This window comes from Microtus pennsylvanicus, chromosome 21 (genome assembly GCF_037038515.1).
Source record: "Microtus pennsylvanicus isolate mMicPen1 chromosome 21, mMicPen1.hap1, whole genome shotgun sequence".
NCBI classification, from domain to species: Eukaryota; Metazoa; Chordata; class Mammalia; order Rodentia; family Cricetidae; genus Microtus; species Microtus pennsylvanicus.
Genome location: NC_134599.1, coordinates 13,261,134 through 13,379,648, shown reverse-complemented (window position 1 = coordinate 13,379,648; position 118,515 = coordinate 13,261,134). Strand labels below are relative to the sequence as shown.

Sequence of the window (118,515 nt, the reverse complement as noted above, 5' to 3'; positions counted from 1 at the left end):
AGTCTTTGTATAGAGGCATCAGCTGCAAGGACAGAAAGAGATGTGTCCTTGCTCCTAAGGCCAAGTAAAACAGGTCTCAGGATGATTCCTTGAAAGCCTGCTGTAAACCACAGAGTATACCTCCAAGTAGAGCAACAGAAACAGAAAACTGTGAACCCTTAACACTCATCTATCTGAGCATTAAAGATTTTAATACAGTTTGGGAGAGGGCCATGAGACATAGAAGCCTACCCACTTCATCCCTAAAAATCAATGTCCTAATGGACAATGGTCACTTGTGATGGAAGGAACGGCAGCTGAGTCACCTGGGGGAGGAGTTAGGGAAAATGCTGAGGCTCTGAGCACACAGCCAGCACTGATCCAGTGTTTAGAGGCAAAACCACGTGGAGCTTCATATGGTTCTCAAGTGGAGTCCAGAGAGAAGGCTCAGGTGTTCCACCAAAGGGATAGGGGAGAGGTTGTCCCTCACAGAAGAGCTGGCCTATCTAAGCAGTAGGTAGGGCATCACACACACACACACACAACACACACCCTGCATAAGACATCCTGAGAAATGGGTCTCTCTCTCTCTCTCTCTCTCTCTCTCTCTCTCTCTCTCTCACACACACACACACACACACACACACACACACACACACACACACACACCCTGCACCCTGCATAAGAAATTTTCAGGAATGAAGGACCCAGAACTATCCGTGTGCCCACTGTTGGCGAAGAGAGTCTCTAGGATGGCTGTACTATACAGTAAGAAGTATCTAGCTGACCTGGAAGAACCAGAGACAATATGGGGTCTAGAAGTCCTAGATTTTCCAGCCAGGCTAGAAAGTGAAAACCGACTGCCACAGCACTCTGCTCAAATGGTCATCCCAGGGCAAGGGGGGTTTTTCTCACGAGATTTTGGAGTTAAGGACCCATTACATTGGTTCCATATACTCTTTTTTATTATTATTAAAAATTTCCACCTCCTCCCCTCCTCCCATCTCCCTCCCACTCCCCCCACTCCCTCTCCCCTTCCCTCTCCAGTCCTAAGAGCACCATATACTCTTCATAATGCCAGAAGTCAACAGCTAGGCCTGTTTGTCCAGCTAGATCAAGGAGCAGACACTAAAGATACAGAGAAAGTCAGTGGGAAAAGACTGCCAGCTTATTCAGAACTTTGCCTCTAAGTAGAGAACACAGACAGAGAACTCTGGACCCTTAGCGCACAAGTATGTGAGCATTAAAGGTTTTAATACAGGCTGGGAGAGGGCTATGAGCGACAGGAGGCTACAAACGGCATCCCTAGAAAACAAGGAGCCCATGTGACAATGATCACTTGTGATGAGGCACAGCCTCACACGTTTAGCTCCTACAGCACTGAGAGGGTAACTGAGAACGTGTTACGGCTTCAGAGCCTGGGAGTGCTGGTACCTAGTTCTGCCCACCTTCCACTCCAGGGCATCGTCTGAGGATCTGCATGTGGGCTCCTAGAAAAGCAAGCTCTGTGCTTTGTTGGGTTAACCTTCTGCAGCAATGCTGGGAATTGTTTGTTTTCTCTAGCGCTGCCAAAGAGCCCCTGGCAAGGAGACTAAGTGGGTTTCATTGAAAAGATACTTTTCCTCCCCAAGCCGATAAACAAGGCCACTGCAGGGAAACCAACTTCCTCAGTCAGGCACTCTGCAGAGGCCCATCCCTGGCCAAGGAAAACAAATGCATAAACATTTCAAGGAGATATAGGAAGCATTTCTACTGGGAACCTGCTGTGAATGGCCACTAAAGTTTACACAGCAAGCCCCAAGGGAGCCCGGTGCAGGACATAGCCATCCCCGCCCTCCCATTCTCCTATGGCATGGTTGACTCCTCCCTGTCACTCCAAAGATCTGCAGTTGGGACACAGCGTGTGCCCTATCCAGAGGAACACAAGACAAGCTCTGTAGTTGTCCCCACCAAATCCCCAGTTCCCTAAAGGAGGGGTCTTCTTACAGCAGAGGACACAGCCATAGAACAGCAAGGCTCCTAAACCCCATGGGGACACATGGAGGCCAAAGATGGGCTGCCATGAAGCATCTAGGACTCCCGTAAGCCTCTCTTGATCCCTGTGTGTGAACACCCACCTCTGCATGGTCCCTGAGCTGGGGTGAATGTACCTGCAGGCTTTATCATTATTTTTTGGTCCCTGGATAGCCATACGACAGGGACTTTGAGGGCTGGAGCTTTGTCCCTAGGTCCCTCTAGTGACCTGCAGCAAGTGGCCCTAGATCCTGGCTTTGATCCAGATACTCCAGCCTGTAGTTCTTCCCCAGCCTCCCACTGCTGCCGTATCACACTCCCTGATGAAAACCACGGAATATCCACCAGCGTAGCAAGCAAAGCTCAGAGCATTCCGTTTTCCCAACCAACCTCCCTCCTTATTCTGCAATGTGAGTACTTTCAAATCCCTGCCCAGTCACATGGGCAGTCGGTTCTCCCCATGACCACAGGGAAGTCCACACTTGATCCCTCTGCTTGTCCCCATCTCCTTTGCTCACATGTGTGGCCAAAAAGTCACTCCCTGGGTAGCTTTCTACCTGCACCCATTCCAGCCTCCTCTAGGCCCACCCCATCCTCATGTGACCTCACAGGAGAATCAGGTCTTCCCTGGCTAGGGCTTTCTAGGGCTTAGGCTGCTCTTGGACAGCAGGCTATGTAGCTTGTATCTTAGACTATGCTGTTCCTATGAAAAACAGAGAGACCAGGGGTCATGACAAGGATATCCCTGAGACAAAGGACAGGGCCTGTCCTCAGATCTTGGCTAGGAGATACTTTGCCCATGGCGGGGGGGGGAGGGGGCGCTCCACCTCCCTGCCCCACCTTAACTACAATGAGAACAGACCTGTGCTCCCCTCACACCAACCAATGAACCACACAGTCTTGGCCCTGGTCACAAACTTGACTTTTGCTTTATGAAAGCTGTAGTAACAAGTGTCCAGAGTCCCCAAGGCCAGCCACACCAGAGGCCTTGGAGAGAGGGCTATCCAGGAAGGATGCAGACAAAAGGCAGAGTCTTCAGTGTCCTTTCCTGTCATTGGCAGTCACAGCTGCGTCAGCAGTGCACCAGGCCCTAACACAGCCCTTCATGGAAGAATCTGGAAGACTCTGCATGACACTGTGGGCATGCAAACTCAGGCAGGGTGACTCCTCTAAGAGACTTGGCCCTATGACCTGTGGTCCAGAGGTCATCCCAGTGATGAGTGATGAAGCCAGAGAGCTTGATGTATCCAAGGGTCACAGGATGGGATCAGAGCCATTCCAGTTCACGGATGCTCCCTTCCATCTACGAGGAAAGTGACAGGACAGTGTTAGAGCTGCAGGGGCCCAGGAAGGAGGCTTTCGAACTCCAGCCTGCCCACAAGCTTTCCACACTCTCACCCAGCCTAACACCCATACAGCATGCAGAACGGACAGACACCCAAGACCCTGGTAACTAGAGGGAGACAGGGGTGACAGGCAGCTTGTCCGTTTGTGCCGCAGCTGACTGTGCTTGGTGTTGGCACCAAGTAAATCTGGACCTGACAATGGCCGCTCAGGGGTACCTGTTAGGATCAGGGAAACATTCTGGGGTGTCTGGGGTTCAGGACAGGAGCCAGAAGGTAGTGAAACGTGAAACGATGCAGAGGGGGCTGGAGAGCTAAAAAATAGACCAGGACATTTCTTTCTGTGCCACAGGACCTACTGAGGGCTATGAGTGCCACAGGAACAAGATGGGTTTTGAAAATTGGTTTATAAGAAGAACTAAGTAGATAAATGGTCGTACCTCTGATCCAACAGGACAGTGATTGTAGGTAAGACCAGGGGATTTCCTAACACTTGATTCTAATCAAGAATTGATTTTCCAAACAATTGATTGGAATCAAATTTATAGCAGATAGAGAATCTATGCAAATCTTCCATTAGGGGTAGTTTGCATCCTAAGACAACACGAATAGAATATGGATGCTTCCAGACAGCACAACAGGGCAGAGCAGGAGACTGGGGCTTAACATTGTTTCACAGTGTATGAAGTTAATAAGAGGTAACCAACACCATGTTTTCAAATCCAGAGGTCAAGTCAAAATCCAACTGCCACAGGCAAGGGAAAAACAGAACTGTACTTGTTTTAACTCAGCAACTCTCTGGGAAAGCCCAAATCCCCAAGAAAGGAACTTTGGATGCTCACCTTACTAGACCTGGATGGAGATGGGAGGTCCTTGGACTTCCCACAGGTCAGGGAACCCTGATTGCTCTTCGAGCTGATGAGGGAGGGGGACTTGATTGGGGGAGGGGGAGGGAAATGGGAGGTGGTGGCGGGGAGGAGGCAGAAATCTTTAATAAATAAATAAATTTAAAAAAAAAAGAAAAAAATAAAATAAAACTATTCTTAACATAAAAAAAAAAGAGCGAGAGAGAGAGAAAACAGGTTCACCCAGTAGCACTGCAGTGCTCAGTTGAATGACCAGAGCAGGAGGCACTGTCCACAGAGACATGTCCCCCAGAGGCTCATGGTTTGAAGTCTTTGTGGTGCCATTTTGGGAGGCTGTGGAACCTTCCAGAAGTGAGATCACTAGTAGTCTCTAGAGATGATACCTAAGCCCTGGCTCCTGTCAGACTCGGTCTTCTGGTCTACCATGACGTGAATATCCTCTGCCACATGATCCTTCTACTAAAGCTGCTTTACCATGCATGCCCTCCTTACCCAGATGGACTGAACCCCCAAAACCATGAAAAAAGTGAAATCTCTCTTCTAAGTTGTTCCTTTTGTGCATGGTGGTCACAGCACTATGAACACAACTAACACACTGGTTTCTCACCCACAGATTCAACCACCTGTACATCAAGAAACAGCACAACAAAAACACACCCCGCAAGCCAAGAAACTAACCTGTACTAAACATGCATAACCTGACTTTCCTTGTCACTGTTCTGTAATAATATTATAACGTGATTACATATTAGATATTATAAGTATCCAGAGACTACTATTATAAGTATATTACATATTAGATATTATAAGTATCTAGAGACTAAACTCTACAGAAATATATGTTAATACTAAGCTATTTTATAGAAGAGATTTAAGCATACTCGGATTTTTATATTCTCAGGTGGCTTTGAAACCTCCCCATTTTTATGGAGTGACAATTGAACGGCTCATCTTGGACCCGAACGTTGCTCACCCTTATTAGCCCATCCACCAACTCATCTCTACTTCCTTCTGGGGAGGCTGCACTTTGTCCTCTCCAGCTCTCTGCACTGCTGCCCCAGTATCTCTAGTTTTCAGGCTGAAAATTACACTGTTCCAGCGGTAGCGGAATTCACACCCACTCTGTCTTCTAACTCACTTTCCTGCAGGTTATAAGCAGCTTCTTGACAGAGTTATAAACTGCATTTCCCCTGCTTCATATTTTCTGTTTTATACCATTCCATTTCCCATCAAAGAAGCAAGCAGATTTCTTGTCATTTGGGAAAACACAAAAAACAAATCTTAGTTGTAGTTCTGTGTGACAGAAGTTGCCCACAGTCACACAGGAATAATTAACATCACACTCCAGCCCCACCAGGGCACAAGAGGGACAAGATAAACTTCCCAAACCACCGAGGATGCGAGAATGTCATGTGCAAGACAAAATGCTGCCCTAATGTACACCCTAGTCAATGTTCCAGAACAATAAGAACAGTCTACTTAAAAGGCTAGAATAGGTAGGTGAGGAAAATCAGCTTAGACATAAATATTAATTTGAGGGACTGCTCCCAAAATTCTGTGTTCTCTTTGGTGTCATTTGGTGGCACCCAGCAATGCTGAAAGACCTCACCTCCTAGGGCCATGAGCTTTCTGGCAGTTGATCCATCACTGCCTGCAGGAGAGGCATTTGGTTCTGTTTTGGTCACACTACTCAGGACCAACTTCAAAAGGAGGTCTTTCAAACACCAGCGCTGGCAGAATCGCCTTCCTAAGATCTGGCCTATCCTGTGTTTGGAAGCAAATGCCAATGCACGTTCAGCATTGCCCGCATCATTCCTAATGTGAGAACCCCAAGTCGGTCTCTTAGTCTATTAGGTGTGGGAGAACTGGGTGACTCAGTGATCTCTGCTGCTCTAGACAGCTCCCCGAGCCTTTTGTATGTCAGGTGGAGCCAACGAACTCTTATCAGGTTTGTTTACTTAGACAGAACACACCCCACTTTGATGGAAGGCATCTACATTGTAGCCTTCCACTGTTCCACTGTCTGAGTGGTAGACATGGCCACCGTACTGGTAGGCAACTCGACAGAACTTGGGGAAACTGGCTGTTACATGAGGAGTCTTCTGTTGGTAAGATTTGGGGGATTGGACTCTCATGAAGTCCCGGGGAAGCAGCATAGGTTTATGAGCAGGGAAAATGTCCCTTGCTATGACGGGCACACTGAGCAGGTGTGGGTGGAGAGGGGCTGGGTCCAGGTTCTGGAAGGCAGGCTCATCTACTGCAGACACTGAGTGAGTAAGCAGCAGTTCAGTGATCTGTAACAATATAATGCTATTTGAAATGTTTACTTATCTCTTCCTGATCGTCTTTGCAGTTCTGACAAGTGCACCATAAAAAAAAAAAAAAACCTCTTACTCTTCTACTAAGATTTGTATATACACATCAAAGTCTTAGGTACCAAGACCACATCTTAGTGGCCTGAAGAGATGGCTCAGCCGTTGAGAACACTGGCTGCTCTTCTGGAGGTCCTGGGTTCAATTTCCAGCACTCACATGGTAGCTCACAACTGTCTATCTAGAACTGCAGCCCCATGGAATCTGATGCCTTCTTGTGTACAGATGGACATGTAGACAAAACACCCACAGACAAAAAATAAATAAATCTTTAAAAAAAAACCAAACACACATCTTCTGTACAGATTCCTAGACGGTGACAGAAAGGAGGCCGTTCTGAAGAGTGACAGCTCCACCCTCAGCCTGGTTCCTGGGGTCTAGACTGCCATCCTCTACCTTCCCATGAGCTCCGGGCAGACGAAATGGGATTTGTCTTCAGTGCGGGGTGGGCTGTACTCACCCGTCACTGAACAACATCTGTGTCACAGAAGCCCCACTGGCACGCTGCTAGATCTACGGCTGGTTTTGAAGTCACTCACGAGGAAACCAGCCCTCCCATCCCGGCCAGGAGCAAAGGCAGCGGAGAGAAGCACTTTGCTGTGGTATGAGAAATCAGAGCGTCTGAAACCCAGAAAGTACTGAGCAGGCCCGTGGCTCTGCATGGTCTGGAGGAAGAAGAGCTTTGCCAATGCGGCAGCAACAAGGACGGACTGCAGGGACGTGACCGGAGAGATGGAGAGGTGCCTGAATGTGCCGCGGGAGTCAATGGCACCGTCACCAGCAGTAACTCGGGCGGCAGGCAGACAGTACACTTCAAAGTGCCTTGGCACTGGATACTTCTGGCGTGGGAGCTGTTCTGCTCACTGTGGGACATTTCGTGCCCTTTCCCTGACTGTAATTGCCCAAAGTGTTTCAAGGCTGCCAAAGTCAATAGTAACATCACAGAGAGGGCTATGGCATGCAAATACCACCACCACAACCCCAGGGCAATCAGTACCCCACAGTGGGCTCCAGCCTGAACTGATTCAGACCACTGCTGAACCTGATGGGCTTCGTGTGGGAAAAGAGCCCATATGGGGCAGCAGCAAAAAGCGGGCAGGCCTGGTTTCAATGTTCCAGACTGCTGAAGATGCACCCAGGGGTCCTTTTGCTGACCTTGATCTTCCAGACAGCTTGTGCTCAAGTTTCTGTTCCTTGGGCCATTCAAAATTAGAAGTAGTTCTAGAGCCAGCCCTGTGTGCTCCCTGGCACCCATGGCCTTGGCCAGTCCTCCTCCTGGCCCACCCATCCTTCTTGAGGCTCAGATCCAGCCCCCTTGCAGAAGAGATCTGACTTGACAGTGGCTCTCAGCACTTGTGCTAGGCTCAGGAAGGGCTGATATCGCCTGTCGCCCAGAGTTCTGAGGTATAGGGACACTTCTCTACCCCAGCTCTCCTCTTGCACATCTACCCTGGAGCCTACTGCCCCCAACCCCAGACTCTTTACACGACTCCACACGCCGTTCTGCAGTCACCCCCACGCCTTCTCCCCCACCCAATCCTTCTCCAGCCTGCCTTTCCCCACATGTCCAGAGCCCCTTGTAAAGGTCAGAGAATACTCCTGTGGGTTCTACTTTCTGTCTCGCGGCAGCTTGGGAAAGAGGCAATGATACCTGATTGACAGATGGGCAGAAATGAGTTCAGGAAGACAAACCATAAGATGTGATGAGCCAGGGCAGAGTGGGAATCCGTGGACAGCAGCACACCAAAGAGTGTGTTGGACACAGACGGTGGGATGCCAAGGAGAGGTCCTTCTGTGGTTAAGGGGTACTGTGAATAGGGATCCCAGGCAAGGGATAGTGGGGTATCCCTTCCTAATAGGAGGAAGTGGGGTACATAGATGGATAGGGATTTCCTGAGGGAGGCGGGTGCCCTCCCAGGCCTCAGAGACAGACACTGACCCTAGCTGGAACCAGTTTCCATCTCTTGTCTGAGAGTCCAAACAGAAACATCTGGGCCCTAGCTCCAGGCCCGGTTATGAGTTCTTTCCTCTCCTCTCTGGCCTGTTGACAACTGTTTGATTTTTCTCTCACTCCAGTGAGGACGGAGGCCTGGGAGAGGTCAGTGCGTGCTGTTAGAAATGACCTCCAAAGAGTCTGATTTGGCTGATGTCGTTTCAGAACAACGGGGGGGGGGGGGGGAGCAAGAGATGGATGACAAAGACATGCCTGACACTGTGTAGGTTACAAGAGACCCCGTGGGGCTGATGCGTGCATCGTACCGAAGAGCAGGGGCAGCACAGAGCCCTAGTGATGTTTCCAATTAGGGTGCCGTTCTCTGAAGGCAAAACCCAGAGTCTGGGCTTGTGTAATCCCTCCGTGACAACAAAGCCAGGTGGCAGGAAATCACACTGTCCGCTCAGTGACCTACCACTGGGCTGGGACAGTGAGAGTCTAAGCTGCTGGTGACTCAAAGTGGCTGGGTAGACCTCCATGTGGGAAACCTGCACCTCCCCATCTATAAAAGAAAGGGCTAGATTGGGGGGTGTCTTGGCACCCCTCTGTGGACTAAGTCCATTGCCAGATGGCCAGATATGCAGTAGGTACATTCTATAGGGTGGGTCATAATTCCTGCAGGGCCCTAGGGCTGGGCTTAAGGATAAGAGGCCATCTTCCCCTGGATTTGATCAGGGCTGATTCTGAACTTGACTTCCACTTGATTTAACTCCCTGAGAGTGGGAACTAATTCTTATCCTGCTATTTCTTCTAAATAATCAAGAACAGAGCTTCACTGAGAGTTGGCACAATGAAAAGGAAATTGCACCTACCCACTAGGTGCGGCAGCTAGCCACTCTTCTCATACATGGACGACACCTACCCACTAGGTACGCCAGCTAGCCACTGTTCTCACACATGGATGGCATGATTTGGAACATTTGGCTGCATCTCACCAGGTATTTAAAATGTGACTCTGGCTTGGCAGTGACCTGAGGATGGTCTATGGTACCATGTGTACCACACAGGTCTACAGGCAGCGGCATTTGCCACCTCACCGCAAACCCCATAGCCAAGACAATGCCAGCAGGTCCTCATAGTGACCTCAGAGGCCACTTTCCCAAGTTCCTCCTTTGAACTGTTTGAGAATCTGCAGCAAGAACAAAACACAAAGCCTTTGTAATCCAACCCCTTGGACTAGGATTCCTGGCCTGCTGTTTCCCATTACACTGGCATGTTATCTGATGAATGGAGGGGACAGGGACCCAACCACTGAACTCTTCACTCACCCACTCAGCCTTCTGGCAATAATTCTGGGAAAAACTCTGGAAAAGAGCTCCCAGGGTAACTGGCCAGGTAGACCCACCATGGCGAATGGAGAAAATGGAGAAAGTAGAGCAGGCAAAAACCTGGTGTTGGGAATAAAGTTCCCTGGCCTCTGGTTATCACTCATGCTTGGTACCTCCCTTTGTAGCTGACTCACTAAGGCAGGTTCACAAAGCAGACGGACACAGATAGGACCCATTATTAATCAGCACTTCTCAAAAGTAGTCCTAGGGCCTAGAGAGACGGTTCCACAGCTAAGAGTGCTTGCTGAGCAATAATGGGGGTCAGAGTTCAAATCCCAACACCAGACAATAAGCCAGATGCCCCATATATGTCTGTAACTCCAGCTGCAATGGGAGTATTGCTCTAGACTATCCAAGAAAACACGAGCCCCAAGTTCAACAAGAGACCCCGCCTTAAAGAAATTTGGTGGGGGGAGGATACCTGCTATCTTCTTCTTGGCCTCCAAAGTATGCACAAGTATGCATGGGTGTATACACGTACGCACGCACGCACGCATATACACAAACACCAAAACACAAAGAACAAATGACTACTTTCTTAAGTGGTTCTAGGGCTGTAGCACCAGTAGCAGCTAGGAACTACTGAGGAGCTAGTTCACCTCCTCAGGCCTCTCCACAGAGGTCCTGGGAGGCTTGGAGATTCCAGTTCTAGCATTTTCTTCAAAGGAAGCTGACGACTAGAAGTCTAAGGACCTAAGTTCTGGGGCAAGACTTTCCAGTGAGTAATCCAGAATTCAAATGGGCTTCCCCTAGCCTTCCCGGGGCTCCATGGGATCTAGGACACCCAAAGTCCATAGACCTGATGTCCCTATCCCTGTATGCTATACAAATGATATTTATCTCCATGACAAACACTGGAAAACACTTCTGAAGATGTCAGGGCTATGCCCAGGGCAGGGAGTAGAAGTGAAGGCAGGAAAGCCAGGCACCACTCCCCAACTCAAACTGTTCTCCAGCTCCCCCCACTAGGGGTCACTGGGGTAGACTGGGTTAGGAATTGTCCCATGAGACCAAGGAACCAACAGAAGAGATCCAAACCCACGTTTCATGACTCTGAACTGAGTTCCATGCCAGCTGTCTCAGGGCAAGACAGGCCAAAACCCTGAGCCTTCCTCAAACAACTGCCCAAGAGATTGAGCTCAGGAAGCCCAGTCAAGGCTGGGAAATGCTTGGCCAATTAGGAACTGTTTCCAAAAGTAGGCAATGAAGAGATTAAGGAGTACCACTGGTGGGAAGGGTACAACGAGAAAGTCAAAAGCAGACATCAAGGAGCATCCCAGTGGTCTGGGAGGGGAGAGACTGTGCCTAGGGGGTAGTTGGGGCCCTTTTTCTTCAGAAAAGTTGCCCTGTGGCCCCCTTTACTAGCCTGGACCAAGAGCCAAGGCCAGTGTCACCTCCTTTCCCCTTCAAAGCCCTTCACTCATCACCTTGAATGAGTGGCTCTTTGTTCTTAAAAGGACAGCGACCTGCATGTGTCCCAATTCTCTGATGAAAACAGTCAGCCTCTGACCCTACAGGAATGCTGTATCCCTGTGGGGCAGGGCAGGGAACTGGCACAATGGGGATATGCCTGTGGCCCTCCCACTTCCTCTTCCTGATGCTTCCACCGTGCCAAGGCAGTCCCTGCTCTCTTCCTCAGTACCGTTCAAAGGCTTGCGTGCAACGGGCAGCACGCCTAGACTCCAGGTATGCCATATGTATCTCAGGTGGTCAGAATCACAAGGCCAGGCTGTGGCTCTGGCCCCAGCCACTTCGCTGTAGGGAAACAGATTCCTTTTGAGACAGCACCAGCTATGAGCACCAAGTATGATGACAGTGAAAGCTAACGCTAAAACGTCATCCATGCTGGGCTCCAACCTACCACTGTCCACCTTACAGATGACCAAGTAAGTCAGATAATGAGGCCCAGTGTATCACAGCTAGCCTGCAGCCTTGCTCCAGAACGCATGCTCAGAACCACCGTGACATACACTACATGCCTGGAAAAGCAACCAGAACCTTGTCTCCATCCCAAGATGCTGCTGACTGTTTCCCTAGTGTGTACTGAGCTCTCCCGGTCATCCCTACAGACTTTGAGATGAGCTGGCCAAGTGAGCCAGGGGCTTCTACCAGTGACAGCCCGCAGGCTCTGCAGAGCACAGCCCCAACCTGGAGTCCAACAAAATGCTTAGCAAGAAGGGGATGGGCTTTTCCCAACTCTAGCCTGGGCTGCAACTGTCCCTGAATGCAGAGTCTGGATGAGGTGTCAAGGACCTACCCAGTGCCTCGGAGACAGAGACATCTCTGTTCAGTGTTCAGACTGGCTATACCACACAGGGGTTAGGCAGGTACTGCTGTTGTGAGCAGCTACCCCACACCACGATGTGGCCATCCCATTCCCGCCCACCCACACCTGACCATCTATGCCCTCTTCTAATTCTTTTTCATTCTGCAGCTCCTGCAAAGTCAGAAAACTCAGGGACATCTCTGCTCAGTGTTCAGACTGGTTATACCACACAGGGGTTAAGCAGGTTGCAGGCAGCCACCCCACACCACAACGTGGCCATCCCACTCCCTCCCACCGCACCTACTTACTTGGTTCTGATACAGAGCTCAAGGGGCGGGACAAGGTCTCTGCAGTTGTCCTCTGGGGTGGTCTTGGTGGTATCTAGGGAGGAGGGAGAGAAAAGCACTCGCATCATCTCAGGATATGCACTCCTCCTAAGGCCAATACAGGCAACTCCAGGGAGCCAGCCCAATCCTTTGAGCACCATGCTCTCTGGATCTTCCCTCCTTCTTGGTCATTGATTCTTACCTAGACAGTGCACTGGCCTCTCATCTCCAGCCTCTAGCAAACCCATGCCCTACTTTTGTAACCGCAATACTCTTTCCTAAGAACACATGTGGTCTCATTATTCCTCTACTCTAAAACCTCCCATGACTCCCTACTTCCTTAAAAGCCAATCCAAACCTATCAGCAAAGCTCAAAGGACACTTGTATATGGTCTTAACTTCACCTTCTGCCCTTAGTACATCAAGTGTTCAAGGCCCATCCATGCCTCTCTCTTGCAGGCTGGACAGCCTAGTATCACTCTCTGACCCCCATGAGTATGCCAAGAAAGTATGTGAAGGCTGGTTCTGGAGCAGCCTGGATGCTCCCTGAAGAGATGGGTCAGGGTGTCTTACCCACAGTCAGCCGAATCTCCTCCTGCTGGTTGGCCAAGCCATCGTAGTAATACAGGTCAAAGAGCCGCTCCGCCCTCCAGTCGGACAGGAGTTCTGGCTGTAGGCTGAAGAGGATGCTGAAGTGGCTCTCGCTGCACACCACCCAGATGGGGAACCTCGGAGTCTTCAGGAAGCAGCCAACCTGAAGGAGGGGAAGACCTGATGCACTGTGCTGACTGGTTGAGGTGAGGCTGACTTCCCAGAAACCCTTGGTGTGGTGTTAGAAATCCCTCCTGCTGCCCAGACACACCTTCTAGAGCTGGCTTCCTCACAAGGATTACAGGGAATTCACACGCAGCATTGGTTCCAGGTGGCGTGACGCCATAGCCCACCGTCCTCTAACCCACTCTTCTCCTCCAGTCTCCCCCACACCTCACTTGTATGTGGCTCAGCCACGGCCTCCTAACTGATTCTTGCTGCACTTCTCACTGTCACTCAGGTCCCCTATCCCTGGGTCTTCCCATTCTGTGTCCTCCCTCGGGAGAGCTATACCACGCTAGTTGGTACATCCCTGCATCCTTCTGGTTCCCAGGGGCATGTCACTGAGCAACCGGCGCCTTAACCACAGCACCATAGTCCGTCTTTTGCCTGGAGACACCAACACATGCATCCCTACCAAGAGCCTCCCCAATGTGTAAACAAATGATTGAAAAATGAAGGTCCTCAGGACTAACACTGGACTTCACCCCTCTGGGGAACCAGGCAAGAGGGTTGAGTGAGCAGTCTGGTGTCAGGTTGTACGTCTGAAAAATTCAGTGTGCAGTGGGCTGTGTGGTGAGTCTGGAGGAGAAGGTCAGGGCATCACTGGAACACAGAGCAAAAAGTCTCTCTGCAAGTTCCCAGCCAGGGACTCTCATGGCTGGCTAAGGATGTGTGGGAACAAACCAGAGACCCCCAGCACACTGGCACAAGGCTTCCTCCAAAGAGATATCCTATTTCTGACCCTTTGTGCAGGCTACCCACTACCCGCTCTTCTATGTGTGCCCCAGGCAGCACCTCGCCGGTCCAAGCTAGGCTATTCAGCTATGTTGAGCTGGTCCTGCCTAATCCACAGCCTCCCCCAGGAGATGAGATATTTGCTGCTCAGTGTTTACAGCCTCCGTTGTGGATTAAGGAAAGAATGGAAGCTATTTTTCCAATGTGGAGAAGGGCATACTTGCTCTAGGACCCACCACAGAATCGTGAGGCAGCTCCCACCTCAGAGCTAATGCTGAAGGTACCTGGGACAGAGGGGCTGCATTCGGGAAGTCCTCCATGAAGGACTTTCCTATGAAAGTGGAGCACAGGAAGACCACGTTGACAAGGGCTGGCTGCTTTCTTAACTAAAATAAAGGCCCTCTTCACTCAGGAAGCCCCGTGTGACACTCAGCCTAACTCTCTCTGCTCAGCTGTGTGTCACCCAAATGGACCGCAGGCTTGCTCGCATTTGGGCATGCCTGACTACTGCATAACCCGACTTAGCTTCCCTTCTGTGCTCCAAAGAGGCTGTTCATCGGAGGCACGGCCGGGGACTGGATTCACTCACAACAGGCAGGGACGGAGCCTCAAGCCAGCCATGGGCAGGCCTGGGCACCATCAGCTCCTGAATTTTCCAAATGAGGGGCAGAGGGCAGCTTGCCATTTATAAACAACAGTCAAAAGATTAAGAACAAAACACTGCCCAGAGGGCTTACAAATGAGTGGACTCATTCACAAGCCTTTTCCACGAGCAGACATTTTCCAGAGAAACTTCCTTAGGGGTCTCAGGGAGCTGGGCGTGCCCTCTCCTGGGGGCCATGCTGTACCTTCACAAGCTACTTTTATTTGTTTCTTATCATTCTGAACTTTTAAACTTATTTTTAGTGTTGAGGAATAAACTCGGACAATTGTGGTAAAAAAAAAATAATAATAATACCCTGCCACACTCCTAGCTCCTGAGATCTTATGCCATTCAGATTTCTCCACATTGACAAGTATATACTGTGAGTTTTGACAATCACTGTATAAGTCAGTAAGAATGCCCTAACAATGACCTGTTTCTGAACATGCAAATGGGCAGCTTTTGAATTGTGCTAGAGGGTGTAGTATATCTCAGGAGAATAGCTTCCAGAGCCAACGTTTTGAGGTCAAGGATTTGAGGTCTTTTAATTTGCTGTAGCAGGTCAAGCCTCCTTCCGTCATTTCTTGTGCCTTTTACGTCTCATTCTTGTGGATCTGATAAACAAACTGTGAGGCTAATGCATTTGCATGTCTTGATTGCTAGTGTAATGTGAGCTATTTTTCATGTATTTATTTGCCAAATGACTGGTAGGCTTCTAGATTTTTATCAATGAACAACCAATTGCTAAGACTCTCTTGGAGTTTTTGTTGTTTGGGTTAATTTTTCAGCTTTTGGTTTTGGGGGGTAGTTGTTTATATGTTGTTGTTGTGAGACAGGGTCTCCACGTGTACCCCAGGCTAGCCTTAGCTTCTAGATCCTCCTGAGTGCTGGAATTACAGGCACCTATCACAAGCCTAGGTCTCCTGTAATATTTTATATTGAGTAAACAAACCTCTCTCCATTAATTTGAAACCTAGGGACAGAAGGGAGGGGAGGTGGTATCAAGAGGGTGAAGGCTGCCAGGCCCTACATGGTCGTTAGGGGGAGAAGAGGTCAAGACTCAGCCTTGAGGACTTCTTGAGAGAAAGAGAAGGTGGTATCTAGAATTCCATCTGTAGTGGAATTGCCACGGGACAACACAAGAAACTATCCACTCTCCACAGGGGACAATACTCCCTAGTTTGGCCAGCAAAAGGGCCGTGTCAGTTCAAGGAATCTATGAGAAAACAGCATTGGCTCCAAGTTTCTCCAACAGTAACTTCATTCTGAGTGAAGGGTGGTCTTGTCTTGACTATTTTCCCCATCATTTGCCCTCTACTGACCAAATCATAATATTTTATTTTTTTCACAGGAAGCCTGGACCATAGGAAGACATCAGGGACTATGGTTATCCTGGAGTCTATGAAACTGGCCAAGCTCATCCTGTTCAGACCATGGACTGTCAGGCTGGAGACGATTAGAGCCTCCAGGCTCTCAGGACTTCTCCTTGGCCACAGGGTCAAATTGCTGCTTTACTCCTGACAGCAACACAATCAGAAAGGAACTGTCCCCTTTCCTCTCCAGGCGGTTAGACCCCACACATCTGCATTCCATGAACTGGGGGTATCACTCAGGTATGGGGTCAGGAAGAGGTCCATCACATGGTCCATAAAGCAGCACACCTAAACAAGAGGTCACATAGGAAGGGTGGAACAAAAATCCCGCCTCCCTCTCACTCTGCTAAGTCATTTACCTAGCACACTGGGGGCCCCATAAAGTAAGTCCTGCTTCCTTAACTAGGCCCTCTTAGTGTCTGAGTAGTCTCAGTCTCGAGTAAGGCTCTCATTGCCCCTTGGGACAGTACTCTCCTCAGTCACAGAACCGTGGACCATATGAAGCCACTGAGCGAGGTTCTGAGAAGGTCTGAAAGAAGCTGAGGCAACAGGTCTGATCAAGAGCAGCCCCACCAGACCATGGTGCTGTCACTAGGGTCCAATCAGCTTCACTTAAAGTCCAGGCCTTTGCAAGGTTTCTTTCTCAGCAGGAAAGGAGGCAGAGGGACCACACCCCAGCAAAGAGGCCAAATGAAGCTGTGTGGGCTGAACTGTGCCCCCCTCAAAGGGCATGCAAACCCAAGTGCCTCTGAATCAGACCTTCTCTGGAACTGGGGCTGCTGCGCATGCCATTGGTTAAAAAGAGGTCATCCCAGAGCAGTGTGCCCTGAAGCCTACTGATGTTCTAAGAGACAAAGACACAGGGAGCAATCAGCCAAGTGGGACAGCAGAGGCAGGGCCTGGAGCGCTGCATCTATAAGGCGAGGAGAGCAAGGAGCGCTGGAAGGAGCGCTGGAATGCATCACCCGTCGGGGGAGGCAACCAGCACCACCCATCAGGGGAAGTGCCTGAAAAGATTCTCCCTGCCGCCTTCAGAGGAAGCCCAGCCAGCTCACACCTTGGTCTTGACCTGCCAGGGTCTAGCACTGTGGAAGAGGCACCTCTGTTGTTTCACCACCTCATCTGTAGGATTTCATTGCAGCAGCCCAAAGTAAGTGATGCAAAGCCTAATATGCCAAGCTCCTGCCTCCAGAGATCGCCCTCCCTCAACACACTGCACACATGCATGCATATGAGTACAAACCACACACACACACACACACCCCAGATGCAGCCACGCTGATGCACAGCCACATTAAAAACCCTTAAGAGTTCTTTTCAGCTATCCTTCCTGGACTTCAGAATCTGCCATTTGAATCTGAAGTGTCTGTGGCACTGGCAGTGAAGTCGTATTTCTTCTAGTCTGTTCTGTATTCAGGCTGGAGCTGAACTCCAGCCAGATTTGGGAACTAGAGACCAGCTTCCCTTCCTATCTCATGGGTCCAGGAAACTAGGCTTCTGGGGCTCCAGAGTGCATGTCGGTACCTGGCAAACATTGTAGTGTTCAAAGAGAGATAAGAAACCGATGTCGCTGCGTGCCTCGATGCCTCGGAGAAGCGTGGTGTTCCCATCGCCTGAGTCTAGCTCCACTACATCATTGAAAACATTGGACACGGCTCTCCCGGTCAGGAGAAGATTGACGAGTTCCTGTTGATGAGAGAAGGGGAAGCTGTGTCAGATCTCTGAAATCAGCCTCGGGAGGGTGGAAGGGAGGCTGGGAACAAGGAGAAAAGGGCGGAGGAGGAGAGAGACCATGGAAGGCAAGAAGGAGAATGCGGAGTTGAGACAGTAGGGCCTTGATATTTCCACAGGCTCTGATGAGGGAAATCTGCCAACGGCTCCCATGTTCCCATCAAAGGACCCTGAGGGACTCAGCCATCTATCTGCAAGCATCCCTTGACAGACTACACAGGAGCCTGTTCTGAGTCTCAGTACTGGGGAGATGTTTGAGTGGTTACAACACAGCTCTATGCTCTGGGCCAGTTAGGGAGGTCGAGGATGTGTCTGTGCAATTGAAACCAAATGCAGGATATGAGAGGGACCATAAAAATATGTGCACAAAGTCCTTCCCTGCTCCACAAAGACACGTAGTCACATAACTAAGTGAGAGCAGCTTTGTTGGCGAGTGACCTGTGGGAGGGTCTCGAAAGATCATGTCCTTAAAAACAAGCATTTTAATGTTTGAAATGACTTTAAATTCAATAGAAGTTGCAAATATAGTCCAGAGAGTTCCTGTGTTCCCTTTACCCAGCTTCCCTCTATGATAACATCTCACAAGACCCAGCACATCTCACGACCAGGAAGCCAGCCAGTCCTGCACACTGCAGCACTAAAGAGGCGCCCCTGGTCTTAAAGAGATCTCAGGGAGATGGTAAGGAAAGCAGGACAGGGACAAGAGCGGAGGCAGGGAGGGAGCAAGAAGGTGGTGTTCAGCTTGCCCCAGATACTAGGTATCCAGCAGCCCTGTGGCTCACGCCACATACCCAGGCAGTCACCAGATGTGTGACCTCAGACCTGGAGGCAGTGTCAAGTGCAGTGTGGCATCTCTGGAGTCTCCATCTCTGTGATGACAGTGTATCACTGAGGTTGAACCCCCATGTCCCACCACTGGTTAGGAATAAAGAAACCAAACCTGACAGACATGAAAGGACTTGTCCTGGACATGTAGCCAGAAAGTGACCGAGCTGAACTGTCACTCGCATCTGCTGAGTACATCTCTGCCACCCTTGGTGCCACGCTACATCTCTGCCACCCTGGCTACCCAGGCAGCAACCCTGCCTGGACAAACACTCCAGCTGAAAGGTGGTAGCTTCCAAGGACGCTGGAGATGAACTCTGATGAATCCACCCCTAGCATTCAGACAAGCAGTCCCTCTGTGTTACCCTCCCCCAGCAGGGCTGGCATTGCCAGTAAGGCAAGCAAGACCGCAGCTGTCTCCTAGCCCACAGGAATGACTGCGCCACCCCTCCCCAACTCAAGATCTGCAGGGCAGAGTTCACAGAAGGGCTTCCCCTTGAGTTGGCACATGAACCTTCCACTGGTGCTAACACCCTTGCTCCAGTGACAGTTAGGCCTCCATTGATGGCCACCAAGGGGCCCCATTGGAAGGAGACAGTGAAGGGCCTCATTGTGTCCTGCAGGGGAAATGATAAAAGAATTCAGAGGAAATAACTGCGCTGGGGTACTGTACCTCATGTCCAAAAGCTACCAAGAAAAGTACAGTCTTTTTTTTTTTAAAGGTGGAAAGTTTTTCCATCTGGTTTGCAGTAAGAATAAAGGCCCCTGCTCTTCCATCTGGGAAGTGTTCAAAACATTCCTCCCAGCAGGAAGTGTTCTTGAGATAGGAGGAGCACCACATACCTCCTGCCCTCAGTGCGAACACCCTGCAGTAAGGGAGCTCAACCACCATCTAGTGCGTTGCTCCTCCAAGTGTGTGCCACAGACTGTTCCCTCCTCAGGGAGCTCTGAGAAAATCAGCCGCTACGGGGCCGGGGTGTGGTGGTGCATGGCTGTAATCTCAGCACTAAGGAGACTGAGCTGGGAGGATCTGGAATTCAAGGCCAACCTAGGCTATATAGCAAGACACAGTCTCAAAAGAACAGAAAGAAGATAACAAAGAAATTCCCTAGCCCCAGCCCAGCCTGAGTCAGAGCTCACTTTTCAACATGACCCATTGGATTAGTGTGCAATCAAAGCCAATCAGTCATGGACCTGGCCAAATGCTTCTTCCACAAGGGAGGGGACTGGAGTTCAGGGAGCGGAGAAGATGCCTCAGCTCCTTCTGTGAGTGTCCAGAGAATAGGCTTGAACTTAGCCCAGGATGATGCTGGTTCAGCCTCCTCTGCCTCCAGTTTGACTCCTGCCCCTTGTCTAGGCAGCTCCATTCTCCACCCTCAAAGAGAAGGAGATCAAGGCCACCAGTCAGCCAGATGAGAGGACATTCATTGTCCACGGTATTCTTCCAGGGAGGGGCAGAAACCAACCCTACATCCCTCTTGTGGGTGTCTGTTAACCACAGACCTCAAACTTGCCCTTGAATGGGACCAAGGTAGTTTTCCAGGGTTAGGCACAGGTGAGTCAAAATCCCAGAACAACTAGTTAGTTCCCAGCTTGTCAGAAGACTGTGAGTTCTGGATCTTGAATACAGAGAGGGCAACATGCAAACATGATCCACATGGCCATGATCAAAGGCCTTGGGGTGCTGAGAAAGGTGTGCATGGAAGCTCAACACACTCTGGACAGGACCTTGAATGGGTATCTTTGGTAGCATCACCTGACGGAGCATGAGTGATGAGAGAGGCCAGGGCTGTTTTGTAAAGATGCAGAGGGAAGTGGTTGTGAAGACGATGCCCTCTACAAGCATAACCGACGTATGTGGCTACCCAGGGTTACCAGCCACGCTGGGGCATGCTCTAACAGCCTGGGCTCTGTGCAGTTCAGACTTAAGTGGATCTATGTCCCACCCCTTAGGCATCCCCATGACTCCAAAAATACCTAAGTCAGCAGGTAGAAAGCATGCCAAATGTGGAAAACAAACTGAGCATTCCTCCCAGGTCTCCAAGACAGTGAAGCCCGGAAGAGCTTCATGAAAGCTGCATGAGGGTGTTTGATCAGATGAAGAAGGAAGGAAGAAACTCAAGAAGGGGAGGATCTGACTGGCATCCCCTCGGTGGGCTCCATTGCTTCCTGACCTGTGTGCAGTATCCGTGAGCTCCAATCAGATGGCTGGTGGGCACATCAAAGTCTTGGCGGACACTAGGGAACACAAGAGGAAGAGACATTAGCATGTTTGTGCCTCGCTGAGGTGCCAGGCGCTTTCTCTGGGCCTGGACTATGGATTCCAGATTTGCTAGGAACCTAAGCATTCCACGCTGTGACTCTGTGGAGGCGCTACCACCAAATGGCCTCCATTTTGGTAACAGGCAGTTGTGCTGTGAAGCCAATGTCTAAATTCATACCACAATTACCGTTACTAATGGTGAGGATGGAGGGCCTGCCTCATCTCTGGGCCTTAGGCACCCAGCCTGTTCAACAGGAGGGATTGGTTGGAATGGACTCCAATGACTCTGCTGTGGTTCCAATGTGGTTTGAGTATGTCTCTCAAGGGATCATGTGCTAAAATACAACTCCCGCTGTGAGGCAGGAGGAGGGGAAGAAGTTGCAAACATGTATGTACACTCGTGGAGGTCACAGGATGATGTCAGATGCCCTCCTCTACAACTCTCCACCCTACTGTTTTTGAGATGTATTTATTTTGTGTGCACATGTGTATATACATACAAACACGCACATGTGTGTGCACCTGCCAAGAGTTGGTTCTTTCCTTCTTCCATGTGGGTTTGGGGATCAAACTCAAGTCACTAGTCTTGGTGGCAAGCACTCTCCCACTGAGCCATCTTGACAGCCTCTGCCTTATCTTTTTAAACATTTCCTTTGAGGATTTCACATGCTCATACAATGAACTATGATATCCACTCCCTTTTAATCCCAACTCCTCCAAGATCCCCAGTTCACACCCTTGCCAACTTCATGTATTATTACTATTATTATCATCACTATTATTATTATGTGGCCAAGAACCATTTGTTAAGAACATAGGAAAGTGAAAGTCATGGCCACAGACTGCAAGAGGGAAGAAGGACTTCTTATTTTTATAGATGTGGAAAGATGCTCAGGCAGGTGGGCACTGAGGACAGGTGAGGTAAGAGTCTGGTTCCTAGGCCTCTACAACTACACACAGACCTGGATATATACAGGGCCTGGTGTGCTTCCTATATTCATACCCCAGAAAGAGCACTGAGTTGGGGCCAAGGGTAGGAAGGACTCTGTGACTTAACATCTATTTTTTCCTGTTAGTGGGAGAGGAGAACCTGGTCTCAATAGATGCTTTAAGTTCACAATTCCCCACACACTCAAAAACCCAAAACACACTCTAGTCCTCTGCTCTTCCAAGGTAACTGCAGAAACGCAAACTCCATCATCCTTGCCAGAAAACCGTGTGTGTGTGTGTGTGTGTGTGTGTGTGTGTGTGTGTGTGGTTTTTAACTGAGGGTAAAATGGGAAAATGGTGTTCAGAAGATGGGCCTTGGATAGCATCACAGAGACATGAAAAGAACCACAAAGACCCAGGGTCCTCTGGGAAGGCCCAAGCCCACCAGAAGCCGACCCGCGTGCCTAGGAGAGAGACAGCGAGGGGTGACTCATGGTCAGCACAGTGCTCGGTTGGCGCTAGCTGAGGCAGAAGAATTGATGGAAACGTTCTCTGTGGCATATACAACATCTTCTGATGAGAAGAAAATAACCTCAAAGCAGTCCTGGGGGGACTGATAAGCATCGCTGGCCACCAGCCACCTGTGGCTTTCAGAAGCCGTCCTATCTTCATAAGCTCTCGGCCGCGTGTTCACCCAGCAGGCTAGGAGGCCTGCGTCAGCTGGGAGAAGAGGGACTAGCAGAACGGACAATGGGAGGAAATGGTAATTGCATCCTTAGGTGCAAACACGATGGGAAATTCAGAAGCTGCTTGGATCTTAAAAGGGAGGGACATGTGTATTTCACATTAGGGCACTCGGGAGACGCCAAGGAGCAGCTTATGGCTTAGGAGATTTACAACTTTGGCAAATAGCAATGCCCAGTCCTCCCCTGGGGAGCTCTGACAGGTCGCACGTGTGAGGAGTCCTGGGGCAGAGGCCATCCTCCTCTGCTCTGGTTGTACAAGATCAGCTCACACAGAAGCCTGACCCGGCCCCAAGTTCTAGCTCCAGCCCACGGCAATTGCAAGCCTTTCTTCCCTGGGTCTCCCATTCTGGAGCAAAAACAGTCTTAGTCTGAATTATGCCTCTCCAAACCCACATATTGAATCCAGCCCAAAAGAGCAAACCTGCCTAAATCACCCCAGTTAATCAGGAGGCTGAGGCAGAAGGATTGAAAGTTCAACCTGGCGTGGTGGTGCATGCCTTTAACCCTAGCACTCACAGAGGCAGCTTTAGCTCTGAGTTTGAGGCCAGTCTGGTCTACAAAACTAGTTCCAGGACAGGGAAGGATACACAGAGAAACCCTGACTCAAAAAACAAATGAAGTGGAGAAGGAAGGAAAAGGAGAAAGTCAAAGGTCAGCCAGGGTTAGAGCAAGACTGTTTCAAATTTTAAAATGGAAAGAGGATTTGCCCAGCAAATGTGAGGCTCTCAGCTCAATCCTTAGTACAGTGTGTGTGTGTGTGTGTGTGTGTGTGTGTGCGTGCGCGCGCGCGCGCACGTGTGTGTACATACACTCTGAAACCCCAACCAACCCCAAGGTCCTCAGAATATGCTTTTAGGGAACGTGAGGGCCTTTAAATGGGTGCTTATATTAAAATGAAGCCAGCAGGGTGGGCCCTGATCCAACCCGGCCTGCAGAGCTGCAAGAATGAGGCTCTGTGTCCAAGTGTTCCTGGCCTTGTTAGCACCAACCTAGAATACTAGGGTAAATGACATCCAATGTCACTGTAAACTCAGAGCTCTCTTACCATAAAATCTTCTGAGTGGAAGCCCACTTTACAGAAGTTAAGACAGAGCTCCTACAGTGAATGCAAAGATGAGTTTTCCCCAAAATTCTCACTAGGATACCGAGCCATAAAAGCTAAGAGGCCAGGGTCCACCTGAGCCATGTCACAGACGCTGTACTATGCTTCAGTCCCTTCAGCAAACTGTGTTTTCCTGCATTGCAAAGCCAATAAGCACAGAGTGGGAAAACCTGCTTGCACCTGACCATGGGAGGGGGGACTCAGTACCAGATGCCCTCCTCCCAACTCCTCAGCATCTGGATGGGCCAGGACCAAGCGACTTGACCTAGAGAGTGCAGGCTCTGACAGAAGACCGGTTCAAGCTAGTGACATGTACCGTGCAAGATTGGAGGCCTGAAACCAGTTTCAGAGCTCTGCCCTTTGTCGCAGGTCTCCCAGCAGTTACTGCTTCTGCCACAGAGCAAGCTGACACCATGGGATCGTCAGGCCTGCAGCTTCAGATCCTCCCAAATGCATTCTTCTCCCAAAGCTTTGAGAAGTCAGGAGGGCAAGACCCTCATCTCTCACTGATAGGGAAACTGAGGTCCCGAGAAAAGACTGTACTTTGTACTTGTGTACCAACGAGCAGGGCCATGGGCTGAAATACAGCCAGCCATTAGCCTGATCAGCCAGCTCCAGGCAAGCCAAACCCCTGAAGCCCCACCCAGGTTCCACCAACCTTGGCTCCAGCCAGCTTGTCCCTTCACCCAAAAGTCTCCCATGTGAACATGGCATTTGGCACAGAAACTTCTAAATAGAAGAGAAAATAATAGGCTTGTGTAGCCTAGAGACATGGCCCCATCTATGGTCACAACCATTTACCTGAACAGGGAAGGTTTGTGGCCAGCTCAGACTGGGTCTACCAAGTTGACTAACCCGTCCCTCCCTCTCACAGCGTGAATCCACACTGACAGAATAAAAACCAGGGAATGGTTAGTGTTCTCTGGGAACTCCTGGCATAGGAACAAGAGTGGTTGATCCCTGACTCTGATCTTTGAAGCACTAAGTCTTGTTGGGCAGAAATCAGCCATCCCTTTCAACCTGATGACTAGTCCTCAGGCTCTGCAGGACCAGGTCTCCTGGGTGAGCTCCTATGGCCCCTCCCAAAGGCTGCATTCCTTCTGCACCCCTAACTACCTCAAGGAGGTGAGTTTCTGCAGTGGGAAGGGCAGCTCTGATATAATAGAGAACTTGGGCTCTAAGTCGGGGATGCCTGGGTTCAAGCGGAAAGGTTGCCATTAAAAACTTGCCCCTTCTTGGGAGTCCGTCTCCCCAGAGGCCTTAGGAGCATGGCGATGTCTCTTTCTATTATGGGTTACTGTGAGAACAGAGTGAGATAAACTATATAAAGCCTCTGGCATGTGGTAAATGTCACTTCCTTTTTCCTACAATCACAACAATTAAAAACAGGAAAACAATGACTGAGAGGTCATGATTCCTGCAACCTCAACCATTCATGTCACAGCCAAGAGCCTGTGGTAAACGCAGGCTTCCAGGAGGATGAAATATAGCCGAGGACATCTACAAAGGATCTGGGGAATGTTTTTCCCAGGATGGCTCAGAGAGAAGGGACAGTGGTCAGATACTTGGGTGTTAGGCCTCTTCTTCCTCCTGAGCTGCAGTCCCCTGGGATAACAATAGCTACCCTAAGGGGTTGTAAACCAGCCTTGCACATTGCAAGAAAGCACCAGGGCTGGGGATCTAGGGTCTTCTCCTCCCCAGGCAGTGAGAAGTAGAGAATACTTAGTATAAGGAAGACACTGACAAGGGGAAAGGGCCTGCCTGCCTGAAGGAAGAAAAAGAAAACACAGGAACCCATGACCTTCACTACTGCACAGAGGACCCCCCATGGAACCCATGGTCTTCACTACTGCTCAGAGTACCCCCCCTAGGAACCCATGGCCTTCATTACTGCCCAGAGGACCCCCCAAGGAACCCATGGTCTTCACTACTGCTCAGAGTACCCCCCCCAAGGAACCCATGGCCTTCACTACTGCCCAGAGGACCCCCGAATTTGCCTGTAGTTCATGACTCACGATCTTTCCCTGGCTCTGGTGCCATTCCTTCCGGGCAGACCCTAAACATCTGGTTTTCTGACAAGCTTGAATTGCCAATCCTCAGAGCTGCACTAATTGTTCCCTCCTCCATAAAGAGAGTCCTTCTTTAGCCCAGAGACAGAAATATCCCATCTCCACTCTCTTTCCATCCCATCTTCTAGGACCCTTACCAACTGTTCTTATATGATCACTTTGTCCCTCTAGGTAGCAGCCTGGGGACCTAGGTAACAAAAGCTTTTAGGACCAGGTAATATACTGTTGGGTTCTTCCCTGCCCCAGACTGGGCTCCAGAAACCACAGATGCACACCAAGTACCTGAGGTGCTCACCTCACTGTGGGGGAAGCTGATAGATAACACCTAAATTCCAGGAGGCAAGCAGAGGAAGGGAGAACTAAGCAGCCCAGCTGGGTCAGGTTGCCCTTCTAGAAGGTTGGAGTGCATTACCCTCCTCTCCTCCTACTGAGGCCTATCCTCATCATCTGGATACCTGAGCCCTCAACTGAAGAAGCAAAGTGAACTAAAACAGACCCATGGGCCGAGGGTCAGGAAGGTCTTCCACTCAGCTGTCAACCCCACTGTATCTTGGATCATAGAGAGTGGGCCCCTCTCATGTACCCCAAGGCTCAAGAGCCCATTGGCAGAATCACTGCCCACAGCTAGCCCCAGTGGGCACTCCCCAGCTACAACTTGCCAACTCTGCAGCCTGGGGACCCAGCTCAGACATGATAGCTGAACTTGGAAGTACAGAAAGCACTGGGCTGGTGTGGGCCTCTCTGAAACCTTGCTCTCCACACCTTCTAAGTCATCAAACACGCCTGTGTGGTACTTGTCGCCCCTCCCACAGGGAAGAAGACCTATGCACAGACTATTAAGCTTGGAAGTAAAAGACAAGAAACACTGCCAGCTGTGACACTAACTTATCCTTCCCTTCGCAATGATCCCTGAGAAGTGGGACATGTGGTCTCACACCTGTAGTATATTGCCACAAGATCACAAATGCCCAAGGTAGCAACAAGGTCCCTCTCCTTTGTTCCTCTACTTCTGTCTAAACTGACTCCAGACTGCACATTCTATGCTGGCTAAATTTTTGTCAACTTAACTCAATCCATAGTCATCTGAGAGGAGGAAAACTCAATTGAGAAAATGCCTCCATGAGATTGAGCTGTGAGCCAGCCTGTAGAGCAGTGTTCTCAACCTTCCGAAAGTTGTGACCCCCAACTTTTTGTAAAATTGTTTTTGTTGTTTCTTCATAACTGTAATTTTGCTATTGTTATAAATCATAATGTAAATATTTTGGAGATAGAGGTTTGCTAAAGGGGTCTCGACCCACAGGTTGATAACCACTGCTGTAGAGCATTTTCTTAATTGGTGATTGATGGAAAAGAACTCAGCTCACCATGGGTTGGTGGTCCTGGGTTCTATAAGAAAGGAGGCTGAGCAAGCAAGTACACAGCATCCCTCCATGGTCTCTGCAACAGCTCCTGCCTCCAGGTTCCTGCCCTGTTTGAGTTCATGTCCTGGCTTCCTTCAATGATGAACTATGATGTGGAAGTGTAAGCCTTCCACATCAAATAAACCCTTCTCTTCCCAACTTGCTTTTGGGGTCATGGCATTTTATTGCAGCAATAGAAACCCTGACTGAGACACATTGCTTCAGGGGAGAGGATGGCAGAACCTGGCCACAGACTTACAGGGCAGCAGAAAAGACAACTCAGCATAAGGGACTCTGGGTGAGGCATTTGCTAAGACATGGGGACTTCCAGCACTTGGGTCTCCAGCAGCTTAGCTGGAGATGTTTGTGCAGTCTCCTTGTGAGAAGTCATGCTGGAATTCACTAAGTGACTTCTCCCACTTCGCACCTACAGTCTAATGACCTTAATGGGTACAATACAAGGGTCCTTCCCCATCCTGGGCAGCCTCGCTCATCACTGAGGAGCCCCAGAAAGGAGATGGCTGGAGATATCTCCAGTGACATGGATCCTATGGTTGTCTGTAGAAACGAGCACCCAAGAGTCGGGGCTCCTGGTCTTGGTGGCTGTTGCTTCTCATTATCCAGGCCTGAGAAAACTTAGAAACTCTGAAGACACTGCCTGCCAAGCACTGAGTACACAACAGTAGGTTCCCAACTAGAGCTTCTCAGCTCTTAGCCGAACTGCACATGTCTCTGGCCCCCAGCTCCTCTCTGGGGGCCTGCAACTGGCCAGCTTTGTGCTTGCCTTTTTATTCTGAGAGCAGCCTATGAGGCCATCCTCAAACTGACCCTGGCTCTCCTATTCTTCCATCCTCCCCACGCCTCTACTTCCTGACCCAAGCCAAAGCATTCCATTTCACTACGAGAGCTTCCCCAACCAGTGAACCTCTGGGTTGTGACTGTCTCCCTGGGGCCCACCAGATTCCACACACTCTGTTCACAATGTGAAGCCTGGGGGATCTGACACCTGGCAGGATGCAAACCGCAGAAATATGGGTCTTGGGAACACGGCTAGTCTATAGGAGGGGCGAAGATGCAGAGGAGACACCCAAGTCCCAGAAGGCACTCGGGCTTTTACACGAATGAGTTAAGCTTTGGTTTCTGCTTCCTGTGGCTGGGGCTGACCTTGCCTCCTAGCCAGCGTTCACGGCTGACTTTCATTTCAGGGCTATTTTCTCAAGGAAAGAAACTGTCCTGCTGATACTGTTGTTTTTAATCTCAAGAGTTTCAAGAGAAGAGTCACATGGTGGGATGCAGGGTGGCCAGGCCCTGGCCCTCAGTGCCTGGTTGTGCTGTCCAACATTATGTTTTTGAACTTTCAAGACTGCTCTTCAGCAGCCAAAGATGCTGCAGTAATGAGCGCTGATGGTCTACTGGACAAAAAAAAAAAATCTTTTCAGGCTGCTGGTACAACCTCTTGCCACTGACGGGCCCTGCCCCACTGTGAGCCAGGCCGGGCTCCCCACAGTACCCTCCCTCTCCTCTCTGCACTTCCAGTCCTGGGTCACCCAGGTCTGACTTGGAGAGTCCCTGACTTCAGGACTCTGAGCACCCCTGGGAGCTTGCAAGAGCTCCCTGGGGATATCTCTAGCCACATAGCTCACTGCACAGAAGCCATGCGAGCATGAACATGTGACATGTATTTTTTTTTACTGTATGCAACTTCAGATCTTAAGGAAGAAGGTGAACAGCTTGGCATCAGGTGGGGAAAAGAACAACCTACATAAGCTCGGCCTTCACTGGGGCCTGTACCTAGGAACAGCCGGAATGCTTATGCTGGGTTTCCGTGCCCACAGTATCAACCCAAGTTCTGCTCTGACTTAGGAATGACCTGTGGGTGATATAAGGGCAACCTCTGGGCTGGAGAGAGAACCCTGCCAGGAAGGGGAGACAGAAGGCACACACTCACATCACACATGTCACCATGTTATCCCCTATACAATCTCAGAACAGCAATATCCACCTCACATACACACACATCACACACACACCCCCAACACACCGCAGCACACACACACTCAACACACACATACGACACATACACCCAACACACACACACATATATACCACACAGAGACAGCACACACACATTCAACACAACCCGCACTACACATACCCAACACACACATCACACACACACCTCCAACACACCGCAGCACATACACACTCAACACACATACGACACATACACCCAACACACACACACATATATACCACACAGAGACAGCACACACACATTCAACACAACACGCACTACACACACCCAACACACACAGCATACACACACACACATACCACTCAACTCATGTACACATACCCAACACACACACACAGCACACACACACATACAGAATGTTTGGAAGGAACTTCAGAGGTCTTCCCAGTCCAGCACTCTCATGGCTAAGCAGCAATGATATTAGGAACCCTTTGGGTTTCTGTCTCCAACGACAACCCAAAGTGGTAACAGACCATCCAAAAACAGCAACATCAAAGGATCCTCCACGCTGACTCTGAGCCAGAGCAGGAAGGCCCTCGGCCATCGTCTGCTTCTGCGTTTTTAAATAGAACTGAGATCTCTTCAAGGAAGAGTCATGCCAGATGTTGAAGAGGGGCGGAGGGGACTTGCCCTCCCTACCACCTTCACCTGACTACATCTGCTTTATATGGGGAGCTTCTCTCTCTCTCTCTCTCTCTCTCTCTCTCTCTCTCTCTCTCTCTCTCTCTCTCTCTGTGTGTGTGTGTGTGTGTGTGTGTGTGTGTCGCGTGCACATGCGCACGTGTGCATCTTTTTATTTTGATTTTTTGAAATGGAATTTTTGAGGAATAAATTAGATTTCGTTTAATTTCCATGAGAGTTGAAAAGGCACTGTCCTAGCTCCAGTCAGCTAATGATGAAGAACCGAAGACACACTGGTCAGTCAGGGCTGTGGGCACCTGAGTAGGGGTGGAACCAAGTGCCCTTGATCTACTATGAAGCTGTCAAAGGTTTTCATTTGCGGTTTCGCCAACGGGCCACCTGCTGCCCGAGCTGGGTGACATCTGCACTTCTGTGTCCAGATGTTTCTGCACCCAGATGTCTGTGAAGACCTTTGAGGGTTGCTGACCCCCATGGCAGTAGATGGGAAGTGGATTCTCCCAGTCCTAGGGCCACTACTCAGCAGAGCACACTCGTCAGCAGAGCTGTCCTGCAAATCTGGGGGCTGAGGGTTGTGGTCACTGCAACATCACTCTCAGAATCTGGTTAGCATTGAGACAGCATGGACTGTTCCTGCCCTCACTGTGGCCCCACTTTTCCTCCAAACAAAGCCCCTGGATCACAGGTGGGCAGGTAAGATCAGCTCGGCCAGCATGTCTCTACCTCAAATAGCCTTCTGGGAGTATATGCAGACACCACCCAGGCTACGCAGATCTTCTGGGAGTATATGCAGACACCACCCAGGCTACGCAGATCTTCTGGGAGTATATGCAGACACCACCCAGGCTGCGCAGATCTGTCTTGGTTCTTGATGGTGCCCTCAGTCTATATGCCTCATTGTACTTGATCAGATCAGAAATAGTTGATGTCACCTCAAGTTCACTTCACAATGGACACCCCAGGCCAGGGATTGGTCCTCCACTGGGTCCATCTCAGGCCCCATGGCGCTCAGGCTTGGCAGGAAGTACATGCCAAGGATGAGCATTGAGCACACCATGACAGACTGAGGCGACCTCCTAGGCATAAAGACTGATGGATCAAGACTGATGGAGGAGGGGACAAGGACCAGTGGAGGCTAGCACTCAGCAGGAACACAACCCATCTTTCATGCTCCCAGAGGGTTTGGCAGGTGACAGCGTATGAGCAGATGTGACCTTGCCCTACCTGTGATCCAGGGGTTTCCCGTGGAGGAAAGATAGTGTAAACCACAAAGGATAAGTGGCCCAGGAAGCTCCAGTTCTTAGAGGAAGGAACTCCAGCACAGACGAGCAATCAGACCTGACCCTAAGTCTATCACCCAAATTTGCCTCTGAATGCAGCAAACCTAAAAAGCTGGGTGGGGCCTATCTGCTTGGTAGCTGCCTGCCAGCTTGCCTTGCTGTGTAGTCTGGGCAAACCATTCACCTCCTAAAGCCACAGTGACCATAGAGGACCCACCAGCCTAGTGTGTGTTGGGGGGGGGGGAGATAGAGACTCCTCCATGTGTTCTAGCATGACATCAAGGCAAAGGGTTGGGCACACTGAAGCTGCAGAAGATGCTGACCGCCATTGTCCTCACTGCCCGTGGGCCTATCCTCTCCTGTGTCCTCTAAAGAAGGTGAAAAGAGACCACTGGGGTGAGACAAAACCCAGCCCACAGCAGGTCCCTATTCAGCTCCCTGGGAAGGGAGAGAATCCTAAGGGCTCAAGAAAGCTGCCCAAAGGCCCTGGAGTCAGGTGGAATGCACCTCTGTGTCCATGTTACATATGTGCGGATCCCTGTGCATGCCTGTCTATGAGTCAGTGTCTATGTCTGTGTGTCCATCTGTGTGTGCATGTGTGCGTGTATGTGTGTGCTCAAGCACATGCATGTGTGTACATGCATGTGTTGCTAGGACTGCAACTCTGAAGGATGTCCACAAGTAAGAAAGCCTGGATGGGGGCTGCTCTGATTGGATGGATCAGTGAGAGGTAGTGATAGTTCTCTGCTCTGCTCAATGGGAATATTGCTTGGATGCACGGCCCTGAATCTCTTCTGGAGGGATAGGCTATAGGCAGGTGCTTGCATATGGCCAGGGTGCCCCCTCACTTCAGGCCGCCTCAATGAGTGCAGAAGCTGGGCCAGAGGCTCCTGTACAGATGGGGAAGTTGCAATGAGAACTCCCAGGCTTGGTCCCCAAGAGCATAGCTCCCCTCAGTGAAGCTGAAAGCTCCCCCATGCAGCCCTCCCACCACCCAGGGATTAACAAGCCAAGCTGGGGAGAAGGCAGAAAGGCTTACGGGTCTCCGTGCACGTGAGCCCGTACCAAGAATGCATCATATCATTATGGCAGGATTAGAAATAAAATGCCATTAGAGAGTGCTGTGCACACTCTGGTTTAATAAGGTCAGCTGCAGCAAGCAGCAGGAGGGCCAGCGCACGAGGCTGCAAAGCCCCATGCCTCCCCGCCCCCCACAGCAGAGGCCCAGGGAGACAGCACTAGGCCACCAGCCCAGCAGACAGGGGAACAAATGCTCTTTCTGCCAGGGCAACCCAGGCTCAACCCTTCCCCCAAACCTGCTAAGAGCTATTCCCCAAATTCCCCTCATCAGGTACTCCTAGCCATATTCCCTCCCCCAGAGCTCCACACCCCAGACCTGACTCTGCTTGGAAGGAATGGAGGATTAATCAATGGTACCTCACAGAAAATTCATGTGCTATTAATCTGCTGGGTTCCCTAATGGCAATGCTCAGGTCTCTGTCTCCATTATCTACCCCGTGTCAGGGGATCTCACTGAGTACTCAGGCTTGCCAGTACTGCACGCTCTCTGAGGGAGGGAGTCCCTCCCCCACTGTTCCTGGCACAGAGGGAGGGAGGGACCCCTGCTGCCACTGCTGTCCCTGGCACATATGAGAAGGCCAAAGAGAAAGTAAGATGCATATACAGATTGTAATTGCTCCTCTCCACTGCAGCTAGAGAATCCAAGCTCTCCCTCCTTGCCGTCCAGGGAAGAAGACAGACAGCCTCTGGCCTGGGATGAAGGGGATACTCACAGCTCCAGCGATCTGGACAGGATGGCAGACAAGGTGAGCAGGATGCAACCATAGGGTCCCACTTCGAACTGAGGGAAGAGGAAAGAGGACACCATCAAATGACATTGCCACCTCAAGCCTGCCAGGGCCATGGCTTCATCTGGGCTTCATGGCTTCCAGCCTAGTCACAGAGGTTGGTGGGTAGCCATAAAGAATATATCCCATTCACACAGACTTTCTTAGCCGGGCCTTCTAAAGGACACAGGAGCACAGAACTGAACCCCCAAACCTGGGCGACATTAACACCGCCGTGGGCAGCAGTGGCAGCACGTTCCATTCTGGGACCACTGTCACCTCTGGCCCTGACAGAAGGGAGCTGTTATTGCCCTCTGCCAGAGAATGAGGCCGCCCAGGTCCTGTCCAACACAATGGGGGCCTGCCTAAGGGGGCTCTGCTTGACACAGTTCCTTATACGGAAGAACTGAGCTATGACATCAGCAAATAGACAGCGGATGCAGAACACGGCTGGAATCCTCTGGAAACCAGGAAGTCCCCACCTTTGTTACAAAGTTACTATTTAAAGGGGTTTTTAAATACACAGATTTGATTGTCTTATTATCTTGAGTTTATTTGTCTGATACTAAAAATGTTGCTGATGCTGCATCTGGTCTATTTTGCATCTCAGGCTCCTCCCCCTGGACTCTGCCATTCTGAGCCAACCACATGGCTGTGGGGGTGTTTCTGAACTTCCCGGTCCCTACCTACTTTTCTCCACTGTAAACCATAGGTAAAGTAGAGGTCTTTGCTTACAGCAAGTTGTAAAGCACTTAGAGCCGGGCCTGCCTGGCACTCAGAGTGGCCGTGGTACACTATGATACACTTCCAGCTCTGCACCAGGGACCAGAGCTGTGCTGGTTAGTTTTGTTCATTGTTATTATTGTTTTGGTTTTTTGGTCACTTGACACAAGCTAGAATCATCTGGTAAGAAAACGCCCGATTGGAAAAATGCCTCCACCAGGTTGCCTGTATGTAGCAAGTCTGCAGGGCATTTTATTGACTGATGATTAATAATATATTTTATTACTGTTTCTTAGAAGCCTGTTCTTTTCTAATGAGGGATGGAAAGGAAGTAGATCCAGATGAGAAGCAAAGGAGAAGAACAAGGAGGAGTAGAGGGAGGGGAACCTATAATCAGGATGCTATGTGAGAAAAAAAAGATTTTCAATAAGAGGGATAAAAGCAAAAATTAAAAATGTTTAAAGATAAAATAAAAAATCAGAATGAGCAAACCATGGGAAGCAAGCCAGTAAGGAGCAACCCTCCTTGGCCTCTGCTTCAGTTCCTGCTCCAGGTTCCCGTCTTCAGCTCCTGCCCTGATGTCCCTCAGGGACAGAGTATGACCTGAGCACTGTAAACTGAAATAACCCTTTTCCTCCACAGATGGTACTAATCATGGCATTTTATCAGAGCAATAGATACCTAACTAAGACAATGTTCAACTGAGATGGAGAATCAAAAGCTCCCAGCCCCAACCCAGTATGAAACTTGACTCATCCCACTGTGGGCATGACGGTCTGTGTTTGCAGATGCGGTTATAATAGTACTCCTCGTGTGTCAACAATAATTTTTGGACTTAAAGCTAAAAGGAGAAATGGCTATTTAAATAAAAATGATGTCACCAAGAACATTTTTGTCTTTCCCTTGGCCACCAAGAAACTCAGAATCAAATATGGTATTTCAGTTCGGAAACTATGACAGCTCAAGTTTCTAATAAAATTATCTTTCCTTCGAGGTACAGTCTTTGTTTTCTCCCTGGAGATCAAATAGCCATTTAGCTGATGGTAAAAACGTAACACTGAGTGGAGCTCCTGTACCAAGAGAACGTTTCCTCGCGGCAGAGTGATGCTCACCTGTGACCTCAGCACTGGTAGGGTGAGAGGATTGCAAGCTCAGGCCCACTGCGGGCTATAAGGGACTGTGAGGCCATCCCGGGCTGTACAAACCTGTCTCAAAGACAGACAATGCAAAGGCTGGACTCTGCCAAGGGGCTTCCTAAGAAGCAGGTGGCCATGTGTCTACTCAGTGGCCATGACTCAGAAAGAAAAAACAAAACTCGGGAAGTGTGGAGAATGTCTCATCCCGAGCAGGACTGGGAGCTCCTTGGAAAACACACAGGAAGTCCTCACCTGAAGGTGGCTGTGAAGGAGAGGTCCACAGGGGGCTTTCTGGAGGCGTGATGTCTAACGGGAATGCAAGAGGCAGTGAGAAGAGAAGGACCACTGCTGCGGGCAAGGCAAGAGAGTGCAACGCCCCAGGGGCCGACCAGAGGGGACAGAGAGCCCTGGAAACACCCATTTTATAAACATGCCCACTCTCTTTGGTAACAAACAACGTGAATAAATATCATTCAACCTCATCTAGATTCTGTGACCTCAAACCAGGCACTTGGTGCTGTGGCTCCCACAATGAAAAACAAAGATGACTAAGACCCTGCCTTGCAGATTTCCTGGGTTATCTACGGTGCACGCTCTCAAAGACAGCACCTGTGGATGCGACAGCTGCAGAGCAATGCTGCGGTCCCCACTCGGGTGACCCAGGCTCGGCAGGACCTGGAGGATGAATCCTGTGTGCAGTTTTGATACAACCTTCCAGTGCCTAAGGGGAGTCACCAAGATAACCTGTCTCCCCTTCTGCTATGGCCTTACACTTTGCCTAGGGGAAGCCTCTGCTTTAGGATCTATCTCCCCGTCCAAACCTATGGTTTATCACCCTGCAGGGCTGTGGTCTAGCTGTGACCATGTGAGCCACTGAAGCTGAACTCAGTACACAGTGAGAAGCTGTTACTGCACAGTGTGGCATGGTCCCATGAGGACACCTCAGAGAGAGCTTGCTTTGGGCCCCCAGAGGGTAAAAAACCCAACCCACTTTGGCCTTTTGGCCCTCCCAGAACACAACTGAATGGCACCAATATTCCTGCTTGTTTTTAAAAATATTTATTAAAATTATCTCATCAAATTCAAGCTGCCAAGACATGGGAGACCTCGGGGCATCAGGATGGCAAGAAAAGCAACCTGGGCCGGAAACCATGGCTAAGGGCCTGGTGCCCCTTGGGGAGAAGGGACCCTTCTCCCAGCATAGCCCTGGTCCTGGAAAGACATGAACCCACCAAGGTATTCCAACAGGCAGCTGGACAGAAGCCTCCCACGCTGGCTCGGGGCCACCAGACACCTCTCAAGTGGTGAACAGCAATGAAAACAACATGGAGGCTGTTTATTTTGGGCAGTGGTGGCATGCTTTTCCAGGCCTGGCACGATGAACCTTTCTTAAGCACAGCCCATGAAAAATGGATTTGGTGTACTGAGTGCTGAGGCAGCTCAACGGCTTCCAGCAAAAATATAAATTAGGCTGTGGGGAAAGCACTGTTTCCAGAGGAATGGGGACCGGCTGCCCAAAGGAACCATGGGTAGCAGGGAGGCATGCCTAGAGTCTCAAGGTGGAACTGAGGGGGCCCTCACCTGACAGCGGGCCCCTCTCTCTGAACTTCTTTATGGTTTCTGTCATGCACAGGCTTCATGGAAACCCTAGGGCACAGGCTGAGGCATGAGATCCCACTTGCAGGCAAAGCTACCGAGGCCCTGGGGCTGAGGATCACCATCACAGAGGCAGTCACCTGGCTGGAAAGCCTTTCACCGACGCATTACGGTCCCTCCTTGGTCCTCAATCACTTTCCTTCCCTGCCAGGGCAGCTCCATGCTCCATCAGCCGAAGGGGACACACTTCCACAGCATCCCCTAGGCCCACCTCCACTCAACAGGCGGCCCCGGTTCTGCTCACCCACTCAGAGTGCCTGCCCTTCGTGTGGAAAGCATTTCCCCCCAGGTGGTCAACGGGCTGATCTGGAAGCTACTCAGCTGCTCCAGCTTCCATCTCTAGATTAGGAAACAAGGCTTTCCCCAGGCCACGGCCACATGCCGCCCGCAGTAAGCCCAGAAGAACTCCTAGCCCTCGTTTCAAGCACTCTCGTCGCTCTCAGCAAGGGTGGGGAACTGTGTCACTGGCAGACACCCTACAGGGTTATTTCAATTAAAAAAAAAAAAAAGGAGAGAACCAGGGAAGGGGCAAGTGCCAGGCTGCTAGTTAGGACCTTCTCTATATGCCAACCCCTCTGCCTAGACCCAGCTGGAAGACTGCTGTACAGGCCCGAGGCCCTCCTGGGCTGCCCCAGAATAGGAAGGAACAGCTCTAGGACTAAAGGGCTTCAGCGGGGCCAGTGCCCCTTGCCCACGCCTGCCTTCAGTTATTCTGAGAGTGGGACTCTGTTTCCTTCCTAGGGATATCTGGTGCTGCCAGGGTTAGGATGCCGCTGGGGCTGTGCCAAGACCCTCGGGATCTTCAGGGAAAAGCGCTGAGAAAGGGCATCTAATGGTCCAACCATTGTCCCTAGGCTTACCACTCAAGCCCACCTCCACCGCCTCCCACCCTTGAGCCTTTACTAACCCTCGTAAGTCCAGAATCTAGAAAGGACTTCCGTCTTCGCACACCCATACCATGAAGCTAGAGCTCCCGAACAATTTGTGAGGCAGCCATGAATGCTATTCAGGCATGACAGATGAAGAAACTGAGGTACAGAGAGCTTCAGGATGGTACCCAAATCTCAGAGCCACCCAGGGTCAAAAGCATGAAACAAAACCAGGCTGACTAAGCCAAGTCCTTTGGCCCTGGAATGTACAATGCTCCTCCACACACTCCATAAGGCTTTATCCCAGTGGGATTAGAAGACCCCTACGTTTCCTATCCAACCTAGCCATAGGCCATGAGCCAGCAGTGAAGGGAAGGTCCTGCATGGTTCAGCCTGCCTTCCTAGGACACTGGCGAGGTCCTGTGCTAAGCAGGGTCCCCTCCAGTCCCACCCAGGAAGCTTCTTTCTTGTCACCTCCCAGCTTGTCCTAGAACCCTCTCTGCTGGCTTAAAGTCCAACCTTCCAGGGTGGCTGCTTATTCAGCAGAGGGAAAGCCCTAGAAGCCAAGCCTCAGCTTCTAATTCCAGCTGCAGCCCAGTTGCAACAGCTCCCTGGGCCTGTGATCACTACCAGCCTGCAAGGCTGTCATGGAAATTGTGCCTCCTACACACACCCATACTTCTGCAGCCTCCCTTAGCCCATTCTGCTCAGTTTCTTTGCCAGCTCCAGGGTGGAGGTGACCAGAGCACTAACTAGTCCACCTACCACCCTCTTCCATAAGGAAATTCTGAAGTTTAGCAATGCTCATGCCACCAAGGAAACCACTGCTCATACCTGATGTATGCTCTGCTGGAGAAAGGTCACCAGGTCCTCAGTGCGGGTCAGACTATACAGTGTGAGCTGTGAAGAAACACACACACAGTGAGCTACATGTCCCCCTACTGTGTCGAATGCCTATAGCCCTGGCTTTACTACTAAAAAATAAATAAGTGCATGGAGTCTTGTGAGTGGGTGAACTCCTGTAGGGTCCCCCTTATACCTCTGTCATGGTTCACAAACATCCAGCTCCCAGTTTTTAGAGGGTAGGACAAAGAAGAGGAGGGTCAGGGAAGAATCACTTCTCCATGTCACCATACCAGGCCAGGTCAAAACCTAACAGGCTGTTCTCAAGCAGGTCAGCAAAAAACACATGTCCAGAAAACACCCAATCAAGCAAGGGTTCATGAGTCACATGCGCACATGGCTATATCATAGGAAACAAATCAGCTAAAATAAAAATAGCCAGTGAAGGGTATCAAGTTTCAAGGATCTTCACTGGGTCTGCATTTTCAATAATACAAGATGCCTTTCCTGCTGCTTCCTTAGCCTTTCCCTGAGGCTGGGCCCACAGCTGCTGCTCCACGCCATCAATTCCCCTCCCACTTTCTACACTCTGATGCCTCTCCCCATCCATGAGAATCCTAGAAAAGACACCAGAGACACAGGAGGGACAGAGGCCAGCGGAACAAGGGACACCGCACACTGGGCACTGAGAACACCAAGGGTACCTCTACGCCTGAGCACATGGAGGTGACAAGGAGACACTGAGCCAATCTCCAAAGCCACCCACCTATCCCCCACCCCCAAAGGGCAGAATTCTGGGGGCCTGGGCTGCAGGGATGGCCAGTCAGCCCCAGCTGGGGGAGGATTTACTTCTATGAAAGGAGATAGTCCCCAAACAAAGCCAAAGGTGGCACGATAGTTTTCCAGAAAGCCGTACTGTTTCTAAGACTCCATCTGCTTTGTATTTCCCTGTTGGACTGAAGTGTGGCGTTCCTGAAGGCCTAAAAAGGAAAAGAAGGTGCTAAGTCCTCGACCAGATGAAAGGGCACACCCTCCAGCCAGTAAGCCCACATGTGTCGTGAAATAAATGAGGTCAGGAGTGGCAGCTCCAGGGAGAACAGAGCCAAGGGTTTCTTGTTTTTCCTGCTATGAACTCACCCCTGAGTCCAGGGCATGGAAAAAGAGAGTGGTGGGTGAGTTTGGAAGAACCACGTCTACGTCTGGCAGGAGGAGACCTGACTCTCCCTTACAGTTGGCAAAGCCACCTGCAGAGGAAGAACTGCTGGCTTGCCACTGTCTTCACGCAGGGCGAGGATTCCAGCCATCCCCTTAGAAGTCTTCCCCCCCCCCTGAGACAACCTCCAGCAACCACAACGGGTGTGTAGCCCAGTGCAGTCCTGATTAAGAGTAGCATCTGGGGTGGGACCCACTTGCCACCAGCTTCTATGTGGCCTGGGACACACCACCTTTCTTCTCTGGACTTCTGTTTTATAAGCTCTTGACTGTCTGCCCTTAGAGCTGCCAAATAGGTTACGTGCCTACATTATGTGAATAAATTGCCTGGCATAGAGTGGGTAGCAGCAGTCGACCACCCTAAGCACAACTCACGTGATGCCCAGCTATTGCCCTAAGCACATCACATTTATTATCCGCCATTTATTTACATTAATAAAAGATTCATACTGATAACATTATTATATTTAATACACATCATTTATTTATACATACTCATTTAGCTCTGAACAACCATTAAGTTATCATTGTCACCCCATTTTCTAAACAAGTCAATAAATGAGGAGTGAGGAGCTGAGGCCAGTTCCCAAGAGTACACATCCAGCAAGCCATAGCTTTCAGTCTGCTATAGAGAGCCCCCTTTCTTAAGCACTATGCTAAAGGAACCAAACTGGTTCCCCAAACCACCTCCTTTATCAAAGCTTAGTCATAGAACTGGAGCAAAGTGATGTTTCTACCCTGAGGGACTGCGGGGCAGGATGGGGGTGTCGTCAAGGTAACAGAATCCTGTATCTGAGTCGCAGCCTCTGCCACTCACCGCTCTATCTCATCCTCACTGGAATGAGGTCCAAGTGACACAGGGGGAAGTACGCTTTGGGGTCCTGGATGGTGGCACAGATTCAGCCTGTGGCCTCAGGATCAGGGAAACACTGAGGAACTGAGGGCCTGGGTCACAGGCTTTCTCCTGTACTTCCCAAGTCCTGGGTGGTGGGCAGGTAGGAGCACATCCTCCTTCATGAATCATACAGATTCTCTGTCCAAGACCAGGACATCCTCAGCTATCAGCTGGGCATTAAATGCGACATGACCCCCAGAAGCACTTACAGCGCAACCACGGCTTGCTCTCTCCCTCCGGCGCGCCACAGGATGTCTGCAATGGCCAGGGCAAGGCAATGGGTCCTCTGGGCGTCTGAGGGCTGCAGCCGGCTGATGAGAAAGGGAGCGTGTTTAGGTTCGTGAAGACACAGGGCAGAACAGGCATATCTGTGCCCTATCAGACATATTTAGGTGGCCCCTCTGTACATGCCTCCTCTTTCCTTGCAGTCCAGGGACCCTTAGTTAAGCTTCAGGGTCTGTACGATCTACAGATGAAGACCAGAGGAGGAGTTTTGAGGGACAGCCTTGAGGTTAGGGACAGGAATATTAACTACAGGAGCCAAAAGGACCTCAGGGCCTTGGCAAGACCTGGACATGAACTGTAAGAGGACTTCTCATTCTGACAAGGCCAAGAATACGCTGGCACTGCTGCCACACTGGGCAGAAGTGAGCCACTATCCTGCCTTGGCCTTGGCCAGTCCCAATGGCTAGGGGCAGATGAGACCACAAGTGAGCAGGAGCCAGGACCCTAACTAGCTGACTATGCAAATACAAGTTATGGGTGAGGAAGTCCGACTCATGGCTGTAGGGGTGCTGCCATGCTGCCAACTGAAACAGCAGTGGCTGTGCTGTGATGGGGCTGCCACTCCTCAGACCACTTGAGAAGCTGTGAGATTCATGGAAAGCATAGGACAAAGTGGGAAGGAGAAAGGCTGCTAGGCTGGACCTCCGGGACCTGGGGAAGGCGCAGAAAAGGAAGGTCAGAGAGAGAGAGAGGCAGCAACATGCAGACACAGGGCAGTTTTAGGAAGTTCAGTCACCAGATCTAAAGCCGCTGAGCCATCCTGCAATAAAAATGGTGACTAAGAGGTTCCTGGGACACGGCAAGAGTAAGAGGGAGGAAGGCAGCAGCCAAATATAGCCATTTCTTTCCACTTGACATTTCCAGGGCTCCTCTATGCTAAGCTCCTGGCTTTCCTCTCTGCTCTGTGGTGCTCCCTACATTCTTGCAGAACCTGGCTTGAATCTCTTCTTAACCAACACGAGGAAGACCTGCTGGGGGCAGGGCAAAGAAATGTACACAGGAGAATTCCGGGTTTTCACTCACCAAAAAAAAAATGCCCGACTTCCACACTGAGATGTCTGAGGGAGAGAGTGCTGGAATCTACCCATCCTGCCAGGGCAAGAGGAGAGAAACCAGGAGACCAGGAAGCAGCTACCATGGTGGGACACAGAGCCATGCATCTACAGCCAGGCTGTTATTTAAAATGAAAATCTATTACTTGAAAACAAAAGGTGACAAGACACAGTGGTGCCTCTGTTTCCCCATTTAGAAACTGGCGATGACAGTGAGCTCCCCTCAGCCTTGGGAGCCTTAAACAAGACAGTGCCTATGAGCCTCATCCCTGATGCATGGGGAGTTTTCAGTCACTGGTTCCATCGCCACCAGTGTCACCACATGGGCCACATCCACAGACAGGGGGTTCACCTGACCCCTGCTGACATGGCACTCCTACACTGGCAAGGCTGTGGGGGCAGCAAGACGAGCAATGAGGCTCAGGCTGGGAGAAAATAAGCCAGGGACCGCCTGATGTTCCTCAAACTCAGGAAGCCTGTCATATTTCTCACAGGAAATGGGGACCATATCATCGCCAAACCGGATGGCCTATGCTGTTAGGAACACCAACCCGGCTCAGCACTTGCTAGGAAAATAACATTGAATAAACAGTTCTCTGGATTTCAGGAGAGGCCATGCCAGGGACAGAGCTGCCTGGATGGTAGAGACAGGCAAACAACAGGCGAGAGGATTGGATGGTAATTCTTTGGATTCAGAAACAACAAACAGGCTTCACGGCTCCTAGATCACCTGCAGCCTCACAGAACACCTTCACCAACATGTTCAAGGTGGGACCTCTTCTCACAGTGACCCCACCTCCATCCAGATTAAAAACTTTTGACTGGCAGAAGATGCATAAAAGTCTGCCTGAACAGAAGCACACTGCCCGGGTACCTATGGCTGGGGAACCTAACCTCCAGTCTAGGAGCCATGGACCCCTCTGAGTATCGCACTTGAAGGGGATGGCAGAAGCACACAATCCTTCCTCAGAAACTTTTCAGTACAACGACATTCAAGATTTTTTTTTTCATGTGAATTGGTGTTTTCTCTGCGTTTATGTCTATGACAGAGTGTCAGATCCCCTGGAACTGGAGTTGGAAGCTGCCATGTGGGTACTGAGGATTGAACACGGGGTCCTCTGGAAGAGCAGCCAGTCCACTTAACCACTGAGCCATCTCTCCAGCCCGTCGTTTTAAAAGTTAGTACAGGAGTCCTCACAAGAGCCTGGCCCTGATGATAAGGACTCTCTATACGCATCATTTCATGAGACCCATACAAACAGCCCCGGAGCTCCGCACTATACCATCCTCTTCAAGGGTGAAGAACCCAGTCTTGGGGGTGAAGTGGTGTATCCAAGTCACACGGAAGGGGAACAAGGGAGAGTCAAGTTAACCACGGTTTTATGACCTGCCGCCTGCCTTTCAGCCTATCTGTATCTGTGATACAATCAAGGCAGCATTCCCCTGGGCCAGAATCTCCTGTTCCCACTGGCTCTGCCTGCTGCCTCTCTGAGCGGGCCTGTTTCTAGAGCCCCCACTCTCTGTGTCAGCTTCCCCAGCAGCTTCTGCAGCTCCCGCCTCAGCCTGGCCTTCTCCATCTTTCTGAAGGTGTGGCTTCCTGAGACCTCGAGAGATCATTTTCTAAATAACACAGTAGATCATAGAAAGTGCAATGACCAGCAGTCAAGAGGTCTGGGGTCAGTATCTGGTCCCCAGGCAGCAGGGAGTCCCACACCCTCTTCAGTCTTGCTGTTCTGTCATTTTGGTTACCCCAGAGTTGTTGGGGCTCTCTCTGTCATTCACACACACACACACACACACACACACACACACATCTCAAAGGTGACAACAAAAAGATGGGTGGGTCACTAGTAGCTGCCTACATAGCCAGGACTTGACCCTCACCAGTAACTGGGTGATGGCTTCACTGGAGATCCCTTGGTGACAGAGAAGGCCCTACATTACCTAGACAAACTTATCACATTCCCACCAGAAATCTGGCCCCCAGCCAGGCTCTTACAACAGAAGTTTCTTCAAGAGCCTAATTCCTCCAGAAGTGCAGGCTGAAGTGCCAAGGAAGGGCTGGGTAAGAAGCCTGTGTTCGCCCAAGTGTCTCAGAGAAAACAGGTGCTTCTACCCTAATTATCTCAAGATAATTGCACCTGTCCCCAAAGATGCACCCACATGAGCTAAGCCTATAGAAAGTTCTGGATAAAGCAGAAGAGTGTATCCAGGCCACGGTTCCTTCATTTCTGCCCCTCTGAGGGAGGGCAGAGGGCTGGCTGGCTGGGGGCCATAGGGACCTTGTATCTGAAGAGCCAAGGCAAGTGTTCCTGCTGTGAACTCCAAGTGCTCTTGCCGTGGGCTTCAGAAAGGAAGTATGGTAAGGGGGCAGGATCCCAGATCCTCTCTCTGCATTCCTGCCAGCCTCTAAAGGCCTTTCCAGCCCCAGGGCTCTCCTGGGGCCTGTGCAGGGGATGAGCCAAGCTGCATAGCTCCTGTCCAGTGGAAAAACACCACATCCTGCTGCCTGGCTTTGCTGGGCGAACTGAGGCGAGGTAGTTGCCAGCCTGATGGACTGAGCCATAATGAGGCCAGACAGCCACACAGAAAACACACGGCCTGGCCAAGCTGCAATTGTTTCTGCCTGGCTTCCCTGAAGGGGCCACCCACCCTCGGCTATGCTCTCCTGGAGCCTTGTCCCTTTCTCAGGATCCTCTAGACCCAGTGTCCAAGAACCCAACCCAGGAGCCGCACATGTGGGAGATCTTTGGGCGGGCAGAGCTCCCTGAGAAGTACCACAGTCCCAGGGTCAAAAGAGCAGTTGTCCTCCCCACCCCAACCCTGCTCTTATGAAGCTGGACAGTTTCTAAAAACACAGAATTTCAGCGTGAAGAGGGAGCACTCCGGCCTCAAAACCACCGAGCATACACAGCCCAGGCAGGAACATGGATGACTCTGTCCACCAATACCAGGCACTAAGTCATTCAAGCTGGAGATCCAAAACAGACGTAATTGTAACTCCCCTCCCCCCAACACACACATACACAAACTGACTGCAGAGCAGTTCTCTGTGGTCTTCTGCACTAGTTTTACTAAACTGGGGCCGAGGATGCTCTGCTGAGAAGCTCTTTGTGCATAGAGAACCTAAAGAGTACCGGAGCACCCATCAGCCATTTCCAACTTCAACAGCCTCATCTCTTCCTGCCATCTCTGGTCCCCACTGCTTCTAGTGTGCAGGAGCATGCTGTGACAGGCAAGATGTCACAGGCCAGTCTTGGCTCAGCAATGGTGCCAACTTTGACCCTGAGCTATCAGCTCTCCATCTATGGGCCTCAGTTCCCCCATCTGTACCGTGATGGGCTGAGTTCAATGGGCCTATTCACTTACATGGTCCTGGAAGGTTTTTGTTGTTTTTTTTTTTGTTTGTTTGTTTGTTTGGTTGGTTGGTTGGTTCTGTTTGCATTTTCTCAAGGAGTGCAACTTAAGGGTGTTTGCTAACTCAGAGATGTGAACCCTCCTCCACGGTAACCCAAGTCCTTTGCTCTCTGTCATCCCACCCCCAGCATACTGCCTCCTTCCTCCCTTGGGACACACACACCCACTGAACAAGCATAGCCTTCAACCTGCAGAACACTAGCAAGGCAGAGGCACAAACTACAAATGGCACTCCTCCACCTCCTCCTGTCCCACAAGAGTCCCCTGCTCTGTCCTTCCATCAGTACTAGACTAATCCCTGTGGTCCCAGTGGTTCTCCTCCCCATCCCTAGCTGTCTGCCTAAGGCAGTGGGACCACGCCCCTGGTAAGGGACTGGGGAGTGCATCAGAGCCCTTACCTAGAGCCCTCTGTCAATCAAGAGTCTGTGCTGGTCAGCTGTGAGGGCCTTAGGGACTTTCACAGATCACCCCTCCACCATTTCTCCGTAAGTTTCCTTGGACTTCAGAGAGCTGAACCAAGCTTTCCTGCTTCCCTCTCACTGAGTAGGGAGGAACACTGTGTGCTCTTAGCCTGAGGACCACAGGGATGGGATATGGGATGCAGAGGGATAATGAACAGCATCCAGAGCTACCAGGCCCAAAGAAAATCAGCTTTATCATCTTCCAAAGACAGACCCCACAGACACAATAGCATACACTCACACAGTACAAACTACACACAACAAAACCTACTCACACAACACAACCCTCACAGAACCCACAAATACAATGTCACCCAATCCAACACAGAATATAACCCACTGACGTAACACAACCCACACACAACACAACCTCCTACAAACATGAACCATTCAAATAACATACCCAAATACCCTCCAACACATTTCCACATATAACACAGCTCTCATACAACCTAATCTTCATACCATATAACCCACATACAATACAACCTTCAAACAACCCGCAACACAGCCTCAAAGCACAACTCGATATAATTCACGTAATACAAACTTCATGTAACCTAACTCATACACAAGATAAACCTAACAACCAATGCAATCTCACATATAACACATCTCCCAAATCGAGCACAATTATCCCATAAAACAAAATTCGTACTCATACAATACAATCCCACATACGATGCAACTTTTCTACATTACATAACTCCCATACAAATATGATCTCCACACAGCACAACCCCTTCAATGAAAGACAACCCATACATAATACAACTATCACACACACACAATACAGCTTTCCTCACAAAATATAACTCACACGCAGTAATTCAAACACATAGCACAGTCCCACATACAACACAACCTTCCCCCACATAATCCCCCAAACAACACAAGCCCCCAACACTACAGCTCCCACATAGAGCACAATCCCAACAGCCACTTCCCTCCTCCCTCCAGGTGTGCCCCTCATGACCCAGGGCCCACATACAAATACTGCAGGTGGGGTCTCTGGGTTTTTGTCCAGGTGAGCCTACTTTCTTCCCCAGGTCCCAGCACACAGGAGCTCTAAGCCAAGGCCACACTCCTTCCTGCTCCTGTCCCTAGCAGAGCCCTGGAAAGCCACCCACGCAGCAGTGCTCAGATTAGGCCTATGTGGTGATATTTTGTTTGTACTTTAATAAATAAAGCTTGCACATTGAGCTTTCCTAGAAATATACCAAATGCACTTTCCAGGGAACCTATAGTAGTTTTAGCTTTCACTCACAATATGCTTAAATTCCTTTTATTGGACATTCTGGTAATATATGTTGGGGCTTAAAAGTATTTGTCAATACTGCCTTCTGAAATGGCATTTTTGACATGCAGTTTTTAAGGATGTTGATGAACATTTTTGAAAAATTTTCTATGAGAAAGAAAGGAAGGAAAGAAGGAAGGAAGGAAGGAAGGAAGGAAGGAAGGAAGGAAGCTAGCTTGCCTGAAGATCAGAGTGAGACACTAGCCACACTAATTAGCCATAGAGGCCAGGCAATGGTGGCACAAAACTTCAATCCTAGCACTTGGGAGGCAGAAGCAGACGGATCTCTGTGAGTTCAAGGCCACCCTGGAGTACACAAAATTGAATCAAATTTAAAAGAGAAACAGAGCCAAGCAGTAGTGGCTCACACCTTTAATCCCAGCACTAGGGAGGTGGAGACAGGAAGTGATATGGCTGGGTGGAGAGAGAAATATAAGGGGGAGGAGACAGGAACCCAGGATTCAGTGTGCAGTTTCATAAAGATGGCATTCAGTTAGAGGATTTGTAGAGACAGGATACCCCATTCGGTCTGAGGAATTCGTAGACTTCTCTGATCTTTCAGCATTATTATTATTATTATTATTATTATTATTCAGCATTTATCCCCATATCCGGCTCTGGTTTTTGTTATTAAGACCAGTTAGAATCTTGCTGCAGGTCTAGGCAGTGCTTGACAGGCGCTAAACAAGTGAGGCCAGTGAGGGAGAGCCTCACCTTCCACCACTTGGTAGGGTTTTCTCTGGACTCAGTAGCAACTTAGGCTCCAACCTGAGGGACCTCCAGCCTTCACAGCTCTGGCTCTCATTCCCTGTGGGCTGTGAGAAACTACAACTTCCATACAGCTTCCATCCTGAGCGGCATCCCACTTCCAGGACACAGCATCCCGACTACTGGGAAACCATCTGCTTTTGGACTCCCCAGAAGTCCAAAGCAAGGGATCTAGAGAGACTCTGAAGGAGTTTGGGCTGACAGGCATCATGAGACAGCACTCACACGGGCCAAAGCCAAGACTTACTCAAAGTTGCCTAAACTTCTAAGAGCTCATAGGCCTGTCTGGTTGCCTGGCTCTATCCCATCCCTAGCCACCTCAGGCAACCTCTGTTCTTCTCCCTGCCCTAGGGTCTTTCCACATCTTGTTCTCTTTACTGGAATATTATTCTGCCTTCCCTCCCTGTTTGTCTGAACAACTCATTCACTGTTCATCCACTCATTCAACAAAAATCCTAAGGGCTTGCCCTGTGGTCCAGGCACTGTGCTGGATTCCGGGAACCAGCCTGTGGACCAGGCAGCTCAGGGAAGTAAGTCCCTGTTCTCATGGGGCTTGTGTTCTTTGGGAGGAGGCGGACATGGACACCTAACTGCACCAAAGAACAAGTGTACAGTGAGTGATGGTGTAACTAGAAGCAAGGCATGGGTTAAACCCGCCCCCCCCCGCCCCCGGAGGTCAAGGAAGGCCGTCCTTGAAGGGTGGTGAGAGGAGCCAGCAGACAAACTGCTCAGGCACACAGGGAAAGAATCGGAGGTTCATGCTGAGTGGCAGGAAAATGTAAAGGAACTAAAGTATGATATGCGTGTGTGATGGAGAGAGAGTAAGGAAGACAGTAGTAAGATCCAAATGAACCTGCAGGGAGTCTGCTCTCCCACCCCTAGCAGCATGCATGGCCTATCATCACCTGTCCATTTGTCTGGCTCTCCTGTTCAAGTCTAGCAGCAATGAGGGGAAGGGCACCATTATCGCAACCCTATGATTTCTGGTCCAAGCTAAGAAGGAAAAGAGGCAAGGGCCCTGCTGAGGGTGGCAAGGGTCCCAAACTCAGCAGATATTGTCACATCAGGAGTGTCAAGTGCTTCTGGACAGCAGAGACAGTGCTGGCCTCATGAGAAATCAATAGCAAATCTCAAACCTCTTGGTTGGCACCGCTGGTGGGAGGAGGGAGGGAAAGCACTGGCTTCCCTCACTGCACAGAGGTGTTCTAGAAGTGTTGACGGCATGCAGATGAATGAGCAGGGATGCCTAGTTGCAAATACCTTGTGTGTGAAATGGAAAATACACAGCCACAACGGGAAGAAAGTCATGCACAGTGGAGTTAGCTGGAATGTGCAGTTCTGGCTGTTGACAGAGAAGAGATAAGCAGGGGCGGGGGAGCCTTGGATTTAGTCAGAGGTCAGCAGATGCTTATGCGTGAGGAAGGGGTCTGAGGAGGCAGTAAAGTTGCCAAGCCATTTTCAGTTACTTGCCGTGTGGAGCAAAACACGACTCACCAACCTTGCCTGCTCCAAGAAGCAAAAGTACCATGTCCATTTAAGCAGATCAGCAGGAGCCCTGCAGCTAGCTGTGTTCACCTGTCTTGACCTCCAGGAAATGGGAACGATCAGGGAACACCCACGCTTCCTTGCTTATTTATTCTGGACACTCAAAAGTTGCCTTGGGAAGGGAAGATGAGCACCAACTTACAGATTACAGTTGGTTCTGCTGTCTCCTTCAAACAGGAGTTTCTGCAGCACACAGCCTTGAACAGCCGCCAGAACCCCGCAGGGACCACCCTGTAGAGAAAGACACATGTCGCTACCAGTGAAGACGGCCCCAAGAGCTGGGCAGTGGGGGCACACGCCTTTAATCACAGCACTCGGGAGGCAAAGGCAGGCAGATCTTTGTTAGTTTGAGGCTAGCATGGTCTACAAGAGCTAGTTCCAGGGCAGGCTCCAAAGCTACAGAGAAAAAACGTCTCAACAAACCAAAAAAAAAAGGAAAAGAAGAAAATGGCCCCATTCCACCCACCAGCCTCTAGCCCCAGTCACAGGGGATCTTCAGCAAGGTGAGCCGCCTATGTGTAGACTCCTAGGCCTCACCCTGTTGCAAAGCAGAGGTCAATTTTTTTCATCCTTCCTTATGGGATGAAAGAAACGATCTACAAAGAGGGTGTGGCACTGGGGACACCACAGTGGGTTTTCATCCATTCAGACAGCTCCCGCATTCAAGGATTGTCAAAACCATAGGTCAGGGTACCCTTGAAGTTGTGGTGAAAGAGAAGCTGAGCTTCGCCACACCACAGGAGGCAGAAGCTGGTAGTCTCAGGGCCCTTCCTCAGGCAGCAGAGGCAAGGGAGGCTCGGGGCTGAGAAATGCGCCTACAGTCCTTAGCCTCAGGGTGGGGCATCGTCAGGCCTTTCTTGAGACTATCCTGCTTAATATGTCCAGGGGTGGTGCAAAGCTCCGCCCACTACCTCTGTCTCCACAACAACTGCTGCACGCTCCTCCTCCATCTGTTCTGCACACATGACCACCTTGGCATTTCCTGAGCATGCCCCCTCCTCTCGCTCTTACCTCCATGTTCTGAACGCGACCCTCTCCAGCTCTACCTGTGAAATTTCCCCAGCCCCTCCCAAGGTTCCGCCTATGAATGCTCTCGAAGCAAGGAGATCACAGTGGCCCTTCTCATTCTAGCAGCTTAACTGCCTGCCCCAGGGGACAACCAGGTAAATGCGGGGTCATCCCACTGATGCTCTCAGAGGTCACCGTGTGAATGGTGTTCCCGCTTTGTGTGGGATACCCCAGAAGAAGAGTCCCTGGGAACCCCAAGAGCAACCTGCCTTATTCTGCACAATGCCATATTTTAATGAGTCCGTGTCACTGAAGGAAAAGTTCTGAAGTTTCCACTCTTCATTGAAGCAGCAAAAGGTAGAGCCGAACAGAAGGGTCTTCATCTCCTGGGAGGGAAAAGCGTATCACTGGATGTTTGTAAAATAAACAATAACAAGGCTTGCAGCACAGGCCCTGCAGGAGTTGGTTGTGGGTTCTAGAAAGTGCATTTTCTCGCAGTGGTCTCTATTTTGCAAGCCCATTCTTCTCATATTTGAGGAAGATAAACCTGACCTTAAGGGCCTCCTTACCTCGGGAACATCTGTAAACCACACCAGCCCATGCTAACATGGGCCAAGATTTTCTTTACACAGACCTTGAAATACAAAACTTTGGCTTCACCAAGGATCCTGGGGGGCCTCAGATTCCCCCCTCGGAAAGACTGTAAGTTTTCCAGCCTGACCTCACATTAAAATGATCTAGGGGCACTAAAAATAATCCTGATGTGTAGGCCATGGGCCAGGTCAACTCAATCCACATTCCTGAGGATGAGAGGCCAGCATCCATAGGTTTGTTTGGTTTTTTTAGTGTGCTAAGAATGAAAGTCATGACTTCCTGTCTTAGGCCTATTATCAGATTTTAAACTAACCCAGGTGATTCCACTTTGTAGCAAGGTTTCAGAGCCACAGTTCTGGCACAAAGTTGGCAAACCATAGTCCATAAACTAAATCTGGCACCTACTTGGTTTTGTAAATAAAGTTTTATTAACAACAATGGGCATTGTTTAGACCTTGTCTATGGCTGCTTCTACATCACAGCAGCAAGTATGAGTAGTCCAACAGAGACCAGAGCCCTGAGCAAAGTCAAAAGCATGTTCTCTTGCTTTCTGTAGAGAATGAATTCCCTCTAGGACGCCACCTGTAAGTGATCTCCCTCTAAATCTTATGGAAAGCTCTACTGCCCAGAGGGATTTCTACCTCCTCCCAAGGCCATGTCTCCATTCTTCCAGATCTCCAGCATCTCTAGATTTCAGAGGACAGTCAGTTTGTGGTCCATCTTCTAGTAACCCACGCACCTCTGTCTGCTATACAATACCAATGCTTCATGCTGATGGGCCCTACCCTCTGCTACCCAAAAGGATAATCTATGGCTTTCAGTCACAGTTTTATAACCAGGGGTGGGGGACTCTGAAGCCTCAAGAGGGCTCTAGGACCAGCAGGCTGGTGTCTGGCCCATTTATGGTGTCTGCTCTCAAGGTCAGGCTCCTCCTGTGGACATGGATACACTAAGATCAATTCTTTCATCTCTTCCTTTAGAACAAGGAACTGCATGACATAGACATGTGTCTACTTGTCATCACCAAATGTGGCCGACAGCACACTGGATAATGAATTCATCCATCAGGGCTTGGTCCCCCTTCTGTGCCAAGTGAAACCATGAGTGTGCTTGGAATGCTCTTCCAACCGCTTAAAAACTACAGACTTGGGTCTTCTGGGTGGATCCTGTTGCCATTCTCTTGGTCAAAGACTGATAGTTCCAGGACACCACCGTGTGTTTAACAGCCCAGAAGCCTGAGCAAGTCCTTTCCCATCTGTGAAACTCATTCTCTCTGATTGGTTTGGGGCAGCTCTTACTGGGCAGTCTCTGAGGGCCTCTAAGGGCTCAGCACCAAGTGGATGTGCTTGTCCAGAGGTCCATGGTCCTGTGGCTATAGATGATTATAGCATGGTACCCGGGTTCAGGGCCCCTTCCATGTGTCTAGCCCTCTGTAACTTCAAAAGCTGGAAGGGGAACAGAGAGGAACAGAAAGGAAGGGGAAACAAAACCTCTAGAAAAATCTTTTACATCAGGATCTATATGCTGAGAACACACAGTTAAGTGGGACAAGAAAGAAGTTGGCTGTATCTCTAAACACTTCTAGGTTTCCCTATGGATCCTGGCTGAAAGGCTGGTATGGAACAACAGGAACAACCCTTCATCCTGTAGGAGCCTCTAGCCAAAGGCGGGGTGAGCCACCCTGGCAATTAAGGATGCTGAGGAGCACAGGAACCTCTGCCAAGAAGGCCATAAGGCACGGAACCTGTGTCCTGCTGTCATGGGTCCACCTAAAAGGCCACAGGTTCAAACCTGGATATGCTGACAAACTGCCAGCCCTTCCTGTCCTTCCAGCTCTGCAGCTGCCCGGAGTCTGGTGCATAAAGTCAGTGTAGGCCCAGAGTCAGTCTCAAAGACAGCTACTCCTCTAATGTCCCACTGCAGCAGGAGAGGCAGCTCTGGGCCATAGAAGAGCAGAGTCTTGCAGCATCCAGAAGAAGACAGTTTTCCCATAGTCTTTCCACAGTCCTGGAACTGTCACTCCTTGGCTAAGTGGATGGCAACAGGGTCCACCCAGAAGACCCAAGTCTGTCTCATGGAGGCAGGAGAGTAGCTAGGATTAAAACAGTCTTCCTGAGCCTCGGTTCAGGTTTCTTAATATATCACATCCCAATTCCCACTTCAACAGTGTCCAAGAGATTATAATGAAAAAGGACGACTGAGCCAAAAACATCAAAGTTGTGAAGTTTGCATCCAGATATATTTAATGAGGACTCCTTACACCTCTGCACAGACACCTACCTTTGCCAATGTGAGATCAATTGGCTTTGATACAGTTTGCAGCTTGAGCAATGATGGAGGTGGGGTCAGAACAATGTCTTCCTTTATGAGTTCATCCTCAACATCTTCTGGAAGAAAATATGGCCATGGTGTAGGTCAAGGGGAAATGGAACAGGAAATCACTTATACACCCGCCACACTGAGAACTTTGGGAAAACTTGAGAATATCTCAACCTGAACAACAGCCTCCACATCGGGCCCCAGGCCTCTCCCACCAGGAAAGAAAGCAAAGAGGGGACCTCCTCTTGGTCACCGCTCCCTCACTGTGCCACAAGTGAGAGTGAATCCAGGGCTTTAGAATCTACAGCCAGTGAGCAAGGCCCAGCCAGACCCAGCTCTGACATACTCTTTACAAAAGGTCAGCAGGAGGCACAAGTCTGTCACCCAAGGACACATGAGAAGAGGCTGGCGTTAAAGGAGTCATATTTCTGCAAAAATAATAGTACTATTCTTACGATCCTCAGTGCTATTCATTGGACATTTGAGTTGTGCCACCCAACCCCAACTTGGCCTTTTGAGAGCCTGATTCCTGCTGCCCCTACTTACAGCAAGGACATGAGGCATAGGCAGTGCTGTGGCTGTCCCAAGTGGGACAGGGAAAAAGTGGCAGAGGCAGGACACACACCAGGCTGACTGTAAACCATTTGGTACCCTGCCTCCCCTTGTTCTCCAGTCAGAAGGATCTCCTAGGTAAGCATGCTGGCAAGGCTAAGGACATACTCCGCAGAGACACTGCCAGGGTGGGCCTGCCACTGGGGCGGGCGGGCGGAGGGGAATCTCAGGACAACTTCCCACTTGATTGAATCTATCTTACTCAGCAGCCTCCTTCCCCATCGGGTTGAACCAGCCACCACACAAGGAAAACTCATCCACTGAAGACAAGGCATGAACATCGGAGTGGGGGCTGGTAAGAGGGGTTTCAGCAGAAGAGAGGGGGATGAGAGATGGCAAGTAGGATCAAAATGTCAAAAATCCATCCTCTAGATCCATGAAATCAGCAAAGGCAATTTTTTAAGGCTGAACTTTAAGTAAGAAGCTAGATTTAAATGAGGCCTTTCTTAGTTTGAATCTCTGGAAACGCTACCCTGTGACCAAGGCCTTATAAAAATAGCCAGAAATAGAAACCAGATGTTTTCAGCAACGTGAATAGATCTTAGAAACATGGTACTGTGTAGAAAAGGGAAGAAATCAGATGAGATAGCGAATAAAGACACGCACATTCAAAGCAATGCCCCTGACTCCACAGGAACAGATGCAGCTCATGCCTAAGATAGTGAGTGAGGGCTGAAGGGAAGAAGGAGGGCATGGCTGACAGGCACACATTGTAAAGATATATGGGGAGAGCAGAGACCAGAAACATGTGGCCTATCTCACCGTGGGCACCGGAGGCCCCAGTCTACCAGGCAGAGCAACCGAAGAGACTCTACCAGGCCTGAAGGGTTCCTTGCGATGTCTGGGGTCGGCCTGATTCCTGAGGAATGAGAGGAATAGAGCTTGAGCTCATCTGGAGACCTATGTCTGGTACACTGGGGGTGGAGGGGGCAACCGCATACTCTGCTCAGCCACGAGCTGAGTCTGGGATGGAGAGTGGGAGCTAGGAAGCAGGACTCGGGAGACATAAGGGATGGCAGTGGGCAGTGGAGCCGGAAACCTCCCTCGGATTCTGCAGGGAGGACCTGGCCCAGCACAGGGAGTTGGTCAGGACCACACTGCAGGCCTCAGGCCCAGATGTGGCAAGACCGCCATGCAAAGGGAAAATGAAGCACTGAGGAATGACATGCTGGCCAAAACATCAAACTGCCTGCAAATGCCAGTGGTTTGAGAAGGCTATTTTAAAGGTCGGCCTATGAATGTGTGGTTGAACAGGAGCTAGGGGTTTGTTTTCCCATTTCATATACTCTTTGGAGAGAAAAAATTGAGGGGGGGGATGTGGGGGGAGAGAGAGGAAAAGAGCCACGTTTCCCTCCAAGTGGTATCCAAAGAGAGGGAGAGGCATGGTGCTGATGCTGATTCCACAGGGAGACGGCCATCGGGCTCTCTTCTGTATGAACTACTCAGATGTGGCATCTCTACCAGGACGCTGGTACTTCCTACTGGCCCCAGGGTACCCACTGGGAACCCCCATCACTTAACAGTCCTCCAAAATTTGGGTTTTATAAGGACCCCCTCCCCTAGTGTCCCAAGATGGAACCTCAGTCCTCTCCACCCACTGTGGCTCCAGCCTCTGGGTTTTCCCATCTTTCAAACATCTCATGTTTTATCCCTTCTCTCTCCATTGTCCCAGAAAGAGGGTTCTTCTCTATTTATCCAAAAGCACTTGTTTATTTGCAGAGCTGAGTATTGAACCCAGGGCCTCGTGTGTGCTATACAAGTGATCTGGTACTGCCTCTGAGCCCAAGCTCTCGCTGCTTGCTTTTCACTTTTTATTATAAGACAGGGTCTCACTAAGCCACCCTAGCTTTGAACTCACTTTGTAATCCAGGTTGTCCTTGAACTCGTGGCAATCCTCTTTCCTTAGACTTCCAAGAAATCTAACTACAGGTCTGTATCACCGGGCCTGGTTTTATGGCATCCTCTATCAAACACTCATAGTTAATATACTGGAGACAACATGGGACAGAGAAGCCCAGAACTGATGAAGGGACCGTTCTGTTCCCCAAGAGATCCAGCCCAGAGAAAGAGACACAGAGCCCCAAACACAGTGGTGCAATGTGCTGGAGTAGGAATCTGGGCAAAGGTTCAGGAGCAAAGAGCATGACAATGGACTCTGTCACGAGAGGTAGAGGAAGCAGCACATTAAGATGGCATGTGAGGTCTTGAAACTCTGAGGGATGATTAGGGACAGAAGAGCCCTATCCCTCTGCCGTGACTTTCTCAAGGGCTCCTCACAAGCCCCTTTCCGGGGGTTCCTACATTGAAATCCATCCTGTGCCAAGTCTACACAGCTCAATGCATAGCCCTGACTTTCAGCAGTTCCTGGCACCGAGAGATTCAGTCCAAACCTTAGCACAGCCTTCAGAATCCTCCCTACCAGCTGCTCCAGCCCTGTCCTGACACTCACTCCCCTGTGGCCCTGCTCCTTTCCACAGCCTCTCTCACCCTCATCATTGCCTTGACTTGCAAAGATCCTTCCATATCTCCCTTGGGCAAGACCTGGCCCATCCTCCTAAGTCTGGTCCGAATGCCACTCTGTTATGGACCTCCCAGGGCCCAACACAGAACCAGCCTCCTGTATCTCCTGAAGCTCACACGTTTCTATGGGAGGACACCTCTCTCTTCGGGGCCATCCAGTTCTGCCCTTCAAGAACACAACATGTTCTCCACTCAGCAGCCTGCCTTCAGCAAAGCCTCAACTATGCCTGCAGGGGGCTGCAGATGAAGCTCCTAAACAAGGCCCAAGGCAAACAGAAGGGAACACAGACCCTCTCCCAGAATGCACTGCCTCTTTCCTGCACCCCATATTCCTTGTCCCCCAACCCTTTCTGTGTTTCTCTTCCCTAACTCTGTCCTCATCCTTTACTTCCTTCACTTTGTCTGAATCCTCCTCCAAGCCAGCAGCAGAGGGTCCGTCCCCTCCTTCCAGACAGGACTTCAAATGGCTTCTGGGAACTGCCAAAAGCTTCCCTTCCGAAAGGGGTTCTGACGGCTGGGAACTAAGCTGCTTTGTGTCTGAACATGAGCTGCTTTCATCAGAAAAGCTTCAAGAGCTGCATAAGCCCGAGGCTTTGAATGCCAGGGTTTCTAGACTCTCCTTTCCTCTGTACAGCCATGGACAGAAAGCTGCCCTTCCTGGGCAGGGCCACATCATCCCCGTCAGGGGTTCCTGGTGATTTCTGAGGCTCTGGGACCTCTGAAGTGTATCATGCAGCATAAACAAGCCTGCCTCCATGATCAGAGCCCCGGCCTGGACTTTCAGCAAGATGAAAGCTCATGGTCGGCTGCACGCCCAGCCCAAGAACTTCTAAGAGTGCACCTCTCCTCCTACAGCTTGAAAAGGAATGTCTGAAAGGGAGAGAGCGGCAGAGTGACTGAATGGTGTCTGTGCACCAAAAAGCAGGCCAGCAGGTACAGGGACGGGCTTCTCGGAAGAGGGCAGACTCAAGAGCACTCAAGTTCCCCTTTCACGTCCAACCCTGCCTGTCAATCCTCCACTCGAGTTTCTGCCAGACTCCATCTTCAAGGATTACAGAAAGAAATCGCTTCAAAGCTAAAGTGGAAATAAACGCTCTGTTTGGATCTCAGAGTGCAGCAACACAGATGTAGCCACTGTGTGAATCGCACAGGTCTGTGTGCAGAGGCGGAGCCCCTTGCACTTCTCTATGAATGTATTTTATACCTTAATCATGTTTCTGAACCTTTTAAGTGGACACACCACCCCAGGCATGGGCATCTCATATCTTGGTCTGGAAATAACTGTCTATCAGAAACATCCTAAATGTTCCCAAAGAGCCCCTCTGCCTGCAGCTGTGCTATGCAGGTTCAGAGACAAGCAACCTACTCTCTCTGTTGGCTGGTCCGGTTTTGTTTGGGGGAAAAAATCTATTCTTTGGTGGGTTGGTTAGTTGGTTGGTTGGTTGGTTGGTTGGTTGGTTGGTTGGTTGGTTGGTTTGACTTGGTTTTGGAGACAGGGTCTTGGCATATGGCCCAGGCTGGCCTCCAACTTGGAATTCTCCTGTCTTAAGTCTCCTGAGTGCTGGGGTTGCCAGCGTGTGTGACTACATCCACCTATTCAACCAATTCCTCTTTTTCAGAACTGTCCAGAGGAGAAAGGCAGGCAGTAGATGGAGACACTGAAGGAACAGAGCACCATGGCCCTGAGGAGGATGGCGAAGAGTCTCTCGCCAAGCTTAGCTGGAGTCCTGCCTCTTCCTAGACAGCAGAGGGCTGAGCCTCACCTACCTAGACAGCAGAGGGATGAGCCTCACCTACCTAGACAGCAGAGGGATGAGCCTCACCTACCTAGACAGCAGAGGGCTGAGCCTCACCTACCTAGACAGCAGAGGGCTGAGCCTCACCTACCTAGACAGCAGAGGGATGAGCCTCACCTACCTAGACAGCAGAGGGCTGAGCCTCACCTACCTAGACAGCAGAGGGCTGAGCCTCACCTACCTAGACAGCAGAGGGATGAGCCTCACCTACCTAGCCACAGGGCATCTGGCTTATCACCGGCCTTGTCAGACACCAACTGATTTTTCCTGAAAAAAAAAAAGAGAGAAAAAGAGAAAGAAAACGTCAGTGTGGGAGAGGAGAATGGCAGAGGAACATAAACAGTCCGATGGCTGTGAGGACACCTGGCCCTGATGCTAAGAGGTGCCTTGAGCAGGATGCTGGCCAACAAAGCTTGATGTCACTGTGATACACTGGGGACAAGGGGCAAGACTTATCAGTGTGTCTGCCTCATCACTCATGATTTCATAGTCACATTTGTTTGTTTCTTCTCTCCCAGCCTCCTTGTAAAACTATGTGTGACCTTTTAAAAGAGACTCTCGGGATGAACCAATGTATATAAAGGAAACTGGCCCTGTGGTTCTGATTTGCTATTTGTGTGTGTGTGTGTGTGTGTGTGTGTGTGTGTGTATGCCCCCATGTGTGTGTGTGTGTGTGTGTGTATGCCCCCGTGTGTGTGTGTGTGTGTGTGTGTGTGTGTGTATGGCCCCACGTGTGTGTGTGTGTGCCCACACATGTGTGTGCGCATGCACGAGTACACCCGTGCTTTCAGAGCCTCCACCCATGCTGAAGCTCGGCTTAGATTAATTTTCCTGCATCGTGCATCAATCTGAACTAAAGGAAACACAACACATTGAGAGTAACATTCTTACATCATTCTCCAAAAACTCATTTACTATGTCAAAAATGACAGCTCTTTTGAACATGGCATTGAAATATATTTTCCTCCACTGTCTTTGCAGGCTAAGATATGAATACAATAACAATCATGGTCTCTCCATGGTGCCCTCCATTGAACTGGCTTCCTCCTGAGGATGTATGAAGGCTGTGAGGACAGACTGTGGAGGACACACAGTTCTCAGACCCCGTGCCTGTGCGTTGTGGGACTCTGAGCTTCTCTGTGGCTCCAGAACCCAGAGTTCCCTCATACTCCTTCCTAAGCAGCCGCTCTCCCTGTGCCCATCCCATTCAGGAAATCCACTTTATTTCATTCAAACCCAAAGACACTCTGAGTCCTGTGCCACCGTGACTAGACAGGTGTTTGTAAGGAACATGGTAGCAGAATGTTCTGGAAAGCTGGGACAAGGGGTCCATGGATGCAGAGCATCCCACTAATACCATGAGGCAAAACTAAGCTGCATCACCATAGAAAGTCTCTTCCCACAGACTCTGCCCAGCTCATCTACTCCATAGCAGGGGCCGAGGACCTGGTCACTGTGATGGAAGGGACAAGGTCCAGGAACATGAGGTCCAGGCACTGGCCTAAGATTGCTTCTATAGTTCTTGTGAAGCATTTCAGGTGGGGACAACAAGGACATCTCATAAGCACCCCAAGGCCACCAGGGCCTTATTACACCTACTTGACTCAGTCTCTTCCCCTCTCCCGGTATCTCAGCAGCCCTAGTGCTATCCCGACACCCAGAGTGGCCTGTCCACAGTCCCCACATCTCCCCATGACATGTGTGCAGAGGCCAGTCTGATGTGGTACTGCACCACCACACAGTTACCTAAAGGTCCCCGCTAACCCTCATGTCAATCACCTACAGCAATTCCATATTTGCCAAAGTAACCACAGCATTAGTGACAAATTCCTCCTGACTTTGGATTATCCCGGGCACTAGAGTATGTGCTTTGAAAACCTCAAAGGCTGCCTGTCTCTCAAAAGTGCCTTTTGAAGTAGTTATTTCCAAGTCTCAAGAGAGGTTAGGACATTTTCTATGGTTTTATATCAAGTGTGGCGGCACAGGAATCTAACGCAAGCCATGACTCCAGAGTTAACGGCAGTACCTATCTCCTAATTTCCTTCTGAAACAGAAGCAGGCCTATTAAAAGCGCTCTGCAAGGCTCTACACGACCTGCCACCTTCTGTCCAGAGGCATCTCCTGCTGAGCCATCACACCCTACCTGCCTTACCCGGTGCTGACTATCTCAGGACAAGCCACCGTGCCTTCTCATACACTATGCCCTCTACACCGAATACCCTCTGGGAGATTCCTAATGCCCTGAATCCCCCACCCAAAGCATGCCTTCATTCATGCATTTACCTCCCAGAACAAATGAAGGACTTTCTAGCAAGACTGTCTTCCAGGCAAAAAAAAAAAAAAAAACACAAAAAAAAATCAGTGCAGGATGGTGTGGCAGGCTAGCCCATAAAGGCATCCACATTCTAATTCCTGCAGTGGAAAATGGAATGTAGGACCTAAGATGGAGACTGATCCTGGGTGGGTCTCCGGATAGAAATGGTGCAGTCACGAGTCAAAGGAGCTGAGATGATGAAAGCTGAAAGCAGGCTGACACACTCCGCAGACGGGAGAGCAAGCCACAAGCAAAACATAAGTGGCCATGGAGGGTAAAAAGGCAGGGCGTGGGCTCTCCCTCAAAGGAACATAGGTGGCCATGAAGGGTAAAAAGGCAGGGCATAGGCTCTCCCTCAAAGCCTTCAGAGAGATCTAGCCATGCTGACACTTCGGCGTTAGCCCAGTGGAACTGATTTTGGACTTCGGTCTTCGGAACTAGGAGGCATTAAATTCATGTTGTGTAGCACGGAGTGGGAGGCATAGTTTGGCACCACGGAGGGACACAGCACTGCGGCATTCTTGTGTCTCCCTGAGTCCTGGATGTCCAGCACAAGCCAGTGCTCCAGAGAGGAAGCTAAATGATGCAATAACCCTCACAGAAACTGGGCAACTTGCACAAGACCACGCAATTTAGAAGTGCCCACACTGGGACTCAAACCCAGGCCACTGGTTTCAAACACTTTCCTTCTTTAATTTGCACATGCTGTCCCTGCTGGTAACTTCTATGGCATCCTAGGAATGGTGGGACAGAGTCTCATGAGAGGGTGGGGATGGTCCACTGCGTGGGGAACAGCAGGGCCTCTCCCCAGTCATGGGACTTCCACCCAAAAGGCTATCCATCAGCTGCAGGGGGAGCTTTGTGACCATGTCCCATAGATCTCGTCACCAAAGGAGACCTCAAGTGTGCTCACACATGGAGAATGTGCTATTGTTCCTTTCATGTGTCCCTTTGTGGCATAAGCATAAAAGTATGTTCTTGCCTTTAGTGAAAACAACTAGAAACAACAAAGACAAAAAGATAAATCAAGGCTTCAATGCTTTCTCCAAGTGCCACTGTGCGGATAACTCAGAGGCGTGTACCAAGGACCAATGGCAGATATGCATTTTGTCATACCTAGATGACCTCTACCCCATTTCTGTTTCTTATCACACCCCACAGAGAGATCAAAGACCCAGGCCCATGTTTAGGAGTACACAGGATCAGGACTTAGTCTCCAAGCAACTGAATCCTTGTCTGGGAAGAAAGAGCCACTGAAACTGTTTGCCCAAGGAATCTCATGGGAATCCCCCAAACAGTCCAGGCCGCTGCCAAGACTATAGGCCATTCTCTACAAACTGGCTAGGGCCCATTGCTGAGGACAACACCTACCCAACTCATTCACATGGAGAAGCTGAGCTGGTGCCTACATAGAACCCCGACCACCACATTCTATTATCTTTAGACAGAGAGGTACTCTGCAAGTTACCAAAGCAAAAACATAAACACCAACCCAGCCACAGAACCTTCAATTTATAATGGTGTCCTGCCTGCAAGATATGCTAAGGTAATGGGAGTAACCAACCAATATCTGTGACTTTCAGCCCACTCCACAAGATGGAACCCATACCCAACACTGCTTGGGTGATCAAGAACCAGAGACTAGGTAGCCCAGGGACCTAGAGTAAAATGAAATACTACTGCTCTTTGAGGAGGGTAAGGAGAAGGAAAAGGAGGAAGAAGAGGAGGAGGGAGAAAAGGAGGAAGAAGAGGAGGAGGAGAAGGAGGAGGAGGAGGAAGAGGAGGAAGAGGAGGAGGAGGAGGAGGAGAAGGAGGAGGAGGAGGAGGAGGAGAAGAAGAAGAAGAAGAAGAAGAAGAAGAAGAAGAAGAAGAAGAAGAAGAAGAAGAAGAAGAAGAAGAAGAAGAAGAAGAAGAAGAAGAAGCAATAAAATGACTCCCAATGACATTTTACTAGACTCGTAGATCAGTGGCTTCTCAGCCATCATCACAGAAGCTTCCTCCTGCAGCAGATGGGAACAAATACAGAGACCCACAGCAGACAGTGTGCAGAGACCTTGGAACACTCAGCCCTAAGTGGGACACCTCCATCATTTCCCTCCCTCAGGGCTCAGGGAACCCTTCCGAGGAGGAGGCAGAAAGAGTTTCAGTGCCAGAGGAGTGGAGAACATCAAGAAAACAAGGCCCTCTAAACCAACATGATCAAAGCTCATATGAACTCGCAGAGACTGAGGTAGCACGCACAGGGCCTGCAGGGGTCTGTCAGGGCATATTATGTGAGAAAAAAAATCCATTTTCAATAAAAGAAAAAAATAATTATCTTAAGTCTATATTTGGATAACTAGGTTTATGCATAATTAAGTTTTTCCTCCCTCTACTCCTTGAAGTTCCCCCCACTTCCCCTCCTAACTGGATCCACCCCTTTCTGTCTCTCATTAGATAACAAGCAAGCTTCTACGGCATAATTAAATAAAAGACTTTTTCTGTAAGTGCCAGTGAGAGACCACTCTATCTAAACCTATATGTCTGTGGGCAAGGTGTTTGCATGATAATGAAACAAATTTTCTTACTGGGGGAGGCACAGAGAGTCTCTCTCCACTGTGGGACAGTGCACAGACACGGGCGATGAAGAACTGATGCATCCTGGTCTGAAAATCTCGCTCCCGTGCTGGCATCCCAGTACCTTCGGAAATAGTTCACTGGGTCCTAGTGCAACGCAGACAGAAGGTGCCTCACTCTTTTATGTCTGCCATTGGACACTTGCCCAGATTAGTTATGCTTCAAGGAAAGCTGCCTCAGGAGAGCAAGGGTATCGATCATCGGCCATTACCGTTAATGAAATACCAGAACCCTGAGCCATGGAATTCATCTGGTCCCTGTCCCATGGCACAAGAATCTAAAATCTAAGAAATGATAGTAAGTTTTCCCCACATCAGTGATACTCCAGCATGCCTAAAAGAGGTAATGTAAAGGTTTTTAAGGCCAGGGTAGGGGGTAAGCAATCTCTCAAACACATAAACTTCCTAACTTCCTAACTTCATGAGTGAATGATGAAAGCCTACAGACACAAGCAGCATGCTCAGAGCCAAGACACCAGGGCAGCAGGAGAAGCACTTTGCATTAGAGAGGATGGGGAGGGGCTCCTCTGAGAGATGGGAAGCATAAGAAAGAAGACACCACTGAGATTGCAGCGAGCAGCTTTGGAAAAGCCCATGGATACAAGCAATACTGGAAAAGAGTCGCAAGCCTGCTCCAAGGGGAGAAAAAGAGAGCGAGAATAGAATGGAAAAGTTCTCTATAGAACATTCCACAAACATGTGTATAAGTATTGAAATAAGAAAATTACTTTATACTAATTTAATTAGGTACGTAAGAAAACCATTGCCAGATGCCAATACCAGTGGATGAAAGACTCTTAGAAATGAGGCATTTACATGGCCTGCAAGTGGATTACTTATTAACTGCAAAAGGAAAAGTTATCTCCTTGGTAAGAGGGTAACTGATACACACTGAAGTGTGCCCTAACTTAGTGTCACCCAAAATAATAAAACAGTGGCATTACGTCAATGATGTGGGGTAAAGGGCAGGATACATCTTAGACACATTGTCTCTAAATGCTTAGGGGAAACCCAATATTGAAGGAAACCATCTAGAAACGCTCCCTGACAAACTTGAGCCAAACTTATTGGAGTTAAATGGGAGCTGGCATGTCAGTCAATTCAGTGAAACACTTATGCTGAGAGACAAAAGAAAGTAAGGCCTGAAAGCACAGCTTGGGAACGTGTACGAAAATCTCATCCGGGCCTATGCAGTTAGAAAGAGGCTAAGATCAATAACACAAGTGACAGCTCACACTGGTGAGGATTAGGACAAGGGGAACACTCACGTGCTGCTGGTGGGAGTACAGCCACTATGGAAACCAGTACGGCAGTTCCTCAGGAAGATGAGAATCTATCTACCCCAGGATCCAGGTAGACCACTCCTGTACCCATACCCAAGGACACGCCAGCCTACCACAAGGACACCTGACTCAGCCATGTTCATTGCTGCTCTAGTCATAATACCCAGAAAATGGAAACAACCTAGCTGTCTCTCAACAGAAGAATTAAATAAAGAAAATGCACAATTAAACAATGGATTATTACTTAACTCTTTAAGCCAAGTCCAGAAAGATAAATATGGTATGTATTTGCTTATATGTGGATATTAGCTATTAAATAAATGGTAGCCAAGCTACAATCCATAGATCCAAAAAGGGTAGGTATAGAGGAGGGGACTAGGAAGGACACATGGATATCCCTAGGAGGTGGAAATAGAATAGATTTTTATGGGTGGACCAGGGAAGGGACAGGACGGAGATCAGGTGGGTTGGGGAATGGGAGATGAGGTTGAAGGAAGGATTGCTGGGAAAGACAGCTAGAATCGAGGGGCCTTTGAGGACTGATGTGGAAATCTAGTGCAGTGGAAACTTACTAAAAGATATGAAGGTGATCCTAATGAAGTCTCCATGAGGGAGAGTGAGTACCAACTCACCATCTCTTTTCACCAAACGAAGCTTTCAGCACTAAGACTGGGATACATCCAATTGGATTATTGGACAAAGGGGTCCCATGGAGATCCCCAAACAACCCAGGTTGCTGCCAAGACACTAGGTTGTTCTCCACAAACTGACAGTGGGTTGTACTACTGAAGACAACATGTGCACAGCTCATTGACCACAGAGAGGTCAAACCGGTGCCTATGCAGAACCTTTTCTCCCTACATTCTAGCATCTTTGGTATGGGAAGGTAGTGTGAGAACTACCAAAAGAGAAACAGAAACATCAACAGAGCCACAAAATCTTTAATCTATGATGGTGTCCTGCCTGCAAAATATGCTAGGGCTATGGTGGCACAAAGTTTGTGGAAGTAGCCAGACAATGTTTGATTTGGCTTAAGGCCCACTCCACCAGAAGGAACCCATATCAGACACTGCTTGGGTGACCAAGAACCAGACACTAATAGCCTAGAGACATAGGGGAAAACCAAATATTACTGGTCTAAAAAAATAAATGTCTCCTAATGATATTTTGCTACACTTGTAGATAAGTGCCTTGCTCAGTTGTTATCAGAGAAGCTTCCTCTTGCAGCAGATGGGAACACATACAAAGACCCACAGTAGACATTACGGGGTGGGGGTGGGGGGCCGGTGGAGACCTTAGAACACACAGCTCTAAATGGGATGTCTCAATCCAATTTCTCCCCTCAGAGCTCAGGGAACCTAGCAGAAGAGGAGGCAGAAGGAATGTGGGAGTCAGAGAGGATGGAGAACACCAAAAGAACAAGGCCCTCTAAATCAACATGAGCAAAAACTCATATGAACTCTAAGGTGGGATTCCCCTCTGTATACTGTGAGTATGTTTTATTACCATTGGTTAACAAAGAATCTGCTTTGGCTTATGGCAAGGCAGAATATAGCAAGACAGGAAGTCCAAACAGAAACAGAGGAGGAAAGAAGGTGGAGTCAGGGAGATGCCATGTGGCTACCAAAGGAGAAAGATGCCAGAACCTTACCAGTAAGCCACAGCCTTGAGGCAATACACAAATTAATAGAAATGGGTGAACTTAAGATGCAAGAGCTAACTAGAAATATGCCTGATCCATCGGACAAGCAATGTTGTAATAAATATAGTTTCTGTGTGATTACTCGGGTCTGGGCAGCCAGGAAACGAATGCGCAGTCTCCTCTTCCAGAGCTCACAGAGACTGAAGTGGCATGCACAGGGCTGCCCCGGGCCTCTTCATATCTCTTATAGTTTTAGTTTAGTCTTTTCTGGGACTTCTGAATATGTAAATGAGTGGGTCTCTAATCCTTGTGTCTTCTCCTGGGGCTCTTTTCCTTCTACTGGTTTGCCTTGTTCAACTTCAATATGACAGTATGTTTTTGTTATATCTTACTACATTTTACTTTGTTCTGTTTGGTTGTTATCTCTTAGAAGTCAGTTCTTTTCTAACGACAGTCAGAAAAGGGTGGGATGGGAGGTAGGGAGGAACTGGGAGGAGTAGAGGGAAGGAAAACTGCAATCAGGATGTATTAAATGAGAAAAGAATCTATTTTTAATAAAAAGAACGAGGTGCCTCATTCTCCTGCATCCACCACTGAACACTTGACCAGGTTGTTAAGGTTATAACAAAGGCTATAAACAGTATTACTGGATTTGTCCCTGAGGGACAAAGGGCCCTGTGGCCGGGAAGAAAATGTTCCTGCCCTTAGGAAATTTGAGCTGAAATGTCATGATAACGACGTTTATTCTCAAGTGGATCAGTAAAACAATGTGTAAACATAAACATGTACAGATACATTAGTACGAAACAAAAAATAAGCCAGGCTGTGGTGGAGCACGCCTTTAATCCCAGCACTTGAGAGGCAGAGACAAGTGGACCTCTGTGAGTTCGAGGACAGCCTGGTCTACAGAGTGAGTTGCAGGACAGCCAGGACTGTGTGTTCAAAAAAACAGAAAGAAAGAAAGAAAGAAAGAAAGAAAGAAAGAAAGGAAGGAAGGAAGGAAGGAAGGAAGGAAGGAAGGAAGGAAGGAAGGAAGGAAGGAAGGAAGGAGACAGGCAGATCTTGACAACTGCTGAATTTAAGTGACAGGGACACAGGTGTTCGTTTACTATGCTTCTAGTTTTACTGCAGGGTTGAGCTTTTTTATGTTAAGTGGGGGAAAAACTTGGTGAGCTTAAACTGCAGATGTGAAACTATCAGGAGCTATTAAAGGACAGTATCAGCTGTGACCCAGTCTGCAAAGAGAAGCTGCCTGGAGGATCAAATGAGAGACACCGGAGAGCAACAACACTGCCACCCAAGGCACCCTGAAGAGGGGTTGCCAGAGGAAAGAGACAGCAAAATGTAGGGCAATGCTGCAAAGGAAACTGCTAAAAATTTCCAGACCTGGGGGCTGGAGAGATGGCTTAGAGGTTAAGAGCACTGATTGCCCTTCCGGAGGTCCTGAGTTCAATTCCCAGCAACTACATGGTGGCTCACAACCATCTGTAATGAGATCTGATACCCTCTTCTGATCTGCAGGCCTACATGTAGGCAGAACACTATATACATAATAAATAAGTCTTTTTCAAAAAATTTCAAGGTCCGAATCTTCATGGGCATGCAGTCAGCACCAGTGGGATGTATAAGTAGTAATACACGTCTAGATGCATCATACTGAGATGACCAGAGAGCCACAGAGAACAGGAAAGGCCCAGAGAAAAGGTAGGTTGCCTAGAGACAGCTCTAACAGAAGACTTGTCAATAGCAGCAACAGAGGTGGAAGACACCTTCAGAGTGGCTAGAACCATAGCCATCGATTGAGAAATTCCCAACTAAAATTAACATTAAAGGTAAATAAGGGAGGAAAGCTGATTAACCTTGCAATGAAAACACAGACACTTGGGCTGGAGAGATGGCTAGAGAATAAGACCACTGGCTGCTCTTCCAGAGGGTTCAAGTCCCAGCACCCACATGGTGGCTCACAACCATCCAAACTCCAGTTCCAGGGGATCCCGTGCCTTCTGTTGGACTAGGCAGGCACTGCATACATGTGGTGCACAGACATAACACCCATACACCCATAAACATAAAATGAAAATAAATAAATCTACCCGTGTGTTCTTTCAGGAGAAATGGCATGATACAGAAGCTCCCCAGGAAAATACAGGAACTACGCCACTTGTATACCAGCCGTTCTAAAGTCCAGAGACAAAAACATTACCAGGGAACCCAGCCGGGCGATGGTGGCACACGCCTTTAATCCCAGCACTCGGGAGGCAGAGGCAGGCGGATCTCTGTTTGTTCGAGACCAGCCTGGTCTACAGAGCTAGTTCCAGGACAGGCTCCAAAGCCACAGAGAAACCCTGTCTCGAAAAAGCAAAAAAAACAAACAAACAAACAAACAACATTACCAGGGAAAATAGAATTTAGAAATAAAACATTATTAGTGATAAGTCTATTTATTACAGAATTAAAAAGTGAATATGTGGCCACCATGACTCTCTCCTAACAGCAGTCCCAAAGTACAGGACCAAGGCCTTGACAGAACAAAAGGAAGACGGAGGACGCGCTCAACCTGTGGATACAGTAGGAAATTTTAGCTCACCTCCTTCAGCAGATAATACCTCAGATAGGGAGGGGAGACAGCTAAGAATAAAGAATATCTGAGAGTCAAAATACCATGCTTGATTTAACACATCCAATTATTAAACAATATATATTCTTGGCAAGTCCATTGTGCTTAATTATAATAGCTGAATACAAGCAAGCTGAAAAATCTCAAAATATTCCAAGCTGTATTTCTGACTGCAAAGAATTTTTTGAAATTCAATAATAAAGAACCGTTCCTCTACACTCCTCCCAAAAAAGAATCTGTGCATTCGTAACTCTAAAGAAATGACAGTAGAAATTAGAAGCATTCCAAAGGGGTGAGCACTAACAATGCAGCTCTAGGGAGCACTTAGGCGGTTAACAATGGGAACTGGGTGGCACAGGGAACCTGTTACTGCGAAAGCTGTACAGCAAGGAGCCGAGCCCTGCAACAGTGGGGTTCGCCAAAAGAGAGCAGATGCAGGGGAAAGAAGGACAAGACTTAAGATGAGCAAAATCCATGGTGCAGCAGTCCCCAAAGCCAGGTCTTTGTGGGTGGAGAGGAACAGAAGCGCCCCTTAGGAGTCCACGCTAGCCTGGTTCATCAGAACTGCCAAGGAGGAAGGATGAGGTGAACAGCTTTAAGGCAAGGGGGGTTAGAGCGAAACATTTTGGACAGAATGTCTTCAGTAAGAAGCAAATAAACGGGGTCAAGACAAGGCATTTGAAAACTAACAAACTGGACCGTTTTCTAGAAAAATCTCAAAACTGGGCTGGTAAGACAGCTCAGTGAGTAAAGAACTTGGCATGCCAGCCTGGTGGTCAGAGTCCAGACCCAATAAAGGTGGACGGAGAGGACACGTTCCACAAAGCTGACCTCTGAGCTTTGCACGAACATGCACGCACACACAAGCACACACACGGAGTTAATTTAAACAGAAAAAAATCACAAAACTGACGCAAGAATGAACAGAAAATCTGAAACTATAATCATTTTTTAAAACCACTGCTAGGCAGGATGCTCATGTCCATAGCCCCGACAAACACACACACAGAATGGAGGTGGGAGGGGCACTCAAGCCGGAACTCAAGGGCAGCCTGAGCCACGTATTGATGTCTGGATCCTGAAAAGTAAATACCTGCTTAAAATGTCATTTTAAAGTCAGTCATATTTTCTACCTCAACACACACACACAAGGCGGCCTTGCTGATTTTGCCACCAAATCCAAATCTCCCCAGTTTCCACACTAAATTTAGCACCTGCTGGTCCTGGACCCCACTTGGCTAGGAATTCAGAGCACCAATGAAACCCTGTGCTTATTTGTGCACCAGTTTTCTCACTGATAAAATCGTCCCTCAAAGAAGGTTCTGGAAACTGAGTGACTGTGTCAAGTACAGAGCCCAGCCCCCACCACACATAGCAGCTGCTACAAGTTAGCTGAGGTGCAGGAATATGCGAGGGTAGCCTTGACTCCAAGAAAACTCACATGTGCCCACGGAAGTGCAAAATCCGAAACAAATCCCTGGACAACCGCACTGGCCTCGAGTCTGAAGAAAATTATGACCTCACAGGGATGCAAGAAATTAACAGCAGAAAGTTTAATAATGTAATTCACACCGACACAAGAGAGATTTAAAATACAAAATAACTCCAACAGATGCTGCAAAGGCACTCGGTAAAAGACAAATCCACACAGTCCTACAGAAGAGAACTCAGGGCAAGCTCAAGGGAGGAAGTGGCACATCCACAGTACTAAGCGTCCCATTCAAGGTACATCTGAGGCACGCAACAAGGAAAGGACCCTGACATCGAGAGCCAGAGAGGAATCTGGCCAAGCAGTCAAGGATCGCACACACCAAAGGCTGACATTACTGGCTGCATGCTAATCAAGTCTCACACCGCCCCCATTTTACCTGAGGCGCTCTAAGGATGCTAACCTGAGACGTCTCTGTGGTGCTCTCAGGCTGTGAACATCTGGTGATCCTGGCTTTCAGCCCTTCAGACATATCCTACCCAGACCCCTCAGAAGCGCCCTCTTAGCATCTGCATGCTGCTCTTTTTCTGCATTTCCAACAGAAACCTTGCACTTAAAAGACTGCCCTGAGGAGAAGCAGCCAGCCTTTGTGTGTCCTATCCTCGGGCCAGCTGAGAGGAAGGGCTTTCTGAAAACTTCCGAGTGCTCCATAGAAGAGTTTCTTTCTCTTTTCACCTTGCTGTCCCCATTTCTCTGGCTTCCTGTGTAGTCCCAGCTGAGGTCCCTATGGGAAAGTAGAGGTGCAGCGCTGAGGTTAGACGCAAGGGATGCTGGTAAGCCACCTGTTGGAGTTCCTCCCAAGCTCGGGTAGGGAGAGGGAGGAAGTTACTGAGCACCTCACCTCTGGTGACCAGTGTGATCGATGGGAGGTGTCCGAGCCTATGGAGGGGCTTCCTGTGCCTCCCTCCACCACCAGATCTGCAGACGTTTTTAAAATTAAGTCGCCGAGAACATGAGGTCTCGAGAAGGACTTCAGGTTATCAAGAAGTCATTGTGTGCCCTAACCATACAATGTTAGCACAGTGACTTAAACAAGTCTCGACTTCACACTCAGCTTGCCAGTTCCCCAAACGTCAGCCTTTAGAATAGAGAGAAAACCTTTCTTCTTCTTCTTCAATCCTTTCTCTTTTCTCTCACCATCTTTTTCCTTTCCTCTTGAGGATGTGGAAAACCTGACTACAATTGGCTGGTCTGATTATTTCCTGTAAGAAAGCTCTCTGCTTGGAACACTGTGAAAACAATCTGCCTTAACAATTCAACCCAAATAAATGATCTTCCTGCAACTGGTGAAAATCCCTAATTGGGAATTGGGCTGCATACCCAGGTCTCTCTCATCCGGGTCCATGATGACGAAGGTCGGACAAAGATAGGCATCACCCGGTGATGACAGATTGGGGGTGGGGCACCAAAGGCCCTGCATCCTCCTGGAAAATCCATCGGCCCAGTATCTGGCTAGAGGGAACACACGTTGTACCCCGGCCTCCTGAACCATTGTTCTTGGGGGTGATAATTTCTCAGCTTAACTCTCTTTCCGTATGTGTCCCTCCTGAAATGCTCGGGCACACGCCCTTGACAAGAAGTATGCAGAGGCCGGGCAAGATCCAAGATCACGTCCAACATTTCTCCTTCCTGTATATCTATTCCATGAGTCAAGCTGGAACATTCCAGGAACAAAGAAATTTACCCTAGTCTCACGTTCAGAGGGTTCCTTCAAGGGCATACGGTTTGCAAAACAAAACTGGACGAGCAATGACCTTCGCTCAGATTGTAATCCTATTCTTCCACTTTGGCTCATGGCTTCTACACAGTTAGTATTGAACGGATGTTCCCTCTGGGAGCGCTGGAGCTCCCAGAGTTCACCTAGATGTGCCTCATTGTCTGGAAAGCTAGAAACCATTCCAGACCTCGTCTAACCTGGATGCCTTAGAGCAGTGGTTCTCAACCTTCCTAATGCTGTGACCCTTCAATACAGTTCCTCATATTGTGGTTCCCCCTAACCATAGAGCTTTTTCATTGCTGCTTCATAACTGTGATTTTGCTACTGTTATGAATCGTTATGTGAGGGTCTGATACGTAGGATATCTGACAGGTGACCCCTGTGGAAGGGTCATTTGACAGACTGAGAACCGCTGACTCAGAAGAATGGAGTGGGGTGGGAGGGAGGGTAGTGTTTTTCCCAAGATCCTAGGAGCAGGCAAGACCAGGCACATAATCTACACAATAATGTAGACATTCTGGCCCATTCATTTCCAACTATCCGGTGCTGGAAGCTGGAGGCCTTGCTTGCATCTTCTTACTACTTAAGCCACATTAGGGCAGGTTGCTCTTCCTTCTGGGGACTCTACTGAGCAAGACTTTGTGGTTCTCGTTCTGCTTGCCCTTGTGTAGGGCTGAAGTTTCTAGGCTGAGTTCAAGTCTACTAGGTAACTGATGTCCAGAGGCAGGAATTGAATAAACTGTGAGAAGAGACTGGCGTGATAGTGCACACCTTCAATCCCAGCACATGGGAGAGAGACAGGCAGAGCTCTGTGAGGTCAAGGCCAGCCTCGTCTACGTAGCAAGTTCTAGGATAGCCAGAGCTACATAGAGAGAGTCTGTCTCAAAAAAAAAAAATGTGTAGAGGAGAATTAGCATCTTCTTGGAGGGAAGTAGTCACTATGGATTGCATCTCTGGACCATGGCCAAATTAATCAAAGCAACCAATTTTCTGACTGAGACAGACAGTTCACAAAACATAATGATGCCAGTCCATGATCCGCTTTCACCATGGTCTTGCCACCGCCCCTCTGCCCACTACTATGGGCTACCAGGTTCAAGCAAGCCCACTCGCGGTAAAAAGCTGGATGGGCCCAAGAATGCTGAAGAAGCTTGAGGATCCTGACCCATACAGGATCGGAGGTATTCCAGAGGTGAGCAGAGCCCAGCCTACACCGCCAGCCAACACACCCATTGAGGTTGGCTGTGACTAGGACTCCCTGACTCCCGGTCCACCCCCTCCCAGTGGCATGAAGACCCAACAGAAATGGCTCTACCAAGAGCAAAGCTTCCCAGGCCTGGCTCCCAAAGATGGTATGAGAGTCTGGGATAGAAAGGATTGTCTCCATAACCCTGACCCAGCTACAGGGAGTCTGCGGTCATCCTCTGAGTGATAAAAGGTTCCGACAGGCTGCCTGGAATGCATTGCATAAGTGGCTGGGGTTTCCACAGTGGCTAGGAAGCTGTGTGAAGACGTTTGCCTAGCTGTGAATAGAAGCTACTTTGGGGCAGCAGTCCTACCCTTACTGACGCAATAAAGGCCAGCAAACACATCCAGGGAAGGGAGCCATGCCAAAGACAAAGGCCTACTTTCCCCGGGTCCCATCAATCATTCAATCAAGTTAGTTCTGTTTGGTTAAGTATGCCAAAAACAGTGTAAAACGACTTCTAGGTTGACATACTTTCATTTTGAACACACAAAACATTCCCTGCTAGCCACACTCATTAAAGACCTGTGAGGGACAGGTGTGAACAGCCATTCAGATGGAGACAATTGAGAACGCAAAGGCATTCTTGTTAAACAACACTTGTTTTGCCAAGTAGACTTCGGGTCTTTCCCCTGACCTGGGTCTCCCTTCCTGTGACAGTGTGTGTTCTACGTGTCAGCTTTGCCCTTATGATAGCCACTGTCTGCTTTCCCAGGCCCCCTTGGAGCGATTCTCAAGTTTAATTCTCCTAAGTCCTGTGCGAAACACAGGGACTCTCGGCCTTGTTTTTACAAATGAGGACACTGGGGCTCAGACTCCAACTGTCCCCCACAAACTCGTCCCCCAACTCCTACCCGTGGTGACACAGAGGAAAGGGGAAACCCTACAGTAAAGTGTTTCACAGAGCCTTGCCGCTTGATAAGGTGGACCCTTCACCTCAAGATGACCATTTATCTCAACAGTATGGAAGGGTATTAATTTCATCCAAAAATTATAATGACCCAAATGGTCTATTTTATCATTAAGTTCACACATCTCCAGGAGTCGTCCTTCACAAAGGGTCTTCAAAATGTATACATGTCATTTGTTATTTTTAGAAAATTCACAAAAATAAGATTATTTCTTTTCTTTCTCTTAAAATCCACCTAGCTAGGCCTAATGATCAAAGCTTGTAATCTCAGCACTCAGTAGGCTGAGGTAGGAAGATCACAAGGTCAAGGTCACAAGGTCAAGGTGTGCCAAAGCAGCAGAATGAATAGATCTGAATAAATTTTTAAAGTATTTCTATTTATTCGGATGTATTTATTATCTATTCAGATGTATTTATTAGGGGGACAAGGAGGTTTCTCCATTGGTAAAGAGCTTTTCATACAACCATGAAGACATGAGTTCAATCCCCAGGAGCCAAAGAAAAGGCTCAGCATTGAGCCCACACCTGCAATCCCAGAGCTAAAGATGCAGACAGAAGATTCTGGGGGCTTGCTGGCCAGTCATCTAGCCAAACTGGCAAGCTCTAGATCCAATGAGAGACCATGCCTCAAGAAATAAGGTCGAGAGCAAATAAGGAAGGCGTCTCATGTTGGCCCCTGACTTCCACACACACGAGCACACATGTACACACAAACACATCCATGAAATTTCCAAGGGCCACAGGGAAGCTCAGTGTCAAGAACCTACCCGGCATGAATAAAAGCATTTATTAAGTTCAGTGATAGAGAATGCCCAGCATGTATAAAGCTGGGCTTAACAATCAGGAAAAAATAATAAGAAAGAACTTTAGGGGCCACCCAGACAGACATGGGCAAGTCTCAGGCCCATAAATTCTGAACCTCTCTCTGAAACTGACCTGGGTCTAGGATTTGTTCATGGTAGTGAGGATTGAAACTGCAATCTCAGGCATGCTAGGCAAAAGTTTTGTCACAGGGCTATACCCTCAAGCCCGCTCCGCCCCCACCCTTACCCCCTTTTTTGAGACAGGGTCTCACTATATTGTTCTTACTGATCTTGGACTGTGAACATGACTCTCAAGTAGCCGGAATTACAAACCTTCCCCACAAGACCTGACTCTGGTATCTTTTTAATTAATTTTTCTACTAATCCTTCAATCCCTGGAGCCCATGACCCGTTGTAGCATGTGGATGACCAGAGGTCTCTTCAGGCACACAGGCCCCGGGAAGCCTCAGTTTGGACGGAGAACAGATACACCAAAACCAGCTCCTTTAGTTCCTCTCCCTTCCATCCCACATTGCCCAGTATGGGAGAAGTTTCTCCAGGAAATTTTGACCTACTCTTACAGCACAGAGGACAGACTGTTTTCTGGATATTTCTTAGAAGAAGGAGAGGGGTGACATTGCCTCAAGTTTATTAACCTTGTAAGACTGGGCAGTATACTACTTAACACACATAAACCAGAGAGCTGTGGAATTTCATGAGTAAGCCAGCCCCGACTTAGAACCAGCTCACCCTGGACTAAAATTAGATGCTTCCCTGAGCCAGAGAAGCTGCCTCCTGTGCCTCTCCTGGCAGCTATTTCCACTAGAAATGAGGTGTGAATATTCCTGAGTCCAAATTAAGGCTCCCCTCCCTCTCTGCTCCTTCAGTCTCTAAGGAGAGGGCTTCCCACTACCCCCCCCACCTCCCCCCCACACCCCGGCTGTTGAACAGCTCATGTGTGGGAAACCTGACAGGTGAGGTATTCGCTGAGAAATTGGGGCGTGGCTGAGAATCCAGGTATCCAAGGTTGATCTGGGGAGTGGGCATCAGTGCTGACGCTTTCTCTGAGTCCCAAAGCTGCAGAGCACAAACTGCCTTAAGAAGTCAGAAGATGGGGATTTTTGAGATTTTTAGCACAGGGCACATTTCCCTTCTGGACCTTAACGGTACAGTATTTCACGGGAGCTTATAAGAGGGCAGGGATGTAAGGAAGATAATCTCTTTTCACCTTAACAGTGAAACTTCTGCCAAAGCTGGGGGGTGGGGTGGTACACACTTTGAATTCTGGCAGTTGGGAGGCAGAGGCAGGCAGATATCTATGAGTTCAAGGCCAGCCTGGTTTACATATGGTGAGTTCCAGGACAGCCAGAGCTACATAGTGAGACCCTGTCTCAAACACACACACACACACACACACACAGCAAAAGTTACAAACTTCTGTCACAGCAGAATGAAGCCCTTGCTTTACTGGATTCTAAGGATCTGAATCTAATGGGACAGACGTGCATCTCCCAAATCCCAAGCCCTTGCTCCCCTGGCTTCATTCTCATGCCGTCACACCTCCCACAGCAGGCCACTGTCCAGAGGCACAGACTAGACTGAAGCCCTCAAATCCTGTCGGCAAGAAACAGCCCCAGTAACTCAGCCGGCAGGAAGAGCTTTGACCAATGGTATCTGGAGCTCTTTCCAGAATAAATATGAATCTTTTTGAAGCAGCTAGAACCACGCCAAACAGTCTGCTGGTGGAAATGTCATGTTGAACTCCATGAGGTATGTCTAATCAAAGGGTCAGGGTTCCAAGCAAACAGCCAGGGGGTCAGAAGCAGGTTCTGGGCCTTGCAGGATGAACGGGGGTGATGTGAAGTGACGGAGGGGCAGAAGCCAGCTTCCCAGTGACCAAAGGGACAACACTGAGGCGGCTGCTGTCTGGGCAACTGGTGCAAGCTGCCAGTTCTGTGAGAGACACGGCTCCCAGGAGTCAGCCCTGTGTGGCACAGGGGTTGCTATACACATCCCCATCGTCAGTCACGTCAGCATGTGCCCTCCGTTTCTCGGTGAGCCCATTTTACGCCATCACCTCACCCAGATTTCACCATTTAATGACACACACTCTAACCTCGGTCTTTTCTCAGTAGTAAGAAATACATCTCTTCTGCCACACTTTTCCCTGCCTGTGCCATGTGCTTTAAATTTGCCTTCACTGAAAACAGAACAAAAGAAAACACACAGACGCGCAAGTGAGAGAATGGAACACACACTAGCGCACCCTCACTTATGATGTCCAGTCACACTTGCCATGGTTTCTTTCAACGCCTGCATGTAGATACACACATTCTCTTTCTTGGAGGGGGCGAGGGAGTTGTTTTGCTGAACCATTTGAAAGTAAGTTGCAATGTCATGCCACACCACAGCTGAGTACTTCAGCCTGCCTCTCCTAAAACAGCAACACTCATCCTGAGAATTCTAGGTGACTCATTTATATGAGGACATTTCAAAGCCAGGATCATTGCCTATGTACTCCCAAATTCCCACATTTAGGACCCGTTCCCTTTGGAGTCGTTTTCTTCAAAAAGAAGAATAATAAAGCAGTTGTAATGTCTTCGCCGAACAGCAAATGAGCTAGCCATGCTTTTGTTTGGATCTAAAATGGGACATGTTCAACTTTTCTTCATTTAATTTGCTCCTAGAGCTTTTAAGGTTGGCTAATTGGTCACATCTAGGATGGAAAGGGATTTGAGACTTGTTGGGAAGTTTGGGTAGGGCACAGGGGTGACTTTGGGCTAGTCTATGATGTGAGTAGATTTCCTTGGCAGATTTAGGGCTGGCCCAGGGACAGCTATCACATGACCTCCATACAACAGCTTCTATGCTGCTTCCTGGAAGTGGGTGCAAATAACAAACTTGTGTGGCGGGAAGGAGGCAGAAATCTTTAATAAATAAAATAAATAAATAAAATAAATCCAAAGGAAAAAAATAACAAACTTGTCTCTAGATCTCTTGTAGGGGCAGAGGGCTGGGCCTGGCTCCCATTAGGTGATGCTCCTGGGGTTCTCGGTGGCCTTCTCTCTTTTCACCCCATGAAAATGGGGTGAAATGTTACATGGAGAGAAATAATCGAAACGAAGTGACCCTGGGTCCACAGGGAGCCATATTGTCACTTATAAGAATTCTCCTACTCCCAGAGTCTTCACACTTGCCTAAGGAAGCAACAGAAGGGAAATGGAGAACCACAATCGTGTAGGTCCAGTAGGGGCAGCTACTATGCCTGTCCATAGTTCAGGAGAGAAGTGAACAGTCACACCCGTACCAACCTCCAGAACTGTCAAGTGGAGCAACCCCTTCCCCCTTGACCTTCACGGCAGAGGGAGGAAAACCTTCACCACCAAGCAAGTCCACTGTCATAAGTGACTGTCAACAACCAAGCAGCCACATCTTGGGGAGTCATCTGTGCCCTCTTACAAAAGATCACCCCAGGTGGGCTTGTTGACTGCTTACTCTCCTTCATGGGGTGGGGTACCCAGTGCTTCCTCCCACCTTTTGTAAGTAGGAGGCCTGGGGGCAGGGCTAGAGTACACACAGGCTTTGAAGACCAGAGTCGGGGTTCCATCTTTGCATGTAGAGATAACCCCTCATCCCTGTTGGGTAAAGACTTCCCAGATGCAGCTTTTTGGGGAGAAGAGCACCCACACCCCAAAAGCAAACCTCACCTAAACCCTATAAGAAAGCCCAATAAACTCTTTGGTTTCCAGAAGTGAACTTTGGAGGAATCATGCCTCCACCTCTCATTGGGACCTTAGGAGGAGGGACAGACACTGCTCATGACAACCCTTGGGAAGGGATTTTAGCAATACCATTCATCCACAAATGCACCAGAGGAACTACTAACCTGAACCGTCAGGAGAGACGTGCTGAGAATACAGACACCCAGGAATATAGGATACCACCGCCCTTGCCTACAGTCCTCACTGGAACTCTGAACATCTCTCATTAGCCATCACAATCTTGTATAGTCTGATGCCAACCTTGTTATCCCTCTCAGAAAATTCCCATCTATTCAGGAATACGCCCATCTAAAAACAATCAGCAGGGGTTGAAACGATGCAGCTAAGACCAGCTGCAGAGGACCACAGTCGCTTCCCAGTACCTCCATGGCAGCTCACAACAGTCTGAAACTCCAGGTTCAAGGGATCCAGCACCCTCTTCTGGACTCTGAATGCTCCGGGCACTCATGTAGTGCACAAGCATACATGCAGGCAAAATCCTCACACGCGTAAAATAGAAATAAATAATGTCTTTAAAAACAACGAAGTGTTTTACCTAACCACATGGAATGGGAAGATTGTTATTAAAGTAACTGTTGTGGAATGCATGCTTTATGTACATTACTTTATTTCTTTATAACAACAAAACAATCCTACAAAGGTAAGTATTATCCCACTTTAGAGGAATAAACTCCTCTACAAAGAAGAGAGAAGACTGCCTAAGGTCACCCTGTTAGTATGTGGCAGAGCTGACCTGTACTCAAATCTGTTCAACTCTAAATCCAAAGCCTTTCTGCCTTGCTATGCTGGGAGTCACTAAGATGCTGAGATGGGCTTCAAGATCCTGCAACAGTATCAAATGCGGCTTCCCAAGTGGCAGTCCACCCTAACTGGATGTTCCAAAGCTCGGCTAGATTGAAAGCCAGTGGCTCACAGGCTCTGCTGAGTAGAATCAGCCCTTTCACGAGGGACTTAAAAGGCACTTTGGAGACTTGCAATGCCCGCTGGGGCCATCATGACAGAAATCAATTATCATCATGGAACATGGCAGAAAATGAACTGTAGGAACTCTCCCCCTGGCAGACCCAACCCTAGCACACATGCAGACCCCTCCAGGCTCTGCGGATGATGTATTTCTGCTCTCTGCAGCTGGAACCCAGGCCTTGGTTTGCAAGCATGCTCCCGTCTTACCCGACTTGCAAACACTCCTCCATCCCTTAATTACCCAGAAGCCCCAACCACCACCCACACCCTAGGCTTCTCTTACTGTTGAAGGTCCTCTGGTGGGACTCCTGGTTTCTGGGTGTTCTTACCCCTCCTGTTCCTCAGTGCCATGTAACCCACCTTCTACCCCAACCTGCTACCCAGAGCACTCTCCCCGGAGCCACTGATGAGTCCAGCCATTCCAAACTGCCACTAGATGGGCATCGTACCACCCTCCCCAAGCCACCAGTCACTGCCTCCTGGAGACCATCTCTGCTTCACCGGGACTGAATCAGACTCCCCAGTCTCCCTTCTGTGCTGACCACTCCTTTCTCTTGCCCCATGCCAAGCATGTGGGTCTCCTGCTGCAAGATTCTGGCCTTGATGCCTTTATCAGTCACTCTTGGCAATGTCCACCTTGCAAGCACTTCACCAGCCAGAGCTAAGCCAGCACCACCCTAATGATCTAATGATCCTCTCTCTCCCCAAGCCTCTTGGCAGACTTTGCACAGGATCTGTATTCTGCTTGACTTGAAATATGGGAACAAAAGCTCCCCTGTAAGTGTCCGGAAACACCCATCTTCTTCCTGGTCCACACAGTCCTGCATCCTTGCAGCCCCCAACCTCCAGGCTCACAGCCTTCCTTGCATCCCACACCCTCAGGTTTTTTTTCTCTGGAACTCAGCTCCTTGCCTCTCTGCCACTTTGTTCAGGACTACACTGGACTAGGCTTCCTTTAGCATGGCTCTACCTGGTAATCGATCCAAGTCTCCACACATAAAGGATGAAGAGGTAGAAATGCCTATTTGGTCAGTATATGTATTTACTCAGTACATGTATGCATCAAGATATCATACTGTACCCAACAATATGCACAATTATTATGCACTAATCAAAAGGTGTTTAAAGTTTAAGGACACAAAAATAGTATCTTTTGGGACAGGAGGGCTTAGGACAGTCTCCGTGTAGCCCTGGCTATTCTAGAACTCACTCTATACACCAGGCTGGCCTTGAACTCAAAGATCTGCCTGCCTCTGCTTCCTGAGTGCTAAGATTAAAGGCATGCGCCACCACTGCCTGGCCAGAAATGCTATCTTGATTTAGTCATTTCACAATATACATGTGTCAAATTATCACACTGTACTCCATATATCTATATAACTAACAACCATTGATTTAAGATATCACCAGAGCACCCAAACTACATGGGATTTATTTCTGTGTTTCCTAGAAAAGGTGGTCCAGCTTTAAAGTCATCTAGGCAGTCTACCAGTCCCCTCTCCTCCTGGTCCCACACACCCTGTGTCCCAGCTAAAACCACTGCCCCTTTCTTCTGTTGATACCATCTCCTCAGCATGGAATCGCCCACTCTCTGGAAACCCTTGCAGCGCCAGCTCCTCAGAAAGCCTTCTTCCTTAGCCTGGCATGGAGACAGGGAGGAAAGAAGCCATGCTGGCTAGTTTTAAGTCAACTTGACACAAGCTAGAGTCATTGGAGAGGAGAGAGCATAACTGAGAAAATGCCTCCATGAGATTAGGCTGTAGGTCAGCCTGTGGGGCATTTTCTAAATTAGTGATTGGTGGGGAAGGGCCCAGCCATTGTGGGTGGTGCCACCTCTGGACAAGAGGTCCTGAGTTCTGTGAGAAAGCAAGTTGAGGAAGCCAGAGGGAGCAAGCCAATAAGCAGCACCCTCTCTGTGGCCTCTGCATCAGCCCCTGCATCCAGTGAGCTACCATCCTGACTTCCTTTAGTGATGGACTATGATGTGGAAGTATATGCCAAATAAAACTTTCCTCCCCAGGTTGTCTTTAGTCATGGTGTTTCAACACAGCAACAGTAACCCTAACTACGGCAGAAGCCCGTACAGGCTGCCCATGTAGATCTACACCGCTCGGCCATTCTGCACTCTGTCTCCCACCTGTAAAATGGATTCAATAGCCCTCCCGGTGTTGTAATAAATAAAAGACTTCATCTACATCTCTTACAATTAATAGGGCCTGTTAGATAAATGAGTACCCAATAATGTCACAGCTTCCTTATCCTTGACACAACCCAGGCTCTCTGCATGGCCTTTGGCTGTTCTTGGAACACCCTCAGCCCTGTGGAACATCTGTGTATGGTGTCTCGGCCTTCAGAGGCAGGAACCCTCTTCAGCATGCTCTCCCCAAACCACGAGAACAGCAAAAGGTACTCTGCAAAAACTTTGCCGAACTGAACAAAACCAACTACCACGTATTTAGATTGAGATCAAAAACTGTTTACTCTGTCAGGAAAAGGCTCTGCTTCTAAGGGACCCATGGCTCCGAGACTGTCTTCAACAGGAAACGAAAGAAATCCCGTGGCTTTAGTAACTTCTTGTGGAATGAACAGAGAAAACAAAGTAGACTTTTCTGGAATGAGGTGCACACATGGAATCTGACTGCTCAGGAAGCTGTCCTGGCAGCCGTCACTTTGGTTTGATGAACCCAGCTTCAAAGGCCATCTCTTAAAGGTGGGAGTGTCTTCCCCAAGAGGGTGGCACAGCGGAATTCTGTCACCCGGCTGCTATTCGGGGAAGTCAGCCAGGGAGTCGGGAGGAAAGGATGGAATGGGATTGACTCAAGCTCTCTCCACCCCAGCCCCTGAGCATCCTCCCTCAGGAAGACTCAGAGGAAGAAGATGGAGGTTGGTCTTTTGTTTAAATCCCAGTCTTAGCGGGGCTATAAGCACATGGGCTTCCATTTTTCTCTGTGACCCACCAAAGGTCAGAACTGCTGACAGACAGCAGAACTGGATGCAGGCCTGGGGTAGAGCTAAGAAGGACCAGGACAGCTGCCATTCGAGTTAGGATGGAGTTTCCAGGCAGTCCAGCCAACTTATTCCCCCAAAAACTTAGGTTTGGAGGACAATGAAAAACGATGAATATGTTCCAGGCACTACAAGAGAACCTTCACAGAGCCCACTCAGTCTTCAAGTCAGCCCAGCCCTAATGCATGAAACTACCTCTAAGATCCTACGGTACTTCAACCACCACCATCCCTCGGCCCTGAGAGAGATCCTGTGTGGGATGCCCCACTCTGCTGAGGGGAAGACCTCACACTACACACACAGATACACCATACACTCACACACATACAGAAAGAGAGAGAGAGAGAGAGAGAGAGAGAGAGAGAGAGAGAGAGAGAGAGAATATCTCCCAGCAAAGCCAACAACTAACCTTCCCTGATACTTATTGGAACAGTTCTGAAAAGTACAGAGGAGGTAAGGTTCCAGACCCTTCGCTCCCATGCTCAGGCAACAGGAGGAACAAGACAGTCTACCAACTCTTCCTAGTGTGTTGTGTGCGTGAGAGCCGTGAAGAGGTGGGCCCGAGCCCAGCGGCAGGAAAGTAATCAAAAAGGCGTCCCGAAGGAGGTGATGAACAGCAGGAATTCAGTTGGGTTGGTCGGTCTGACTGGCCTGGTAGTTTGGTCTGGTTGCTTAGTCAGGTTAGTTGGGTTGTTTGGTTGGGCTAGTTAGTTGTCTGGGTTGTTTAGATTGTTTTTATTAGTTACCTGGATGGTTAATTGGTAAAAATGAATGCATGAGAAGAAATAAATGCATGGACATCAATAAGAAAACTACAGAAAGTTTGAATTGCTTCAATTCCATCAGAGGTTCTCTCTCTCTCTGTTTTTTGGGGGGTTTTTTGTTTGTTTGTTTTGTCTTGTTTTGTTTTTGTTTTTCGAGACAAGTTTCTCTGTAATTTTGGAGCCTGTCCTGGAACTAGCTCTTGTAGACCAGGCTGGCCTTGAATTCTGAGAGATCCGCCTGCCTCTGCCTCAACATTTATTATTGCCATGCTCGAAAATAGAAATGGGGAAAGATTAAAAAATAAGGCCCCAAGGATTTCAAAGTGAAGATGAAATATCAAATTATTGTTCAATATATACTACAGGTTTCTCTAACACTGAGAGAAGTAGAAGTATACAGATTATTTTATCCAGGCCACTGGTGGTTAGAGAAGCAAGAAAACTAAAGTACAAATTCCAAGGGTCATACCTTCCCGGTGCCAACCTTGTTGTCATCCAACAGCCTCGAGAGTAACAGCCTCCTCAAGTTCTGCATCTTAGATGCTTCATTTGCCTCACCCTTACGCTGGTTCCATGAATAGGAAGATAGGCTTAGCCCTGTCTCTACGTGGACCTCTACTGGGGTTCGGGTAGCTGGAGACCTGTGGGAAGCTAGCTGGGAGATCAGCAGACTGGAGTCTCAGAATCAGAAAAGCACAGAGGAAAGAGAGCCTGAATAACCAGCCCTGCTCTCCCACAAGCATCTTCAGATTCTCTCTGAGCTCAAAGCCTCCTTCAATCCAAGAGCAGCCACTTCATCCACGGGAGACATCTTCCTGCTCTGCACACCAGGTCTCAAGACCACAACAGAGCTAGCAACCTCAGAGGAGGACTCGGGACCCCAATAATGTCCCAATAAGAGGAGACACATGTGAACTGACTTTTAACACACTTTCTTGGTTTTAAAAGAAATTTGCGTCATGGAAAGCCTCGTTGCCCTGAAGGATGCACAGGATCAATGACATGGGAGCCCTGGCACTCACTGTACCTGGGGGCTCAGAGATGCCATTCCCCATTATAGCCACTCAGCATTCGACTGCCAGTGCCTACTGTGGAGAGGGCAGCCTTGGAAGAACAAAGAAATAGTGGTGGGCTAGGAGTAGCACATACACAAGGTCAGGCGTGGCCCAGAAAGAGACCTGGGCTGCAGGGGTGGAGGGCAGTGGGCACAGAAGACAGATCTCCAGAGCAGAATATGGAGAGAAGCTGAGCTCCAACAGTTCACCTGGTCCAGTGGGAGGGCCAGCAGGGCATCTGGGTGCTGTATAGGTCTCAAAGAGCAGCCAAGTTTGAGTCCCCAGGGTCTTACACAGAGTCCAGACAATGCAGAGACAAATCCAGAAGGAAATCCAACCCACTCCTCATCCCATGTGGTACGCTTGTTGTCATACTCGGGATGTTTGGGTGAGGGCAACAGTCGGTAAACCGCAAAGGCCACATCCTCCCCTAAGAGTCCGCCAAGCCTCAGCTGGCAGAAGTCCCTCCATCTCAGGATGTGGACAAGATCTGTGGGTCTGCAGCCTCTGTTCCCAATCTGGGGGCGCCCGCAAAGAACTGGGGAGGGGGGGTCTTGGAATTGAGAGAACAGTGGTGAGGGAGAGAAAGAGAGAGTACTTAATGCGTACTGCTAACTAGACACAAGTGGATAACCAGAAGTCCCAAAGATGGTCAGGGCTATGCTGCCACCTAGTGTCCATTCTGTAGAGCCTGAAAGATCTACAGAAGTCAGAGGAACCAAGTGTCCTGGACCAACCACTGGCCTGGGCAAAGGCAGGACAGGGGGCTGAGGTGTCTGAAGGAGCTCTTTCGACCCTGCAAAGGCATCCAGCAGAACAAGACAGGTAAGCCTGTTCCGGGTCTGTGGACCAAACTCCCAGTCACTCCTTGGCTAAAGTGGTTGCTTTCTATGAAGCCAAAGTCCTCTACACCCATCCCATCTACGGACCCCACCAACTTCCAAGTACTCACAAATTCTCTTTGGGAGAATCATTATTCCTCAGATTCACCAAGGAGGCTGCACACTGCCCAGTCCACCCTAGGATGGAGAGCCTATAGTCATGACTGACACAAATTCCAAAAGCTCGTCCCTTGCTTCTTGTAAGTAGGACCAACTGAGGCAGAGTTCATGCTCCACATCTCTCTATGGGATCAGACTAAGACCTGATACCCTTGCTGAGTCTGTCCCCTGCCATGGTTACTCCCCACCTCACCCTGTCACAACAGCAACAGTATCTGAAGTAAGAGCCACAGGACAACTCATGGCACATGTTAGTGATCGGTCTCTGACCCTCAGGAAGCCACCTGGAAGGACACATGCTAACCTGGGCATATAGATGGTGCATGATGTCCCAACTTAAGCTCGTTTCAGTTCATCTTCCTTTTTTCAGAAAAGGCAATCCCTCCCTGGAGCTGAAGCTTAGGGACTTTCTTCCCCCTCTTCTCTAACATGGCATATCTAATCCGTGGGGGAAATCCACCACACTCGCATGGCTTCGCACCTTCACCTTCACCACCCGGACTTAACAAAGCCGCCGACTGCTCACTCTTCTATGGCAAATACCTCCTAACTGGCCCCTTGCCTTCCACGCCAACAATCTTGAGTCTCTTCTCAAGCCAGCACTCAGCTTCAGGAGGCCCATCAAAAAAAACCCAGACCACAGCACCCCTCAGTCCAGCCTGCAGGGCTCAGTATGTCCTGAAGAAAACAGAATCTTCAGTGACTTCCACAACCATACAAGCAAGTCCTAGCTTCTGCTTCCTCCCCTCTCCTGTCCACACTGGCCTTCAATGCTGCCCGCCCTGTAGGGCTGATCTCCTCCTATCTGCTTCCAGAGGTTTGCGTGGTCCTCCTTCTTGAATTCCCTCAGGTCAGGCGATCCCTGGCTTCTCCTGGTTGTACCCTTTCCCTAACCCTCTTCCCTGTTTCTTTTTTCTCAGAAAGTAAGGATATGAAATTAAGTCTACCTAAAAGCCAGGGAGAGAGCTCACAAAGAACAGGACAGAAGGGACAATATTCCTGGATCACGGCAGCTGTGCTTGGGGAGGGGGGTAACCACACACTCACAGCACATGTGAAGCATTAACTACAATGTGGAGATGTCCCAAGAGTCAAGCGCCCCCCACATGCGCCTGGGCAGGCCCTCCATTCACTTTCCCACCCCCACATGATGGTCTTAGTGTCTAAGGACCTTCTGACTCTGACTGTCTGTGACACCAAGAAGTTAAATGGGTACTAAAGGAACATCAATTAATCTATTGCACTCTGCCTTTTTAAATACCCAATTTAAACCTTCACAGAAAAATTCAAATAAATTAAACTCCTCTTCCGTGGAGAACTTAATACTTCCAGATTGCATCCAAAGAACACACCCACTTTTCTCTAAGGAAAATCTACTCATGTTGGTGACAGTAACACCCTCTCCCCAAGCTCAGGAACCTGCCATGGTCCCTGGGCATAAATGGCTATCGCTATGGGGTTTTCTGTTTCCCTGTTCATACAAGGAGCCATTTTTCTTTTTTAAGAAAAGGTCAGTCGGGCAATGGTGGCACAGTCCTTTAACCTCAGCAATCAGGAGGCAGAGGCAGGCAGATCTCTGTGTGTTCGAGACCAGCCTGGCCTACAAGAGCTAGTTCCAGGACAGACTCAAAAACCCTGTCTCAAAAAAAAGAAAGAAAGAAAGAAAGAAAGAAAGAAAGAAAGAAAGAAAGAAAGAAAGAAAGAAAGAAAGAAAGAAAAGAAAAGAAAAAGGTCAATACAGAAAAATGCCAACTCCTGGAAGGTACAGACAGACAGACAGAGGACAGAGGACAATCTTTAAAAACTGTAGTGAGATCAAACAGAATTCTGAAATGCTGCAAGTAACAGCCTCGTCCTCTAAAAATGCTCCCACGCTAACCCAGGCCTGCTGCACTAATGTCAGACTATGCAGCAAGCACAAATGAAAGGTGTGGATAACTGCTGGTCACATGACCTCAGGTGAGGCGAGCAGCCTGGCTTTCGAGGAGGGCCCCATGTCATCACAGAATCCTGCCTGTAAGACAGCAACAGAGGAGAAAGCATAGCAATGACCGCGGACTGAGCAACTGCGGTCAGCTTTGACTGGGGGAAGGGACCGGCAGCCAGGGACCACCAGCAGTCATTTGAATGTGTAAAGGGTAAGGAGACTTTTCCCTTAGCCCCCAGAAGGCAACCAGTCCTGCCCCCGGCTCAGCATTAGGGAGACTCAGCTCGGATCCCTGACCTCTGTGTGGTCAGATGCTGTACTGTTACATTACACCCAGGATTTTGGCAATTCTTAAGCTTACAATAGGAAATGGATGCAGGCCCACACTTGCCTACACCATCAGACCATCCACGCCCCTGCTCCTAACCAATGGTTTGTGTGAGTCTGGACAGCTACTTGGTGTGGAGAAAGTTCACTGCTCCCCTGCTCAGAGGCCTTCTGCTTTCCTTCATGCCTCCTTAGGGGATGAAGAGGTGGGACTTGTCTAATGGCTAAACTTTGTAGAAATAAAGGGACATACTAGGGCCAAACCCTTTCCTTCTAGGAGTGAGCAGTTCTTCCAAGGGTAGCCTCCACACCAGGTGACCACAGGCCTACAGTGAGCTAGAAAAGGCTGCCTCCCTGGGCTTGCCAGCACTCAAGACCTCCTGACCTCTCCCCTCACTTCAGCAGTCACAGAGATGGCACCAGCTCTTGCTCCCACAGCCTTTGTTTTATTAATTTGTTTGGGGGGGGGGGTGATTATCTAACAGAAACCTCTCCCATAAAAAAACTTCAGAACTAATATGTGCCTCAATGGATTATTATGAAGAACAAGTGAGAAAATGTGGTGCATTTAATATGGTGTCCAAAAATGAAGGAAAGGGAGGAGGCAGAAGAGGAAGAGGAGCAGGAGGAGGAAGAGGAGTACAAAAACACATACACAGAGATGTAATGTTGGTTGACTGACAGAAGTCAGCACTGTTAAATACACACTGATACCCCTGGTTACACCTTGCCTGATACTGGAAGACAGGGGTCTGTGCAAACACTTTAACCCACCTCCTCCTCCTAGAAGATGAAGTTCACATCATCTCCCAAGGTTTAATAACTGATCATGGTGGCAGATGTTATGAAGGACACAGTTGGTGTGCCAACCCAGAACCATACCTCCAAAGGGGCCTAAGTGCTTAAGTGTAAGCAGCAGGTACCCAGCGAATGCCTGCTGCTTCCCACCAGGGGCAGGAGAGCTCTGGCAGTGCGGCTCTCTGGCCAGCAATGTGTGTAAGCAGGATGTGTTAACAGTCAGGGGCACTAAAGCCCAGAGGGAGTGTGAGCAAGCCACGGACAGTGGGTGACGGCAGAATGAAAACCAAGTGAGAACCAAGGACACCAGGCCCCCCACTTCCCACACCAGAACCACTCTCCCACACCACCACACCTCGAGAATGGGTTGCCCACTAGCTCTGATGTGTTTCCCTTCTCTGGTACAGAGTTTCTGTGGCAATGGAGGACAACCAAAGACGCTGCATTAAACTAGAGGTAAGCTGACTGGCTCGGCATGAAGAGGCCTCTGACGGTCGGCAGCAGCAAAGGTGCTAGGAGACAGTGAGCGCCACCCAAAGGCTGTGGACAGGATTCGTCCTGGGGACAGACATGACACATTTGTTCACGTGCTCAGCAGACTCTGCTCTGGTCTCACTAGATGCGCAAATGTGGACAAATTGATGCCTCTGAGTGTGTTTCCTCCTCTGTGCAATGGGGCTTGCTTACCACGCACAGACCTGATGACTAGGACACACCAGTGCTTTACACAGCATGGGTGCACATCAAAGAATTCCTGATTTCTGCACCGTGCTGTCGGCAGCAGTGATGGTTCCATTGGGCAACCATTCGTGGAGTATCTGCACACCAGGGACTGTCTGAAAGGCAGGGAACAGAGAGGTCCCTGTCTTTGAGAAAATAACCTGCAGTGGAGAAGCCGGACAATAGACAAGTAAGGAAACCCAGGAATCTCTGGTGCTGATAAACGCTGCGAAAGAGGAAAGCATAAACACATGACTAACAAAAGAGGGACAGCGTCAGATGATGGGGAGCACAGCCTTTACAGGAGGGGCCAAGCTGTCCGCTCCACAGGAGGGGGTGGACATGCTGTACTATAGAAACAACCCCTGTGGGAAGAATGAAGAACTAAGTACAGCAATGGAGGAGAAGGACTGGCCCTAGCAAGACACAGAGTGAGAAATACAGGGTCACAGTAGCCAGAAGTGTGGCTTCAAGGTAGAAGGAAGGCAGCAGATAGATAAGAGGGAGTGATGAACGGACAGAAGGATGGAGGAAAGAAGGGAGAGAGAGAAGAACGGAAGGGCAGTGGGAGGGAGGAAATATGTCAGTGGGAGATCCTAGAGAGCCCTGCCAGAACAAGACCTCAGCAAGGAGCACAGGTGACAGCACAGGTCACTGTGGAAGATCAGATTACAGAGTAGACAGCTCAGAGAAAGCTTTTCTCTTTCTAAAGACAAGGGGGAGGGCTTTTTCACCCCAGCAGGAACAGACAAGTAAATACATAAAAGAAAGTGAAGACCATATGTGAACAGGAAAAAGCACCAGAATATTGAAACATAAAATCAAGAAAGAATTTAGTAAGAGTTGAAAATGAAAAGCGTATACCAAACAAGATTGATTACACAAGATTAAAAATCGTTACTCAAGAGAGGCGTGATAAACAAAATTTGCAGACAATAACAGAATTAGAGGAGGCATTTTGCAAAGTCTAGAAGCAACAAGAGACTATCATCCACTGAAAGAAGCTAAATCCTCCTTTGAATAAGATGACCTGATGGCTCAGCAGGTGAAACAGCTTCCTATCAAGACTGACTGACCCCCTGAACCCACTTGGAGGAGGAGACAATGGACTCCCAAAAGTTTCTCTCTGACCTCCATACCTGTACTAAGGCATTCTCTCTCAGTCAGGACCAATGTAGCTATTCTTCATGCCCAATGGCTAGAGTCTAGTCAAAATTACCAAAACTGCATGGAAATAGAACACAAAACAGAACTAAAGTTCAATGGAAAACTGGACAGCAGCAGCAGACCCACAGGAATCATGGGATGGGGACTGTAAAATCATGATCAAAATCCTATACTGAATTTAAGGAGAATCTTAAAGGGGCTGGCTGAAACCTGTTTTTTAAGTAAATAAAAATTCTAAAATGTAAAGATAAATAACAGAAATTAAGAAGTTATTTAATAACTTTAACAGCATGACAAAACAGAAGAAACATGAACCAAAAAATAGATGAAGAAAAAACATCTAGATGGGGGCTGAGCTGGTGTGTGTTCCCCCAGCCCCCGCACCCTGGGCAGAAGGGGACCGAGCTGGTGTGTGTTCCCCCAGCCCCAGCACCCTGGGCAGATGGGGACCGAGCTGGTGTGTGTTCCCACAGCCCCAGCATCCTGGGGGCCAGGAGTCTGAAACTAGCCTGGACAGTGAGACCTCACTGCAAAAAGGAAACAATCTCTGGATGGAAGAACAGAGGGAGAACGACCGAAAAAAATGAAGAATGTTAAAAAGCCACAGCACATAAACACGGTGGAAAGACTATATGTGTAAGCAGAGTCCCAGACCAAAAAAAAAGAAAGAAAGAAAAGTGGTGAAACAAAACCAGTATTTAAAGAGTCAGTAGAGGATGATTTTTCAAAACTGATTAAAAAAAAGATCCATCCTCAATTTCAGAAAGGTTGATCTACCAAAAAAGAATCATCAGTGAAAACCACACTGGGGTGTTGCATCCAAACTGCCAGAAGTCAAAGAAGGAGCTGAAAGTGGGGGGAGCAGCAGAGGTTTTTAAAAGACAGGTTTCCCTCACAAGTGCAAGGAAACTTTCCAAGTGTGACCGGACTCGCCACCAGCCAGGAAGAACACCTACGGCGACAGAAGGTCACGTGCAAAGACACCACACAAGAGGAAAGTTGAGAATCAAACATTAAGGATCCACAACAGTAAACTAGAACACAGTCACAAACCAAGAGAAAGTAGAACTAACGAGATCATTAAAAAGGGCCCAAATTAATGGAAAAAAAACCCAAACATAAAGCCAAAGGGGTTCCTAGACAATATGATAAGCAAGACTAATGTGCTGTGAATGTACACACACACTCAAGTGTGCAAGACGGTAATGACAGACCGCTGATATGTTAACCACTACTAACTGACAATTTCAAGAATGAAGCAGAGACATCACTGTGGATCTTGAAAGTAAAAAAAAGCATATTTTAACTGTGTGATTTATACCAATATTCTAAATACAGCTAAAATTGTCAACATCTTCGAAAAATATAACATTGCCAAACCAACAAAGAATAAAAGTTTCTAATTAAAAGTATTTTGATTGAGTATACAGTTTAATACCCTTTAGAAGTCCTTCCCACTAAATTCTACCACGTATTGAAGAAGACAAAGCATCAATCTTATGCTCACTCTTCAAGAGAAGAGAAGGAAGCCAGCAACCAATGAGGGAGTGGCAACAGGAAAACCCCACCAGCCAGTCTCCTTCATGAATCTATGCACTCAAGTCCGAAATAAGATATTAATGAATTAAATCCAGTTATAATCAAGAGGCTTGCTCTTTCCAGGTGCAGGCAGGACTAGTTGAATATTCAAAAAATCAATTACCTCAGAAATCCCCTGTGGCTCATTATGAAAGAATGGAATTAAAAACAAGACCAAAGCCGGGCGGTGGTGGAGCACGCCTTTAATCCCAGCACTCGGTGGGAGGCAGAGGCAGGCGGATCTCTGTGAGTTCGAAGCCAGACTGGTCTAGAAGAGCTAGTTCCAGGACAGGAACCAAAAGCTATGGAGAGGTGGGCGGTCCTTGGGCTTCCCACAGGTCAGGGAACCCTGATTGCTCTTCGAGCAGATGAGGGAGGGTGACTTGATCGGGGCAGGGGGAGGGAAATGGGAGGCGGTGGCGGGGAGGAGGCAGAAATCCTTAATAAATAAATGAATTAAAAATAAAATAAAAAAAAACAAGACCAAAGAAATAAAAGAATCACTTACAAGAAGCTCTGGGGCTGGTTCATCATTGAATGCAGGGAACTCTTAGCCACACCAGCCAGGTGTGCCTCTCCAGAGGAGCTGGGGAACCTCAACTAAAGTCATCGACAGTTTGGGTGACGGGAAGGGCAGAGAAGGCCTCCCCAGAACACCAGAAGGCGTGACCTCTGGCTTCATTTTCTTCCTGGTTGATCACGACCCCTGGCCCCGCCTCCCTCACAGGCTAGCAGTGAGAGCACAAGAGACCAAGAGAGCTCGTGAAAGTCACGAGACGCTGGACCACGTGTACCAGGTGGTGTTTGTTTTTGGCTCTGATGCTCACCTGAGAGATGGGGGCTGGCTGCCCTGTCGCTTGGACACTCTTTTCAGCTGCTCCTGGGTCATCCTGGAATTCCCATCAGGCAAGTACAGCTTCGAAGGTGTTATGCTGGCTTCTGTGTGGCTGTATCCCGATGGGCCATCCTCTGAAACACTTCTGGGCCTGGGCCTGTTTCTCTGTGACAGCTCTTGGCTGCTGGAAGTGCCATTTGGCTTCTCCACAGACAGCTCATTCAGCTGGCCCAGAGGGCTCCTGGAGATGGAGTCACTGCTCAAAGTGGGGACCTCCTGTGGACCTGGACAGGCTGGAGTGTGGACAAGAGCCTCAGATGGCTGCTGGCTTTCCTCTGGGGCATGGAGCTTCCTGTTCAAGGATGAAGACCGTCTCAGAGAGCGCTTGCGGAAAGAGTCCTGGAAGGGTAAGGAAGAGACAGAGAGCATCCTCAGCTAGGGAAGCTGAGAAAAATACTTTCTTTATTCCTTGTGATGGTCCCTCCCCACAAGATCTGCTCCCACCCCAACTCCTTCCTTTTTTTTTCTTTTATTGAAATGCTTTTTTTTCATACACTATATTCTGATTACAGTTCTCCCTTGCCCTACTCCTTCCTGTTCCTCCCTACCTTCCCTCCCGCCTGGACTCAAACCCTTTCTGTCTCTCCTTATAAAACACAGACACTAGGGAATAATAACAAAATAAAACAAAAGGATAAAAACAAAACAAACAAATTGGAATAGGACAAAACACCCAATGAGAGCCAAAGAAGAAGCACAATAAAAGCACACAGATGCAGAGATACACGCAATCATACACACAGAAATCCCACAAAACACAAAATAATATATACGGAAAGGACCTGTAAGGTAAGGGGGAAGAGAGAGAGAGAGGAGAGAGAGAGAGAGAGAGAGAGAGAGAGAGAGAGAGAGAGAGAGAGAGAGAGGAGAAAGAAAGAGGAAAAGAAAATGACCTGACTTAACATGAAACAAAGAATTTGCAAAGATGCCATTGAGTTTGTTTTGAGTTGGCCTTCTGCCTACCTTTAAGAGTGAGATTCCCTTGCATACAAATAATATTCCTCAAGGCTAGGATTAGGAGATGAGGGTCTGTGTCCACTTCTCCTTTCAGCTCTAGGACCCCATCTGGTGTAGACCCGTGCAGGCCCTGTGTAAGCTGCCTGAGTCTCCATGAGTTCATATGTGCACTTGTGTTGAGAAGGCCTTGATTCTTTGGTGTCCTCCAGCCCCTCTGGCTCTTACACTCTTCCTGCCTCCTCTTCTGTCGGGTCCCCTGAGGCCTGGAGAACCAATTCCTCCCCTTAACCTATTCAGGAAGATGCCATTCATCAGTGGCATGTGACCTCCTCACGGATGCACCTTCCTGCACAGACCCCAGGGCACCTCGGGGGCAAGAAACCTATCGCCTGAGTTTCTACTTGTGTTCTCACCTACGGCTGTCATCTGTGGAAGCTACTCTACTCTCTGTCCCTCACACCCTCACCAATAACACACGTTGTCCACAATCCAGCTTGGCATTTTTACTGAGGATTAGGATGCGGTCGCCAAGTTTTTAAGAAGCCAACATCCTCATGTTTAGCTATAGAGTTATTGGGTTTTGCTTATCATGTGATGTGCTATGTGGCACAGGCACTATGATAACATTTGGTCCCCAGGTGTGGAGTGAGGGAGGAGGGGCTGGTAGCCCTTCCCTTTTACAACCATGGATAGAACAGGGTACAGCCCTAATGTACAGCAGGGATGCCATAGAATCATGGCAATCAGCAGGCCACTCGTACTTCGTGTCTCTCCCGGTGACAGATCAGGAATAACCAAAGCCATTCTTCCCTCACCTCTGACGTCCATGGAGACCCCAGCATAGCCACCTATACCTCCTTAGCACTCGACATCTGTTTATTTGAAAGGGAGGAATCCAACAGTTGGATTGGTGATTTGCTGAAGAAATGGAACCCCTGCTACTAACCATCGAGGCAATGGATGCGGACTGCTGCAGAGAGACAAAGTACACCTTGGGGCTTTTCCTTGGTACAGACATCAGGATCTCTAAGCATTTCCAGAAACAACTCAGGGGCCAGTGGTACTCTGGGCTGGAATAAGGAGAGCTAATGTTGTAGTTTTCTGGCCTTGCAGACATGACTAGATATCATAAATCTGCTCCAAAGCTGATCAGGGCATAGCTGCAGAGAGTGATGAGAACATCGGTCACCGTTCCCAAGGAGACACGTGTGTAGCCTCTCGCCTCATCTATGACTTATTAGGAGAGTCTTCAATCCCTTCTCTTCAGCAACCAGCACATGTGACCAAAATGCCAAAAATCTACCAGAAAACCTAGGAAAGTCTACAGCAACCACCATTCAAGGAACCTCAACAGATTCACAGGTCACAAGGGAAACCTAACTTCCCAAAACAATTACCAAAGGACTCTGCAGCAACATCCTTAAGGTGGATCACATCACATCCTTCCCACCAGGCATCAGGTCTCACCTGCACACACTAAAGGACTGAACTGTCTTGGTAGGAGACTGGACCCTGGAACCCACTGTACCGCTGGTTCTCAAAGTGTGGTCCACTCACTGTAGAGGTCCCCAGACCCTTTCTGGAGTTCAAATAAAACCTTAAAGTAACTAGATATGACTCGAGTGTGTCCTCATGGTCCATATGCTGGGAGCCTGATGGCGTTAAGTTGGAGGAAGCTTGAAATAGTGGGGCCCAGCAGAAGGCAAGTGGGTCATAGAGGCACCAGCCTTTGAGGGGATCAATACTGATCTCAGGGGACTGGATATATTCCTGTAAGAATGGCGTGTTGAAAAAGAACCTGGAACCTCCTTGAGTCCCTTTTCATACACATAGCCTGTCTCTCCCACACACACTCCTGCCATGGTGGCATCCACTGTGCCATGTAGATCAAAGGTCTTCACCAGAGTCCAAGCACACAGGAGTCTTAAGACTCCGAGACTCCAAAACTATGGCCTAAATAAACACCCTGTCTATGTAATATCCGTCCTCAGACACCTTGTCAGACTGGCAGGCAGCTGACTGAGACAGTAGAAATATGGTCAGTAGGAAAAACTGCTGGCTTTTTACACAAATGTGAGCTTTAGTGAACAACTAGAACACTGATTGACCTGGAGAACAGGCCCACGGGAGCTTTTGTTTGAGCAGTATTAACCCCTCTCATTCTGGAGTCCACAGCACCCATCTTCAGCATTCCATACAACTAAACAGGAGGCACATGTGCCCACTGACCCACTGGCCCAGCAGGAAGGAGAGTGGCTACAGCTTGCGTGACCGTCTAGCTGTCAGTGAAGTGAACTTGCTGTTATTTTCAGGGAACGGCAGACAGACCACAGCGTTTCAGACTTGGAATTTGGCAGGCATTTCTTGAAAATAAACTGAGCTTGTCACACCAAGGGAAACAAATGATGCCCTGTTCTCCATGATAAAACACAAGCTGCAGGGTAAAAACCAGAACTTTGGGGAATCCGACATCAAGAGCTTGGGGCTGGGAGAGACTTAAAATTCCAGCAATCTTTGGTGGTCACATCAAGAAATGTGTTGTTTTTTATTTATGTTTTCCATATAATGAGTTGTGTCCCCATTTAGAAGATCCGTATGACTCAGTAACCGATAGATTTCACATGACTGGTGGAGCATTGTGCTACTTAATCATACAGGAATAAAAGATTCAACACGCGTGACAGGCCTTTGGGAACTAAGAAAGCACAAAAAGCCATTTATGTGGTTTAAGGTTCCACATTGAGGGATGGGGATGAAACCTGGTTTGATAGTGTACTTTCCTAGCAGAAGTGAAGCCCTAGGTGTGAACCCCAGAGCCACATATGCCAGATGTGGTGGCACACACTTATTAATCCCAGCCATTGGGAAACAGAGGCAGCAAGGTCAGAAGTTCAAGATCATCCTCAGCTAGATGGCAAGTTTGAGGTCTGCATGGGCTACCCCAGGGCAAATGAGGGAGTCAGATCCCTTGAAGCTGGACTTATAGGCAGTTATGAACAACCCAAGATGGGTGCTGGGAACTGAACTCAGGACCTCTCGAGGAGCAGCAAGCACATTTAAGCACTGAGTTATCCCTCCAGGCCCAAGTTTTAATTTCCAATATAGCAAATGTCAATGGATACAGCCCCTATAAACAAGAGCTACAGGGATCCTGAGACTAAAAAGTCTGAGCGCCACTGCTGAAGTCTAAACTTGTACCTAGACAGGCTCCCTCCCTTACCATGTCCCCAGCAGGGAGAGTAGCATGCTGTCCCCACTGAGGCAGCTCTAACGTACAATCCTCAAACCAACTCCCAACCAGGGATGCAGCCTCACTTCACAGAGCCCTCAGGGGACTCCACACCACTCCACCCTGCAAATGTCCATGAGCAAACACATGTGCCACACACACAAGTGACAGCCCTCAGGAGCCTCAGACTAAACCAATAATGCTCTCATAATGCTACCACACCACTCCACGGGTGGTGACCATTCATGGAGCACTAACACTGACCAGTAATGCCTGCCAGAGAAAGGCATCATGGGATGGCACCCATGTCTGAAAGCCAAATATTTGCCACCCTGGGACTAGGCTACTCCCCCTCCTCATTTGGAGAAATCTCTTACATACTGCCAATAAGAATTATCTCTTCCAAATTCAACACTACCAAATAGTAACTTTCCTCCTGACTTCTCTCCAACCTTGCTAGCCACTTTCCTCTGACAGGGTCCAGTTTATGAAGTTTCTTCTTTGACAAGAGGCCTTGGATGGGACACAGCACCAGGTGAGGTGTGAGCCACGCAGGGAACCAGACTCCCACTCCTTCATCAGCACACCAAGATGTGTGACCATAAGACTACAGAAACACCAGAGATGCCTAGGTGATTTCTGATAGCAGTCCAACAAGAACCTCAGCCAAGAGATGAAATTCCCAATCAACAGTCCCACGGGACTGGATGAGGCAGGGAGAGGATCCCCCCTCCTTTGTTCTAACTCCACAAGAGTGAAAAGATGAGTGTCGGCATCAACACACTCATCCAGACACAGACACACAGCCAAGTGAGAGGAAGTGGCTTCCACAGAAAACCAGTGTAGGCCTGCCCGGGCCCCCCATGTTGCTGATACAGGGCGTGATGCTGCTATTTTCCCATTTATTGTTTGGAAAACTTCTTTCATGCTGTCCTCTCATTTGATGTACCCTTTCCACCTAATGAGATCAAATAATGCCTTCTCCTTAAAGAAAACCACCAAGTAGTGAGTGAAATTTTTACAGTTTTTCTGAAAGAAAAAAAAAATAGCCAGGGGGTGCTGGCACATACCTTTAATCTCAGCACTCAGGATGCAGAGGCAGGCGGCAGATCTCTGTGAGTTCAAGGCCAGCCTGGTCTATAAGAGCTAGTTCCAGAACAGGCTCCAAAGCTACAGAGAAACCCTATCTCAGAAAGAAAGAAAGAAAGAAAGAAAGAAAGAAAGAAAGAAAGAAAGAAAGAAAGAAAGGAGGGAGGGAGGGAGGGAGGGAGGGAGGGAGGGAGGGAGGGAGGGAGGGAGGGAGGGAGGAAGAAAGAAAGAAAGAAAGAAAGAAAGAAAGAAAGAAAGAAAGAAAGGAAGGAAGGAAACCGGTAGCTTTAGGACCAGGATTTCTACTCTTCTTGAATCACGGTGGTAAGCAATGATAGTCTCTAAACTAAGGGAGTTACCCTACTCTAGGAATGCAAAGACAAAGCCAGAAATGTGTATCTTCACTCACAGTAAGGAGAGATGAGATCAAAGCATCCATTTCACTAATTCAGGCAGGCAAACTGAGGGCAAGGAAGCAATGAAGCCTGCTGAGACTCCACCAGAAAGAAGAAAGCGCTGCACGCATCCCTTTCTCAGCCAGCAGTGCCTAAAGCCCATCTCTCACTCCCTGGTCTACAGAAAACAGAAAGGCGACAGTCCCACCTGCGGGGAGCTGGCGACAGGTCCGGCCATCATGCCTCGGACAATCAGGCCAGACTTTGGCCTGGTCCTCTCCGCTGCCCTCTTCACATCTGTGCAAGGCTCTGATGAGTGAAGCTGCTCCACCTTCTCCCACGCAGAAACCAAAGGGAGGCTGTCACCCAGGACCGTGTACGCAGGCTTACTTTTGTGTGGGCTCTTTTTGGGTGATATGAAATTACCAAGTATGTCCCCATCATGATTGGCATGCCTGCAAAAACATAATATTTCCATTAAAACAGAGCCACCAAATGAATTATAATAATAAACCCCATAGTTAACCATCATTCATAAATATATTATTGGAAATGAGCCAAGGCCCTGTCAGTAGAAGTAGGAAATAGAAAGCACCTCTTTGGTACCAGGGCAAGTGCAACAAAGTACAGGAAAAGTCAGAGACCACGATCCCCGAAGGGACCCTAAGCCCTAATGGCTGACAGCTGAAGAGCATCTTAGATCCTGCAGATTCAAACGATAAAGGAAGGAACCTGCAGTGCAGCGCTGGGCATACAGAACTTGGCCTTGCGGTACAGAGAGCACACCTAGGCAGACTTGACATTTCCAGGTGTTCAGTAAAGCTGCACGTGTGTGTGTGTGTGTGTGTGTGTGTGTGTGTGTGTGTGTGTAGTGGTGTGTGTGCAAGACCGGGCAGGGAGGAAGCAAAAGAAAAAAGTTAGAAACAATAAAAAGAAGCAAAAAGTGCTCTCCTTTCGTGGTGCATCCTAGTGGTCAGCCATGTCGAGATGAAGCTGAGTATAATCTTCCCAATAACTGGCTGTGAGAAACTCACTGAAGTAGACGATGAACACAAGCTTCGTGCTTTCCGTGAGAAGCGCATGGCCACACACCCTGGTGCTAGTGCTCTGGGTAAAGAGTGGAAGGCTTATGTTGTCCAAACTGTGGGAATGGTAAACAAGGTTTTCCCATGAAGCAACATGTCTTGACCCAAGGCAGAATGGACCTGCTGTTGAGAAAGGGCCAAGATCTGGAGAGAGGAAGCTCAAGTCTGTTCAGGGATGCATGTTGATGCCAAGCTGAGTGTTCTCAAGTTGGCTATTGAAACAGAAGAAGAGACTGGGGGGAGATGACGATGATGATTCCTGGACAGCTTCTACTGTGCCTCAGCACTTGGGGCCCTAAACGCTAGCAGAATCCTAAAGCTTTCCAGCTTCTCTAAAGAAGATGATTTTCTGTACTATGTGGTCAGAAAGCCCTTAAATGAAGTAAGAAGCTCAAGACCAAAGCACCCAAGATTCAGCACCCCACATGCCCTGCAACACGAATGTCAACACATCGCTCTGAAGAAACAGCACACTAAGAAAAATGAGGAGAGTACAGAAAATGCTAAACTTGGGGCCAGGAGAATGAAAGAAGCCAGGAAAAAGGCCAGGAACAGATTGCCAAGAGACGGAGGCTGTCCTCACTGAGAGCTCCTACTTTAAAGTCTGAGTCCAGTCAAGAATAAGTCTTTAAGAGCAACAGTCGGGCAAGAGTAGCACACACATTCAATCCCAGCACTCAGGAAGTAGAGGCAGGCGGATCTGCGTGGGTTCAAGGCCAGCCTGCTGTACAGACAGAGTTTCAGGACAGTCTGTTACACAGAGAGACCTCGTCTCAAAACAAAAACAAAACAAAACATAGTATCAAAGAAATGACCAGATTTTGAATCTCAAAAGAAGAAAAAAGCAAGAAGCAAAAAAGAACAGGACTGAGGTAAAGGGGAGTTTTGCCTGGGCTGCTCAGAGGCCTGCATCTCCGGATCTCAGATTTCTTCTCCTGGTCCCTGGTATACATGGCACTGATACCAACACTGCGCCACCTCCCAGCAAGCCTTGGGCCACACGTGAATGCAGCAGTCACTGTGTCATTGTTGGGGATTGTCAGGCAGAGAGGACAAGACCAAGAGAGGCTGGGGGAAGCTGGAGGGAGCGCCTGGAGAATTCCTGAAATTCAGCACACAGGCCTGGGAAGGAGCTAGCTCACTCCAGTGAGCAGTGGGGGCTAGGCTGGAACAGACTTGCAAAGTTATCCTACGGTACCTGGGATTTCTCCTAAAAGTGACAGGGAGTGTCTTGTGACCTTCAAGCAAGGAATGACGCGTTCCAATGTGGACTATGGAACGCTCACACTATCCAAGTCAGGGCAGAATCTGTGGATTTGTTGACCTCCACATTACGCCCAGGACAGCACTCATAAGAGTTATGCAAGGAAAAAGGATAAACATGTGAACAAGGAGACTTTGTCATCTGGTCAGGAAGGGTGGAAGCATTTAGCATCACTAGGAACCAGGAGCTGACAGGATATAAGAAAGAAAAAAGAGAAAAGGGAACAAAAAGTATGCCAAGGTGCCTCAGGCTTGGGAAAATGGTAGGATCGGGACCTGGAAGCTTCAACTACCACACTGTTGGTTTGCTCCTTATCTCAGAAATACTGACTTTCCCAACCAGACAGCAAATGCCTTTGCAAAAGGGGCCACCTTTTTACCTCCCTTCTGATCTTTCATGTTTAACCACCAGAAAGAAATGCTTTTCTGCCATGTGGAAGAAAAGACCCATTCCCCAGAAGCTAACCCCACTGTTGGTAACTTCATACAGCATGGGACTGTATAAGTTATGCATGCCATTGGAGACCACGTGCACCATGTGATAGTTGCAGACCAGTGAAACTGTTTTTCAAATAATGAAGGCTCAATTAGAAAACAATACACCCATTTCAAAGCACATCTCTGAACCTTAGGAATCATGGAATATAAAGTCTACCTTTGAAATCCTATGTAAACACCATCACAAAATGGTCAGTCTCATGGCCTTTTGAAGAAACTAACTTGGCTCTGTGGCAGAGACCCCAAAACATACAGTGGGGTAAACTGAACAGCGACACCCAAAGATGTGCACATCCAGATCCCTGGAAGCCCTAACTATGAGATCTGTGATGATTAACTCACACTGTCAACACGACTGGGCTCAGAATCCCCTGGGAGACTGATGAGGCACACCTCTGGGTGCATCCGTGAGAGCATTCCCAGAAAGGCTTAATTAAACAGGTAAAGACCCACCCCGGTGTAGGCAGGACCATCCCATGGGCTGAGGAGAACAAACGGGGTCAAAATGGATGCACAGGTTGCGGCTGAGAGAGCAGGCTGGGTGCTGCTGTGAAGGCAGTCTGTAAATGATGCTGACGCTGAGACCCAGCTGACGTTAGGGAAGGCTGACATGGTTCTGATTCCTGGAGAACACTCACTGTCCCCGTGATTTGTTATGGCAGCAACGCAAGCTGCCAGGCAGAGTGAAGAGGTGGAGGGAGAGGTGGGTACCTGGCTTTGCCTGTTTCTGACCAGGACATCCGTCTTCCTGTGTCTTCATCTGAAAGATCATATATATTCACCAGGGTGGTCTCTGAGCACCTTGAAGACAGTTTGTTATTTTTCTTTGGAACCGGGAGTGTGGGGATCGGGTCTTCTTGATTTAAGTTGTCTGTGTTCCCAGAATGGGCCAGAAAGTATCTGGTAATGAGCTCAAGGTTGGTTTTTAGAGGCTTTTCCCTTGCCTATCATTGGGAAGGAAAAAATATCATTAATTGAATGCACAGCGTTGAGAGAAGGGTGGAAAGATGACCATCCCGATTCTTTGACACAGGTCACCAGCGTTCCCATCACACTACACACTTCCAGCAAACACACACCTACTCATTTGTGTGCCAGGCATTACTGGGTAGGGATGCAGAGACAAAGACAAAATCTCCTCTAAAAGAACATGTAGCGGCATTAATGAATGCAGACAGATTGTAAAAAATATATACAGCTTTAATGGTGAAATAGACTTACAGTACCATGGTTCCTGTGGAGAACAGGAAGCAGAAGGGGCAACTGGGCGCATGCCCAGCAGATTTATAGGTAAACATTAGCCCGAGGCAAACACGCCCCCTAAAGCTGGGCTTAACCCTACAAGAACAAATGTCTTGTGCATTGTGACATAAACAGAGGGATGTCCAAAGCTAATTTCCTTTTGCATTTTTCCCTATAGAAACAACTAGAAGAGATATATCCTTTCATTAAGAAAATACAATTTAATTTAATTCTGTATTCCACTTCATTTCTAGGGCAGGGGTGCCACTGCAAGTATGTAGGGGTCAGAAGACCACTGAGAACAGTCACTTCTCTCCTCCCACCAGCTCTCTGGCCTCCACAGAGCCGAGGAGCAGTTGAGGCCTGAACACTTAGTAGTGAGTGTTATGACTTGAATCTGGGATGTCCCCCACAGGCTCATGTTCTGGGTTTTTAGTCACCAGTTTGTGGTACTCGTTTGAAGTGTGTGGAGCCTTTAGTAGATGGGGCCTGGCTGGCAGAAACAGATGATAAGGGGCAGGATTTTGAAGGTCATAGCTGCCCCTGATTCCAGCCTCGATGACGTACATCATGTTATAAGCCACTGTATCTTACCTATCATGATGGACCAAACTATCGAAAATCATGATCCCAAGTAAATGTGTCATCCTTTAAGTCATTTCTGCCAGGTATTTTGTCATGGCAAAGACCAAGGTAACTAACACAGTGGATGATCCCTCTTTTTACTCACCACTAGTGACTGCAGACCCTGGAGCCAGAGGCTAAGATGAAAGGCAGAGTCATCTGGGGCTGACTCAGGTTATACCACAAAGATTAAAACATATATATAAGTGTGAAGAAACTCTGCAAACAATTGTTTTTAGAATAAATGATATCAGTGTTTTCCAGCCTTTTTTTTTTAAATATGAGACCAACTGAGACTTACTAAACCCAAACAGCAACAATTAGAGCTTTGATTTCTTCTAAACCCCTTCCCCCAAACAATCTGAACAGTCACCTAGTTGTCGGAGCTGTGTCCCACAGGTTGGCTTCAGAAATCTGGCATGCGTCAGTCCCATCCCAAGAGCTGAGCTGGGAGCACAGGCCTGCACACCCTGTATGCCAAGTCAGAGCAGCCAAGTGTCCCATGAAGGGCCTGGTGTGGAGCCCTCAGCATACGCCAAGTCCGTCCCCTGTTATTCCTCTCTGGCCAAGATCCATGACCAGTGGAAAATACTGAGTTCAACAGCCTTACCAGATAGTTAAAGTTGGAAATAATGGGTTTATTTACTTGGTTTTTATAAGACCAAAAATTGTGTCTTGGTCTAAATTAAGATTACAATGAAGCAAGTTGAAGAAAACATGTGAAATTTATTTCAAACAGCCTGCCTTTTCTCTTAGTGAGGCACTCTGGGCTACTTGGCTGCCCATGTAACACTTTTGTGAGTCCTTACATCACAAAGCTCACAGGGGACACACGGCCTCACAGTGAAGCTAATACTATTTCCCCAGACCTCAGTCTTACATGGGTTTTCTAATCCATCACTTATGTCTCAGAAAAAAAACAAGGTACTGGGAATATTCATACTGAGCTGTAGCATTTCCCTGGGGTCGGTGAGCTCTGGGCTCCGGGAATTTCAAAACAGATGACTAATAAACATCCGTGTCTTTAAAACAAAGGCTGCAATTCATTCTAGCACAGCTAAAAACTACTGCTCATGTCAAACAGTCAGAGATTTACCTAGGTCTGATGAAACCTCAAGTTTTGAAGATAATCGTTACTGTAGAGACTATGGTATGGTGAAAACATGAAAATAAATGACAAGGTACTTCTGAGAAATTAGGTGCAAGTGGTTTTACATAAAATCCCAGGGACCAGTATGGTCCTTTGGATTTTCTGGGTTAAGGTCCCAGTCCCTGTGAAACATCTCCCACCATGAACATCTCAGCAGAGGAAGGATAGAGAGCTACTAAGTCAGCATACCCGGATCCAGGACTGCACACACACACTTGTACGGAGGACACAAGGACAAAGGTCCTATGGGATGCCTCGGTCTCTGGCCGGCCTCACTTGGCTGCCAGGGCCTAACCTCCTCAATGGAATCCTAAGGGCTCCTGCAGACAGAGTTGCTGTAAGCTGAAGGCCAGCGGCTGGGGTCTGCATACCTGCCTGGAACCCCATCTGGCACTTACACGGAGAAAGCTGACCCAAGGTCCTCTGCCACACCATACACAGTTGGTGAGTTGTCAAGGGATCTGGAGATTTCTCTGAATATTCCAGTCTTGTTTTCATTCCTATATGCGCATTCAGTCAGTTAGGATTTCATTTCATTTTATTTATTTTTATGTGTGGGAGGCGGTGGGGTGTGTGTGTGTGTGTGTGTGTGTGTGTGTGTGTTACATGCACATAAGTGTGCAGGTGTGCATGGAAGTTCACAGGCACGAGGAGGTCAGAAGGGGGTGTCAGGTACCATCCTTTATCATTGTCTGCCTTATTGCCTGGAGATAAGGTGTCTCACTGCACGGGAAGCTGGCTGGCCAGCAAATTCCTAGGATCCACCCGTCTCTGCTCCCTAGTGCTGGTGAGAGAGGAATGCATAGCCACACTAGCTTTTTAATGTGGTTGCTGGAGACTCAGACTCTTACCACTGAGCCATCTCCCCAAACCCAAGTCTTCTTTGGAAAATCAATCTCTAGCCCAGTGTTGGGCCTGGTAGCACACATACTTGTAACTCCAATGCTCAGAAGGCTGAAGCAGAATTGCCATGGCTTGAGGCTAGCCTAAGTTACATAATAAGTTTGGGCCCAGCCTTGGCTACAGAATAAGACTGTGTCTCAGGAGACAAAAAAAGAAAAAAGATTTCTATCCTAGTCAGATATCAAACAGCCTCTTTGGCCCACAGCACTCCTCAAAGGGCAAATTCCCATCATACCAAGGGTTCAGAGCTTTGGTCCTGTGCCCAGAGAAGTGGGCCCGGAAGCCGGCAGAACATCCTCCCCTTACTCAACATAGCATGGCTTCCCTTATGCTCACTGTCAGACTTCCGCATGAGATGGCACTTGTCGGCTTTCTTTTTAAAGTACGACAAACACAGAACGAGGTGATATTCACCGGTCTCTCTCTCTAACTATCAGGTCTATCATGCCCAGGCATGAAGGAACATTTCCTGGAGAGGACTCTTCTAACAGAAAGAAAATTTAAGTCAGGATTATAGCTTCTGCCTTCACGGATTCAGTCTTCTAACCTCTTGCTCACATATCACACAGATACATGAGGATTCGTCAATAAGTCATAAGACAACTCATTAAATATGGGGACACAACATGAAACAGACACACAGTCTCTGCCCGTCGACTAAGTCCATGGGCACGAGGAAGGCAGACACTACTGAGACAAAACATTCTACTTCAAATAGATGGCACGGGAGAAGCCTCCAGGGCACTGTGACAACAGTTCGGTGGGGTAGGGAATCTAGGGCCAGGGGTCCCGCCATACCTCAAGAAGACATGTAAACACGTCCCCTTGGCTGTCTCAACTCCCACACCCCTGGGTGTGCTAAACCTAGCTTTCACCTCTGCTGACCTAAGTCACAAGAGACTTACAGCCACAGAGAGGAAATCTTATTTTATAAAATATTACTGCATAACATATCCTTAAGCAATCTTACTAAACACATCCTTAAGCAATCTTACTAAAGCTACCACTGTGTAGGGAAAAAGGCACAGAGAACTCAGCTTCTCAGGCACAGACTCAGTGACCTCAGACCCACCAGGGGACGCTCAGGCCTGGTGGGGTGAACCTAGTTCACTCTGAAAGTTGTCATCTTGGCCAATCCCCAAACCTCCTGCCACAGCTGCCAGGCCCCAGGTGCAAGGATACCAGCCGGCTCGCACCTCAACAGATGCATACCTTGTTCTCCCTGTAGAGAAACTCCAGGTGGAGAACTTTGCGGAGATCGTTTCTACTGTTGATGCTGAGCTCACAGCGGGGACGCTCCTGGTCCATGGTCAAGAACGTCTTCTTCAACCCCTGAGGGAAGAAGTCTGAGTCACTGCGGGCCATCTGAAATGAAAACCTTCTCCTCTCTGACGCACGGTAAACAGAAAACTGCTGGGACCCATTAGGACTAAGCTCATCTGCCTTCCTTGTATGGCCATGGCACGGCCACAGAGCTGACTTCAGAATTCATTCTCATGAAGCCAATGGGCTTGATAGCTCTGTCTGTTTGACTTGGGGTCAGCTAAGGCTGGGGTTGTGCACTTATTTTATAAATAACAATGAAATCCAGGTAACTAGCTTGCCGAAAGCCAGTTCCGGCTCTGTGTCTGGCCTAGACACGGGCCATGAAAGACGAACCTTTAAAAATAAACGGAAGTTTGAAACAAAAAACAGTCAAAAGGCCAACAATTGTTCCCTTGACTTCTCAGCTGAGGAAGTCAGGAGACATGTTTGAAGTCACATGATCCACATTGGTCTAGCCAGGAAGCCTGACTGGCACCCTGTCCCCTATAGAGCAGCTCATGGATAACTGCCAAGTCATCAGCAAACCACCACTATAAACACACAAAGACCAAGGCCTGGCAACAATAAACAGGGGGAATCCTGCATCCCCAGGAGCTTGGCGTCCCCATATGAAAACAGCCAGACAGCTGCTTTCTCCCACATAAGACACTACGACCACCCAACACCTGCAGGAGAGGTCTCAACCCCTTCCTTCAGGGCCAGAGATATCCCTTGCTCCTTATGGATCCCTGACTCCAAATGCTAGCTAGGTAGGCCCCAACTTTTCCCTCCGCCTTTGTCCTCAGAACTTTATCATGGCGCAAACTTCTGAAAAACAAAACCAAACTCGCTGTCTGCCATGGGTTTTGATGAAAAGTGAATCTGGGGCCGGGGGGGGGGGGGGGGGGGGGCGGGGGAGATAGGCACATAGAGTTGAACCAGGGAGAGTGAATGGGGTCTTAAGGAATAGCACAGAGAGAAACAAACGCACGTGTGTGATGTGGGAGTGTCATATATCAATCTGTTGATTTCATTGTTTAAGCAATAAAGAAACTGCTAGGCCCATTTGATAGGCCCACCCTTAGGTGGGTGGAGTAAACAGAAGGGAAGGCTGGGAGGAAGAGGAAGTGAGGTCAGACTCCACAGCTCTCCTCTCCGGAGCAGACGCCTTCAGAGAGACGCCATGCTGCCTGCTCCAGGGAAGACGCACCCTATGAAGCTCCAACCCAGGATGGACTTAGGCTAGAATCTTCCCGGTAAGCGCACCTAGGGGCGCTACACAGATGATTAGAAATGGGCCAGAGCAGTGTTTAAAAGAATACAGTGTCCGTGTAATTATTTGGGGCATAAGCTAGCCGGGGCAGGGCAGGCGGCTGGGGTTTTGGGGACGCAGCCCAGCCGCCGCTCCATATTACTACAGATGGCGCCCCACGTGATGGACTAAACCCCCTTAAAAAACCTGAGAAGGCTTAAAAATAAGGGAGAGAGAGTTTAACACAGATTTTTGCTGTTTGTTGGTGGCGTGCTGTAGAGAGATTTCCTGATTCGGCAACAGCAGCAGAAAAAACGCTGTGTCATTTCAAAGCGTGGCTTCCTGGGGCTGTGCCCCCAGTGCAAACTCTGGCTTTATGTTTGTGTTCCCACTTGGGATCGGAAGGAGAGTGCTCTGAGACCTTGACGACGACTCAGAGCTCCCCGCCTGCTCCTGGGCAGAAGGCAGAATCAGGCTTAGGCAGGCGGAAGAGCATGGCGGATTCCTGCTGCCATACAGAGATGTGTTTTCAGACTGCACAGTGCTCTGCGTGTCAGATTTGGATGTAACTTGGATGAAAAGAATTTCTGTGCTGTGTGCTCAGTCTCAGAATTAAAGTGCTGAGTGCCGCTCCTACCTGGCGGCCCCAGAGCTAGCACATAATGGTACGTCCTCCATTTTGAAATTTTCCTGACTCCGCTTCAGCTGCAAATCCCTGCAGCTCATTAAGAGGTCCTGCCACGAAACACTTAAATGGTGTTGACGAAAAGCTGAACACATGCTTTTCGGTTTTCAGCCGTAGCAGGAAAAAAGCTGCGCTGTTTAAAAATGCCGGCTTTCTGGGCCATCCTGCCAGGGCAAACTCTGACTGTTTGAGGCAGGAGGGCCGGCTACAGAGAGAGGACTTGAGTGTTGTCTGTTGTAGCTTGCTGGCTGGCAGGGACCTTGAAATGCTATAAACATGGCCACAGCCAGTATATCAGCCATGAGGCTGGAAAGCTAAGGATCCAGCCATCAAAGCCACGCCTTTAGTCCTACTGATATTGCTTGGCAAATTAAAGGCTCTTGTGGTCAGAAAAAGAGAGATATACTGTAAAGAGAGATTCAAAGACAGAGTAAATTTCTGAATGGTTCAAAGTGTGTTAAAAATATATGCAAGCTAAAAGTTGAAGTTCTTAAAAAAAAAAAAAAAGGAAGAGAGTTGTTGTGTGTCCTAGTACACACCTTTAATCCCGACACTTGGGAGGCAGAGGGAGTTAGACCTCTGTGACTTCAAGGTGTGGTAGCACACGCCTTTAATCCCAGTGCCTAGAAGGCAGAGACAAACAGATGTCTGTGAGTTCAAGGTGTAGCAGCAAACACCTTTAATCCCAATGCCTGGGAGGCAGAGACATGCGGATCTCCGAGAGTTCAAAGACAGCCTGGTCTACAGATATACGCTCAAAAACCAAAAAGTTAACTTAGAAATGTCGCAGCTTAGATTCTTAAGCGCCTAGTGATTTAAAGGCGTAAATCAAAAGTGCTCCTGGATAGTAAAAAATTGTAGATTCACAATAGGACAGATTCAGACCACTAAATGAATCACACTGTTGGATGAATATACGTAGGCTTGGGAGAGAGAAGAAAAAGAATATAGAGAATAAAGTTAATGGTTTAAAAAGAAAAAAGTAAAAGTAAAGTCTTTAAAGAGACAGAGTATAGATAGTTATAGATATAAATAAAAATAAGCCGCATAAAGATGGAAAATTTACAGAAAGTCTGGATTATGTACATTGTGTTTTCTTTAAAATTTTTGACTGTGAAGGAGCTAAGTACAGAGAGAAATTTCATTATATGGGCTGCCAAGTGGAACCAGAACAGATATCATGAGGGTATGATTTCAGAATTTGGATCTAAGGATATGATACTTTGGAAAAGAGATTCTTCTTTTGTTTTCACAGAGGATCAGACCTTGTGGATTGCATCTATCCCGATTTGGTATGATGGACCACGTCCTCCTGAAGGTTTGCTGTGAACATCTTCAGAAAATTGCTTTGCTCAACTGCCAACTGAGATGAAACTAGCACACAGGTTATACCAAGAAAGACCTAATTAACGACACCCCCATTCAGCAGGAAGCAGTTTGGAGAGAAAAAACTGCGCCCATGTTCCCAAATATGGTTTATAAACGTTCTTTTACATTTAAAGGGGGATATGATATAGATATGAATAATTTGTATTAGTATAGATTTTGCTTTATTTATAGAGATTTAAGGTCAATTTTGTTATATGTATAAATGTTTCTGATGTAATTTTTACTTGATAACTGTTTTGTTATATGTAATTTTGCTATGTTAAGGTTAAAGCCTTCCTTTTTTTTTTTGTTTAAACAGAAAAAGGGGAAGTGATGTGGGAGTGTCATATATCAATCTGTTGATTTCATTGTTTAAGCAATAAAGAAACTGCTAGGCCCATTTGATAGGCCCACCCTTAGGTGGGTGGAGTAAACAGAAGGGAAGGCTGGGAGGAAGAGGAAGTGAGGTCAGACTCCACAGCTCTCCTCTCTGGAGCAGACGCCTTCAGAGAGACGCCATGCTGCCTGCTCCAGGGAAGACGCACCCTATGAAGCTCCAACCCAGGATGGACTTAGGCTAGAATCTTCCCGGTAAGCGCACCTAGGGGCGCTACACAGATGATTAGAAATGGGCCAGAGCAGTGTTTAAAAGAATACAGTGTCCGTGTAATTATTTGGGGCATAAGCTAGCCGGGGCAGGGCAGGCGGCTGGGGTTTTGGGGACGCAGCCCAGCCGCCGCTCCATATTACTACACGTGTGTTGGAGAAAAGATGGCGGTGACAAGGAGGAGGCAGGCCCAGAAGCAACCCCCAGAGCAGAAGCAATGGGAAAGTGATTGCGCCTGGACATGGTGCTGGGCACTTGCAATCCAAACACAGAAGGCAGAGGCAGGAGAACCAAGAGTTTGAATACAGCCTGGGCTACAGAGAGAGCTTGAAAAGAGCCAGGGCAACGTAAACATGACCTGTCTCAGAACCACCCCAGCCACCACCACCAAAACACACGCAATTGCCCTAGCCCATAGCTTTGGCTCTCTGTGATTTTGTGAATATTTTAGTTTGAGTTTCTATTGCTGTGATGAACACCATGACCACACCAACTTGGGTGGGAGGGTTCATTCAGCTTCCACTTCTGTTCACTGTTCGCTGCTGATGGAAGTTGGGACAGGAACTCAAAGAGGGCAAGAACATGGAGGCAGGAGTTTCCATGCAGAGGTCATGGAGGGATCCATAGCTTGCTCAGCTGCTTTCTTATAGAACCCAAGATCACCAGCCCAGAGACAGCCCTACTCATAATGGGCTGGGCCCTCCCCATCAATCATTAATGAAGAAAATGTCCTATAGGCTTGCATACAGCCTGATCTTATAGAGACATTTTCTTAACTGAGGTTCCCTCCTCTCAGATGACTTTAGCTTATGTCAAGTTGGCATAAAGCCATCCATCATAGTAAATATAGATACCTCTTTGAGATAAAACAATGGGAAGAAGAGGAGGTCAGGCAGGTAGGGTTTTGGAGGTGTTACCCAGTTGGGAGGTCAGCTTGTTGACCCTGTCTAGGGGGACAAGCAGGTGTGACAGCTGTCACATAAGAACCAATGAGTAAACAGTCAAGGTGAGTCCAGGACCAATCCTGATCAAGTCTGATCATGGGAGTGAAACAGACTCTGTCGCAGGACAGAACAGATCAAGGGAAACAGGAAGGAACAGCTAGAAGCAAGATTGGGAATGTAAGCTGGGGCCAAGCAGTGGGATCCCGGGATGTTGGTGAGGGCTCTGGACTGCACTCAAGGGATGGCGACGTCTCTGACACCTCTACATCTAGCCTAGACTTAGCATCAGCGATCCACCTCTGAGCCCATGTCACTGGTGACCCAACGCTAACCAAGACTTGGGGATAGAAGATCAAAGCAGACACTATGAAGCCAGATGCACCATAGTGTTTCAAAATAAACATAAATCATAATATAAGCACACAGGCATGTTAAAACAGATTCACTCAGAGCTGGGGAAGGAAGTGTAAAGTTGAATATCCATGTGCAGGTTGTGTAGAAGCCTCAGATGTCATGCATGGGTGCTGCCTGTCTATCACTAATTGCATTACTCAGGAGTGGAATCGCAAACTTCCTGTTTAGAGAGATGAGGTAGTAAGGTCAAATTTACACTGCAAACGAGTAACATGTATCTAAACTTCCACCATCAGATCCTTCCCCTTTGTTCCATTCAAACGTGTGTGTGTGTCTGTGTCTGTGTGTCTGTGTGTGTTTACATCTCAAACAAGTACCCTTTGGACCAGCTGAATATGACATCACCTGGAAACACAGATCCCTTAGTGCATGGTCCCCAGTCACTTCATGTAAAATACAAACCAATGCCCGACTCCTGGCGCCCAGGAAGCACCCTCCTCTCCTAGACCATGGTTAGGTGCCCACCATGCTCCTAACTTATAAACACTTTGAAAACTCTTCTGGGACAAGGCATAAAAGGATTTACATGATTCTTCCACAAAAGCTCATGCAGCAGCTGGAATTTCCGCTTTTAATTTAAATGAACAGAGGACTGACGGTCCAGAACTTTCCTTTGAGAAGCTCTTTCCTAGAGACATGCCCTATGCCCCAGGTTGGGAGAACTTGCTCTGCCCTGGACACCTTTGCCAACCTGGCACTGCCGTGACAGTGGTGCCAAGAGAGGGCAGCAGACCAAAGGCCCGGTTCCTTCGTGGAAGTGGCCTCGCACTAGGAAGGACTGGCTTCTGGGAAATGTAGTTTCCCGATCGCGGGGGGGAAAAAAGGTGCGCTCTTGGGGGAATCTGAGGCGAACAGAAGGCGTGGAATGCTCCCCCACCCCCGAAGGTGCAAAGGTACTGCCGGAAACCCCAGGCTGCCCCCCACCATTAGAGCGGTCTCCTGGGCTTCGGAGTGCACAGCCATTACCTTTCTGCTGAGAAACTCCCTGACTAGGGAGGCGGCCACCTCCTCCACGTACAAGCTGTCCATGCTGCTGGCGCTGCCGCCCCCAGGCCACGCGGCCGCCTGCAGCCCCAGGCCGCGTAATCCGTTGGGCCCAGTAAAGCAGCGTTGCCTTGGCGACGGTGGCCTCCGCACCAGGAAGAACTCCTCCCCTTCCTGGGGAACCGGCATTCTAGGAGAGCGGGAGAAAAGAAGGGAGGAGTATCCTTCAAGCTGCTCAAGAAGCTGTGCAGCAATTGAGGGCGGAGCATAGCCTGTGAGCCCTGGGAGCGGGACTGACTCTGGCCTCCTGTGGTGGATGTCACTGCTCCAGACATCCATTTCTCCACAGACACATTTCTCCATGCCTACCCTGTGCTTCTTAAAGGTCTGAACCTGGGGGAAAGTAACACCAACGATCCACCCTCAGGACTCCAGGTGCCTCCCAGATGTACTGATACAGTCCTTAGTGACCTGTCGTCTGTATAGCAAGGAGACCAAGACTCCAATTCCTAGCATCTGGAAACTGGAAGGGATGGTAGGTGGGTGAAGCCCAGGTCTTTATCATTCACTTGCACCTCAACCTGCCTTACCTCTGTACTTCCCGGTTGTGTTGGTTTGCTGGTGCTCCCATAGGAAAATGCCAGTCTGTGGCTTCAGCCACAGAATTACTCTCCAGCAATCTTGTAGCCTCCAAGTTCGAGTTAGGGTGACAGGGAGCAGGGGGTCTCCTGGAGGAGGTGTGAGTTAGGGTGACAGGGAGCAGGGGGTCTCCTGGAGGAGGTTGAGTTAGGGTGACAGGGAGCAGGAGGTCTCCTGGAGGAGGTATGAGTTAGGGTGACGGGGAGCAGGGGGTCTCCTGGAGGAGGTGTGAGTTAGGGTGATGGGGAGCAGGGGGTCTCCTGGAGGAGGTGTGAGTTAGGGTGACAGGGAGCGGAGGGTGTCCTGGAGGAGGTGTGAGTTAGGGTGACAGGGAGCAGGGGGTCTCCTGGAGGAGGTGTGAGTTAGGGTGACAGGGAGCAGGGAGTCTCCTGGAGGAGGTGTGAGTTAGGGTGATGGGGAGCAGGGGGTCTCCTGGAGGAGGTGTGAGTTAGGGTGACAGGGAGCGGAGGGTGTCCTGGAGGAGGTGTGAGTTAGGGTGACAGGGAGCAGGGAGTCTCTTGGAGGAGGTGTGAGTTAGGGTGACAGGGAGCAGGGAGTCTCCTGGAGGAGGTGTGAGTTAGGGTGACGGGGAGCAGGGGGTCTCCTGGAGGAGGTGTGAGTTAGGGTGATGGGGAGCAGGGGGTCTCCTGGAGGAGGTGTGAGTTAGGGTGACAGGGAGCGGAGGGTGTCCTGGAGGAGGTTGAGTTAGGGTGACAGGGAGCAGGAGGTCTCCTGGAGGAGGTGTGAGTTAGGGTGACGGGGAGCAGGGAGTCTCCTGGAGGAGGTGTGAGTTAGGGTGACAGGGAGCAGGGGGTCTCCTGGAGGAGGTGTGAGTTAGGGTGACAGGGAGCAGGGGGTCTCCTGGAGGAGGTGTGAGTTAGGGTGACAGGGAGCAGGGGGTCTCCTGGAGGAGGTGTGAGTTAGGGTGACAGGGAACAGGGGGTCTCCTGGAGGAGGTGTGAGTTAGAGCTACAGGGAGTGGGGAGGACACCAGGGTACAAATCTATTGTGTGAGAAAAATCAGGACCAGAGGAGGGGCCAGGCCTTGGTTGAGGTTGGGGTTTTTCTAACCCTATGAAAAGGGGCCTCTCTAGTTGAGTAGTATTGGAAAACACAGACCTTCTTCAGCTCATCAATCCCGTGTAGGGCACTGTCTTCTGTCCGTTCCTGAGAGGCCACGGCAGACCTAAGGACGCAGACACAATCAAGGTGAGTTGCACTGGCCGAGAAGCAGAACCCTATAGCTCGTTAGGAAGGGGCACACGGAAAGAACAGAACAGAGAAAAGATACTATTGAAAGGGCACCTACTGTTTAATTGAGACCAAGGTAGATACACCAAGGAGTTAAAAACAAACAACAAAAAAAAAAAGGAAAAACAAACCTCAAATACCTACAAGGCCAGGTAGATAATAAAAGTCTGTAAAGGGACCAGATATAAGGCAATGCAAAATGGTGGAGACTGAGGTAGGTTCAATATAATCTTTGACAGTTACATTCAAATGCAGTTTCTAAAATAAATAAATAAATAGATAAATAAATAAATTGGGGCTACATGCGCAGGTCACTTACCTGTCGCCGCCTGCAACAAGTAAGTTGCAGGTGTGTGTAAAGAGGCTTTTGTCCCAGGCCTTTCATCAGGTGGTTAAAAGAGACCTGGCCAGAAGGAGAGAGGGTAGGAAGAAGGAATGAGAGAGAGGATGCGCTGTGGAGTCTCAGTTTCTAGAGGACTGGGGATGCAGAATGGTCTTTTTAGACCGATACTTCTCCCTAACTTATTTGCAATCCGCCACTTAAAGATGCAGCTTGATTAGTGCTGCGTGCGATGTGGGAATGCTAGCCAGAGGAGGGCGGCGATCTCGTGAGGTCAGAGAAACCGGACTTGCTCCCAGGCTCAGCTTTTGGAAAGGTGGTGGGGAGAGAATATATCTGTGGAGAGAACTTGCCTCTAATTAGTTCTATGGTTCTGGGTAACGTCCCCAGAAGGAAAAGGAGAAAACAGGGAATTAGCATACTCACAGACATGAGGAATGCCATGCGGCCAGAGGTTCTTCCTCCACTCAGTACTACCAGGCCTCCATCTGGCTCCTGAGGAAGGAAAGAAGCCCAGGTCAGGAAGAATCATAACTTTCCTTTCTCCTTTGTCAATGACAGAGGAAGACAGAACTCAATCTTCTCTTCATCATAAAACTGAGCAGGACATAGGCTGTGTGAGGTAGCAAAAAAGAACAATGATTTGGAGAAAGAACTCCTCTTGGCTCGCCTCTCAGACTAAGCTATTCATTAAAATTCTTACTTATTCCAGCAGGGACTTGAGAGCAGACGCATCCAGCTGTTATTAGCAGGGTACATTCAAGCTAGCTACTGTGAGCATCCTTTCTTTGTTTTCTGATCTGAGAAGAGAAAAGTAGGAAAAAAAAGACAATAATGCCAGTGTCACAGGTTTCTGTGCAGGCACTGAGTGAGTGTGAAAGCGCATTGCCAGGGATGGAGAGGTGGCTCAGCGATTAAGACACTGGCTGCCCTTCCAGAGGAGCTAGGTTTGATCGCCAGCACCCACATGGCAGCCTCCAGACACGGGCAGCTCAAGTTCCTGATGATCCAACACTTTCTTTGGCCTTCCAAGGGCACCAGGTACTCATGTAGTACACAGACATACATACAGGCAAAACAACCATCCTCGTTTAAAAAATAATAACAATAGTAATAATTTTTTAAAAGAAAATGTATGCTGGTGCTGGATGGTGGTGGTGCACGCCTTTAATCCCAGCCCTTGGGAGGCAGAGGCAGGCAGAGCTCTGTGAGTTCAAGGCCAGCCTGTGAAACTCTGTGAGTTTCAGGACAGTCTGGGCTACACAGAGAAGCCCTGTCTTGAAAAACCAAAAACAAAGCAAAATTAGAAAATGTATTGCTGATGATAAAGTATTCATCTAGCAATTATCATAACTACTATTGATGACCAAGATAATAATAAACATCCAAAGGGAAGACCAAGATAATAAAGAGTTGAGATTTATAAAAAATCAGAAACAGAGACCCAAGAAAGAAGACATTAGAGGGAACAGCAGTGTCTGGATGGGAAGCAGGCGGAGAGTTAGTACCGTCAAGACCTCCTGGACTTTTCCAGCCACTTGCAACATGGTGGTCAGAACTGACTCACTGTACAGTCACTGTGGAGAGTGGACAGGAATCAGTAGGAAGAAATGGGAGCTAGGAGGGGAGCGTGCGATGGCTCTGTGAGTAAGGGGATTGCTGCCAAGACTGATGATCTGAGTTCGTTCCTGTGACCCACATGATGAAAGAACAGACTGATTCCCAAAAGTTGTCCTCTGGCCTCCATACATTTCCCCATGGAATAAATCCTCCCACCTCACAAAATAAATACATAAATAAACAAAAAAATGGGGGATGAGAAAAAAAGGAAAGAAACAGAGGACGGTGGATTGGAATGGAGGAGGGGGCTCAGGATTTCCAAAATTAGAAACCGAAGTCCGGGAGGGTAGAAGTTGAGATGTGGTTGGCTTAGCATCTCTTTGGCAGTGTCTGAGGTTTGACTGTAGGTCACCTGGTAGGTGGGCACGATTTGGCCCTCCTCCTGGAAGATCTCAGCATCACACTGCCCCAGCAGCTGAACAATTTTCTCTGCATCTGCTTTGTCCAAGTTCCGGGTCAGGGGATTGGACTTCTCTGTGATTGGCACAGCTGCTTCACACCCTGACAACTAGAGAGAAGGGGGCACAAAGTCAGGAACAGGAAGCCTTATGCTTGCTGGGCTGGAGGCGGGAATGGAAGTAGGCACAGTATCGGGCTTGGATTCACATACTTCACACACACACACACACACACACACACACACATACACACACACATACATGAGCGTGCCATTCACATACCAAGAACTTAGTCTTCATGTGATATTCTGAGCCTATTAGGGACGATAGGAAAAGGATGTCTATCATGGGGTGTGTGCCTTTGATTCCAGTATTTGCACAGTGGCAGCAGGGGGATCAGGAGTTTAAGGCTATCCTCAGATACGTAGCAGTTTGAGGCCAGCTTGGGCTATTCCCTATCTTAAAAGCCAAAAAAGAAGAGGAGGAAGAGGAAAGGAGCAGAAGACCACGCTTGAGGCCAGTCCAAATCAGAACTGTTCTAGGCATCAGTGCAGAAGGCTGAAATTGAGAAAGGGCCTCACCTCCCATTCGCCAGGCTCAGGGGTCTCAATCACATGCTGATACCGTTTCGTGCCTGGCATGGCCCTGTACTGCAGACACTCCGTCCTGCCTGCCTCTGCAGTCACACAAACCTCTCTGGTGACAATAGCTTTGCTTCCAGCTGGCAGGGTCTTATCTGAGCCATGGAGATGATTAACCTGCGGGCTCTGTGTCTCTGAGCACCACCTCTGCACTCCTCTCTTCAACACCCACTCCTGTCACTAGTTCCCAGCCCTCTGCGGGAGCTCCCGAGGGTCCTCTTTGCATACCCTCTGTCTTGCCAGCCTCTGCTTTGCTCTTGAAGAAGAGGACCAGAAGGGCATTGTGCTTGCCCTTCAGACACAGGACCCTCTGGAAGGCTGGGAGCCTGGATGGGCAGAACAACACCCAGGTCAGAGCAAAGAGAACTCTGGGGCACGAATGCCTCTGAAGGCCAGAGATCGGGGTCAGTAGGAGTCAGAGGACCAGGGCCATGGCTTGATCACATGTCAGCATGCAGCCTTTCTCTGCCCCACTGGCCCATTTTATCCTCCCCTTGCAGAAAGAAGAGCAACAGAAGCTGCTGGACCCCAGGTGTACATGCACTGAACTGGATATCACAGAGGAAAACTCACGGAAATAGAAATATTGTAAGAAGAATGAAAACCAAAGAACCTGCCCTAAATACAGCCAGTCTCTTTCCCCCAAATGGTAGGCATCCCCGGATACGTGGACACTTAGGGTCATTGCTGACAGCCTTGTGTTTAGATGAGCAAACGGGCTCAGAGGAGTGGTCAGTTGTTTAGTATTACACAGATTCCACACTCAGCTAAAATATGAAAGGACTTACATGCTTCCTGAATGAATTTTGCAACAACTAGCAAGTTGGCACAAAGGAACAGCACTTCATACACTAGCAGAGGCTTTTAAAGGCCTTTGTCCAGCACTGTCACATTTGATAGTCTAAGCTCTGTTCCAGGATTCTATGCTTTACAGGTGGGAAACCTGAGGCGCAGGTTAATGGATTTCTCTAAAAACGAATGAATTACTTCTCTCTCTCTCTCTCTCTCTCTCTCTCTCTCTCTCTCTCACACACACACACACACACACACACACACACACACGAGAGAGAGAGAAACAGAGACAGAGA

General features: G+C 48.8%; 1 protein-coding gene across 2 annotated transcripts; it reads right to left on the bottom strand.

Annotated features, from left to right (window-relative positions):
* Positions 1-924: 924 nt before the first annotated feature.
* Mindy4 (MINDY lysine 48 deubiquitinase 4) lies at positions 925-112,781 on the bottom strand. 2 transcript variants are annotated; one of them, XM_075955477.1, is made up of 18 exons: positions 112,521-112,781; positions 106,192-106,311; positions 101,772-102,004; positions 98,423-98,669; positions 92,477-92,883; positions 58,137-58,192; positions 52,959-53,065; positions 50,354-50,470; positions 49,219-49,307; positions 40,461-40,562; positions 39,061-39,124; positions 38,136-38,201; positions 32,864-32,931; positions 20,781-20,844; positions 17,575-17,736; positions 13,060-13,240; positions 12,469-12,541; positions 925-3,295 (listed from the first exon to the last, which is right to left on the bottom strand). In XM_075955477.1, the coding sequence occupies exons 1-18, from the start codon at positions 112,725-112,727 to the stop codon at positions 3,247-3,249; spliced, it is 2,412 nt and encodes an 803-aa protein (XP_075811592.1). In that variant the 5' UTR covers positions 112,728-112,781; the 3' UTR covers positions 925-3,246. The 2 variants fall into 2 exon arrangements, with proteins under 2 accessions (XP_075811592.1, XP_075811593.1); XM_075955478.1 differs by having other exon boundaries at positions 2,898-3,295; positions 52,959-53,062; positions 112,521-112,683.
* Positions 112,782-118,515: the final 5,734 nt, after the last annotated feature.

What these genes read in the sequence shown, in the direction of transcription:
- Mindy4 (XM_075955477.1), bottom strand. Translation starts at nt 112,727, where the DNA reads ATGCCGGTTCCCCAGGAAGGGGAGGAGTTCTTCCTGGTGCGGAGGCCA. An exon ending in CTGTCCAGATCGCTGGAGCT is followed by an intron (nt 20,845 to 32,863) that starts GTGAGTATCCCC and finishes TGTGTTCCCTAG; the next exon opens with TGTCCGCCAAGACTTTGATG. An exon ending in CTCACGGATACTGCACACAG is followed by an intron (nt 17,737 to 20,780) that starts GTCAGGAAGCAA and finishes TCTCATCAACAG; the next exon opens with GAACTCGTCAATCTTCTCCT.